This window comes from Grampus griseus (assembly GCF_964374135.1).
Source record: "Grampus griseus genome assembly, chromosome: 10".
NCBI lineage: Eukaryota > Metazoa > Chordata > Mammalia > Artiodactyla > Delphinidae > Grampus > Grampus griseus.
Window position 1 is genome coordinate 63,246,546 of NC_139004.1, and position 121,192 is coordinate 63,367,737.

Consider the following 121,192-nt stretch of genomic DNA (forward strand, 5'->3'; position numbering starts at 1 on the left):
GTTTTTGTTTGTTTGTTTGTTTTGGGTTTTTTTTTTTGCGTTGTGCGGGCCTCTCACTGTTGTGGCCTCTCCCATTGCGGAGCACAGGCTCCAGACGTGCAGGCTCAGAGGCCATGGCTCACGGGCCTAGCTGCTCCGCGGCATGTGGGATCTTCCCGGACCAGGGCACGAACCCGTGTCCCCTGCATCAGCAGGCGGACTCTCAACCACTGCGCCACTAGGGGAGCCCCACACTTGTCTGTTTTTTAAAAGCAAAATTGATTTCCCCAGAGGAATGCTAGATGGGCATCCTAGAGGACATAATTATTTTGATTTTCCATGCATATGGTCCTGTCACCATCTATGGTTATGGGCAGTAATTTTAAAAATTCTTTAGGACTTCCCTGGTGACTCCATGTTTCCACTGCAGGGGGATGCAGGTTCAATCCCTGGTAGGGGAACTGAGATCCCACATGCCACGCGCCGGCAAAAAATAAATAAATAAAAATAATAAATTCTTCTAAGCTAACAAATGTACACTCTAGTTCTTATCTGTATAAACAGAAAAATCTCTCCTCTCTGTCACCATTTCTAGTGTGTGAGGGTTACACTAAATTTGGGGAGCAGATCAGCAGATGTATCCATGAAGGGCAATCAAGCAAAGGAGACAATGACCAATTAATTCTCAGTGCTCGTTTGGGTCAAGACACAGGGTGTCCTGCGTGGTTCTAGGAGGAGGGCCAATGGGCTCGCAGCCCTCTGGTGTGCATCCTTGTTCTAGGCAAGCAAGTCGAGTGGAGAGCAGTAACTCACATGAGCAGACCAGGGTTGCTGTCTCTGGAAACAGTGGCACCTCACCACACTCACACATACTGCCTCTCGATGACTGCAGGGGGTCACCCACAGAACACAGGGAAAGACAGGTCGGGCTGTCTACCCCCTCATAGGGAACAGCTCAGCCACTGTCTGTGCACTAAGACCACAGCTAGTGTGTAGCCAGTTGCTGGTGGGACAGGTGTGTGCTGGCCCAACGGCAGGGCCCGTGACTCCATACTGTCAGTTCATGGTTGCTAGGCTGAGAACATGCATGAACTCACAAGAGTTATATTCACTGTCACCTTCCAAAACCCCGTCCTGAGCCCTAGAGGCAAACCCAGCCTCTTCTACATGCAGAGACCTGCTCAGCCATATTCCTGGCCACAGGCAAGAAAAAGCAGACTGTCCTACCTGCTGAGGCGTTGTGTCAGGGCATCTTGTCCAGGGATTCTCAGAGAAGCTGAGTCAGGTGGCCAGTCATCTGGGGAGTCCCTGCCATCTTCCTCCCCCGAGGCCAGGCCACTCAGCATGCAGCACACCAGAGGCCACACTGAGGCCTGTGCCACGTGTGTGTCCCCCAGGGCAGTACACAGAAGGCCTCAGGTGGAGTGAAACTGACCTGCGGAAGATGCAAAAACCTTGTCTCTAAGCAAGGAGTAAGCCAAGGGGTGAATAAAATAAGCTCTGAAACAAACTGTGGTTTATTAAAACATTAAAATATATGTGTGCAGGATCTCTCCATGCACATAAAAAAGACTGCAGGAAAGACACTTTTGGTTGGTGGGGTCGCAAAGCTCTAACTTCTTATTTATCCTTCTCCTGCCTCTTCTAATCTGAACCTGGGCAGTCTGGCTCCAGAGACTCTCTGCTCCTCACCACTACTCCATGTTGTCCCTTCATAAATTGTAGAAGACAGCTCTGGTTCATTAGGTTGCTCTGAGGCTTGAATAAGAAAATGTACCTAGAGACTTCCCTGATGGTCCACTGGTTAAGACTTTGCCTTCCAATGCAGGGGGTGCAGGTTTGATCCCTGGTCCGGGAGCTAAGATCCCACATGCCTTGTGGCCAAAAAACCAAAACATAAAACAAAAGCAATATTGTAACAAATTCAATAAAGACTTTAAAAATGGTCCACATCAGGGCTTCCCTGGTGGTGCAGTGGTTGAGAGTCCGCCTGCTGATGCAGGGGACGCGGGTTCGTGCCCCAGTCCGGGAAGATCCCACATGCCACAGAGCAGCTAGGCCCGTGAGCCATGGCCGCTGAGCCTGTGCGTCCGGAGCCTGTGCTCTGCAATGGGAGAGGCCACAGCAGTGAGAGGCCCGCGTACCACAAAAAAAAAAAAAAAAAAAAAAAAAGGTCCACATCAAAAAGATCTTAAAAAAAAAAAAAGAAAATGTGCCTAAAGCACCCAGCATGGGGCAGGGCCCAAGGTCAGGGCTCACAAATGTCAGGTCCCCTGCCTCCTCCACACTCCCACTTAATCCAGGATTGAATATAGCAGCAGCAAGATGCCAAAGGAAGAGCCCTCCGGATGAGTAGCAAGTCTCCCTGTGCCTCAGTTTCCTCCTTGTTATTTTTATCATAGAGAAACAAACACTGACAGAAGAGGGATGTTGGGGAGTTACTGCCTTTAATTAGTGGGGAGCAGTAGGTTAATAGTGTTGTTCAACTATATCCTTACTGATTTCTTGTCTGTTTTACTGATGCTTGAAATATGGGTACTGAAGATTTGCAGATCTATTTCTCTTTACAGATCTATCACATTTTGTTTCATGTATTTTGAAGCTCTGTATTAGGTACATAAATGTTTAGGATTATTATATACTCTTGATGAATTAAACCGTTTATTACAAAACAACCCTCTTTCTCTTTGGTAATATTCTTTGCTATGAACTCTACCTTGTCTGTTGTTAATATAACCACTCCAGCCTTCGTTGATTAGGGTTAAGATGGGATATTTTTCCATCTTTTTACTTTTAACCTATTTATGTCTTCATATTTAAAATGAGTTTCTTATAGGCAACATATATTTGGATATTTTTTAATGCAATCTGTCAACCTTTGCATTTCAATTGGATTACTTATGTCATTAACATTAATTGGTATGATTGGGTTTAAATCTACCATCTTGTTATTTGTCACCTTTTTCTCTCAACAGTTATTTATTCCCTTTCTTTTTCTGCCTACTTTTGAATTAAATATTTTTAATGATTCCATTTAATCTCCTCTTTTGGCTTTTTAACTATATCTCTGTGTGTTATTTTAGTGGTTGCTTTAACATTTACATATACATCTTTAACTTATCACTGTCTACCTTCAAGTGATACATTATTTCCTGTAGAGGGTAAGAACCTTACAATCATATAGTCCCATCTCTCCACTCCTGGTCTTTGTGTTATTATACAGAGTACAATTTGACTTCCACATATGTTATAAACGCCATATTACATCATTAACAGTTTTGCCGTGCGGCTTGAGGGATCCTAGTTCACTGACCAGGGATAGAACTCGTGCCCCCTGCAGTGGGAGCGCAGAGTCCCAACCACTGGACCGCCAGGGAATTCCCATGAACCACTGACTATCTTTTAAAGAGATTTAAATAGTAAGAAAAAAAAATCATTAATACGCACACACACAGATGTCCTTCCAGGTGCTCTTCGTTCCACTGTGCAGATTTCCATGTGGTGTCATCTTTCCATCTGCTTGAAGGACTTCCTTTAACATGTCATATGTGACAGTCTGCTGGTAGTGAATTCTTCCAGTTTTTGCATATCTGAAAACAACTTTATCTCACCTCTGTTTTTGAAAGATAGCTTTGCTGGGTAAATAGTTCTAGATTGAAGTTTTTTCCCCCCTCCTGTACTTTAAAGATATTGCACTTTCAAGGGAAATTTCAGAGAATTAAGACTAGAATAGTGCTCAAACAGAAGTGAGAGTTCAAATATGTATATATTTAAATTTGCAAGTCTTCTGCATACCTTTTAAAACCTGAACACATGCAAGCACACACATGCATACACAGACACCTTCAGAATAAAAAGGAAGGAAGCTTCCCTGAACCAAAAGCCATGGAGATGAATACTCCATTTGTGTTTATTTTGTTTCTATTTTCAGGCTCAGAGAAGAATGGAAGCAGAAACTGGAAACAAAGCTGAGACTACGGAACAATTCAGATGAGACAGAAAAGCGGGCCAATGTTGGCCAAGAGCTTCACTGACACAAGAGGATACAAAGCACTGAGGTCACTCTGCCAGGACAAGCCAGTGCAAATCCCTGAGTCCCTTTGCTATACCATACAGATCCCATACTATTGTTTCCCCCACCTGTAAATCCTGTGGGGATTTACCTGTGAATCCTTCCCCACTGCTGAGTGGGAATTATTAGCCAAGGCAGTCCTCTCTGCATGGGGACCAGAATATTATCCCCAATGTGTCTAAAGACGAGATTATCTAACAGCAAAGCTCCATGCAGCATACTTTATTTCCATATAATTATCTTCCAATTTTGAAATCCCAATATTTGAAATTCTAAGCACATGAGGGGGGATGATTTTCACGGTCATACTTTAAACATCGCACATTAGTTTTGCTCCACATTTCTCCTAGGAAACAGCACCATGTAATCCTTTCTCTTGTTTTCTTTTTATGAGAAAAGAAATGCACCTATCTGCAGAAATAAAAATATTGTAAATAGTCCTTAAAATAAGGTTTAAAAATTAACTGATCTAATATTATTTTTCTTCACATGAATTTAATAGGCTTATTCAAAAACATGTTTACGTAGAACCATTCAATAAGATCGGAATAATTTTAATAAAACTTGGTTGCCATGCCATCACTGGTATACATGCTCTTCATTTTGTTGCTTTCTTTTAAATCTCCACGTGCTGGCACTGGTTGGCTCTCTGTCAGCTCAGCTAAAGTATATCTGGCCACCCCAACAAAGTGCTTGTCACATAGATTCTGGACTTTGAAATATCATTGTCACTGCCCAGCCATCTCTCAGGTCCCCATACAGGGTTGCTGCTTCTAAAAGTGCAAACTGTAACTAGGCCTGGTGCAACATTTCCCAACCAGGGCAAAGGAGCAGAGAGATACATGCTGTAAAGTACTTGATGGTTGTAGGCAGTGCCTGCAAAGCCTTACATATTTAAGGGGCAGTGTTACCAGGAGACACAGAGAGCAAGGCAGAGGCAATTCTGAACAGAGCAAGTGTGGTGTTCCAGTCCTCTAAATGCCCTGATGTGCCCTAAAGTGCTTCCATCCACATCCCCAGGGAGCCCAGATGGGAGCCACCAGGAGGCAAGAAAAGTTGGGGGAGCATTTCCTCAGATTCCACACTCATATGATCCAGGAAACAGGGCTTGGAGCCCTGCTTCCTGCTATGGTCTCTCATTCAACCTGGGATTCAATTCAACTAATAAACCATGAATCCCAGCTGGGTTCTTTTGAGATTGATGAATGAGGAATTTTTGTTGGGTATAAGAGGGAAATAGGAATTAAGTAGAAGGAGAAGAAAAGACAGAGCTTTCAGGCTGAGAGGCTCTCAGAAGAAAAGGCCTCCCATCACGAACCGCAAAACGCTGCTGCTGGAATCTAAATGCAGTCAAGTGAGGCAGATAATGCATGTGAAGATTCGTTGTGCATTAATTCATCCACCGCATACCTGGCACTGTGCTGTACGACCAAATACAGCAGAGTAAACCAGAAGTGATGACTCTGGAGGCTACAGGCTAGGGAAGATGGCAGAAAAGCCAAGGCAATAAGTGTGAGGGACTAAATAGCACTGGGAGCCACAGCAGGCAAAGGTGCCCACCTGATGTGGGACCCATTCTGGTCTAGGGAGGGCTTCTTAAGAACAGGGTAGTTAAACCCAAGTAAGCATGATCCAGTGAAGGCAAGATTCAGGGCTCAGGTCCTGGGTGCCTTGAGGGAATACATTTAGCTAAGCTAGAATGGGAGTAAGAAGAAGGCGTAGCAAGAGCTGAATCTGCAGAAATCAGCATTCAGGGCCTTGCTGCCTGAGAGTATGAGCTTTTCCCAAGGGCACAGGAAGCCACTGAAGGGTGTTGGCCAGGGGAGAGCCACAGTGGCCATGGTTCAGGAGGATTACTTTGCACAGAAAGATGCAAGGACAAAGGTGGGAAGGCCAGCCAGGAGGTTCTGCAGATGCCTCCCAAGAGGTGAGAAGGCCTACACTAAGTCCTCAGTGCCCTGGAAGCAGGGACTGGGGGGAAAGAGACAAGGAGAGAAGCATGAGTGCCTTTTCTCACAGTACTAGAGGCTTGAGGTCAAAGATCAAAGCGGCAGCATGGTCGGTTTCTGGTGAGAGCTCTTTCCTGTCTTGTAGATGGCCGCTTCTCACTGTGTCCTCACACGGTATGAGGAGAGAGAAAGAGAGAAACGGAGAGAGGGAGAGGGGGAGAGAGGGACAGAGAGAACAAGCTCTCTGGTGTCTCTTCTTATAAGGACACTAATCCCATCACAAGGGCCCCACCTGCATGACCTTATCTAAACCTAATTACCCCCCAAAGGCCTCATTTCCAAATACCATCACATGAAGGATTAGGGCTTCAGCATATAAATTTGGGGCAGGGTAAGGTTTGAGGGGCAGGGAGGACACAATTCAGTCCATAGCAGAATGGGATGCTTTCAAACTATGTATCAAGTCCTGGACACATCCCATTTATAAAATTGACCAGGCTCAAACAGCAAAAACTTTGAGAGCTGAACTATGGTGTGGAATACCATAGGTTTCAAATTGGCCTCTGGGTAGCACACAAGCAACAGACCACAAAAGCAAAGGATTTGAAAAGTAATTGACATTTAAAGTGTAGCCCACAAAAGTGGGCCAGGACATGTGTTCTTAACATAAATAGATTGACTGCCTATTAAAATAGATACATAAAAAGGAGAGTCTCCTAGCCTTGTACTCAAAATGTCCAGGATATAGTCCAAAATGACTCATACCAAGAGCCAAGAAAATCTCAACTCAAATGAGAAAGGATACTCGACAGACACTTAGTACTGAGATGACACAGGGGTTGAAATTATATGACAAGGATTTTAAAGCAGTTATATAAATGCTTCAACAAGCAACTACAAGCACTCTTTAAGCAAATGGAAAAAGTAAAAATATCAGCAAAGAAACAAAAGATATAAAGAAGAACTGAATGGAACTTTCAGAAATGAATGCTACAATAACCAAAATAAACAAAAATAACACTGGATGAGCTTAACAGCAAAATGGAAAATACAGAAAAAAGGATCAGTGAAGTTTCAGATAGTTAATAAAATTATCTAATTTGAACGAGAAAGAGAAAATAGTTTTCTTTAAAAAAAAAAAAGAAAGAAACAGAGTGTCAGGACCTGTGGGACAATAACAGAAGATCTGAAATTTGTGTCACTGGAGTCCCAAAAGAAGAGGATGCCCACTTTCACAACTTCTATTCAACATAGTACTGAACGTCTAGCCAGAGCAATTAGGCAAGAAAAAGAAAATAAAAGGTTTATCTCTGTTCACAGATGACATGATCTTATATACAGATAACCCTAAAGATTACATACACATACAAAAGAAACTGTTAGAACTAATAATAAATGAAATCAGAAAAGTTGCAGGATACAAAATAAACACACAAAACAAAATGTATTATTGCATTTCTAATACACCAACAATGAAATATCTGAAAAAGATTATGAAAAAAATTCCACTTGTAATAGCATCAAAAAGAATAAAATACTTAGGAATTAACCAAAGAGGCAAAAGACTTGTACACTGAAAGCTACAAAACACTGCTGAAGGAAATTAAAGATGCAAATAAATGGAAAGACATCCCATGTTTACAGATTGGAAAATTTAATATTGTTAAGATGTCAATACCACCCAAAGCAATCTACAGATTCAATGCAATCCAATCAAAATCCCAATGGTGATTTTTACAGAAATAGAAAAACTTGCCCTAAAATTCACATGGAATCTCAAGGAACTCCAAATAACCAAAACAATTTTGGAAAAGAAGAAGACAGTTGGAGGTCTCATACTTGCTGACTTCAAAACTTTCTACAAAGCTGAAATAATCAAAACAATGTGGTGCTGGACACATAGGCCAATGGAATAGAATAGAGAGCCAAGAAATAAACTCTTGTATATGTGGTCAGATGATTTTCAACAAGGGTGGGAAGACCGTTCAATAGGGAAAGGACAGTCTTTTTTAGCAAATAGTGCTGGGAAAACTGGATACCCACATGGAAAAGAACGAAGTTGGACACATACCTTATACCATTTACAAAAATAAACTCAAAATGGATCAAAGACCTAAACATAAGGGCTAAAACTATAAAAATCTTAGAGGAAAACAGGGGGAAACTTTATGACATTGAATTTGACAATGATTTCTTGGATTTGACTTGGATATGATAACAAATAAAATAGATAAATTGGACTACATCAAAATTAAAAACTTCTCTACATCACAGGACACAATCGACAGAGTGAAAAGGCAACCCATGGAATGGGAGAAATCATTTACAAATCATATACCTGATAAGGGATTCATATCCAGAACATATAAAGAACTCCTAGAACTCAACAACAAAAAATAAACAACTTAATTCAAAAATGGATAATGCATTTGAGTAGACATATTTAAGTAGAAATTCAATATAAATCTCCAAAGAAAATATGCTAGTGGCCAATAAGCACATGAAAATGTGCTCAACGTCATTAATTATTAGGAAAATGCAAATCAAAATTACAATGAGATAGCACCTCACACCCATAAGATGGCTACTATCAAAAAATACAGAAAATAAGAAGTGCTGGTGAGGATGTGGAGATATTGAAAGCCTGTGCACTATTAGTGGGAATGTAAAATGGTGCAATTGTTGTGGAAAAAATATATCAGTTCCTCAGAAAATTAAACATAGAATTATCATATGATCCAGCAATTCCACTTCTGTGTATACACCCAAAAAACTGAAAGCAGGATCTTGAAGTGATGTTTGTACACTTATGCTCATAGCAGCATTATTCACAATAGCCAAAAGGTGGAAGCAACCCAAGTATCCATCAATGAATGAATGGATAAGCAAAATGTGGTATATCCATACAATGGAACATTATGCAGCCTTAAAAAGGAAGGGATGTCTGACACATGCTACAATATGGATAAATCTTGAGGACATTAGGCTAAGTGGAATAAGCCAGTCATGAAGGAACAAATACTGTATGATTCCCACCAGGCCTACATGGAATGGGGAAGGACCAGTTTCTCAAATAAAAAGTGAAGAGTGTACTGAGTAGAAAATAATTAGTCCCCATAGATCCAAGGGGACCATGACCAAATGGCAAACACCCACAGGACCTCAACAGACCTCCTGTTGGAACCCAGTCACGCTTCCATCCTTAACTGTTCTGAGCAGTGTCTGCCCAGAGCTAAACTCAAAGAAGTTTCTTTCTGGCTATTCCTCTCCAGATCTGTGGTCCCCACACAGCCACGCTTGTACCACAAAATCCTGTCCTGACTCGGGTTCAGAAGAGAGAATGGCACAGATCCAGCGGACATTTCCCCAGGGTGGGGTGGGGTGGGGTGGGGCCAAGGAAGAATCCATTTCCTTCCAAGCATCTGAACTAATACCATGGAGATCTGAGAGCTCCAGGGGCCACCACTGCCCTCAGACTGGAAAGCCTAACTGCTAGGAAATGAGAGGGAAGTAGACACCTGGTGAAAAACATAGGGGTGACAAAAGCACCCTCCATGGTTCTTGGCAGTCTTCCACTCCCAATTCTGGTCCTTCTCAGGGTCTGGCCGCTTTCCCAACTTGGGCTCCCCGAGGTACTGCTGCATCTGAATAATAAATTCCCTTACTGGGGCTTCCTTCGGGGCCCAGTGGTTGGGAATCTGCCTGCCAATGCAGGGGACAGGGGTTCTAGCCCTGGTCCGGGAAGATCCCACATGCCACGGAGCAACGAAGCCCGTGCGCCACAACTACTGACCCTGCGCTCTAGAGACCACAAGCCACAACTACTGAAGCCCGTGCACCTAGAGCCCGTGCTCCGCAACAAGAGAAGCCACAGCAATGAGAAGCCTGGGCACTGCAACAAAGAGTAGCCCCGCTCGCCCCAACTAGAGAAAGCCAGCGTGTAGCAATGAAGACCCAACGCAGCCAAAAATAAATAAATAAATAAGGGAATGTAGTTATTTATTTTTAAAATTTTTAAATAATTTATTTAAAAGTTTATTTACTTAAATTTTTTAAATAAATTTATTTAAAAAATTTTAAATACATTTATTTTAAAAATTTTTAAATAGATTTATTTATTTATTTTTGACTGCTTTGGGTCTTCATTGCTACACGCGAGCTTTCTCTAGTTGCAGAGAGCGGAGGCTACTCTGCTGCGGTGCACGGGCTTCTCCTTGTGGTGGCTTCTCTTGTTGCTGAGCATGGGCTCTAGGCACATGGGCTTTAGTAGTTGTGGCGTGCAGGCTCAGTAGTTGTGCTGCATGGGCTTAATTGCTCCGTTGCATGTGGGATCTTCCCGGAGCAGGGCTCAAACCCGTGTCCCCTGCACTGGCAGGCGGATTCCCAACCACTGCACCACCAGGGATAAATTCCCTCTTTTAAGCTGCCTGCACATTTCTCTTATTCACAAAGAAGGTTACAAATAATATGGATTAAAAGGAGATTTCAGAGTCTGCATCAGGGAATGGGGCTGTTCTTTAGAGACAGGGCCTCCCACATCACCTGTAAAGTCTGCTGGGACCTGAGGCCCCAGATGTGAGCAATGCTCTAGAATGCCAAGTTACACCTCTAGGGGAAAGCATCAGTCTGAGAAATTAGGTACTGGGTTACTTACTGGGAGGAGAGCACCCAGAATCCACTCAACTCAAGGACTAAATTCTGCAAAAAAAAACCCGCTCCCAGTTCTATCTCAAGGGCAGCCTCATAACCTGGGGTCTCCAGAGCAGTCCCGATTTCAAATGTGCTGCCAATATCTGATCCCGTGTCACCATTTTTGGTGAAGAAATGTGGTCATCATAAATATACTCCAACAGGAGTCCAAGAATTTTTCAAAGACATCTCTCTTAGATTCTCTTTGCTCAGCAAGTTAAGTACTATGCACTCACTGGATAAAGGATTTAGTGATCAGGAAGCTACTGGATGGGGGAGCACATATTCCACAGGGAGCAGGGAGCTGGTGCTGTTTGTTTTGAAGCCAGAAAGCCCCTACTGTGTTGGGCTAACTTTCCATATAACATATTAACTATACAGAAAGAGAATTCTACTGTGCATAATTCTGGCTAGGTAACCTTAGTCAAGTTATTTAAGATGTGAGCTTCAGTTTCCTCATCTTTATAATACAGTTAATAATTACCTTCCTCATAAGTAAAATACAGTGCCTGACACATAGTAAGTTATGGTAGGCAAACAGATGGTGCAAATGGTGGTGCAAAACAACTGAATAGATTGCTAAGCTTCTAAGAATGATAATTTCTAGAATTACAAATGGGCTTCAAGTGAGTGCACTTAAAGACTGTTCTTACATTTAAAATTTCAAAATCAAAGCATTCCTTCTTCTAAGATTTTTCCAGAAGGCTTCTCCACACCCACCCCCATCTTCCACCACCCCCCAATCTCATTATTTCCATAAATGTTGCCCCATTCATCCTGTTACTCAGATTAAAACGTAGTCACCCCATCTCCTCTCCTTCTCTTAAACCTTCCATCTAAGCCACTCACAAATCCTGCCAGTTCTACCTTCAAAATTCACAAGGTTTAGAATCAGACCACTACACCCTAGTTCAAGGGTCACAGTAATTTTAACACAATTAAAATTTATTATCTTTATACTGCTTAATTTATAAGCGAAGGTCAGAGTCTCCCACCCTCCCCAAGGTCACCTCCTCCAGGCAGTTGCTGCCCCCTTTCCATGAACGATGGCTCACGCAGGGTGGGTACAAGGGAGCTGGGTTGATGGGTTGTAGGTCACTCAGAAAGCTTGGTGGAAGTGGTACTTTTTAAATGGAGTGTGAAACACAGAAGGAATTCTATTCCCAGGTCACTGCTCAGATATTCTGGAGCGCTACCTCCTCAGGACACTTTTTAGATACTGTAAAAGTGGTTACCTTAGGACCCTCTGTTCTGATGTCTATCTGGTCTTCTAAATGGGGGATAGAGACTTGGCAGAAATCTTCGCTGATTCCATGCTGGTCTCCACCCAGCAGAAAGAATGACGAATTCATGGTCAAGGAGGTGATGAGTGGGAAGAAGAGGTTTTGGACTTGGAGGTCCCATTTCCATAGGGAGAGGTATTATGGGTGTGCTGGCAGGTGACACAGTCTGTGAATGTCTCATCTCTGAGTATTAAAAAGGGATGTCTCTCCTTGGAAATACCCAAGTGTTGCTGACTGGGTGGGGCTCTATCCTATTCCCAGGCTGAATATGCCCTGAAGAAATTTTTATTGATTGGTGTGTTTTAGTTTAGTGTTTTTGTAAAGCACATCAATGTACGCAGAATGAAATTCCTCTTTTAGGATTGATCATAAAATCAGCTTGTCATGTCCGCCTATATGGATGTAACTCATCATTTTCAAAGCTCCAATGGAATTCTCTTCTAGGAAAAACATGTGTTTTTGGAACCTTGTTTAGTCCTTGAAAATAACAGATGTATGACATAGGATTCGTTTGTTCAAGGTCAAAAAAGAGCCTTAGGGGATGAATCAGGCCTTGAAACTCAGCTCTCAATCCATTCTTCCCCAGTGGCTTGGTGTCCTCTCAGAGATCTGAATAGTCCTAGTTGTTGTTCCTTGGAAATGAGCAGACCCTGCTTGCTCTTCTCTGATCTATGGAAAGGTCACCAGGATAATGCATCCACTAGGCTGGAGACCAGCTTTGGGAGAACTTGAGAAAGGCAACGGGAGAAGACCATGAAAGGAAGGTTCCAGCTACACAGTATGGCTATGGGGAAAGGGTAAGATAAGTTAGGGCCAGAAAGACCCAGGACCCACCTCAGGGGGCTCAGAGGCTGAATATGAAGGCAGAAACCTTGGCATCTGGTACAGCCCTAGGATCTGGAACAACACTCATAATATGTTATGAGACACGAAACTTATCTGTTGGATGAATTGAACGGAGGGTTTGCACAAGCACACTGCTCTATGAGAAACTCCTCAACAATACCCCATTCACAGCAGGGCAGAGGAGACTGAACAGTTGTCACCCCAGGCTTATTTCCTCCCCCTTTTAGCAGAGAACTAGCTCAGCTTGTCTGAATTAGTCCACATAAAACAGGCTGATGTCAGTGGCTAAGCTTCAGAGGCTTCTTTTTACAAGGGCACTTCCTGACCAGGAAGATTTCATAATTTCATAATTGTCCAAGTGTTTCCATTCGGCCTATAAAATGAAGGGCATTATAAGGGTGTGGTGCTTCTGGAACCTTCTCACATGTGCCCAGTCCATCTGTGCCAGGCCTGAGCCCACCTCTAGGTGTGCTCTGTGGCTTCTCTGCTGGTAATTTCTCCCTAATAAACATAATTGTATACGTATGCCCTGAGTCACTTTACTGATGGGTGGTCCCTGCCCCTTGTTCATGACAGTGGCCCCATTCAGATCCTCCCAGCCCCAGAAGGCTATCTTGGAGGACAGCTCCAGAGTCTACGGAAGACTTAGGACAAGAAGAGGGAGGGATACAAAGAAGGCAGAGAACGAACCGAGGGAAGTAAAACCCACAAACGAGAGAGATAGAATAGTTTTTTGGAAAGAATCATGCAAAGGGTTTAGAAGAATTTATTCCTGATCTGATACATCTGACTGACAGGCCAGCCAAATGCATTTCGTTTGATTCACACAGCAGTTAATTAAGCCAACTGTGAACGGGACCTCAAGCTGCAGGATGAAACTCTCCTACAGTATTGACTCAACCATGTACCCCAGGGTCCAGGATCCCACCAGCTGAACAAATCCCACCAACCATGACGGATTTGTACTCTAGAAAGCCAGGTGGCTTTCCCCTTAAGTCTCCATATTGACCTTTCCTCTTGGCCCGAGGCATTAATCCAGATGGGCAGGGTGTATTAGTGACTGCAGATCCCACTTTCTCCTGTAAGGAGGAAGCCTAGGCAGATTCTGTCATCCATAACAACCCTGGCCTGTGAGCTGAGGCTGCCCTGAATGCCTTCCAGAGCCGAGGTGGTGTCGTTGGTCACTTCAGCTGAAATCAGGGACAAATTTTCACACCACCTTTTCTAATTGGACGATTCCCATTGCGGGGAAAATGCCCTCAGGGTGCACATACATAGTGAGTCTGAGAAAACACCGGTAGCCTCATTTTGAAGAGCTCTTGGCAGTTGTCTGAGGGCTACAGGAGCCACTGGTGGTGTTTCTTTAAGCACTCAAAGGTCTCTTATGACACCCCCAAGATACAAGTCACCTACAGGCCTGATAGGATGGAGACAGGTGCCTGTATCCAATAGAACCATGAAAGATTAAGTCTTTCCCTTCTCTGAGTTTCCCCAGCATACTTGGAGAGGTGTGTATAGCCTTTGATCCCTGTTGGGGAAAGGGAGACCTCTGCCCCGCCCCTAAGAATCTTTCTCCTTAAAGGAGCTTCAGTGAGGACAGAGGGGGATGGAGGGATCAATATCATGTCTCACTGAAATGCAAATCAGAACTACTATGAGGTATCACCTCACACCAGTCAGAATGGCCATCATCAGAAAATCTACAAATAATAAATGCTGGAGAGGGTGTGGAGAAAAGGGAACCCTCTTACGCTGTTGGTGGGAATGTAAATGGATACAGCCACTATAAAGAACAGTATGGAGGGTCCTTAAAAAACTAAAAATAGAATTAGCATATAACCCAGCAATCCCACTACTGGGCATATACCCAAAGAAAACCATAATTCAAAAAGACACATGCACCCCAATGTTCATTGCAGCACTATTTACAATAGCCAGGTCATGGAAGCAACCTAAATGCCCATCGACAGACGAATGGATAAAGAAGTTGTGGTACATATATACAGCAGAATATTACTCAGCCATAAAAAGGAACGAAATTGGGTCATTTGTAGAGACGTGGATGGACCTAGAGACTGTCATACAGAGTGAAGTAAGTCAGAAAGAGAAAAACAAATATCGTATATTAAAGCATATTTGTGGAATCTAGAAAAATGGTACAGATGAACCAGTTTGCAAGGTAGAGAACAAACGTATGGACACCAAGGGGGGAAAAGGGGGATGGGATGAATTGGGAGATTGGGATTAACTTATATACACTAATATGCCTAAAACAGATAAATAATGAGAACCTGCTATATAGCACAGGGAATTCTACTTTGCTGTACAGTAGAAACTAACACAACATTGTAAAACAACTATACTCCACTTAAAAAAAAAAAAGCATGTCTCATTGATTTACTCCTGGTTTGCTGGTTTCCTGTGGTGGCAATCTTGGTGCTTTATTAACATTATTTTTGTAGACTTTTTAATTCTATCCTGTTTTCTGATGGATTCTTGGATGAAAGACTCAAGTAACATACACTGATTATCAAGTGCATAATTTATAAGCAGAAATTTAGGTGTATAACATGTAAGAGACACAAAGGACTTGAAGCAGTGTAGGTAGACAGATGTAAGTTAATAAAAGTGAGCCTGTCTTATTATGTCAGTTTATGACAGATAACATTAAAACCTGGAATAACTGTGTGCCTACTTTTAAAGGAATTTTGTGTTATTTTAACTCAGTGCTTAAATTTGGGGCTCTGGAATGAATTAACAATTTTCCGCTGAAATTAAACTTAATTATGCTTTTAACTTAGGAGAATTTGCCCCCAATGATGTTTATGGTTTTTTTCCTCTTCTGATCTTTATGTTATAAGCATTTTCAAATTTAAAGTATAATGAATATGCGTAATTATGTGATCAAAATTTTAACTGCTAACATTTTGCCATGTTTGCTTCACTTATTACTGTTCCGCAAATGTTTTTGAAAGTGAATTACAGATATATTGACATTTCATTCCTTAGGTTTCTCTGAAAACTTCTCTGAAAATATGACATTTTCCCATATAACTAGTAAAAAATTATCACACTTAACAAAACCAACAGTCATTCCTTAAACTTATCTAATCCTCAGTAAAAACATGTTTCTCAAGAATAAATTACTCACCTAAGGTGGGGAAACATTGTGATCCGGGACATAACCTGAAGATATAATATTTATATCTCTAAGAATCTATAATAGTTTCCCTGTGAAAAGAAACAAAATAGCTCCCTTACACATAGGAAATGATAAGTGACAGAAGTTTTCATTTTTTCCAAAAACCTTTAGACAGCATCAATGGAAAATTGTAAATTTCATTGCTATTGTCTGAATGTGCATCAGGATGGACAATATGTCCAAAATTCCCAAAGGGGACTCCTTTTCTTGGGAATTAGTAGGAGTCCCTGAACTGGAGACACTGCACATCTTTTCTCTTCTTGTCAGATACACACCAGTGTGTGAGGTGTCCAGATCATCAGTACTCAAACCCAAATCAAAACCACTGTCTCCCAAAGAAAGTGACTTCCCTACCTTATCAAGACCCACTGAGGATGGCTCTGGCCTGCACTGCTCTGTGCTTCTCTGTTCTCACAGCTGTGGTCCTTGGGGTCTCTGGGAAGCACAGACACTCCCATCATCAAGGCCAACATCCAACCCACAGCTACCTCCTGCTCACCTCCCGCTTCCTGGGTTCCCTCTGTTTCTTACTCTCCATTGGCCTTCCCAACACAGGCATTTGCATACCTCAGCAAACAACATTTGCATTTGTGTTTACTGTGGCTATTTCTACTGTTTTGGGTAAAATCATTTCTGTGGTTTTGGCTTTCAAAACAAAGGGAAAAGGATGAGGCAGTGGTTGATATCAGGAGCACCTGACTCTGTCCTTCCCATCTGTGCCTTGATCCAAGTCACTATCTAGAACCAGATTGGGACTCTCTCCTCCTTTCATTGAAATAAACACACACTCTGACCCTACCCACATCACTGGTTGTATTAAGGGCTCTGTCACTGCCTTCTACTGTGTCCTGGGATATATGGGATCCTTGACCCTGGGGAGCACTGCTGTGGCTTTCTGGGCCAGGAATCTACCTGACACCTTCAATGAAGCCAAGTTCAAGCATGCTGGTGTTCTGCAGTGTCTGGGTCACATCCTTCCCTGTCTATCACAGCACCATGGTGGCCATGGAGATCTTTTCCATCTCGGCCTCCAGTGCAGGACTACTAGGCTGAATCTTTGCCCCCAAGTGCTATATTAGTCTTCTGCTGAGTCCTGATAAGACCATCTTGCAAGGGATAAGGAGTAAAACAGGTCCTAGAGCCAATAAGCATTCCAAAGATTTAACTCATGGCTCTCAAATAGACGAGTAACAGACACATGAAGATGAATCACCATTTTTATAACGACAGTGAATCAAAGCCAAATTTATAATTTCTCTTTCTCAATTAACAAAGATTTTTTTCTATGTTCTCTAGTATACCAGGGGCACAGCCATGCTCAGTCAGCAGTTCCTGAAACTTCAAGGTCATCTTGGATATTCTGCTCACCAACATTAAATCTATTATCTATTTATAAGAACTTCATTTTACCCTCCACTTCTTTTTTTTTTTTTTTTTTTCCGGTACGCGGGCCTCTCACTGTTGTGGCCTTTCCCGCTGCGGAGCACAGGCTCCGGACGCGCAGGCTCAGCGGCCATGGCTCACGGGCTCAGCCGCTCCGCGGCATGTGGTATCTTCCCGGATCGGGGAACGAACCCGTGTCCCCCGCATCGGCAGGCGGACTCCCAACCACTGCGCCACCAGAGAAGCCCCACCCTCCACTTCTTGAATGAATTTTCTAGCCTATGCACTGATAGTTGGTACAGTCTGCCAGGTGGTCTACTATTTTAATTTGGTCCCCAAAACCATTAGGCAGCATCAACAGGAGTTCATGTTCATCCTTAACTAAAATGGTCTTTCACATACTAATTTGGGGACTTATTCTGCTATCTCTTCTTCTAATATATTTAGTTTTATTTTTACCTTTTAACTATTCAGTTTATCCGGTGCTTGTTTTTGTGGTCTGTGGAGGAAGCTACACCATCCCTTTTCATGAGAGAGAACTGGAGGGCATGTGGTTTGTTACCTGCCCTGAGTGAGTTGGGTCTACATGACCAGAAGGGTCTAAAGTGAAAGGCTGAAGAGGGTTTGGGGCCTAAAGCCCCAACTCTGGGGAGGCCCTACATGATGACAGGGTACTTTATAAGTTGAAGATGTCACAAGCAAGGAGGGAACAGAATCTTAGCTTCCTGGGAGCCTGGGAATCCTGTGGGGTCTGTGCCATCCAGGGGCCAGTTATAGGACACACAAGATTAGAGACACACAGAGGCTCATCAGAGGGAAGAATTTCCTGCATGTCAGAGCCACCCAGCATGAGAGATAGAGGTGGGAGAGATGGGATCTGCCCTGAGCTCACACTGCCCACCATCTGGAGTGACAGGAACATGCAGGACGTGAGGGAGTTGGAGGGAGTCTCTGAATTAGCCCAGGGCAGGGAGGATGAAACCTCACCAGTTATATTAACAAAGAGAATTTAATATAAAAGCATTAACCAGTTATGTGTTTTTTATTGCTGCGAGAGCAAATTGTCACAAATTTGGTCACTTCAAACAACACAAATGCATTCTCTTTCAGTTCTGTAGGTTAGAAATCCAACACGGCTCTCACTGGGCTGTGTTCCTTTCTGGAAGCTCTAGGAGAGAATCCATTTCTTTGCCTTTTCCAGTTTCTAGAGTCTCTCACATTCCCGTGCTCCAACACTGCCATCTCCCGGGCCATTCCTCGGTGGTCACATCTCCCTCTGATTCTCTTCTGCCTCCCTCCTCAACTTCTAAGAACCCACATAATTAGATTGAACCCACCCAGATAACCCAGGATCAGCTCCCCATTGCAAGGTCCTCTGCCATGTAAGGTGACCTATTCTCAGCTTCCAGGGATTAGGCTGTGGACATCTTCGGAGAACAATTATTCTGCCTACCACACCCAGCAACTGAAGAACTAAAAAGGCAAAAAAAAGAATGCTCGAACAGTTATATAAAGCAGCTTCCTCTCCCTAGGGCTGGAGGAAGAAATGGGGGAGGCTAAAGATATGAAAATATAGAAACTTGGAAGACGGGCCCTACAGGGAAGGAACCCAGAACTCTTGAGAAGGGGGTGCCTCCCTTGGGCAGCAAGAAAAGAACTGCTGTCCCGCACAAGGTGGAGGAACCTATGTTTCTGAGGCAGAAGCTATCACTGTGTGCTGGATTTGTAACTCCAGTCAGAAGGTTGTCTTAACAGGGAAATAAGGCACACTCCATGGGGCTGTGGCCCTATATGCTCCTGATGAGATCTCTGGCCACTCCTCTCCAGGCAAGGATAGTGCTTTAGGCTGTCCTTTTCAGGTTACAAAGGTGCCCTTTCAGCCAACACTGGCCCTACCACGTGCTTGAAACTAACCTGTGTTGTTTCATTTGGTGGACATTCCACACACCCAGGTAGCTGACCCTGCTGAATAATGCCTTGCGGAAATAGAGGTTTTAGGATGAGAACTACTTCTCCTTACTGTGAGGGACGGTGCCATTGGGGAAAGGCCACAGTCAGGACAATGACATTGGGACTGGTGCCCAACAGGTGCCCTCCAGGCTCCCCGGCCCAGCCACGTGGTAGCAGTAAAGAAGTTTAGAAGACAAGGGTGGACGGGGAAGGAGATCACCACACACAAACTAAAAAGCTGTGGACGCAGAAGTGCTTGAAGAAAGCAACCAGCAGGCTGTACAGACTGCCTCCCGCTCAGGCCAATTGTCCTAAAGAGCCTTTCCAATGACAGTGTGGGGGACTGAGATACGCAACCTGGAGCCTGGGGCAGAAGGAAGTTGACACGCAGCAAAGGCAACCCCTGGTGTTTTGAGTGGCAGTTGCCTGACAGTCACGGCTCAGCATACCCCATGTGAGGGCCAATTCACTTGGCTTCTAACTGGGCATAGGTGGACGATGAGAGACCAGCTCCCCTTGTGTTGCTCCTCCCTGGCACATGTGTTATGGGATAAAGTGGGCCCTGCCCAGCAAGCACCTGTTATTAAATGAAACTGGTACATCCAAGAAAGAAGTAAACCAGCCATCAATGGACTCTCTCACCTGCATGAATGGGTGAACCTCAGACGTGGGGTCTTCAGTACACCAAGGTACCAGAGGATGCCTGGGCCCGACGCACAGTCAGCCCAGTTATATTAAACGGTCCACTGTGGCTGGGCAGCCACAGGAAAAAGCCAAAGCATGTAGAAAGGAAAAAACTCTGCCCGTGGACAGAGATGCAGACAGGTGCTTGTCCTGGAAGACACCCACTGAACACATCTTGTTACATTTTCACCAACTTGCAGCCAGTAGCCAATGGACATCAGTGTAGCACCTGACAACTGAACAACCGGGATCGAATCCCAGCCCCTTAGGGACAAACACTGTGGCAGCAGACTGCACAGGACCCATGCACTCTGTCCATGACCCATGGAAAAGGATGCTTTGGCAACGAACATCATTGGAACCGACATGCTGACCAATTCTGCATCACACAGGTAAAGACCACAGCCACCTGGATACATCCTCACAAAGGGCATGGCAATGCCAGCACCTGAGGCCAAGGAAGCCTGGCTAATGTGCCTGACTGGCAGCTCCACCGGCAAGTGACAAAGGGAACTCTGGGGTGCACGGTCCAGTGCACTAGACCTGGCCAGTCCTGGCAAATAGACTCTAGAAACCCTTTACCCTTGTCCCAGGGGCACCACTGGGTGTTGACTACAGTGAGACCCTTTCTGGGTACAACACAACAATTCCCACTCGCAGAGCAAACGCAGGCCATACCATCTGAGAACTCCTAAATGTGCTGCTACATTTTTGAACTCCCTGAACACGTCCAGTCAGACGGTGATGCCACCCTCATGGTCACGCGTGCCAACAGCAGACAACTATCTGGCACTCATGGGACCTTTCACGTAACGAGCCTTCTCCCGCTTCCCTTTTCCCCTCCTGTGCCCCCCTTCAGCTCTGCTCTGCCCCCACAGGTCCCGTAGCCTGGTTTCCTGAAGGCAGTAGTGATGGTCTGGGACGAGGTTGCCAAAACATTCTGAGATGACAAGCCTGGGGCTTCCCTTACCTCATGCCTATGCTTGCTGGATCAGGCAATTGTGGACATCGCTGATAATGAGCATGAGTGTGAGGTGACAGCTCCTAAGGTGGTCCTGCCAGCATGGCCACCACGTTCAGGGATGCCACACAGCAATCTCCTAGGGATGAATCCAGCCGGAGTAGGAAATGGCGAGGACTTCTCAAAGCGTCAAGTCCCTGTGCTGCAGGGACAGGTCATACATATACTGACCGTGCGGCCGAGAAAGGACAGCTGCTCCGCTGGTGGGGAAGGGGCACCTCGGACTCCTGAAGGTCAGAGACGTTGGGGAGGGGGGCATTAGCGACTTGGCTCTCACCTGCAGGACACCTGGCCCAGCCTGTCATCTCAGAATGCTTTGGCAACCTCATCCCAGACCATCACCACTGCCTTCGATCCAAGTCCTGGACACCCGCTCTCGGGACACTCTGAACTGAGGACTATTGACTGGGGAGGCAGGATGGCCTCCACCAAAATGACAAAATAAGATTAATTTTCTAGATGCTGATATCATCTCCCTTAGTGTCATCTTATTACTGCTGGTGCCCTGTGGTCTCCCTCTACTGTCAGAACAAGAACAAAACCAAACTTCTCTTGTGTGCTTCCTACAGACCATAGCTAGTGCTCTACACTGAACTGATTGCTGGATCTGTCACCCCCCACCTGGTCCTGCTGACGGGACCACCTCCCCCTCTCCCGGTCTCTTGCCAGCCCTCCTTGGATCTGAGGGGGCAGGCCTCATCCAGGGGCACATGCAGAGGTGGCTTTGGGAGAGACTTGCCCATCTCGAAGCACCTCCTGTGCATGTGGGGAGAGGGGAGGTGGCCCCGACTCCTGGGCTCCAGCTCACCCCCCAGGTGGAGCTTGTGCTCTGGAGTGAGGCTGTCTAGGTTCGGTCCCCATCCTGACCTAGCCGCTTAGTCCTGTGTTTCTCCAGGAGCAGAACATATGCTCCTCCGCTCCAGGTCTCCTCCTCCTTCCTGGATGGCAGAACAATAGTGCCTAGCAGCAACCTTCCTTACACACAGCGCAGAGGACCCAGTTAGGGGAAGGACTTGGCCGAGGTCATGGACAGATCAAGGCCTTGGCAGCCTGGTCCCCATCCCTGGTTCTTGCTCACGGTGAGATAAAAGCCAGAGCTCACTTCTGCACAACTCTTGACCAAGCCAACCAGGAAAGCCCCGACCTGCACTAGGACCCTGAGCTGACCTGAACCTGACCTTGACTCTCACTCTCACTTCAATCCTAACCCCTAACCCTAACCTGACACTGACCCTGACTCTGACCTTGACCCTAACCCTGAACTTATTCCTTCCCCAGTGCCCACAGGAGGGCAGTCCCTGCCATTCGCTGACCCCACAGTAAGCAGCCATCCCTCTGGGAGCCCCGACAGGCGTGGCCATGTGGCCCTCACTCAGGTCCCTGCTCGGGTTACATAGCGTTGCTCAGACTGCTCTCTCACCCCCCACCCCGACTCCTTCCAGCATCTCTGGGGCTGCAGTGGGCAAAGGGCCGCCCAGACTGTGCACTAGCTCCCAGCACCCTCAGGGGTTACTTGGTCAGAACTCGGATCCGCTCCCCATTCTCTCGGCCTAGCATGCACAGTGAGCCGTGTGCCTGGCGAACTGGGGGGAAGCAGGCACCCACCAGTCACACACCAGTAACGTGATGAGGCCAGGGAAGGGGCCCTGGAGAAGGGCTGGGGAACAGGGAGACTCCTGCCCCGGGACACGGGGCTTCATGAGAGCTGGGCCTGCGAGGATGGAGCAGCCTGGGACCCAGTGGAACTGGAGAAGGACATTTCTAGGGGACAGAACAAGGAGGGGCAGGAGCTGGAGAGCAGGAGGTGGCAGCAGATAGGTTTGACTGTTGAAGGGAAGTAAAGGGTGGGGGGGAAGCAGGGGTTGAGAGGTTGCATGAGCGACTGCATGCAGGACCAGGACTGCATTGGGGGAGAAAAGTGGGGGGTTGGGCCGTGTGACTCGGACACATCTGCTCACTGAGAGGCCATTTAATAACTCTCAGGTGTCTCTGTCTTTCTCAGCCCCAAGTCCAGGTCCTTGAGGGCAGGGCCAGTGTGGCTCTTTGTGGCCTGTCAGAACGCCGTCAGTGAAAAGCATCTCCCCTGGCCTCTCTCCTCTCTGGCCCTGGTGATCATGAAGTCCTGATTGAGATTGACTGTGAAGAATTTTACCACTTCCTCACGATCACTGCTGAAAGCAGAATTCTCATCCTGGAGAAGAGATGGGGACCAGAAAGACAGAGCGCAGAGGCTGCTTTTGACATCATCCGTATCACCCGAGGCGCTAGAGTTCCTGGTTCCCAACCAGACTCACAGAGTGGATACCAGTGCTCTCACTGCAGCGAAGGGGCTCCTGCAGCAGCCGGGGGAGGCCATCACTGGAGCGGGGACTCGCCTGCCCGCAGGTGGCCATCTCCATCAGCCTCCCCAGGCACCCACACGGCAGGGGGTTACCTGGCTCCAGGTATCTCTTCTGTAAATGAAGAACTGACCTCAGCTGTCAATTCGCTCACTGTCTAATTCGAAGGCCCCTGCTGGCTTTATGGTTGTGCTGAAAGGGTCTGACACAACAGCCCGAGCTGCCCCGGGAATCTCCTGAAGCCCTGTCCAGGGGCCCCAGTTCAGTAGGTGTTGGGGAGGCCCAGCAAGAGGATGGGTGAAAGGTCCTGGTGAATCTGCACTGCGGTGAGCGTGCACTGATCCTGATGGAGCCAGGGAGTGTGCGGTGCTCTCTGGAGTGAGGCTGCGGCATCGCACCAACTCAGGGCTGCCCTTGGGCAAGGCTGTTGTCACTTGTTAAGGGACAAGAACTACCTGACAACTGTTGGAGAGCTGCCATAGTCCTGGGTGAGGTGCATGCCCACGGCAGCCTGGATATCCTTACCCTTCCTCAGTTCAACCCTCTTCCAGGGACTCTGCGGGGACACCACAGGAGTGTCTGGCAAAACCAGAGCCCAGGACCTTCCTCCATTCAAGCTGCCACATTTGGCGGAACAGCCAGGGAAAGCTCACCCCCGCCCCTTCCTCTGGAGGCGGCAGTGCATGGAGGCAGCTGAGTCTCTCCACTCAATGCCCCACAGTATCTCTGAGGGTCCTTGGATTGCCCCCTGCTAAGTCCTTGGGGATTCGGCCTTGGGCCCAGGCTTTCTTGGAGCCTCCCTCAGGGTTTTTTTTATGGAAGGCACACCCAGAGCCAAGATGTATGACCCAATTTTCTTACAGTCCAAGGCATGGGCCTGGCAGCTAGGCCCAGCTTGTCCTCCAGGGCTACGCCCCTGCATAAATCCACCCTCTCCCCATGCTTTGCCCTTGGACCACTTCAGAACACAGTCACCCTGCCTACCGTCACACATCTCCTGTTAGGGCAGGGGGAGCCCCTGCAGGCCACCTGCCCCAAACTCCTCCATGTGGGGAGGAGAAACTGAGGCCCGGCAGGGATGAAGCTGCCCCAAGACCCAGTTCTGTGTTTTTTGGTTCCACATTAGAACCACTATTTAAATAAAGTCCTCCCCTCCCAAAGGCAAAGGAGCTCCCAATGCCTCCCTCCCCAACTCCTGTTGGGGTCCTGAGCCAGAGGTGCTTATCGGTCAGGGCATAGGCCAACCTCGTGCCTCCGTTGTCCCTCCTGCACGCAGGCCCACAGAGGTCATAGGTGTGTAATTCCCTTGGCACCTGCTGGCAGTGAGGCAAGAAAGGTGTTTCCTCCCCTGCCCCCAGCCTGCTCCAGCATGGCCATGATATGCGGACTGTAGTTCAGAGACCCCCAAGCCCACGCTCTCAATTGCATACCCAGCAAGGGGAAGGGCCTTGCCAGAGGCCATCCAGCAGGTCAGGGCGGAGGTGGAGCTGTTCCTGCCTTGCAGCCCTGAGAGGCCAGCTCTGCCCTGGGGCAGTCGGGAAGAAGGCAGGTCCACAGGAGACAACTCATGGGAAAAAAAGCCCAATAAACGGAGCTGTCACTAGCAGCTTGGCGCCTCTGACCAGGAGAGGAGAAATGGAATGACACCACCCGAGACATAAGAACTTCAGTTACAGCCCAACAGACCAAAGTCAGACTTACGGAAGGACGCCAGAAGTCAGCAAGATGGATGGAAGGCCCTTTACAGACCATGTAGTCCACCATTTTACAGATGGCAACACTGAGGCCCAGAGAGGCTCAATAACTTGGAGGCAAGGATGAGGCAAGGAGAGGCCAGGAGCTCCTTGCCCCCAGTCCATGAGCTGCTGCTGGTCAAGAAGGTCATCCAAGGCTGGCCTAGAGAGTGGCAGGGGGAGGGGAAACCACCAGCTCTGGGGCCACACCCATCACCCTCACCCTCCTCCCAGTCAGGACAGCAGCAGCATCTCCCTGCGAGAAATTAAATGCTCATCTCCCCCAAGAGCCACCTCCAGGGCTCATCCTGCCTTCTGTCCTGTGGGCCACAAGGGCCAGAGTGGGCCACGCTCACTCCACGGGAATTCCACGGCAGCCCCTCTCAGCTCTGCAGTTTGTCCAGGAGAAGTTGAGCTACCACGGCTCCCTGGAGTTCTAGCGGCTGGGCAAGCGATGCAGCCTCATGTCCTCCTTCTGGATGTGCTCGTAACAGGACTGGCGGGAGAGAGGTGAGGCTGAAGCCAGCTGGCCTGCCCGCTTCAGCCACATGCACAGGCTCTAGGGCCTGACACTGGGGTGCACCCACCTCCCGGGCCTGGACCACTGTGTCTCCAACTCAGCCCTCAGCCACAGTCTGCAAGGAAATGGCTCCTTCCCTCTCCTATTGTGCTCAGGGATGCAGCCTGGAACACACTCAGCCCTGGGGATCCGAGGGCCGGGATGCACTGTGCCCACCTCCCCCCACCCAGCTCCTTTTAACAAGGGCAAGAGCAGTGGCTCTGTGAGGACCCTTCCCATGGAGACACACAGAAGCTGTGAATTTGAGCTCATCCCCGTGATGGTGTCTGGGGTGAAAGGGGTCTGCCCCAGTGGCCAGGGCATTTCTGCCTGGCCCACCGCCTCTGTCCCTCACCTCCAGGGCCGTGAGCAAGAAGTCATACAGGCCTCCTGTGTGGATAGGGGCCATCATATCACGGATCAGGTGGATCTCGGCTCCCAGGTGCTGGATTCTGGAGAACCACCGCCACCACAACGAGAGGGAAGAGGGGACCTATCAGGGACAGGCATCCAGCAGCCGGGAAGGAGCTCTGGCCTGGGTGGCTGGACACCTGGTCCCTGCTCTGAGTTTGGCACCCACAGGACCCTGGGTGGGCCTCTCTGGGCCTCAGCTTCCCCATGTGTACCAAGAAAGGCTGTGTCCATAAACCCCCATGTTCAAAGACTTTGGAGTATGTCTTGGTTGGGGGTGGGCAGGGTGGGAAGGGAACCTCCGGCAGCCCACCCCCAGCTGGGGCTTACTGGGCACGCGACACCACGTAGATGAGCAGCGGCAGCAGGTCGTCCATGGGCAGCTTGTGCTCCTGGCCGAGCATCCGCGACACAGTGGCCTCAATTTCCCCGTATGTCCTCTCCAGCACCTCCAGCTTCTCCCGGGGGTCCACCGTGGTGCTGCAGCAGGGTAGCCGGCTCCAGATCAAGGCCCTCAGGTTCAGTCCCAACCAGGGGCCCCAACACTCCTGCCACCCACACCCACCCTCCCTGGGGTGTGGACTCACATCATCTTCTGCAGACATTCCGTGGCTGACAGGAAGCACTTGTCTCTGACTAGGGAGTATCTCTGCGTGGTTGGGGGAGTGGGTTAGATGAGGCCGCAGCCCCCCAGCTCCGTCACCTCCTCTTTCCCAGGGTCAGGGCTGGCCCCCGAGCCCCTCACCACCCACCCCCTTCCCCATCACTGGCTTCAGGACAGCTCTGCCCAGAGGGTTGAGTGACCCAGGGAAGGTCACAGATCCACTGTAAGCCTCAGTCTACTCAACTGTAAAGTGGGGTAAATGGTCTCCAGGAGGCTGGGAGGATCAAAATGGAAAAAGAAGATAAGAATCGTAACAGCCAATGGTCACTGGGTGCCACCCAGTTCTATGTCAATGGTTCTTGAGCCCCAGGGCTTGTTGAAACACAAATTCCAAGTTCACTCCCTGAGTTTCTGACTCAGTAGGTCTGGGATGGGTTCAAGAAGCTGCTTTTCTAACAGGCTCCCAGACAACGCGGATGCTGCCGATCCAGCAAACACACAGAACCAACAACGCCCCTCGTGTTCTGGCCCACATCACCCGACAACAACCACAGGAGGTAGTGCTAGTACGCATCAGGGACTACTTCCACAGATGGGAAAGCTGAGGCACGGAGATCAAGCATCTCACCCAAGGTCGTACAGCCAGTACAAGGGTGGAACCTAAGCTTGAACCTGGTCACTGTGGCTGTACACTCATCCACATGGGAAATCAGAACAGTGCAGAAAGCCTGCCATATCCTCCCTCACCCGCCTATGCAGCTTCTGACCAGTGACCATGAGGCAGAGAGCTGCTCGGAAGCCTGGGCAAACCTGGGGGCCCAGCTCAGGCTCAGACCTCCCTCTCCTGGGCAGGTAATGGGCCCACACTCTCACCTGATTGGTCGTCAGCGTGAGGTCCTTGAGGGGCCACAGGTGCCTGAAATTAAAGCAAGGTGGGAAGCTCTGCCAGGACCAGGGTGCGGGGTCTGAGGTCAGAGGGCAAATTCCCTGCACCTCCATGTCCCCCAGGAGGGTTGAGCAGGGGAGAGGGGCAGGGGATGCACAATGGCATCTGGGAACGCTTGTGTGAAGCCCAGGCAAGAGGAGGGCAGGAGGGATTCCCTGAGAGGGCAGCCCTCCATGCAGCCCCAAAGCACGAGTGGGACTGGAACACAATGAGGAGACAGAGGGGCAGTGCTGCAGGCCAGGGGACCCTCCTGGGCAAAGTCCTGGGGGTCAGGCCAGAGAGCTCAGTGGTAGAGACTGCTCCAGGGGCTCAGTGAGCAGGCCCAGGCTGGCGAGAAGTAGGGATGCCACGCAAGGCAAGTAGAGCCAATGGAGCAGGGAGACCAGCATGGAGGAGGCGGCACTGAGGCAGCAGGAGGGGTGGGGAGGAGGGACTCTTGCAAAGCCATGGACAACCAGGTCTCTGGGCTGGTGCCTGGTCAGATACAGGAAACATTCACCACATCGGAAGGGGAAACAAGGTTTTTCGGCAGGAAGGGGAATGGGAAGCGCCATCACCTTGAGACAAAGGAAACCAGGTGTGGGAGGAGAGAGTGCGTTCATGCCCTCAACACTGGTAGTATCAATGGATCAAAGGGGCATTGAAGGAGAAAGAACATTTTGATGACTGAGGGCGGAAGGGAGGCTCTAACCTACTTCCGGAACAGTCCTCAGTTTCCCCTTGAGGATCTCCCCTCTCCCACTCTCAGTCCAAGAGCTGGGAGCAGGCGACCTTGCCCCAGCCCCAGTGGTAGACATTGAGGCCAGCCTGGCCAATCTGGGCCACAGCCAGCATTCAGGGGCACATTCAAGACCCCAGCCAAGCCAGGGAGGAACTTCAGAGGCTCTGCTGGAGCTGCTGGGAAGGAGACACCAGCTCCCTGTGGGGCCTGAGCTGGGAGAATATAAACCTCGAGTGGCTGGTACCATATTTGTCGCCATACGGGGGAGCCAGAGAGCCCAACAGAGAATGAGAGAAGTTGCTTCCTTTATCATGCAACTGGACACCCAGATCCAGCCACACCTGAATCTAGCCACACCTTAGAACTTCATGGGTACACGAGCCAATTAACCTCCCCGCTTTTTTGCTGAAGACAATTTGGGTTTGTACCCTCTGCTACACAAGAACTCTGGCAATCGTGGCATGGTAGGGAGGCTTACTTCTGTACATCCAGGAACTCAAGCAGCTTGGTGTCGGGGAAGAGGCTAAGGTTGGCAATGCCCTGGCTGTAGAGGCTGTCCTCCCTCTCATGAAGAAGCAGGTAGAGAGTGAAGAGCTCCGAGTAGAAGCTGGGCAGGACAAGGGGTAGCATCAATCTGTGCACCTGCAGGTCCCTGAGTGAGAGCCACCAGGACAGGTCAGGGTCAGCAGGGTGGGCTTGGGGATCTACTTGGGCTGCCCCTCAAAGAGTCCACAGAACTCCTCGTCCCACCACAGTGTTCCTGCCTCCAGCCTCCTCCATCCCGGAGAAAACTCTTCCCAGTCTGTTCTCAGTCATTTCACAACCAATTGTCATCTGTGACTACCTCACACTCTCACTTGACTTTGAGAACCAATAGGGCAGCTGAGGCAGAATTTTGATCCCCATTTAATTGAAAGGAAAACCAGGGCCTTGATAGATGAGTGACCTGCAGCAAAGCTCTCAGCAGCCGTTCCAAGCTAGTCCAGTTCTGCCTCCTAGTTTTCTGTGCTTCCTAGGACTCAGGGGGAAGTTCTCCCTAATGTCTAACCCCATTTCCCATGCCTCCTGCAATGCAGTAACAGAAAGACCTCTCTGATCAGGATCTCTGGGCCTGGAATCTGAAGGCAAATTGTAAGGTTTGGTCTCGGGGGACTGGGGAGACAGATTTAATGACCCACTTAATTCCTGCTCTGTGTGACCTCAGGCTCAGCCCCTGCCAGGCCTCAGTTTCCACATTTGTGCACAGGGAGAAGGAGGTGCCTGAGGCAGTGCTCACCCTCCATACACCCAAGAGATGAGGGTGGGATAACACGTTTAGAACAAAGATGCACTTGATGCACTGTGGCAGTGCCCCTCCCCAGGTTGCTCAAGGAAGAGAGGTCATGGATCATTCTGATTCTTGAATGGTCAATGAGCAATATTTGGTCAATAGCATGAACCCCTAACACTTCCCAAGAAATACCCTTTTCCCCCGAAGGAGGGCCCAGAAGCAAAGGTATACGGACTCCCAGGACCCGAGCCTGGCTGCTTTCACCAGGGCAGAGAACCCCACAGACCTAATGGGGGCAGTCACCTTGTCTCTGCATCTTGATCTTCCTCTGGGACCTGGCCCTTGCACTGTAAGGCAACCTGCAGCAGACCCCTGCAAACCAAAGGGAGGGGCAGCGTGGCTGCCATCTCCCACAGGATGGGAGTCACCAAAGGCCAGACAGGTGGGCTCCACCCCCAGAACCATGGAGCCTGAGGACTGCAGAGCCCAGTGGCCCAAACCCCAGCAGTGAGGAGGTTGGGAGTACGGGATGTCTGCCTGAGTGTCCTGGAACCCTACCACAGCACTAACTGCAGCATCTAAGGTTTCAGTTTATAGCGTTTGACGAGGTCACAGCTCAGCTGGGACAGGACGGGAAATGGTGTCTGAGCCCAGGTCAGGCTCCATTTGCAGTGGGGTTAGAGTTCTCCTGGGGTCAGGGCTAGCCCAGGGCCTGGCTGGGGCTTGGACTCTGGCTGCAGTCAGGCCTTGCTATCACCTCCCCACCCTCTAACCCCTATGCTCACCAGCTGCATATTAACCAACCCACCCTCTGTTTCTTTCTCAATCCAGACCCAAGGCAAAGGCACCCCTCCTACCCAGGGCACCAGGCAGAGCTGATGCTTGGCAAGGGGAGAGCTTCCCCCACACCCCGCCCTGCGGTCACAGTGCAGTGCTTGTCCCCATGTACCACCAAGCTCACCTGTAGGCGGCCCAGAGTTCCTGGGCGTGCTGCTTCACCTCCTCCTGCGCCAGCCCCTGCAGGTGCTTGTTGGCCCCAATGCCTGAGTATGTGGCCTGGAAGGTCAGCATCAGAGTCCGGAGCAGCTTTCCCAGGGGATGCAGAGAGTTGCTCAGGGCCTAGGCAGGTGCAAAGGCAACAAAGAGATACTCAGCACCGTGGGCTGGAGCACAGCATGCCCACGCAGGACCCCACTTCTTCAGTGGGAGCACCGAGGCACTCTCAGCAAGGGCCCACAGGCAGGCCTGTCCCCTCTGGTCAGCACCCTCCCCTGGAGCCCTTACCTTCCTGAGGCACTGCTGCAGGGCCTCGGGCGCCCGGTGCTGCAGCAGCTCCTCCAGGATGTCCTCCATTCTGCCTGCGTGGTCCTCGGGGTGGGTCCTGGGGCACCACACACACACACGTCTCTCACCCACGCCCAGGCCTGCCCTCTCTGGGAAGCCTTCCTCCCCTGGCCCACTCAGAGACCCACTGACCCCAACGCTGAGCTCTGGATGCCCTATGGGTACCCACGCCCACGCATGCCTGGGCCTCACCTCTCGCAGCACAGGTACTCCTGGGACTTGCGCAGCTCCCTTGAGCTCTGCACGTGGAAGCCCAGCAGGGCCTCCTGCAGGTCTCCAGGGCAGCCGGCTTGAACAAAGTCCTGGAAGGGGCCATAGACGCCCTGCCAGCGGCTCTGCACGGGGAAGACGCCCAGGCCCAGCTGCCTGCGATGGAGGCAGTGGGGGACATGGATAGGGATGGAGCCATGCTGGGCAGGACCCTGATCAGCCCTTGGAGAGGTGGGGATATCCAGCCTGGCCCAGAGTCAGGGCCCAGGTGGGGTGGGTGGAGTGGGGGATGCAGAGTGGCCTGACCTCCAAGGCTCCAGGAGGAGAAACGGGAGGCAGAGAAGGGTCAGAGAGAATCTACTCCACGGTAGAGAAAAGAGACAGGGGCACACAGAGCACTGGAAAAGAAACAGAAAGAGCTGGAGAGCTGAAGGCCAAGTCCAGAGAGTGGGGTCTTGGCCTAAGAGAGACCAGGGCCCAAATCCCAGGATGCCCTCGCCACGGGACCCCGCTCTCCCTCCTACCACACCTGGGTCCTTCCTGAGCTTGATCCTGTCTCAGCCAATAGGCTTAGGGGTCTGGCCGTGTGTGTGTCTGGTGCAGTGTCTAATGGAGCACTGCTCTCCCATGTCACGCTCATAGATTTTCCTACACCTGCACCCGACCCGGGCTCACACCCCTAGGGTTTGCCATCCACTTCTAGCTCCTGCTGTCAGGGAAAAGAAACACGCAGGGACAATGTGTCAAGTAAACAACATGTGAAATGCTGGCTGGCACCATTAGAACCACCACCCACACCTCAAAAGACATAGTAAGAGGCACCACTTGAACAATGGTTTTCCAAGGAAGAACTCTGTCCCCATAGGGAAGAAGTCCATCCTCTTCTCAAATACCCCACGATAGGGACAGTGATTCCACTTAGTAAGTTTCCTTCTTTACCCTGGCTGCCAGGGAACTCAGAGCCAGGCTAATGCTTGATTATAAGGCCTATCTGCACCTCCCTTTCTTGTAAGCTCAACTCACACTTTAATTTTCTATCTTATTCTTGTTTGTTTTGTTTCATAAACTGTCTTGTACCCTTCCTAGAATAAAAGCAGGGTCTAAGCAAAGCCTACACATAGTATTTGTCTCCAGTTTTGTGGCATATGGAGTTACCGTCACATAGCCCTTAATTCCAAGAGTCTCTGACAAGGGCTATGTGACCTGAGCTCTCTGAACTCTCCAAAAAGCTAAGAGGAGGTACAGAAAAGCCGTTCTAATGAGACCTGAGTCTTTAGGGTAGAAACATAGACACACACAGACACACCCCCCAGAAAGGCTTCAGAATACACAGGCCAGACGGTCAGTCTCTCACCTCTTGCGGGTACTGCCTGGATCTGGAGGGAGGGCAGCTGTGTCCAGCACACCCTGGGTATGCAGTCCTCTCCCTGCCCCACTGCCAAAAGAGCCCTCCAGGGTGAAGCCATTAGGGAAGGTGACCTTGCCCTGGAAGCCGGGAGACAGATGCAGGGATGTCTGTCCATCTGTCTGTCCAGCTGCCCTTCCATCCCATCATGACAGGCCTCATGCTTGTCCATCCCGGGTCACAGAGGCTAGAAACTGATGGATGGCCTTCCCACCATCCATTCAATCTGCCCCACCCCAAGGGGCTCATAATCCTCCACCCCTGCAGGAGCCCCTGCCTGTGCCCTCCACCAAGGGGCTCATCTCTGAGGCAGGAAACGGCAAAGGAGACAGAGAAGGGACTCACAGGTCAGAGTGGGGAGGACCACCACCGGGTCCAGAAGTAGGCAGAGGCCTCGGGAGGACATGAGGCATTACCGGCCTTGAGGAGGGGCAATTCCTTGCTGCATGCGGCTGTTCCATTCACAGCATTCCTAGTCTCCATCCACTAGATGCCATAGTACCCCCCAGTCAAACAGCCCCCACATTTCCAAAGGCCCCAGCAGGGATACAGAGGGATACCTTCTGTGAGGTCAGCTCAGGCAGAAACATACTGAAGGACAATGCCTCCAGGGGCACCTGCCCAAGGCACTGATGGTGGTGGTGGAGGGGGTGGATCCCTCTCTTGGGGGCCAGGAGGGGACACAGCCAGGAGACCACCAGCACCCTCTGCACCCAAGGCAAGCCTACCTATCCCCTCTTGACTCACACCCGATCAAATCATACCTCCGCAGCAGGGAATCGTCACTGTATCCACCCCCTAGATGTAGTGGAGATGGGAGAGGCCCTCCCTTACCTGCTCCACCTACCCTCAGCCCTAAATCCAAGCAGGGAGATTACAGGCCCCAGCCAAGGTCTCAGCAGGGAGTGGAATAAGGTCTCTGTGGCTCTCACCTTCCCCACGAAGGTCAGGTCCCTGGCGAAGGTGCCCTCATACAAGGAGTCATCTTCAGAGAGAAGGATCCCTGGGCCCTAGGGAAGGAAGCGGGGAGGGTAGGAGCAGTGGGTTAGGAAGGGCCAGAAGACTGGCGGTGGGGAGGGGAGGTGGGCAGTGACCCATGGGCAGAAGGGTCCTGAGCCCTGCCATACCTCCCAGGACTGTGCCTAGGTGGGATGCCAGCCCCTGGCCTTCTGAGCACTGAGCACAAGGCCCATGGACCTCGACCCTGGGTTACCTTGACCGACACCCTGGGACCTGGCTCCTCCCCTCCAGCAGCCTCGCTCAAGAAGCCTCCTGGGGGACCCTTCCTTCCCATCTACAGCTCAGGAAGTACTGGGCTTTTCCTGAACCATCCCCACTTCCCTGTCACTGACCCTGGGGACCGTGGAGCTGATCAGGCTCCTGTGCTGCACTGGCTGCCAGGAAGCTCAGAACCAAATGGGATACAATTCGTGTTCTACTTATTTCTGAATCTATCTTATGTGCCTATTCTTACCTTTTCTTCCTCCTTCAATCCTTTCCAGGACAAAGTATAGATAAACAAACAAGCCACAATATCAGTAACAGCCATCAGGCCAGAGCCGCACTATGTGCCAAGCACCTGGCAGGGTGTGGGTGAGGCAGGTGAGGGCTATGCCCGGGCACGGGAGACCTGCACTCAACAGAATGCGACAGTGGGCAGGTTCTCTGACCTCTCTGAGCCTCACGTTTATCACTTTTACACTAGAGACAATAACATGACCCCAGGGCTACTGGGAGGATCCCATGAGATCATGTTGGGAGGCTTAGCCCAGAGCTAGACACCCAGTTAGGGGTCTATAAACATGGGTGGTAGAGGCTGCTGGCATCCTCATTACTATGCACTTCATTGTTGCTATTTTAGTGAGTCGTTATGATAAGTAGTTCACCTGAGCTGCTGATGGGAAAACTGAGGCTGGGAGGGGCAGGGACTTGGCCAAGGCCAGGGTAGGTAGGTGGCAGAACTGGATTCCTGCCCAGGTTCTGGCTCCCTCCAGCACGTCGGAACCCCGCTTCCTGCTCCATCCACCCCTGACCAGTCTCAGTTCAGCTTTGGAGCCCCCAGAGCAGGGAAAGGGTAGCTCAGGACACACGTGGGTCACTGCACTCACCACTATCTTGTCTGCCTGGAAGGTCCCCTGGTAGCAGACACCCGCCTGGGTGACCACGACCCCTGGGCCATGGCGCTGGTCAGCCTGCCACATGCCAATATAGCGCTCACCCCTGGGGGAGGAGAGAGTAGGGCCAGAGTTGGATCAGAATTGTTCCCATGCACCTTCTGTGTGTTCTGCTGGCATGGGACTGGGGTGGGGGCAGGGGTCAGATAAGGAGCAATGACATGGCCTGAATCCACTCAAGTCAGACATAGGGCAGGTGAGGTGAGGACCTGCAGGAGGAACGAGGGTGGAGGAGGAAGGGAGCTTGCCTGGGGGAAGGCATCCTGGCAGGCTTCCCGGAAGAGGTGGCAGGAAGGACAGATGGAGTAAGTAAGGGTGCCATTTAACATATGCAAAGCCATTGAGGCAGGAGTGTACGATAGATACGTGGGGGCGTTCAGTGGTCTAAAAGGCTAGGGGGTACACAGGTGGCATGGCAGGCATGAGGTCAGAGGAGCAGGCAAGGCCTCAAATGTCAGGCCAAGGACACTGGGCTCTGTCTCAGCCCAGAGAGCCTGGAAGGGCTGTGATCCTTTGATAGGACCAGATCAGGGGGCCAGAAACTCCTCTCTGAAAGCGCAGGGAGGGGCCAGAGTTGGGGGGGCTCCTGCAGTCAAGGTCGGGGTCCCTCATCCTGAGCCTCAGCAACAACCGAGGGAATGGAAAGAAAGTGAGGGGCTTCAGAGAGACTCTGGGGGACAGACAGAACGGACCCAGTGACGACAGGGAACCCGGGCCCTGAGGCATTTGGCCTGTGAGGCCCCTCTGCCCCTCAATCCTGGTGCGGGGCTGCAGAGCACTCGCCTGTCGCCGTCGTCCTGGACGCCATAGCCACTCCTCTGGCCCCTCTCCCAGTGGCCCGTGTACCTGCAGGGCTGAGGGGTCTGCGGGGTGCTCTCAAGGACCCCAAATCCATGCCGCAGGCCTTCCTGAAAGTAGCCCTTGTACACCTCGCTGGTGCTGTACCTGCGGAGGGTCACCAATGGCTGGCCCTGCCTCCCAGAGGACGAGCCTGTCCCACGAGCCTGTCCTACCATCAGGCCAAGGGTCACTTACTCACAGATACCATAGCCGCACATGCTGCCTTCCCGCCAGTGGCACTTGTAACAGTCAAACTTATCCTCGGAGGCCTGGGGCACCAGGCGGATGCCAAAGCTGTCAGTGTGGGTGGGCAGGGAGGGAAGTCAGCACTGGGGCCACAGCCCTGGCCCAAGACACCTGTCACACCCCCTCCATGCCCAGGAGTGTCCCTGCTCTTCCAAGGGGCCTTCTCAGACGATGGGGAGAATCTGAGAGGTGCTGAGCCCCATCTTGTTCCCAAGGGCCCCTCAGGACACCTCATCTCCACCCCAACCCCCATGCACTCTGGGAGGGCCTTCTGGCCCTGGACCACTCCCTCCATGACCTGCCCCCCTCCTCAGGCCTAGTTTCCCCTTTAGGACAATGAGTGGAGCTGGACCACATGGCCTCCAAGTTTCTGCTTGAGGTTTGGGAGTGTAGGATGGGGCCCAGCTGGTGACAGTGGAGAGGGGTGGAAACCACTCCCTGCCTGCCCACCACACAGTCCTGTGTCAGCCCCAGCCTTACCCGTGCTCCAGGCCCTGGCAGAAGTCCCCCACGTGATTCCGCCCGTCTGGCCACTTCAGGGTTCCCCTGTAACACAGTCGAGGTCCACGGGCATCAGGTCCATGGGCATCAGACCTACCAGACCTTCAACACACACAAGACCCCCAGCCAACCTCCGCCGCAGACTCTCTCCGAGGCCTCGATCCCCCTTGGACTGGACTCTCTGCCCCAACTCGGTCTTCTTCTCCGAGCTTTATGACCCCACATGGGCTCTCAGCCCTTCCCTACTCCTGGCACAATGGCCCCAGCAGCCTCACAGAGTGTGCTCCACACCCAGCAGGGAGAGATCTGGAAGCATCCAGGTTGCCTTTTTCCCTTGACCAACAGGAAGCTCAGAGCTAACCTTCAAGCTCAAGCCAAGTGCTAGTTAGTGGGGTTTCTACCGTCCTTGTCTCCTCTTCTGACACAGCATTGCTTTTTCTGTGTTTTTGTTCACAAGCTTCCTCAAGCCCTTTCTGGAAGCAGGCAGGGTATCAGAAACGAGTGGAATGCTTGCAAGCGTAACCTTGGCGAGTCCTTTCTGCTTTCTGGGCCTTGGTTTCGCCAGCTGTAGCACAAGTTGGGGCCATGTTCTTCAAAAGCCTATCTGCCTGTGGGGTCGTGTCGACCTGCAACTGAGGCCAGGTTCACCCTAGAACCTGCCCTGAGGCCTGGGGAAAGTCATGCCAGTCTCTGGGCCTCAGCTTCTGCACCTATCACCTAAAGGGGGTGATAACACTCCCCCAGAGCATTCTTGTAAGGACTGATGAAGACAGAATGTCTGCAAAACATTTCTACCACCACCAGACAATGCTATGTAGACATGAGAGTTTTCTTCCACCCGCCTGAGAACAGAATGGTGACCGTGGGCCCTGCAGGTCAGCTTCCTGATGACTGCCCCACGCTCGGTAGCCTCACTGCCATCAAGACTGTATCTGGCACAAACCTACAGTGGGCCAGGTCCTGTCCAAGAGGACTTAAGAGAGACTGTGGGGGACAAACAGATTTCACCACAGGCGGGTAACAGCCTTTGGTTCATGCCCCGAGGCAATTAGGTCCATACGGGTCCTGTCTGCCCCTCGGACTCCCAGGAGGATCCCTGCCTTGCTTGGCCCAGAGCCTCCTCGGTCACTCACTTGCCATGGGGCCTGCCACCGTACCACTCGCCCTCATAGGTGGCCTGGCTGAAGCGGCCCTCCGCACGGAAGGTGTATGCTCCACAGCGGCAGGTGGGGGGTTCAGAAGGCTCCAGGCCCGCCCCCAGCACCGGGAAGTCCTTCTTCCCACGCAAGGTCTGGCACACAGCCTGGGTGACCTTCCGCTGCCAGGCCACCTGCGGGGGTACAGGGAAACACAGGACAGGCCACTGTTGCTGGAGGCAGCCCCTCTAGGAAGCCTCCTGGGGCGGCATCAGGTATCACCCTACCCACACCCACTCTTATCACTTGCAGGGACCTCCAACGGCTCCCGTGCTGCTCCCTGGGGCCTCACTCAGACCTGAATACTTGTTTGCAGCTTCGGGCCTGCCCAGAGAGGCCAAACAGAACCTTCGAACAGGCCCCAACCCTGGCTTCACAGAGAAAAACACGTGTTCTCGTCGGCATTCTGATGCCTGAGCCTAGGCTGACCCCTGACTCACTCTGACCATGACTCCAGGGGCTTGACATTCCCAACGAGCCTCCCCTTACCCTCCTGTCGCCTTCCCTCACTCCCCTGACCCCACTCCCCGGACTCACAGTCCGCCCACACTCACCCGGCCCTGTGGGTCCTTGGAGCACAAGGAGAACTCTTCCTCAGGCGTGAGGAGGTGAAACATGCACCTAGACAGATGGAGCCAATGAGTGGGCTCCCGCTCTGTCCAGGAGGGTGCCGAGGGAGGGCCCAAGTCAGAGCCCCGGGGTGGGCAGGTTACACGGGGTAGAGGGAGGGAAGGCCTGGGGTGTCACTGGATGGGGGTGCTCACCCGTCCTGCCCAGGTTCCACCCACACCAGCTTCAGATCAAAGGTGTGGACACTGTGGCCCTGGAAGAAAAGGGGGCACAGGTGGGCAAGACGCTCACCTATTCTCTGGTCTGGCCTTGCTCCCAAGCAGCAGCTCGCTGGCACACCGCTGGGTGTCCCCAGCATGCTCAGTGCGGCACGCCCAGCACTGAGTCCCACACCACCCCTGCCGGCTCCCCATCTCCAGGGCAGGTCCTCCACCTCCCTTCCCACCCGAGGGCCTGGCCAGACACCCAGGACAAGCCTCCCGCACCCCCGACATTCTGCTCCATCAGGGCCCCCAGAGTGGTCTTCTGGAAATGCAGCATGGATCTTGTTAGCCCCTGCTGGAAACCTCTCTAAGGTCCCTACGGCTGAGCCTGACCCCTGAGACCACACAGACCACTCCCCTCCACTGCCTGGGCCTCCTCCAGTTTGCCACAAATTCTCCTCAGCCTGAACCTTTGCATGTGCTCTTCCTTCTACTTGGAATGTCATCCCTGCTCTGAGAGATAGACCAAACCTCCCTTCCTCTGGAAGCTTTTGCGGAGTGACCTTTCACCTGGCAACAGACACAGGTGGAAGCGGCGCCAGGCCCAGGCCTGAGGGGGAGGAGGAGTGTGCCAGACACGGGCCAGGACAAGAGAGGGTCCAGCACAGACAACAGGACGTGCCAAGGTCCAGAGGTGGGAAAGGGCTCAGCACCTTTTAGTGACAGTATCTCGTCAGCATACCTGGAGCACAGAGGGTGAAATTGGGAGTGGAGGGAAACTCAAACTGAATCAAAACCCCAAAACCAGGCTTCAGGAGACACAGGTTTGGATGGGCAAGTAGCATCCCTTCTAGGCCTCAGCCTCCCTATCTGCAGGGGAGCTCCAGGCTGACACTCTAGGGGGATACAGAAGGCAGTGCTCTGGCTATCACAGCGGCAATATAAGTTCAGGGGGAACTAGGCACAGCCAAGGTTATGGGCCACATAACAAATCCCAAACCCTAGTACTGGCTCCCTCCTGACTTCTGTAATGCCGAGAGCCCGGGCACTGCTGCTACATGGAACTCCTCTCTAGAAGCCTTGCATGTGCCCTGAATGGTTCACGCAGCCCTCCTCAGCCACTACGGGCCACTTATGACCGTTGTCTGAGGTTCCTCTCCTGTTGGAGGAAGACAACTAGGAGTTGTCTGCCATCTGCTGAAGCACAAACTGACAAGTGTCCCACTTTACAGGTAAGGAAACTGAGGGGAAGACATTTAACAGGGATACCAGCTGTGGAGAGTTGAGACTGGAAGAGCCCTGCTCCATAGCCCACACTCCTTCAGGGATGGCTCCACCTGCTGCCCCCACCCTAGCACTCTGCCTTTCTGCCCCCATCACCTCCCCAGGCCCAAGTTCTTGCTCCCAGCCACATGTCTCTTTCCTACTCCTTTTTTCAACCAGCCCTCAGACCCCCACTGTGACCCCACGACCTCTGGCCAGCCCCACCCTACCTGTAGCAGGACAAGGGCATCATCAAAGAGCAGCACACGCTCTGCCCTCAGCGGGGTGACCGTCACAGGTATGTCCTGGCTGTCTTGCAAGAGTCGGTGAGCGGGGGTACAGAGCACATCCTGGTGAGGCGAGGAGGGAGGTGCAAGGCTCAGGGACCTCTGTCCTGGATGCTGCTGGCCACTCCACGGCCCGCCTCTGCCCCAGGCACCTCCCCCAACACTCTGAGCATCTCCTGGAGGCTCCCAGGTCAGCGATGGGCACTGGGGCTCCAAGGCGGGGGGGTTCATTCCTGGCTATACCCAGAAGGACAGCACAACTTCTCTTGAAGCCTTACTTTGTCCTCCTCCAACCCATCTCAGGCCACGGCCCCAGTCAAGCCCCCATCAACTTTCACCCAGGGTTCTACAACCCCTGCCTCTCTCTGGCAATTCCTGTCCCCTTCACTTGTCCTCCTAATTCTCTGCTGCACTGGGCCCCAAGCCTGTCACGTCCTGTGAGAGCACAGGGGACTTTCCCTCCTGCAGGGGCAATACGGGCAGTGACTCGGGGGTGCAATCATTCAGTGACATCCCAGGAGACAGGGTCAATTCTGCTGACCACGCTTCCCCAGAGCCAGAAGCTCACAGCCCAGCCCAGGAGGTGCTCAGCAAATGGGTGAGGATGGCTGGACAGGGGAACGTCACAGACACCTGCTTTAGCCACTGCCCCCCGACCCAGGTGGGGAAGCTGAGGCATGGAGCAGGCAGCAGGCAGCTCAAGCTACCCAACGGGCCCCTGCCGGATGGCAACCCCTTCCCTCACTGCCCCTCAGGCCTCGAACTCACCCGCAGCCGGCTGCTCAGAGTGTGCCAGAGGGCCTGCGTGGCCATGGCCTGCTCCAGCTCCTGCCTCATGAAGGACTGCAAGTTCCCAAAGACGGTGGCTGCATGCACCAACAGCTCCCGGGTGGGGTGACTCTGTAGGGGGACAGAGCAGCCGGGGTGGGGTATTATCAGAATCCTCTCCCACCCTGTGATGACTGCCCCAGCCCTGGCCTGGCCCCAGCCGGTCAGGAGGTCTGGGTCTAAGTCTAAGTTTTCCCTTTTCTCCCTGCCGGCCCCTCCTCTGGCAGTAGGAGGATGCTTCCAGGGGATTTAGGACCATTCGATGACTCCCCCAGCTGGGGCTGGGCCATGTGTCCTCACACCCAGTACATGATTCTACATTTGTTCTCTGGGTCTCTGCTGGCTCCACCAGGGCAGGGCCATGTACCTCAGATACCCCAGGGCAAGGACATATCCCTTCAACCCCCCCAGAGCAAGACCATGTCCCCAAGGCATGGCCAGGTCCTTCTCAAACCAGGGTTCCTGAGTAGGCAGGTTCCCTGAGCCAGAGGCCTGTTTCTCCCATCCCTCAGCTTCCCCACGGGAGACAGGCCTGATAACCAGCAATTACCCCCTACTCCCCATCACCCCTGCTACCTACCTCCCCGACAGTGTCCGTGAGGCTCAGCAGGAGGAGCACGCACTGCTGCACATGATGGGTGAGTGGCTGGCGGAGAGCCTGGACCAGCGCGGTGCCCACCGAGCCCTCTGAGCTCATGCCCGACAGGAACTGCTGCAGCGCCTTCCGCTGGCCCTGCCAGTACTCGCTGAGCGGAGGGAGGGCCGCACACCCCTTCACTCTCCCCTCCTCTGTTCCCACACCTGCCACCATTGCCCCCTTGCCCTGGCTAATCTCTCAGATCCCAGGACAGTCCCAGACCCCAAACCTCTCTCCCATCAGAAAAACAGTGGCTGAGTGACCCTGTTGGAGATTCGGTAGCAGTATCTCAGAGATGAAAGCGCACCCTGAGTAGCAATTAGGAATGCTCCCCCACCCCAGGGTCACTCCCGTGAGTTGGTATATGGATTCTGCTCACAGCCTCACTAGGCTTCCCTCCCTCTCTTCAGTGTGAAGCAGCATGCAATTGCTAGAGCCAGGATTGCTCAGGATGAGTCCCGGGCCGTGACACTCACTGCTCTGGGGACGTGGCTTCCCCAAGCCCTCCCTCCCAGACACCCCCAACTCAGAGGCCCACTGCAGTATTCCATGCTCACCTCCTCCTCTTTACTGCCTTCTGAAAGGCCTGCACTGCCACACAGCTTGTGTAGGACTCGATGTACCTGTAGGTAGCACAGGGGACACCCAGCAAGCCCAACGCTCAGCTCCAGACCCAAGCCCCTGCCCTTCTGGTGTCCCCAGATCCCACCCACTGAGTGGCTGCAGCCCTGAGGGCCTGGCTCTGGGCACTGGTGACCTTGAGTCTTAACTGACCCAACTAGACAATTCTAACTCAAAGTCTCTTTTCCCTGGGAGGCCACCAGGCTCAGATCTGGGGTGCCTGAGCCTGTCACCAGGCTAACATCCAAACCCAGGGCTGAACCCAAACCTTTGCCAAAGCCCTGACCCACGTGAGTCCCAGTGCCGGCCCCAGCCCCGCTTCGGCTATCTTACTCCAGGTGGACTTGCAAGACACGGTCAGCGCTGTGCAGCAGCAGCAGGGATTCCAGACTGATGGAGTCCGGGTGGCGCAGCCTCTCCTGCAGTGAGTGCAGGCTTTCCTCCGTCACCTCCCACAGCTGCTGGGAGCTCCTGTGCAGCTGCTGCAGGAGCTGTAGGCACTCTCTGCCCCAGGGATCTGAGGGCTCTGGAGCTGGGGCAGGAGCACAAGCACACTGTGAGGGGAACAGGGCCGCTCCACCTTCCAGGGAGCACGCAGAGGCCCTGGGTGGTCACCGGAGGGGCAGCAGCACCCCTAGCCCTGGAGCTGCAGCTAGGGTCTCACATCCCTGGGGTCCTTGGGACAGAACTGGAAGCCCATGTGCCCCCTTGAGCTCAGCAAGGGATGGGCAGGCTACAGCAGTGGGCAGCACCCTTGTGGATTCAACAGGGGCACGTGTCCACCTCCTCACTAAACAGGGACAGCACTGATGACCTAGGGCCACCAAGTACAAGAATCCCCCCTGAGCTTCAGAGCTTCCTCAGGTCCAGAATGTGAAGCCCATAGGGTCCTGTAGTCTCCTGCCATTCACAGATGCACCAACAGAGCCCCCAAGAGGAAGGCACCTGCCCAAGGTCATTTTGTAAACCGGGCATCCTGCCTTCCAGTCATGCCCTGGGTGAAAGCAAGATGAGAATTCAGGCAGAGAATCCAGGCCTGTGCCCTGGGAGGGATGGAACATCGTCTCCGTTCACAGAAGGTCTGGGCTAGAATGGGGTTCACAGCCTGGTTCCCTGGGGTCCCTTTGAGAAGGAAGCAGCCAGCAACTGGGGGTGAGGGCCCTGGATCCATCCGAAGACACCCACACCAAACGTCACCGCTCCCATTTGCAGCGGAGAAAGCTGTAGCTCAGAAGGTCCAACAGGGAGGACTCCTGTCCCTAGGACGGTTCCTGCATCCCCCACCCTCCCCTCAACTCACCGGCCTCCAGAAGGGGCTGCAGGACAAAGCTGTTGATGCGTGCGAGTGTGGCTGAGAAGACCTCCTCCAGCCGCAGCAGGGCTGCCTCCTCAGGGCTGCACATGGCCAGGGTGCCAGACTCAGGGCCTGAGAACCAAGCAAGATTAGAGCGAATAGCAGCCATGGGAGCAGGGTGCCCTCTCAGGCTATATGCCCAAAAGGCCCATGACCACCCTACCTCAGAACTGAGCAAGGAGCCCATGTCACCCCAAAGGGGAGTTTCTGAACTGGCCAGTGACCCCTGCTCATGCTCCACTTGGGCCCAGCTGAGGGGAGCCTGAAGGAGTGGGAAAGAGGACTCAGAACTGCCAAGGGAAGCATCTATTTTTTACCCAAAAGGCAGATGCTCCTTAAGCCCTCTGGCCTGCTCATTCCTCTGCTCAAACACCCACCATGGCTCCCAAGAGCTCAGAGTAACATCTAGTAGTGCTCCAACCTAGTCCTCTCTCCACTGACTCTCTGGAAACAAGGACATACTCTCGGAGGAGCACAGCCTTTATCTCAAGGCCATGGCTCAGGACTCCCTGTCACCCAATAGGGCTATGTAGGAGGGGTCTGGGAGAAGTGGGAAATATCCTGCTGGAGCCATGAAGGATGGGCAAGAAATAAAGAGGCAGAGAGGAGGACAAGGCATGCAGGTGGGGGAACCATGAGAGCAAAGGCTCATGGGCATGAAGGCCCAGGCTCTGCAGGTGGCCCACCAAGAGCTCCCTAAGTGGCTAACAGAGAAGCCATGGAGGGCCTCAGAGTGGGGGAGTGATGGGATTCAAAGTCAGACTTGGGGACATGGACTTGGTGACAGTTTCAGAGGAGATGATACCAAGCCATGAGAGGGTGAGGTGAGTGTGGGCAGGAGCCAGACACTTCATGCCCCCCTGCAAGCTGCAGGACGGGTTCTACTCCAGAGGTGGGAGCCATGGGGGTGGGCAGGTCTTTGGACCTCCTTCCCTGGAGAGCGGGACCCTCCAAGAAAGCAGGATCACCTGAGAACGCAGCCTCCTGACTGGAGGGAGGGGGAGCAAGGGGCCTGGGTTCGAACCCATCCCCATAGCCAGGCTGCATCCTCCAATCAGACACAGCCCTCTCCTACCAGACCTGGCAAAGGAGGTCATCTGCCCAGATTACGTGACTGTACGTCTCAGGGTTGAGACTTAGAGAGTCTTTTAACCCCAGACCCTCAGACTCGGCCTCTCTCCGACTCTGACACTCTGAGGCTCTGAGTTGGTTGACCTCGGTGGGGCTGTAGACATAATATGAGGAGATACAGACAGACCCAAAGGATCAAATGAGAAGGGGTATCATCCCTCCCCACCCAACCCCAAAGACACCAAAGGGCATTCCAGGCTCCTGACAGAGCCTACAATTCCCAGAGAATTGGCTCTGGGGCAGAGTGAGATGAGTGCCTCAGATCTCTGGCCAAGGGCCCAGGCCCAGGACATTCCTGCCCCACCTTTCCTGCTGTTGTTGCTTCAGGAGGGCGAGGCCTTGGGAGGGAGAAGCAGGAAGGAGAAATGGCTGGACACCCAACTGCAGGCTTCTCTTTCTGCTGGCCCCCTGCAGCAGCCCCAGCCCCCTGTGGAGGACTGGGGTAGGGTTGCTCCAAGTCAGCTCAGAATACCAGGACAACACAGCCAAGGAGTCAGAGGTACAGCAAGTGCGGCCTGGGCCCATCTGACCCTCACCCATATCTCCAGAAACTGGTGGAATGGAAAGACCCTTTGGGAAGTGACCTTTCCACCCTCAGCTGGCAGTCTGTCGGGGTCTGAGCTGAGAGGTGAGGACACCAGCTAAAGGTGGAGGGGGGAGGGTGCAGCCAGGATGGGAGGTACAGACTAGGAACCAGATCAGGGTGAGCTGGGGACCTGCAGCAGATAACTCACTGTTGGGAGGCCTTGCACATCAGATCCCCGACACTTACCTGGGGCCCACCCCAACCAATGCCACACCCAGGGCACTCCTCTCCCCCTTAGGCTTCCTCCCCTTGCCCCCATGGGGCTGGCAGAAGCTCCCCTACCCTGGACCCATGGCTCACACCTCAGTAGCTCCCACAGGACCCCCTTCTGACCTCTGCCCAGCTATTCGGCCCTGGCCATGCCCCAGCTTATCCAGATCCCTGCTCTTCTCTGGGCTTCAATCACCTCCTCTGTGAAATGAAGGTCTGACTAAATCACAGCTTTTCAAACTATTTTAGTCCTCCCTAAAAAGCATAAACCGGTGGAGGGGAGCTCCTCTGGGTATGGGGACCTGCTCTTCAGTCTCCCTTATCTCTCAGTGCAGCCTGGGGCCCCTGACGATGAGTCTTACCGACACAAACTGGCAACACTGGCAACACAGACTGGCCAGGTCTGTGGCCCCAAAAGGATCTCTAACCCTAGGAAACCGAGTCACACTGCCCAGAGGAAAGGCCAGAGGTTAAACATGGCTGGTGAGATGGCGGGTGGGGAGAAGACTGCAGTTGAGGCTAGACATCTGGTCTGGTTGGCCCCGAGAGCCTCCGCTCCCAGGCTAGGGAGTTCTGGGGCTTCATCCCGCAGGCAGTGAGGAGAGTGTGAGGGCAGGGGCCAGGCCAGGCGTGAGTGCGCCTGAGTGTGTATACTGGCGAGGGAGGAGGAAGAGGTGCTGAACCTAACACCACAGGGACCCTGCAGGAGTCTCCCCTTTCAAACCCCAGTCCCACCTCCAACCCACTCCTCTCTGGTTAAGGGCATGGCTTCCTCACGCTCTCACTCCATCCAGCTCGAAGGTTCCTTAGTAGTAGACTGCACATGATGTACATATGGGGAAACTGAGGCCCAGAAGGGCATGGGAGGGCCCAGAAACACTAACTGTAGAGCGTGTACAGGGTTCAGACCCAGGCCTCTGGCTCCCAGTCCCACCAAGCTCACCTGAAAGGCTGCCACAGCAAGTACCTAGGCTTCCCAGGCAGGCTTCATGTTCACCATGGGGCGGGGTGAGCACAGACTGGCTAGTCTTGGCGTGTCCAGGTGAGTCAGCTGCCAGTCCCCGTGGCAATCTAACCAGCCGCCAGACCTGCTCTCTCTCTCACGCGCTCTCTCTCGCGCTCTCTCTCTTTCTCTCTCTTGCATTCTAGGCCTCTGTCCACGCTGGGTCCCTCTCTCCCTTGCCTCCTCCAAGGCCTGGCCCTTCAGGCCCCTGGGCCACACCCTGTCATGGTATTCACTCTGTTATTTCCTGGTCTGGACAGGCAAGGAAGTGCTGCTTGCTGTGGAGGCTTTTTCCTGGGCTGCCTTGGAACCCCTTTGATCATCCAGCAGACTCAGTGGTAGGCAGAGGAGGGAGGGGCTGCCCAAGGGAGGGGGCGCTGAACTGTCACAGCTGACGGGTCCCAGCCTCCACCTGGGCCTCTCCCCCCACCCTACCCCGGCACCCTTCCTCTGCCCTTCCGTGGCTCCAGGCTTCTTGTCCTAGACCCCACCCCCCACCTTCCCAATCTCTCTGGTCGCTTTTTTCACAGCTTTCCTTCCTCTTCCTAAGTAGTCACCGGAATTTCCCAAACATGGGATCCACTTCCCACCACCAGGCATTTGCCCATGCCTTCTCACTGCTAGCAATACTAGCCGGCGTCACCTCCTCCTGGCAGTCTCTCAGGCTGGCTGAGGCCCCGCGGGGCCACCCCACAGCCCAGGCCAAGCCCCTGGGCACTGCCCACGTGTTTGTCTGCCCTCATGTCAGGCACGGGCCCAGGGAGGCTGTCCCGTGGTGACAGGGTGACCAAGGGGCAGGGAGGACGAAGCTGAACCCCGCTGGGAGGGAGGGACCTTCGGACAAACTCGGACGGCCCGGGTGTGAGTGCTGCCAGGGACCGAGGAGTCGTGGAGGGGCGGCGCGCGGCGGCCCGAGGGGACGCGGAGACTAAAGTCCCACCTGGAGCGAGGAGGGGCGGGGAGCAGAAGGGCTCTACCCCAGACCCGAGACCTCCAGCCCTCCCTTACCTGTGCGGCGCGGGGTCCCATGCCGGGAAAGCCGCCGCGGTAGCTCTCTCGCGGACGCCCGCCCCACGTCGGCCCCGCCCCTGCAGGCCCCACCCCGAAGGCCACTCCACCCCCACCCCCCCGTCCCCGCCTCGCCTCCGGGTACCGGGTACCGCTCCGAGTCAAGGGCGGGGGCCTGCCTGGAAGTAGGCGGGGCTTGGCGTCCATCTGCCCCGTGCACTAGGGCTCTCCTGAAGTCTCAGTCTGCTGTGTTCCGGGGTCTGAAGTCTCCTGGGACACGGTGGGGGGCTGGGAGAAGGAGGAGAGGAGGTGGGAGCTTGACCCGCCCTTCGCTCCCCCCAACACACACACGCACACGCTCTTGCTCACGCCCAGGAGAGCCTGGGTGTGTCTAGGAAGCAGTCTTGGTTTCCTCGTCCCGGCGGGGTCTTTTCCAATCCCTCTCCCCTCCCCTCCCTTCCGCCCTCATTCTGACTCTCTGCAGGCCTAGGTAGAGCCCGGTAACCTTCCTCCGCCCGCACCAGTCACAGGGGCCGGCACAAGAGGAGCACCAGGTGGGTTCATGAAACCTGTGGCCGAGAGTAGGGTAAACCGAGGCTACCCGCGGTGGGCAGGGTGTCCGTGGCCAGCGGCCACTCCTGAGTGACCTTGGGGAAGTCCCCTGCCCGCACTCCTGAGTCTCAACATGGCCCAGTAGAGCGTGAAGCCAGCGGTTGTCTGCGCGCCAGGGCCTCCGACCTTGGCAAAGGTGGCGGAGAAGCCTTGTTCCAGCGGACCTCCCGGCAGGGGGAGGGCCCACGGTTCAAGCCTGTAACAAAGGAGTCTGCTGCCTGCCTCCGGTTCTCCATTCACTTACTGAGGCACGCGGATTCCAGGGAATGACCCACGTCACTGCCCCTTTCACGGCTGACAACACTGAGGCCGAAAGGCCCCATCCATAGACAGGCAGTGGAAATGCAGAAAGGATGGCCCACCAATGCTCTACTCAAGTCTGAGCTGGTGGGAGGCATGCCCCGTCCTGCCAGGCTGAAGAGAGATCCCCAGTGGAGTACATGGCGGGTTGCAAGCATTCCTTCACAGATGAGCAGGGTCTTGGCGATTTTGTGAGTGGCCTGGCACATTGCGGTGGGCAGACAAGAGGTCTCTGGGCCTTGGGAGGAAGGGCCAAGGGCTGAAGAGTGGCCATAGCCACAGGTGGAGAGAGCAAGGTGATCCAGGAGCGTATGCTCCCACCACTTGGCAACAAACAGGGCAGGCAGGCCAGGCCCTGAGCAGGAGGGATCTAATCTTGTGCTGGGTGTCTCTGGGCCAGCCCTTCCCCCTCTCTGGGCCTCAGTTTCCTTATCTGTACCTGTAGCTGAGGGAAGGCAGTGCTGCCTGGGCTCAAGCAGGAAGAGAAGCGCCTTGTTGACTTCCTCCCCAGAGCCTAGATTTCCTGTTCAGCCACATCTAGGGGAATTGGAAGGCTGAGGGCTGGTCTTCCCTCACTCATTCCCCACTCACTGGGTAGCGTCACAGCCATTGCCAAGCCGTTTTACACCTGATAAATGGGGCATGACCTGCCCAGCCTCTCTCCCAGCGTTGTTGGTAATTTGTAGTGCCCGGTAGTGCCCAAAAGACAGCCTCCACTTGGTCCACCTGCCCTTGACCCCCTGCAGTACAGCCCAGGGCCCTTACCCAACCCCACCACAGATGTGCACACACCCACCTGCACCTCTCCTACACCCCCTGCACACATACATGACTCCACAGTCACAGGAATATGGTGGTGTGTACACTTACCTGTGTCACACGGACCCATCTGCTGTTGAACCCACTGGCAGGGCCTCCATATTGCATAACTTGGGTGGCAGCTCTGTACACGTGCATGTGTGCAGACTCACACTGCTCCATGGAGTGCGCACTGAGAGACCCAGGCATGCAGAGGCCAGTGCAGAGTGCATGTGTATTCCCACGTACTTGAGTGCCCTGGGACATAAACACATGCTGATGAACACACAGGTCTCACCCAGGCCCAGCTCAGCCCCAGAGCTATTCTGGGCCAGGCCCGAGGCCAACAAGGTCAGAGACTGCCAGCTCCCAACAGGCCCCAGCCACTGTGTCACAGGCCTAGGCCAGCCAGCCCCCAACCCCAGCCCAGGCTGAGTCCAAGATGCACTGGATCTCAGCCTGGCTCTGTGACTAGGGGGATCCTCGCTCCCTACCCCCTGCTTCCCCAGAGCTGAACCTTGAGCTCTGGGGTTTCAGGCTCCAGAAGAGAATGTCTACAGGATCCCCTGGCCCCTGCCAAATGACTCTGCCCACAGCTTCCAGCCCAGAGGCCCTGGAGGCTGGACTGGATCCCTACAGGAAACCCAAAGGAACTAAAAATAATACACAAGGGACAAACAGGATTCTGCAGGCCAGCGTTCATGCCACCATGCGTGGAGGGAACACTGTCTTCCAGGGAAGCCAGGCTGGAGAGCATGGGTGTCCAGAGCTCTGCCACCCCAGACCTGATGGGCCCAACTGGGAGTGGGGTGCAGGAATATATGGGGACCCTCATAAGAAGTAGAAACAGTACTGGACAGTGAGCAGAGCTCTGGGTTAGGAGCTGAAAACTGAGTTTGAGGCCCCAGTTCCTGAGTGACCTTAGGTAGGACACAACCCCTCTCTGGGCCTCAATTCTTCACAAGTAAACAGGGGGAGGAATAAAAAGGTGGAAAAGGCTTTAGCTTTCAGGATGTCCCTCTCACTATGGTGTTTAACACTGGAAAACTGGAAACACGCAAATATTCGAGAATAAGGAACTGAATGAACCAAGTATAGTTGGGTTTCATACAATGTAATTTCACACTGCCTTTAACAACAGTGACAGCAATAATCATAACGACTTGCATTTACTGAAGGCTTGTAATGTGCAGGTGCCATGATACTGTAGTTATACCCATTTTACAGATGAGGGATTGAAGCTTGGAGAGGTTCAGTAGCCCACTAAGAGCTCACAGCTGTCAATATGACCATGACCCATAAGTCTCCATTTTCAGCTTTAATAACTTCTTAAGTTATAAAGTATAAAACTACAAATTTACAAGAAACATAATTTGAAAGTTTCATTCCTTATATTTTCTTTATGCTAATTTCATCGTGAATTTTGGATAACTTTAATTTTTTTCTGTCAAGTTTTGCCATCTCCAAAGGGCAAAAAAGGAAATTTAAATAATTAAACTTTCAAATGGTGTCTCTTGTAAGTTTGCAGTTTTATACGTCTGAGGTGATTAAAGCTTAAAACTGCACTAAGCCTTTTGGGCCATCTTGTTATTTTAAGTCAGTCTGACTCCAAAGCCTGCATGACAGTACTGTGTTTGGGGGATGTGGGGATCTAGGATGTTGTATTGGGAAAAAGCTCTGGGAAAAAGGTATATGATAAATAGCATACAGTGACATTTCAGCTGTGTTCAACAGCCTGCTGGGAGGTAAAGCACACTTGGAGCAGAGGCCACATCAGGGGACACTGCGGACACACATGATTGTATTCCCTCTCAGATTTCTTCACTGGGTTTTCCCTACCTTTTGGTTGGAAAGAAGCAACGACACCCTCCCCTCCTGGGCTGAGCTGTCCCATCAAGGAGAGCCAGCTTGTACTCATCACTCCCATAATCGTTAGATCATATAATCCTCCCATCAGCTCTGTGATGAGAGTCTTGCCCTCTGCATTCCATAGGTGAGGACATCAAAGCAGAGAGGAGTAATGGTTTACTCAAGGCCACTGTCAGGCTCACTAACCTCAGCCCAGTCCAGCCAGGCTTCTCTGACCCCATTGTCCCTGGCTGGTCAGTGTGGCTCTCCTAACAGATGGCCTGAAGAAATGGCGGGCAGAGAGCTGCAGCAAGTGGTTTGCCTGACGAGGGCAAGCCTGGGGAGTGTGGGGTGGCCCAGCCCACCCAGTCCCCATTGCCTGACGAGGGTAAGCCTGGGGAGTGTGGGGTGGCCCAGCCCACCCAGTCCCCAGACTGCCACCCACTGTCAAGGGTCTTCTCGATGGACCAGCTGTCCTTTGCCAGTGGTTTTCTCATTTTCCTGCCTGCCCTGTCATCTCCTAGCCCTGACGCCTGTAGGTATCCGCAGCTGGCCCCCTCCTCTGCTGCAGCCTGCCTTGGTCCTTGCCCATCTACGGCACCACCAGGCAGGAGCCGCAAAAGACTCTGGATCTACAGGGTCCCCAGTTCTGAGGGCAGGCCCAAGGCCCAAAGCACCCCAGCCTGCACAGGTCTCCACTGGTGCCCTTGGTGATGAGGAATGCAGGGGTCCAACACCTGGGCTGCTTCTCAGATTAATAATAATGGAAGGAAGGAAGGAAAGGAGAGAGGCGGAGGATGGATCAGAGGAGTCTCCCTATCGCAGGCCTCCCCACTCCTCTTCCAAAGTCCTCCCCAGGTCTCCACAGCTCCTCCGAGCCTCCCTCCCTCAGTCCCTGGGTTGTCAAGGCTCACTCTGAGGTCAGGACCAGAGTGCAGTGTGGGCCAGGTTCAGTGTGAGGTCAGGGTCATGGCTCAGACTGGAGTGAGAGTCAGAGCTCAGGCTGGGGCAGAGGCTGAGGATCAATCAGAAGCAGAACATGGTCCTCCAGCCCTTCCAGGGGGAGCCCACCCTGTCCTGTGGGGTCACAGATGCTGGCTCCTTCAGGAACCTTCCATCACACCCGCAGCTGGCTACTCTGACCATGCCATCCCCTGTTCCCCCTCTCCCTCCCCCCTGCTCTGGTGTCCAGGGTGACCAGAGCTGCCTCTGGGCAGGAAGCCAGCCCAGAAAGCGCAGGATATCCCCGAGCACCTGTCACCATGGCAACCTGCCTGCCATGCCATTCCCAACACCCCCAATCTGGGTCCAGTACAGTTTTTCAAATTCAGAACGTCAGAATGGGAAGGGCCTCCTAGATCAGCAGATTCCAGCCCCTCCCTTTTGTCCCAAATGAATAAACTGAGGCCGGAGTGGGGAAGGGAAGGTGGGACCTGTCGTTCAAGGACCTGACCCCATCCTGCCCTCCCTCCCACCCACTCCCGGCCCTATGTCGGTCTCGGTCGGGTTAGGGGAGTGCGGAGTCTGGAGTGTGATCTCCGCAGCGGGGCGGGCCCTCCACCCAGAGTGGTGTGGGAGCGGGCAGCACAGGAACCAGACACCGACAATGAATAAATGATGCCCACTCGCAGCCTGCCTGAGACCAGATCGCCACCGCCGAGCGCCGGCTGGCCCGGGGGTTAGTCACCGAGCCAAGGCGGCCCGGCAGGCATCCCTCGGCTCCCCTTGACCTGCTGCCGAGCTGCGCGGAGCGCGCGAAGATGGCGGGGCAGCGGCTAGGCGCGGGGCCGCTCTGGGCGCTGGGCGGCGCCGCCCTGGGGGTTTGCCTCGCGGGGGTCGCCGGGCAGCTGGTGGAGGTGAGGCGGGGCGGCGCGGAGGGGCTCGGGGTGGCTGTCACCCTCCAGGCAGAGGGTTGGGGGGCGCCTTACTGACCAGCAGCTGATTTTTCCCTTCCTCTTGCCCTAGAGGACCTGACTTAATGGGGAGACACAGCTCTATCCCACGTGCTTCCAGGCTGTGGAGGAGACCCAGCCCCCAATCTTAGTGTCCTTGGTCGGATGGGAGGGCACAGCCTCTGATTTCAGGAACATTATTCTGATGGGGGAGACTCACCCTGACCTTAGGGATTCCCGGTCTGATTGGAGATACAGCCGGGCATCAGCGAGTGTCTGATGGGGGACACTCAGCCCCTATTCTATTCTAATCTTTGGTCTAGTGAGGTCGAAGGTGGTGGGTGGGAGGCAGGAGGGTGAGGACATCCTTCCTAGAGCAGCCATGTGTTGAGTTAGACTCCATGCTGCACACTAGGCCCTGGAGGGGAGGGGCAAGCAGGGCAGGGCCCAAGGACTCAGGGTCTCACTTGGTCCTGGTGATAACTGGGAGCTAGCAAACGTTTCTGAGCGGGCAAGAGTCATGAGTCCTGGTTTGGAAGGAGAATAAATCAGAAGAGGGCACACAGTTGGGAGAACTGTAAGGAGCTGCTAAGATCGCCCGGGAAGAGGTGAGGAGGACGGCAGGGGGGTTGGCCAGGAGCCTGGCTGGGGCCAGGGAGGGAAGGGTGGGGGCCATCTGCAGCCTCCTTGGCTGGCCCCTCTGTACCCCATTCCTGCTAAGCCAGGAAGGGGAGTCAAAGAGGCTGACCAGACCCAAAATTCTGGAGCATTAGGCTGGAGGGAGAAGGCCCAAGAGGCAGGACAAGGGAGGAGTGGGGTCAGAGCCTTGTAGGCAGTGGCAGAGTGGAGACAGCAGGGAAACAGAAGTGTAAGAGACAGCCAAGCACCCAGGAGAGCCCTCAAGGGGCAGGTGCTGGGGGACAAGATGGGAGAGGGAGAACAGGGCACTTGTTCCGTGGGGTCTGAGGGGACACAGCCCTGAACTGGTGGGTCTGAGGTACATGGAGACAGAGCCCTGCACCCCCTGTTCCTGCTGCTGACCAGGGGGTGTGATCAGAAGGCTGGGCTGGAGTCAGATGTCAGCTCTAGTGTCCCTGTAAGGGGAGCCAGGCTGGCTTGAGCCCCATGGAGTGTACTTGGTCCCCTCACCAGCTGCCCTGAGGCCTCAGGCGCAGAAACTGAGCTGGTCTGGCTGTAGGAGAAGCCTGAGCATGGGGGTCAACTCACTTCTGAGCCAAGGATTCTTCCCTCAGCCCCCAGGAAAACATCTTCTCCCAGCCCATCAAGGGAAACTGCATTTCAAGTCCATCTGCCTGCCATCTGCCTACAGCCTGAACGAGGCCCTGGCTGAGTCCAGGCGATCCAGGGAAGCACCAGAAAGATGAGCAGGGCTAGGGTCCATGGCACCACCCACCCCACCCACAGGTATCACCCTCCATCAGCCTGTGAGGTTCTGTTGGAGGCCAGGCCTCCAAGCTTGAGTTCAGACCCCTAGCAGTGCCCACAAAGAGATGCCCAACTGTTACCTGTTTCCCTCTACCCAAGACCCCTATCAGGGTGTCTTGAACAAAGCTGGAACAAGAATGTGTAAGAAGTGAGCTCTTGGCTGCCCAGGCTCTGAATCTGAGACCTTTACCGTGGCCCTCAGAATCTTCCAGTTATATAACCCAACTGGGCTAACACACTGAGCCTTAGTTTCAGGGAACCCTGCCACTGCCCAGACCTTGGCCCTGACTCTACAGATGGGTGCCCAACCACATGCATGTGTATCCAACCGCACGTGCCCTATACCCACAGTGCCCAGCCCTAACCCCATATGTGTGCCCCAACCCCACACACATGGGCCAGACCCCACAGACATGTGTCTGAGCCCGCAAATGGGTCCAGGCCCCTGGGATGATGCTGAGGAAGGATATCTTGTCAGTTTTACCACTCAGGTTGTGTAGAGAGCTTCCCAGACACTGCTGGAACCATCCCACTCAGATGGAGAAACCGAGGCCTAGAGAAAAGAAGTCTCCTACCCCAGTTTGCCTTGGTTAAGAGAAAAGAGCCAGGAATCATGTACCACTCCTGGGCACACAGATCCTCTGGGTTACCTGGGACAGGTTGCTGATCCTCTCCAAGTGTCCCCAATACATGCTGAAGGGTGGTGTCCATTAGATGAAGAAGTACCTGGCTTTTGGTAGGTGCCCCATCCATGCTTATGCACCAGAGGAAAGACTGGACAGATGGTTGAGCTGCGGGTTGCTTTTCCTTCCCAGAGAGCTGGAAGAGACTCCTCATGTCTGTCCTTATTTGGTTAATCAGGGGACAAGGCACTGCACAGATGCCCCAGGATCCCCTCTCCCTCCAAGTACTAACCCCCATCCACACCCCTCAGCCAAACTTGGTGACAGAGATAGGGTCATATCCCTCTCAGCCCCACAGGTCATGTATAGGTCTTGCTCCCACCCACCAGAGCAGGGCCATGTCCCCTCAGACTCCCAGGACAGGGTGGTGTCCTACTGGGAAGGTGGGAAGTGGCGCGCTGTGCTCTGCTCACGATTGCTCCAGCCGTGCTTACAGCTTTTGGCCTCCAGGTGTCGCTACTGCACTTCAGACATATTATCTAGACCCGTTTTGTGAGGATTCTGGCCTAGCCTGGTCAGAGGCGGTGACTCAGGTAGGACAGGTGACTGCTGAGGCCACCTGGTGGGAGTCCTGGTCAAGTAACAGAGTCACGGAGCCCTGACTCCAGTTCCACACCCCACCCCACACTGGAGGTACATGTGAACAAAGTCCCACAGAGACAAGGCCTTGTCTCTGGCCTTGGTCCTGAGACCCCATCTGCCAGTGTGGAGGAGCCCAGGGCCAGAGCAGGAGGAGAGAAGGGCCCTTGAACCTGACTGGGACAAGCCATCCACCTTTGCCCCTTGGGCTTTGGTTTCCTCAAGCATCAACCCTTGCACTCCAAGTTCCCAGCTCCATGGTTCTGGGGCTTTACCCTCTTCCCGTTCTAAATCTGGAACCTCCCAAGGTCTGAGGCATTGTTTATGAACGTCTAAGACACTTGCTTCTAGGAGATTCTGAAATGTTAGGACTGAGTGAGTGCTTGCTGAGACCTGGGCCTCTCTCGGCCCCGTCCCAGCCCCTGGCCTCTGCCTGGCTCATTCCACTCTCTCCTGACCCACAGCCCAGCACGGCCCCACCCAAGCCCAAGCCGCCCCCGCTGACCAAGGAGACGGTGGTGTTCTGGGATATGCGCCTGTGGCACGTGGTGGGCATCTTCTCGCTCTTCGTGTTGTCCATCAGTGAGTAGCTGCTCCCCCCATCACCGCCCCCTGCCGCTGCCACAACACAGCAGGAGCCCGGCACCGCCTCATCACCCCTCCACCCCCCCGCTCCACCCCCAGGGGCTCAGAGCAGCAATTCCGGGCAGTGCAGGCAGGCCAGGCGCCCACAGGAGGCCCGCTGTGGTTTCTGGCACCTCCTGATCCACATAAAGTCCCTGTGGAGGGCTGACAGGCCGGTGGTGACCTGAAGTATTCTGCCCGACCGGCGATGCAGCCACACGGCAATTATGGTAATTACAGGGGACTCCACTGAACCAGGACGAAGACGTGTCATTTTTCCCTATCGTTGGCCTCCTCATGCTTTTTCTGCAGTTTGGCCAGCTTAAAACACCCACACCCAGGGGCCCCAGCAAGGCCACCCTTGGCTGCAGCTCAGCCCAAAGGCTCCCCAGACACCCAGCAAATGTGGCTCCCAGGCTGCAAACCCTGCACTGTCAAATACCATTTCCCTGGAACGACTCACCTACCTCAGTCAAAAGGAGGAGACCCCCTTCCTCTCTCGGACCTGGGAGTTGCTTGATGCGAAGTCGCAACAGAAGCCGGTTTGGCATGCTCCCTTCAGTTGTCCTTCCAGAGTTGGGGTCTGGAGTTGGGGAAAAGGGGGCCGAGAAACGCCGACTGGATGGCAGAGGCCGCCAGGGTACACAGCAGAGTCTGACAGAGGTTCCTACAGGCCAAAGGGAGGAGTGGGGCACAGGCAGTAAAGAGAAAGAAAACACACTCCCCCAGCGAAGAGTTCATGGAGGAGGGGTCCTCCAAGCTGTAGATAGGTAGGATGGATGAGTGGTTTTGTGTTAGGCAGCTGGAAAGGCATTACAGGCAGAGGTACAGTGTGGGCAGAGGTGCAAGGAAATGGTCTCCACACAGGTCTCAGATAACCCCCATAAGACGTTTACTGAGTGCACCCGGGTCAGGGGCTAAAGGAGCATTTAAGTCCTAGCTGGAGCTAGCCTGGGGGCAGGGCTGACCAGAAGGGCCCATCCAGATGCGGGGGCTCCAGGGGAGGCAAGGACCTCTAATTTGCATGTGCTTCTCCTGGCACCAGAAGTGCCCTTCCACGCCCCCATGTCTTCCCGGCTGGAGTGGGAGCAAGAGCCTGCATTTTGTTCCTAGCCACGGCCAATGATCAGTCAGGCTTCTGAGTGGAGGCCCCACAGAGAAACAGCTGTGGCTGCAGCCCCAGCTCATGTGTCCAGAGAGGGGAATAACCCCCAGTACCAAGAGGCAGGGTTGGGGGAGGTATCTGCCCTGCAGAGGCCACAGGAGCAATCCAGGGTGCAGGTCCAAGGAGCAGCTCTGGGGCACCCCAAGAAGCAGGGATGAGGGCACCATGGGGCCTCAAGACACACAATGGTTTCTCCAGGGCTCTGCTTGGCCCTAGATGGTAGAAGTACCTGGGGCCACATAGGAAAGTTGCAGTGTCAGGCCCAAAAAGGCACTTGGACCTCAACCACACAGACTGACTTCCTCTCCTAAACCCATTTCCTAGAGAAAGGTAAGGGATAGTCCCAAAGGCCTCTGAGCAACAGTTTAGCATTTGTTACCCTCTATTCAGGGCTCTAGGGAGTAGGGAACGCCATCTCTTGGGGAGGAAACATCTTTCCCACTTCCCTGTCTGCTTGGGCCTAGGTGGTACAGCTGTTTGTGGAGCATCACCCCCAGAACCTTGTGGAGAGAGCTGGAGTTGGATGGGGTACCTCTTCGGGGTCCCCTCCAGCCTGGGGACTCCTATCCCAAGCCCCTGCCTGGGCCTGGAACTCGATCCAAGGAACTTTGTTTCTCTCCTCTTTGAAGAGAAGCAAACAGGCCAGGCTGGGTGGAGCAGGCCTGGAGTGAGGGGCGGTGCTGGAGTCCTGCTCTGACTGCCAATAGCTGTGGCTGAGCTCCCTTTAAAGCCCAGGCCTCCAGCCTTTGCAGAGAGCATGGGCATGGTCCTGAGGAGGCACCTGGTGGGGTAGCTGGAAGAGGTGGTCCAAGCCAGTAGGGTGGAGGTCCAACCTTGGACCTCTGGCATACAGGGGTCTGGAGAGGACCAGAACCCAGGTTTTTGGGTAAGAAAGGCAGACCTACTGCTGGGACCCTTGCACAACTAACCCCCCACCATGTGTTCCTGGATGCTGTTGACACCCCATCCATTTATTCAGGAGTCCAGTCCTGTCCTCAGCCACAAAGGCTTTGAAACCATCTCATTCATTTGTTTTCTCTCATTCTGTGAGTCTGGGGGAGACTCAGTGGGACCACAACATTGGCTGAAGGGGTTGCACAAGATGACCCCAAGGGGTGCTCCAGCCCAGGCCACATGGGTCTGATCTATCTTCCCCAAAATAGGCCTGACTTGTCCGCCTGGCCCTCCTGCCCCTAGGAGTCTGTCAGGAAGTTATGTCTGGTCATCTGATTTATAATAGGAAGCAGCTCCATCCCCTCCCCTGAGGCTGGGGCCAAGGTGGTCAGACTGTAGGGGCCTTAGAAAAATAAACTCAGTCCAGCCGGGTCCTGGCAGCCCTGCCCTGCCCATCCCTAGACAGGCCAGCTCCATGCCCTGGCCAGCTTGCATGGGCACAGCTGCCCTGAGCCAGAAAACCACTCCTGGAATAACCCTGTCTAAGGTGAACGCGCCGGGGCAAGGTCTGTGCCCTCTTTCACGCTCTCACAGCCAGGAGCAGCCCTGGCTTCTCCTCAGGGAGGTTGAGGAGGATGCAGCCATGTCCTCCAGGGTCTGAGGTGCTCTCAGGAGCCTGGGGAGGAAAAACTAGGATGCACAGGAGCCCAGAGGCCTGGGTTAGAAGCACAGGACACCCTCCAGGAGGCTGTAGCTTGAGTCATGGTCCAGCCCACTGCCTGCCCTCCAGGACCTCTCAGTCTAGTCAGAAAGACCCACCAGAACCAGGACTGGTAACACAATATACGGGGCCAGTGCAAAATGAAATTGTGAGCCCCTCTGTTCAAAAATCATTAAGAATTTCAAGGAAGTGACAGCAGAATAACAAACCAAGCACAAGGCCCTCCTGAAAGTGGGCCTACTATGTGAAGCCAGCCCGGCTCAGGAAAGATATTTTGAAAATCCCAGAGCCCACAGGGGTTTTGTCAAAATGTGGAGCCTCCTGAGAGGGTCTCTTGGGTGGGACACACATAGGTAGATGGAGACAGGCCTGAAATTTGGGAACCATTCCTGGGGTGTCTGAGCTCTGGCTCTTGCCAAGCCTGCTCTGTTTCCCCGTAGTTATCACTCTTTGCTGTGTCTTCAACTGCCGCGTGCCACGGACCCGGAAGGAGATTGAAGCCCGGTACCTACAGCGAAAGGCAGCCAAGATATACACGGACAAACTAGAGACTGTGCCACCCCTCGATGAGCTCACAGAAGTCCCTGGAGGTGAGCAGGCCTGGCCCCCAGCCCCGCCACCCTCCGACTCTGCCACACTGGCCAGTTCCTCCATCCTGCCACCCAGAGTTGCCCTATTCCTCCCCTCCACCTGGTTCAGGGAGGGGACCCAGCCCTGTTTTTGGAGACCAGAGCAAAGAAATGGGTCAGAGTGAGGCAGGGAAAACAAGGAGCTATTCTGCAGGTAGGAGAGGTTTGGAAGGAAGAAGGAATGAAGGGCTGGACTGGGAGGCTCTGGTGCAGGCCCTAGGACCCTGTCTCACTCCTGTTGCACCCTTTTTCCTCTGCTCCACAGGTGATAAGAAGAAGAAGAAGAAGAAGGACAGTGTGGATACAGTGGCCATCAAGGTAGAGGAGGATGAGAAGAATGAGGCCAAGAAGAAGAAAGAAGAGAAATGAAGAGAGCTTCCTGGAGGTGGAGGCTGGGGCTAGCTGGCCCTGGGGCTCATAGTCCTGGCCAGAGTCCGGACATCTTAGACTCCAAGCTCATACATGGACCATAGAGGTTGCAGAACACCCTCTCCCTGCTCAGAGGGGGTTGCTGAGGCCCAGGACCCTGTCCTAGAGCCTACTGGGGCAAGGATATGACTTCACTAGGTGTGCTGCCTCCCAGCCTGGACTCCACTCCTGTCACCCCATCCAAGTGGCCACTCAGCAGAGGTGGTCTTGGGCCACTGTCCCTCTGTAGACCCAAAGTGGCCTCTACCCACCCATACATGCCTCTGTCCCCTCTTCTGCCAGGCACAGCAGTGGCTAAAGGGGTAATGGGATGTGGGTTTCCTTCTGGAAGGGGATGGCTGACCCGGATGGGCTAGATGTGAGGCCACACCAGGCTGGCCATGAGGAGAGAGAGGGTCACTGGGGGAAGCAGGGGCAGCAGAAGGTTCTCGAACTTAGCTGGATAGCAGCTCTGGTGATGAAGGGGCTGCCCCAAGCCTGGCAGGGGTTCTGTCCCAGGGCAGTGAGCAGAGGGAGCCCAGAAGCAGAACCCCCAGCATAGCAGATACCGAGCTCTAAGCAATGGGTACACTTGTCTTACACGCTGTGATGCAGCTGAGGCTGCTGGAGGGCCTAGCATGAGGCCCATGGGCTCAGGGCTAGGGGCTGCAGGGGTGCAGAAGGCTGAGGCCAGTGGGCCAGAGAGAGAAGGGCCCCATCTTGGGAATACAGGGAAAATTTGAGAAGCCAAGGGGGACTTTGGGTTTTTCTGCTGGCCCTTTCTAGGCTCAGCTGTGGTAGCAGGCGTCAGCACCCCAGGAGATCACCGCAGGGGGCAGTTAGGGATTGAGGTAGCAACCAGCCTTCCACGTGCTGAATATAACAGCCCAGAGCTTCCTCTTCCATTCTTAACAACGGTGCCTAAAAGAAGCACTGCTAGCCAGAAGGTGAAGGCTCAAACTTGACCTGGGGACTGAATCCTTGGGGAGGGGAGATGCAGAGAAGGGTTTCTAGATGGCAGCGAACATCAACTGAGGTACTCAGACCTGGGCCTGGAGACTAAGGAGACACCGGAGATCTCCGAGCCAGGGGGAGCTGCTGGCAAAGCTGACGCTGACTCTGCAGCCTGCAGAGATTTGTAAATAAAGCTGAGTGCCTTCTCATACCCGAGTGACCTGAGATGACCCCTCAGGATGCCCCATCCCTGGAGCACTTATGTGGAGGGTGATGCAGTGATCGATGATAGGTGGTGTAGGCCAGGCTGACGTTCCCTCTCCTGACTTTTCTCCCAGCCTGAATTCAGATGAGCTGGAGGGAGAGGTGGTGGCCAAGAGGCAGAGGGTCAGCTGCAGCCAGTGGGGCCTAGCCCTGAGGCAGGGCAGCAGGACCAGGGAGGAAGCTGCCTGCTCTCCACTTGCCTCTGCTCCACACCCTGGGTTTCAATAAGTGGGTGCTTGGGACACAGAGGAGTCAAACCTGGATTCTGATCTGGACCTGGACCATTATTACACAAGAAGAGGGAACCAGGCTGGCATGGGGGAAGGAGCATGGGGTCTTACAGCCATGAGGGAGCAGAGAGATTACAGAAGGCCCTGCTGTGGAAGCTGAGTACTCACTGCGCCACCAAGTGGGAACCCTGACTCTGCCCTTGGGCTCCAGCCTATGGGCTTCTCATACATATGGCTGTGGCAAAGATCATTCTACTCATACAAGCCAGAGCCCTCCTGTTGGCTGGGCAGCAGAAGCCCAGAGGAGCAGGAGCCACTATAAGTCAGAGAAGCAGCTGGTAATGCCTGGGGTAAGTCCAGGCCCGGGCTACATCTGCCCTGCCAGCTGCCTCCCTGACCTCTGACCTGGGCCTCCACTAGCCCTTTATGGACAGGCATGTCTGATGATGGTGGGGATAATATCTGATCCCAGTGGGCATCTGCCCCAGCCTCCAGACAGGGGACAGGGCTGGAAGGTCAAAGTCCACTACAGTGCTTCAGGGCAAAAACAGGGTATGTTCCAGCCACCGGCCAGAAGATGGGCCAAAGTCAAGGAGAACACACTTACCTCCCCAGCCCAGACAGAGCTGCACCCTTATTCCCAGCCTCACATTGCGTCCTGGCAGCTCCAGCTTCAGCCTGACTCTCCATCATCTGACCCCAGTATCTAGGCCCTCCATCATCGGACCCCAATATCATCCCTACACACTCCCGCCACCTTCTGTGGTAGCCACCCTGAACCTTTGGATGGAGACGGATCTTGGGGCTCTGTACTTTTCAGTATAAACTGCCCATCCCACCCCTGTCTGGTTTTCTCATCTCCCACTGGAGCAGGCCCAGGAAGGAGGAAGCATGGGGAAGAGAAACATTTAATTGAGCACCTAGTCTCTGCCCTGCCTTATGAGGCTGTGAGAGCTGCACAGAGGGTGAGGAGGGGCCTGGGCAAGGGAGGGTGCACCCAGAGACAACGGCACGAGTGTCAGAGGACAGCGAGGAGGTTGAGGGGCAGCAGGAGTGCCAGGAGCAGGGCCCTGGATGGGGCTGGCAGCGTCTGCCCATTGAGGCGTTCCCACTACTGGCAGGAGGAGATGTGTAGGTAGATGGGCAGGGCCTTGCTCTTCTTGCAGCCTGGGCCCCAGCTCACCATTCCCACCAGGTACCATATGCTCTCCACAGGACAGGCCAAGGGCTCACCACTTATCTCTTGTGGGGAGGGGTGGGGGAAACAAAAAAAGGAGGCCAGATGTAGTCCAAGGGAGACTTAATCCAGCTCAGGAAGAAGCAGGGTGCCCTCACATCAGACCTTCCCTGCAGCCCCCGAGTGTCACATAGCTGAGGGGGTGCCCTTGAGGTCCTGACCCAGGAGACCTTCCTCAAAGGGCTCCACCTCCCATCTCTCTCTTGCCAGTTCTCCATCCCCCATCTCTTTAATACCCACCCTCCATCTTCCCACTGCCTCCCATTCTTCTCCCTCATCTCCAACCTCCATCCCCTCTGCCCATCTCTCTCACCCCAACCTTCATCTCTTTCCTCCCAATCTCCATTCCTCATCAAGTCTCCCCTCCCCCATCTTCCTATCTTCCCCCTCAGTCAGCCCTGCTCATCCCCATCCCCTTCCCCACCTCCCCGCAGGTCCTGGCTTCCCTGTTCCCCCAGCCCCATTCCTGGCCAGGTGCCCTTGGAGGCAAGTGAGCAAGGGGGAGAGATGCTCACATAGCAAAACTGTTCCTGTTGACGTCCTTTGCAGAAATCATCTGGGAGTTGATGATCTGAATCAGAGGGGATTTTGGAGAACCTGTGGTAGAGGCTTTCACACTCCGTGCTGTTTAGGATAGTGACTTCCTTATCCTGGATGGTCCTGAACTGGGGCCACACACCTGTGGGACAGGGGCCCCCATTCAGGCTTGGCGGTTTTGCTCCTGCCCACTGCCGCCAGCTTTGTGTCCATCTTCCCTTTGTTCTTCGCCACTCCTCTAGCCCCTTCTCCTTGCCACACAGCAGCTCTGGAGATCTCTCCAGGCATAGGCCACCCACCACTCCAGTTGATGCCTCCCAAGGGCCCCTTGACATAGAGACCTTGGGAGCAGGCTACCCATGATCTGGCCTTGTTGGACCTGGTCTCACATCCTGCAGAGTACTATCCATTGAGTCCATTCTGATCTCAGCATCTTGGCTCTTGTGTTCCTTCTATCCCCAAAGCCTACCAGGCCCATCTAAGGTCCAAATCCTGCCTTTTCTTCAAGCTTTCCCCAAAGGCCTACTTCCTTCTCTAAGCTTCCCTAGACTCCCCTCCGTGGGTCTCAAGCACTCTTTACTCCCCTCCCTGTTCTCTCAATTGTATCTCTGTCCCTAGTCTGAGCTCCTAGGGGACAGGTGACTTCCAACCATTCCCAGCCATTCCTCAGATAGGCCATGGAAGGCATGACAAAAAGCCACCCCACCCTAGGCTGGAGACCCTGTGGGTGCTTTCAGGCAAGCTGGCTCTGTGAGGCCACAAGGAAGGGCGCCTCTCTTGTGGGAAAAGAATAGGGGTTCCCTGAAGGAAATGGACATTCCTAGGGCTCATAAGGAAATGGTCCCTTGGACGGCCCTGGGACAACACTCCCGTCCTGCCCTTTGGGCTCCTAAATTGGGATGATGAGGGATTGAGGGCCACTGCTGCAGGAGGGAGTCATGAGTGGACCCTCAGTGACTCCCACCTTCTGGGTGCAGATTGCCCTTAGCCAGCCACATGGGATCTTCTGGGGAGCCTTTTACAGACACAGAATCCTGCTCCTCTCACCTTGGCTGTTCTGCTTCAAGACACGGATGCCCTGGGATTGTGTGCAGACAGCAAGATACTACTCTGTGCCCCCTCTACCTTCAAGGAAGTCCTATTTACAACCCTGGCCTGGGTCTGAGGGTTCAAGGGCAATCTGGGTCCCCTAAGGCCTAAATGGCCATGATACATTCACTGCTGAGACCCTCAAAGGGAAAGAGACCTCAGAGATGAGAGCCTGATGGGGGTGGGGATGGGGTCCCTGGGGGAGGTGTCTCAGAAATATCTGCCCACGGTAGACCCTGGCCTGCACCCAGGTCCTCTCCCACACCACCCACCCTGCTGTGGGGAGGCTCCGACTCACCATCAACCCTGGGGAGTCCCCAGCCTGTCACAGTGCAGAGGGCGTGGTCCTTTAGCGCAGAGTCCAAGCCAGGCAGGCAGATGGGCCAGACATACTTGTTGTAGTTGAGTGGCCGCTCAAGCTTAAGGAGGGCAATGTCATTGGCCCGGCCGACCCCGGACCAGTACCGATGGGACCGATAATGGCTGTTCACGATGACATGCTGCGCCAGGACGTCGACAGTAGACTTGGATATCTGGTCAACCCATGGACTCCCCACCCACACTGAATAGGTAACATCACTCCTAGGGGAACAGCAAGGAGAGTCCTCCATCAGCTCCAAGAACCCCACCCCAGCCTGCACCCCCTACCCTCCACCACACTGTTGCACCCTGAGCAAATCCAGGTAGGCCACCCACCTGCTTCAAGCCCCAGAGCCCACTCCTCACAACAGATGTGAAGGGGGCCCTGCACACACACTGTGTGGTCCAGTCCTCACAACAACCCGTCATTTTATGGAGAGGGAAAATGGGGCTCAAGTGACTGACTCAAGGCTACACAGCTAAGAAGTGTGGAGCTGGGACGTGGACCCAGTTTTCTCTGGCTCCAAACTCTGGACTCTGTCCAGCATCCCATGCTGGGCCCTGGAAGTGACAGAGACCTTGTGCAATCAGCGCTGCCTTGCCCTCCAGCCTACTTTCTCAGCGTGTCCCTTAGGCTTGGAGCTCGCTTCTCCACTGGTCAGCCCTCATGGCCAGATGTGACCCTCAGGCCGCTCCCTGGCCCCAGAACATGGGCATGCCCACTCTCTCATTCCCACCCTGACCAGACTCCCCTGTGAGCATCTATGTTCTTGTCTGTCTTCCCCAGCAACCTGAGAGGAGTGGTGCAGCCCTTTTCTGCCCTCAGTGCCCAGGCCAGGCCTGGCTTCAAAGAGTGCCAAGGCTGTTGGCTGAATGAAGGAAGGAATGAGTAAGTGAAACAAAGGGTGTGGAGCAGAAGAATTAGGACATTCTTTCTGCGGATAGGAGGAAGGAGGCCTAGACAGTGGCTGCAAGCCTCCGTTTCCTATCTATGGAATGACTGCACAGGACTGGAGGGGGCCAGGTGAGGGGAGGAAACCCCCGGCTCCCAGGAAGGAATCTGCAGGACTCATCCCCCACCTGCTCAGGGCTAGGGTGAGGTGGGGCTAGGACTATGGTGTCTGCCACTGATGGGCCAGCTGGCAAGATGACTGGGGCCCTGGTGGCTCCAATGACTTTCCACCCATCCATCTAGGCCCCGACTCACTGGATCATGCAGTGGGCCACGGTCAGCACCCACTCGGAGGCAATGAGGGTGCCTGCACAGATATGTGCCATTGGCCCGCACACTGACCATCCACGGTCACCGCCGAGCCATGGCCTCCGGATCCCTGAGGGTGGTGTCCCGCTCATAGGAGAAGCCACAGGCTAAGGAGGAAAACGAAAGGAGCCTGATAACGAATGGGCCCTTCCAGCTACATCCCACAGCACCTCTCCCTCCTCCTCCCCTCAGCCTGATCTCCCACCTCTCTAGATGGCCTGCACCCATCCAATGATTCTCCTTCTTCATTGGTCATCACATAATGATGTTGTTCACATGAGGACTGGGGTCTCCAGCCTCAGAAGGGCCTCAGCACTCCCCAGGTATCCCTCTCTCTGGTCCCACAGCTTAGGCCCCAGGGCGTTCCCAGCTGACCAGCCTGGTGCGCCACTAGCTCCTTTGTCCTGGTCAAGCAGACATCAGCTCTGGCCAGGCCCTTCACAAACCCATCTGTGTTTCCATCTGGTTCCCTTATTTCAGCCAAGGAAGACCCCTCCCCCTCCTCTAGGATCCTTCTCCTGTGATTCAGTGAGAGAAAGGCAGGTGACCTAAGAGAAAAATGGGTAGTGTGCAAGAACACATACATCTGAGGACGAAACCCCAATAGCAAACAAATGCAGAAGCTCTTCAGCCCCATTAGTCCTCAGGGAAGTGTGGACTTAAGTCACAGTGAGGTTCTGCTCACCACCACCTGCCAGGCAAAACTAAATATCCCTGATAACAAGTGTTGGTGAGGAGCAGGGCCCCAGACTGTTCACTCACTGCTGGAGGGAAGGTCAATGGGTGCAGTCACCCTGGAAAAGATTTTACAGAAAAAGTTCTTTAAACTGAAGATGCACATATCTAACACCACAGCAGTCCCACTCCTACGTGTTCCAAATGGACTAGAGGATCGTGAGATCAATGTAAGTGGGCTGTCACCAGCGGCTGTAAAGGCTAACGCAGGAGAGGGAATAGCACAGCAGGGTGCAGCTGGGTCCTGTGTGTGACTTTCTGCGACAGTTAAATTCTGTGCACTCAGTTCCAGGATGAGAAGTATTTCTTATGTGGGTCTTACTTCAACATGCTTGGAAGCCACTGATGGAGAGAATGCCTTGTGGGTGTGCCCCGAGACACACAAGGGAAGGCTCCCTGAAGCCATGCTGGAGACCCCCTAAGGCCTTGGCTGGGAGCCTGGATCAGGGACTGGGCCGGATGGAGAGGTGCTGTCCCCATAGACCATCAGGGAGGCAGGACATGAGCACACCCCAGGCTCCCCCCACCTTCCTTGCCTCCTACCTCGACAGCATGGGAGGCCTGGCCCACAACAGGTGCTCAATAAGCACTGGTAAAAGGAAGGTCCCCTCTCACTCTCCGTGCCCCTTCTTCCGCTGCCCCTTAAGGTCCTCAGGCTGCTTGGGCACCCTCCTCCCAGTACTCACGGGAAAGGAACTCATCCTCGTCGGCTTTAGAAGCAGAGTACTGCAGGGTCCTGGGCGGCTGGCTAGTGGCAGCCTGCCGGGGGAAGCGACGTCCGCCTGAGGGACAGGTGGCACTGGGGGCACAGGGGGCGTCAAGGTCGGCGGGGGCATCCATGGACAGTGCCCCCGGCACTTTGCCAGCGCCCAAGCAACCTGTGGAAGGACACAGAGGATCAGAGGTGGAGGCCAGGCCTGTGGGAGGAGCGGAGGGGCGGCACTCGCGGGCCGCAGCAGCAGCAGCAGTAACAGCAGTAGCATCAGCAGGAGCCCGGCGTGGGCAAGGGCGGACGTTCGGGGGCTGCGGGGGACTGCGCCAGCCGGCCAGCGCCCCACACCAGAGCTCCATCCCCGAGAAGCAGCGAATAAGCCTCGGCGCTCCTCTTGCGATGCCGCTCCCGGGGCTGGCCCCACGACGGCGCCCCCCATTGGCAGCCAGCTGCAGCTTCTTTGGTGTGGTGGGCGCGGGTGCTCCCGACCCCGTCCGCGCGGCGCCCCCCAGTGGCCCCCCCGCGATGGTGCTCCTGGTGTCCCAGCCGCCGTCTGTCTGGCTTGCTGGTGCTCAGGACTGCCTGGCTTCTGGCCACGCCTCTGCCCTCCTGGGACCCCGTGTCTCCCAGTCGGCCTGGCCCAGCAGTTTCCTGGAGTCCCTTAACCTCACCTCGGCCGGTTCTTGCACCTCCTCCTCCGGCAGCCCACTTCCATCCCTACCCGGTGAGATGAAGGCCCAACCCCTGGGGCTGGCATCCGGGATTTCCGAGCCGTCCCACCTGCCCTCCAGCCTGGTAATTACGGTGGGGCCTTGCCCCAGGGCACTGAAATTAAGCAGATTAAAATGTTTTCAATAATAATTTTTCAAGAGTGCATAATTTTAAGCACTGTCGCCATTCAGCACATGCCCTTCCCTTACAGATCCATCTGCTTAGAAAGATGACACAGGTGAGGTTTCCATAAACAGAGAAAGAGGGATAGTAACCATTGGGCCCTTCTGGAGCAGAAGGCCACTTGGTATGTTGGAATTTGGGGAACATTTTGATGGCTCAGTGACACAGGTGGATAATACAATTAAAAAGTAGTCTGGGGAAATCCTATGAGAAGCTTTGGTTCAAAGCTGTTGGAAAATTCTAGCCTAATAAAAGGTAAGGTGAAAGTTAAATCAAGCCAGGACAGTCTAACATTTGCCAGGTCCTGCTGTCTTGGGAGAGACGATAGGGCTGGCCATTCAGTACTCCAATCTCCTGCAAACCACACCTACTACACTCTGGACCCCAAGGGCAAGGGTAGCTGGCCACTGTGAACCTGAGGCCTACCAGGTCTGAGGGGGTGCCCATGCTACCTTCCACAAGGGTGGCAGAGCTCTGCCCTCTCAGTTTGGCTAGCTTGTGCCTGTCCTTCCTCTTCAGAGTATGATGGAGGTGACTAAGGCAGCTCAGGAGCTCAGGGTGCCGTCACCTCACACAGTCACCTAAGCAGGCACTCTGCCTTGCCCCCCTCCCTGCCCCCCATCATCACCCATCCCAGCCAGGGAGAGAGGAGGAACCAGTCAGTTTCTGTAGACTCCTAGGGTGATATGAGGGCTTGGGAGAGACCCACATGTTCTGGAACCAGGTCCACAAGTGCAGGTCTGGTCATTGTGAGTTTCTTGGGAAGAGGCCAACCCTCACAGTAAGGCCTGAGGGAAAACTGTTGGGTCAGAGACCCAGGAGAGAGTCATGGGGACTTGGGAATTGCTGGAGTGCTGGGATGACTAAGCAGGGAGTGAGATCACAAAGTCCAGCTCCATATTTGGCAGAAGAGGAAACTGTAGCCCAGAGAGGGGAACATGATGAGCACAAGTACAAGGAGGACTATCAGGGAGGCTCCCCTGAGAGGACAGCCAGGCCTCTTGGGAGAGGGGAGGCTTTGAAGGGTCTGGCCATAATCAAGAAGAAAGATGATGACTTCAGTGACACAAAGTTCAAGAGCATCTTCACTGAACAACTGAAAAAACAGTGGCTCTGGGACCCTCCCCCAGAGTACTCTGCCCTGATGTCCTGTGCTCCTCCAGCCTCCACTTCTCCTGAGGACAGACAGAGGGGAGGAAGAAGTGGCCTCCGGGAGGGACTGCCCTGGAAACATCAGTCACAGGAGCCACGGGGAGCCCAAGGAAACCAGCAGAATGTAGCCAGTGAGGAAGACCAGGTTCAGGAAGCCTGGCCCGGCCCTACTGACGAACCTCACATCACTGATCTGTTTCTTGATCCAGTCGGTGAAGTGGGAGGTGCTGGTGTAGATGCCCGGGAAGCGGTGCCGGCTGCAGCTAAAGCTCCAGTTCAGCACCCCCACCTGAATCCAGGTGTGGTTCACTTGGCAGACAAGGGAACTGCCAGAGTTACCCTGTGGAGGGGAGGAAGGGAGGCATAAAGGAGGCAGCAGGAAGGCCTCCCTGCAAGTCCTGGACAAATAAACTTGCACCTTCCGGGGCCATATCCTTAGCACGAGCTGTGTTAGGCCCGTGCTGTCCCTGATATCAACGCATGGCTATGAACTTGCTCTGTGACATGGAAGCACTGCACTGGGGCCCAAGTTCAGGATCACAATGGGCTCTCTCTGCATTCCCCTGCTAACTCTCTGACCATAACTGCCGGTCCCCTCCTCTGCCTTCTCTTTAAATCGTGGTGGGCCTCCAAGGTGTTGCCCTTGACTTTCTTCTTTCCTACAATCCTGCTTACAGAATGAGCCATTTGAAATGCAAACCTGCCCCCTCTCTCTTTGTGCAAAGCAGGTGCATGTATAAGAATAATGTTTACAACAGCATACATCAAAAAGTAGTAGCTGTTATTTCTGCTGATGGTGGGTTTATGATTTTCTTAAAACTTTCTTACATTCTTCTGTATTGTTGAAAAGTTTTATAAATCTGAAAAACAGCTCATGCTCTCCCTCCCTCCCTCCCTCCCTCCCCCACATATATGTATATTTTTTCTTGTAGTGTAAACCAAGATTTATAAGACATAATCTAATGAAGAGTGCATAAAACATGTAAGGAAAAAATAATAAAACTATACTTAAGAACACAAAAGAAGACCCACATTAATGTACAGATATACCGTTGTTCTTAGATGAGGCAACTTAAAACAATGTAAAAAAGTCAGTTCTCAACATTTGGCTTCCTACAGTATGGAAGACTAGATCCCCTTTCCCACCTTGCTGAAGATAACTAAACCTGTGAGATTTTAAATGCATGGGTGAGCTAGCAAGAAAATAAAGACTCCTCAGAGTGCAAAACCCAAGGGAGGGCTAAAACACAGAGCCATCAGCAAAGCCCAGAAGATGACTTTTGCCCCAAAGCCATAGGCCAAACCCAGTGAAACTGAGCTTTGGTTTTCACAGCCTCATTCACGGGTGCAGAAGACGAAAGGCAAAACCCAGGGCCTGCCCAAGGAGGGGAGCCCAAGAGGAAACCTCCTGCAAAAAACTATACCTCCCAGAAAGGACCACACCTTCCGAGTGACGATAAACTAGGAACACCTGCCCTCATGTGAACTTGCAACTTGAATTCACACTGTCTGGGTGGTTAAAAAAACTTGAGCCAAGAATGTCATTTAAAGAGGTCCTGGGTTGGTTTTATGTCCAGGTATCTGGCAGAAGCAAATATAGATTCTGACTGAAGGAACCCACTTTCAAGCCATGCTTCAGCGAACTCCCACAAAAAAAACACTCTAAAGAACATGTCCTCTTAGAACATCACCCTGCACACAGGGAAGCTGAGGCACCAAGAGCAAATGCCAGCCAGCAGAGAAAAACCAAAGCAGCATCAGAGCCTTCCTGGTTTGAGATTCAGTAATCATCACGTGGAAGCCTCCAAGTTTCTGGTAATGCACTATTTTATAGGCTTGGTGCTGAGGGTATTGGTGTTGGTTGTGTTATTCTTTATTCTCCATACACATTTTATAAATATTCTTTTATCTGTATTCAACAGAGAGTGAAAGAGTCAAAAATTATAACAATGTCAGTTCCCCTTATGTTGACCTCTAAAGTTCAAGCGATTCCAAATAAAATGTCAGCAGGATTTTTTCAGGACCTTGACAATCTGATTCTAGAACTGATATTGAAGGATAATAGTCCATGAATTCTATGACAGGTTTGAGAAAAAAAGAGCAAATTGGAGAGGCTGGGGACTGGAGAAACATCTAAACAGAGTTAGATCTATTTCAGAGCTATAATTATAGAAACCACGGTACTAGCATAGAAACTGAAAAATAGACCAATGGGGCAATGGAGAGCCAGCCAGATGCCTGCAGGTGGAGGAAACTTGGCACATGCTCCAGAAAGTGTCATGACTGAGAAAGGAGGTCTCTGCTGTAGATGGTGGAGAAACTGATGGAGAAAAATGAAGTTGGACCCTGCCATAACAAAACTCCAGAGGAAATAAAATTCTAAATGTGAAAAGTGAGAAAGATAAAGCTAATTAAAAATGTAAGGCCATGACTTTATGACTTGGGATGAAGCACATGTTTTAAAATAAGATAAAACCCCACAAACCTGAAGAGGGCAAATGTGTTAGGTTTAATTACATCAAAGTTAAGACCATCTGTTCAATGAAAGACACCAAATCTCATTGAAGATAGATGATGAATTAAGATAGGGCATTTTCTCTGTCTAAAACCAACTAGAGGTCAATTTTAGCCTATCTAAGGAAACCCTGAAAATTAACAAGCAGAGAAAGTGAGTTGAGGGAGACTTGAAGGTTTCCATGTCTAGGCTGACCCAGTTGTCAGCTCCCAGTGTCCAGACCCCCATGCTCCAGAGGAGGGAGATGGAGTAGGGCTTGGCGAAGTTTAAATCAAATTGACTTTTATGTATTCACTTATTTTTTGGTTGCATTGGGTCTTCATTGCTGCACGTAGGCTTTCTTTAGTTGCCGTGAGCAGGGGCCACGCTTCGTTGTGGTGCCTGGGCGTCTTATTGAGGTGGCTTCTCTTGTTGTAGAGCACCGGCTCTAGGCGCGTGGGCTTCAGTAGTTGTGGCACGCGGGCTCAGTAGTTTTGGCTCGCATGCTCTAGAGTGCAGGCTCAGTAGTTGTGGCACACAGACTTAGTTGCTCCGCGGCATGTTGGATCTGCCTGGGGCAGGGCTCGAACCCGTGTCCCCTGCATTGGCAGGCGGATTCTTAACCACTGTGCCACCAGGGAAGTTCCAATCAAATTGATTTTTAAATTGAGACTTATAATACGACAAGGTATTTAATAACTGAAAGTAACTGAAAATTATGAGCTCTGCCCAAAATGATGTTTGGAGAAGGGAAGAAGATTTGACACAGGGCATATGGGGGCAATGACTGGAAAGAATAAAACTATTTAATGTGGATTCTCGAACAAACTGAGATTCCTCAACAAACAAATACAGGAGAGGACTGCAGCACAACATCATTTATGCAAAGTAAAATATACACCTAGCAACACTACGCATTTTTCAAAGATACAGACTTCTTTAAAGACATGTATTAAACAGATTTCAGTAGGGGCCTTTTGTGGAGAGAGAAAATGGAAGATGAAGGGGAAAATCAAGCCAGTGATAATCAAGCTAGTGATAGAGATATGGTTGACTGGACTCTGGCAATCCAGAGAAAAAGAGAACTCAGAGGGAGAGAGAGAGAAAATAGAAGAGAGAGAGAAAGATCTTGTAAGTGGACATTCTCTTACCACAATGAAATTAAGCCAGACTCCAGTAACAAAATGTGAACCACCCCCATCAAAGAAAAAAAAATTAACTTTCAAAAATGTTAAAGTAAAAACAGAACTAAAATCTACAGTTAGAGTGTAGAAAGATAAGAAGGCCATACATTGCAAAGCCCATGGGATGTGGGCCTGAATTTCACACAGAAGAGTCTTAGTCTAAATACTTTAATACCAAACAAGAGGGAATGAAAATAAATTATTTATTGTCATCATCAATTATTTATCACTGCACATTCAGCTGAAGACACTTGAAAAGGAATTAATAAAGACAAAAAGCAGGTGTCATGCATTAGAAAGCAAAAAAATCATAGACTTGAGGAATAAAATCAATAAATTGTACTTAAAAAACAACAACAAAATAAATATCTTGTAAGTCCTACCAAGAAAAACTCAAAGAGAAGGAAAATTCAAATACTTTGTGGTATAAGTAGAAAAGAGACTAGAATCAGACCCAGGGAAAATACACTTTCTAGTATCTGAAGACTATTTATAACTTTCTCTTTATGGATCTAAAATCTGGATGAAATGAATAATTTCTAAGAAAATCCAATAATCACGGACAAAACAACTTAAAGTATTGCTCAAGAACTACCCCTTCAAAGGAAAACAGGCCTATGTGGTTTCGCAAGCAACTTCTATCCGGCATTCAAGGAGCAGATAATTTATGTTATTTCAAATGTTCCAGAACATAGACTGTGCTTTCAAGTGAAGCATATTTGTGATTCTATAACTTGACAAAGGGGGTGCCTTCTTCAACACACCTTCGGTGGAGCCCAGCCTCACTGGAGGAAGACAAAACAAAACGCAAAGGCTGCGTGGATGGTGTCTCATAGGACTGCTGTTCCAGGGCCAGTACCTTTCCTGGGCCATGCACCAACACTATCCTGTGCCTGGCCCAGAGCCCAGCACGGGGTGTCTTGTTGGATGAACAAATAAATTAAATGTATTCTAAAAAACGATATTATAAATCTGAATCCAACAGATGAATGAAACCAAAGCACACCATGACCAGGGAGGGCTAATCCTGGCAGGCAGGGTAAATGGACATGAAGAATCTGTTCATGGAACTGACTCAGCACTCTAGATATGGAGTCCAGTCAACCATATCTCTAACTCACTCTAGCTGAGTTAGAGTGTAGAGTCATCGTGATAGCTGCACAAACCACATTTTACGAAGCATAGCATTCATTCCTGAAATAAAATGCCACAGTGAAACAAAGGAATGGCTCTCTCCTCGACAGATGATATGCCACGTTAGCAACATGCTTCATGATGAAGTGTGGGAAGAACTTCCAGGAAGGTAAGCAACAGGAAAAAGTAGAGCTACAATTCCAGGTTGCTTTTGGGGAGCAGTACCCAAAATAATGAAAAAAGTAAAAATCATGAAAACGAAAGAGGCAAAATCATCACTAATTGTAGCTCATATGGGCATAAACCTGGAAAGCCCAAGAGAGTGAATTAAAAACTCTTGGATATAATAGAAGGGTTCAGTGAGCTGAACTCCCAGATGTTTTCAACAAGATGAGTCTGGGGGATGGAAATGAGGCAAGTGAAAAGGAAGGCTCTTGTCCTGCTAAGGAGGAAGCAGTAGACATTGATTAACTCTAGGTGTTAAGTCAAGTTTAAATACATGTGTGGAAAATATCTGTAGTACAATGACGTTGAGATATGACAACTTTTAAACCACTACAGGGGAAAAGTGGAGTGGAAAAAGAAAATCAAACCAATACATAAAGTAGGGGGATAAAAAGAAACATTCTTCTTGGTAAATGAATTAAAGGAAAGCCTCCCAAATGTGTTGAAAAATATAGCACTGAGCATTACACTGTTTATTAAAAGACATACCTAAAACAAGATAACACAGTGTCTCCTGGAAGACAGAGCAATTGTTCTGGAATATGATTCTTGACATTGCAATAAACAAGAGAAAGAAGTAAGAGGCATACATATTGAAAAGTAAGAGACAAATTTACCATTGTTTGCAGATGGTATGTCTCAAAATTAAAGAGAATCCATTATATCCACTATATCTAGGAATTTTGCTTATTACAAAGTAAATACACAAAAAATCAATATATAATACAAATGGAAAATACACTGAAAAAAACATTTTATATTACAATAGAGATGTAATATAAAATATCTAGGAATAAAGTTAAGAAGCAGCATGCAGTAATTATATGGAGAAAGCTATATAAACTCCAGCTCTAGGGACACAAATAAAATAGAGCAAAATAGAGTCTATTTTCCCAAAATCACCACATGATTTTCCTTTTAGTATTATACTGAGATTGTTCAAAAGAAAATGGGAAAAAAAACCAAACACTTGGAGACTAAACAACATGCTACTAAAAAACCAATGGGTCGGGCTTTCCTGGTGGCAGAGTGGTTAAGAATCTGCCTGCCAATGTAGGGGACACGGGTTCCAGCCCTGGCTGGGGAAGATCCCACATGCTGTGGAGCAACTAAGCCCATGCACCACAACTACTGAAGCCCGCATGTCTAGAGCCCATGCTCCGCAACAAGAGAAGCCACTGCAATGAGAACCCCACGCACTGCAGTGACAAGTAGCCCCCGCTTGCCACAGCTAGAGAAAGTCCACGCACAGCAACAAAGACCCAATGCAGTAAAAAATAAATTAATTAATTAAAAAAAAAAAACACCAATGGGTCAACAATGAAATCAAAGAAAAAATCAGAAAATACCTCGAGACAAAGATTGTTCAATTAGAATGAACATGGGAGAAGAGCAAGGTAAATTCTTTAAAAGAAGAATAATGGATATGGGAACATATGTGTATGTATAACTGATTCACTTTGTTATAAAGCAGAAACTAACACACCATTGTAAAGCAATTATACCCCAATAAAGATGTTAAAAAAAAAAGAGAAGAAGAATGAAGGAGGACTTGCCTTACCACATACAGAAAGGAATTATAAAGCTACAATAATTTAAAAAGAGTGGTGGCACATGAATGAGACTGCAAAGGGCAGAAATACACAAAAATAAGATGGGAATGTATGATATAATAAAGAGGGCATTTCTAATTCACTGCCGAAAAAAAGTATTCAATAAAAATTATTGACATAACTGGCTACATTTGGAGAAAAATAAAACTGGTTTCCTCTCTCACCCTTCTAGATGAATCAAAATTAAAATATTTAAAGAAAAAATTAAGAACATGTATGAGTAAAGAATTTTATAATCTTAGGGTAGGAAAGATATTTCTAAGCACAGCACAAAAACTACAATCATTAAGGGAAATAACAATAAATATGAACATATGAAAATTTTAATAATTAACTCTATGGGAAGAAATCCACACGTAAAAAAGGTAAATCATGGACAAGTAGTGTAAAATATTGTAAAGCATTTCACAAAGGGTTAAAACTTCCGGTTCCTAAAGTTTTTTTTTTTAACTTTTTATTTTGAAATAATTTAAGACTTACAGAAAATATACAAGCATAATATTTTTACCCAGACTCACTAATTTAATGTTTAACCATATTTGTTTTATCTTCTCTCTCTCTCCATAAGTATGTGTGTATGTATACACCTATACTTATGAACCACTTAAAATTAAGTTGAAAAAGACATGATGTTCCTTTACCAATTACCACAGCATATAATATCTACAGTTTTTACAAATCAATAAAAAGAAAAGTAGTTTAACAGAAAAACATGGACAAAGGACAGGGAAAAGTGTAAATGGTACATTGAACACAAAAGGCATCTTCATTGGAATCCCCTTTGTCCCTTTAAAATGTATTTAAGGGGTGAGTTCTTTCTCTGATCCTGGGTAAAAACTGGGCAGAGTCAGAACGTTTTGCTCACTGTGATTAATGTAATCATAATCAGTATGATTACGCTATCACATAAACATCTCAGTCCGGAAATCAGAATATCCATAGTCACGCAATAGTCACAAAGCTAGACTTGATTTAAAGTCAAACTTCTCAATAGATAACTAATTAGGACCTACTGTATAGCACAGGAAACTCTACTCAATATTCTGTAATGGCCTATATGGGAAAAGAATCTAAAAAAGAGTGGAGATATAGATACAGATATATCTGTATCTATATCTATATCTATATAGATAGATATATCTATCTATATCTATATAGACATAGATAACTGATTCACTTTGCTGTACACCTGAAACCAACACAACATTATAAATCAACCATCTTCCAATTCAGCCCCATTTACTTCATCACTCCCCTCCTTTGGGGCAAAAGCCCCAGTGCAGCAAGAAGGAAAAACACACACTTAAAGGGAACAGAGCTGGCTCAAGCCCGACCTCAGAGTTTCTGCTCTAGCAATGTGGGAGCAGACTCCACCCCTGACAGGACACCCACAGCCAGGGAGCAGAGAGGAAGTCCCACCGCACACCCTGTTCAGGCTCTAGCTCCTCCATCACCAGCCACACCCTCTATCAAAGTGATAGTGGCCAGCACACCATGAGGAAAGACGTGGCTGGCATCTGCATCAAATTCGGCCCTCACACCAAAGACACTGGGCACACACAGTCTATGTAGGGACACTCCCACGTAAAAACACCACTTCAAGACCACAATAGATAACTGTTTCACCTAAATTCACAGAAACACAGAAAGTTAAGTAAAATGAAAAGAAAGAGGAACTACTCCCAGCTGAAAGAGCAAAAGAAAACCCTTGAAAAACCAAATAATGAAACAGATAATCAGTCTACCAGACGCTGACTTCAAAAAGTTGCTAATATCCATGTGCCGTAACTACCGAAGCCCACACGCCTAGAGCCTGTGCTCAGCAACAAAAGAAGCCACTGCAATAAGAATCCTGTGCACGGCAACGGAGAGTAGCCCCTGCTCACCGCAACTAGAGAAAGCCCACGTGCAGCAACGAATACCCAATGCAGCCAAAAATAAATAAATAAAACAAATAAATTTATTTTTTAAAAAAAGAGGGGCTTCCCTGGTAGTGCAGTGGTTGAGAGTCCGCCTGCCGATGCAGGGGACGTGGGTTCGTGCCCCGGTCCAGGAAGATCCCACATGCCATGGAGTGGCTGGGCCCGTGAGCCATGGCCGCTGAGCCTGTGCATCCAGAGCCTGTGCTCCACAACGGGAGAGGCCACAACAGTGAGAGGCCCACGTACTGCAAATAATAATAAATAAAAAATAAATTAAAAAATTTAAAAAAAAGAAAAGGGGGAAATTTCCACAAAAAAGTTGCTAATAAAAATGCTAAGTGGGGCTTCCCTGGTGGCGCAGTGGTTGAGAGTCTGCCTGCCAATACAGGGGACATGGGTTCATGCCCCGGTCTGGGAAGATCCCACATGCCACAGAGTGGCTAGGCCCATAAGCCATGGCCGCTGAGCCTGCGTGTCTGGAGCCTGTGTTCCGCAATGGGAGAGGCTACAACAGTGAGAGGCCCACGTACCGCAAAAAAAAAAAAAAAGTGCTAAGTGAATTAAGAAAGAGTATCAATATAAACACAGATGCTTTTTAACAAGGAACTAGAAACTATAAAGACCTAATCAAAAGTAGATAATTCAATTTCTGAGATAAAAAGCACTCTAGAAGCAATGAATAGCCAACTAAATAACAAAGAAGAACACATAAGAGATCTGGAAGATAGAATGATGGAAATAACCCAATCAGAACAGCAGACAGACAGACAAATGGGAAAAAAAAAAAAAGAAAGCAAAATATGAGATCTATGGGATAATATAAAATGTGCCAACATATGCATAGTAAGGGTTCTGGAAGGAGAAGGGAGAGAGAAGGGGATTGAAAATGTATTTGAAGAAATTATGACTGAAAACTTCCTAAGCCTAAAGGAGGAAACAGATATCAAGGTACAGAAAGAACAGAGGATCCCAAACAAGATGAATCCAAACAGGCCCACACCAAGACATATCATAAGTTAAAATGTCAAAAGTTAAAGATAGACTCCTAAAAGCAGCAAGAGAAAAACAGAGTCATGTACAAGGGAACCCCCATAAAGCTATCAACTGATTTCTCCGCAAAAACTTTGCAGACGAGAAGGGAGTGACATGATATACTCAAACTCATGAAAAGGAAAAACCTGAAACCTAGGATAGTCTACCCAACAAGATTATAATTTAGAACAGAAAGAGAGAGAAATAATTTCTCAGACAAGCAAAACTAAAAGAATTCTGCAATACCAAACCTACCCTAAAAGAAATGTTGAAGGATATTCTCTAAATGGAAAAGAAGAAAGAATCTGTCCGAAAGGGAAAATCCCAATAGGAAAAACAAATATATAGTAAGGATTGAAGATAACTTAAGTAAGCCAGTACATAGAATAAAAAAACAAAAAATATTGTAAAAGCAACTATAACTACAATAAACAGTAAAGGGATAAGCATGAAGATATAAAACATGACATCAAAAACACAAAATCTGGAGGAGGGGAGTAAAAAATGTAGATCTTTTAGAATGTATTTGAACTTGAATGACTTCAGTTTAAAGCAAATAGATATAATTAGGGGTCAATATATATAAACCCCATGGTAACCACAAATCAAAAACCTACCTATTGTAGGTTTTGTATACACAAAAACCAAAAAGAAAGGACCTCAAGAATACTATGAAAGAAAATAATCAAACCACAATGGGAAAAACAAAAAAAAAGAGGAAAGGAAAAAATAAGAACTACAAAAACACTGGAAAGCAAGGAATAAAATGGCAATAAGTACATACCTGTCAATAATTACTTTAAATGTCAATGGACTAAATCCTCTGATCAAAAGACATAGGGTGACTGACTGGATACAAACAAAACAAAACAAGACCCTTCATTATGCTGCCTACAAGGGACTCACTTCAGGGCAAAAGACACACACAGACTGAAAGTGAGGGGATAGAAAAAGATATCTCATGCAAATGTAAATGACAAGAAGGTGGGGGTAGCAATACTCATATTAGACAAAATAGACATTAAAACAAAGACCATAATGAAAGACAAAGAAGCATATTATATAATGATAAAGGGATCAATACAAGAAGAGGATATTACACTTGTTAATATATACACTCAATACAGGAGCAACTAAATATATAAAGCAAATACTAACAGACATAAAAGGAGAAATTAACAATAATACAATAACAGTAGGAGACTTTAACACCCTGCTGACCTCAATGGACAGATCATCCAGAAAGAAAAACAGTAAGGCAACAGAGTTCATAAGTGACACCAAACACCAGTTGGACTTAATTGATATCTGTAGGACACTACATCCAAAAAAGAAAAAAAAAAAGTAGAATACACACTCTTTTCAAGTGGGCATGAAATATTCTCCAGGTTAGATCACACACTAGGTCACAAAACCAGCCTCAACAAATTTAACAGGATAGAAATTACATCAAGCATGTTTCTGACCACAATGATGTAAAACTAGGAATTAACTACAGAAAGAAAAATAGGAAAAGAACAAACACGTGGAGACTAAACAACATGCTACTAAAAAACCAATGGGTCAATGATGAAATCAACGAGGAAATCAGAAAATACCTCAAGACAAATGAAAATGAAAACACAACTTTCCAAAATCTTCAGGATGTAGCAAAAGAGTTCTAAGAGGGAAGTTTATAGTGATACAGGCCTTCCTCAAGAAAAAAAGAAAAATCTCAAATAAACAACCTAACCTACCACCTAAAAGAATTAGAAAAAAAAAAAAACAAAGAAAGCCCAAAGTCGGCAGAAGGAAGGAAATCATAAAGACCAGAAAGGAAATAAGTAAAATAGAGAGTTAAAAGATATATATATATAAAAGAATGATGAAACCAAGAGCTGGTTTTTTGAAAAGATAAATGAAATTGATAAACCTTTATCCAGGCTCACGAAGAAGAAAAGAGGACCCAAATAAACAAAATAAGAAAGAAAGAGGAGAAATAACAACCAATATCACAGAGATACAAAAAATCATAAGAGAATACCATGAACAGTTATATGCTAACAAATTGGACAATACCAAGGAAATGGACAAATTTCTAGAAACATATAGCCTGCCAAGACTGAGTCAAGAAGAAACAGACAATTTGAACAGACTGATCACTACAAGTGAAATAGAATCTGTAAAACAAATAAACAAACAAACAAACAAAAAAACTCCCTGCAAACACAAGTCCAGGTCTGGACAGCTTCACTGGGGAATTCTACCAAGCATAGGAAGAACAGGTTACACCTACCCTCAAACTATTCCAAAAAATTGAAGAGGAGAGGACACTCCCAAATTCATTCTATGAGGCCACCATTACCCTGATACCAAAGCCAGAAAAAGACACTACCAAAAAAGAAAATTACAGGCCAATATCTTTGATGAATATAGATGCAAACATCCTCAATAAAATATTAGCAAACTGAATCCAACAATAAATAAAAAGGATCATACACCATGATCAACTTGGATTTATTCCAGGGTCCCATGGATGGTTTAACATACACAAATCAATCAATATGATACACCACATTAACAAAAGGAAAGACAAAAACCACATGATCATCTCAGTGGACACAGAAAAAGCCTTTGATAAAATTCAACATCCAATCATGATAAAAACCCTCATCAAAGTGGGTATCTCAACAACATATGGGAACATACCTCAACATAATAAAGTCCATTTATAACAAACCCAGGGCCAACATAATATTCAACAGTGAAAAGCTGAAAGCCTTCCTCCTAAATTCAGAAACAAGACAAGGATACCCACTCTTGTCACTGCTATTTAACATAGTATTGGGAGTCCTAGCCACAGCAATCAGACAAGGAAAATAAATAAAAGGTATCCAAATTGAAAGGGGAGAGGTAAAACTGTCACCTTTGCAGATGACATGATACTCTATATAGAGAACCCTAAAGTTTCCACCCAAAACTATTAGAACTTATAAATGAATTCAGTAACTTTGCAGGATACAAGTTGAATATACAGAAATTTGTTGCATTTTTATACTCTAATAATGAAATACCTGAAAGAGAAAGTTTTTAAAAATCCTGTTTAAAATAGTGTCAAAAACAAACAAACAAACAAAAAAACTAGGGTTAATCTTAACCAAGGAGGTGAAAGACCTATACACTAAGAACTATAAAACATTAATGAAGGAAACTGAAGAAGACTGAAAGAAATGCAAAGATATCCTGTGTTATTAGATTTCAAAATTAATATTATTAAGATGGCCATACTATTCAAAGCAATCTACAGATTTAATGCACTCCCTATAAAAATACCCAGGAGGGCTTCTCTGGTGGTGCAGTGGTTGAGAGTCCACCTGCCGATGCAGGAGACACGGGTTTGTGCCTCGGTCTGGGAAGACCCCACATGCCACGGAGCGGCTAGGCCCGTAAGCCATGGACACTGGGCCTGTGCGTCTGGAGCCTGTGCTCCACAACGGGAGAGGCCACAACAGTGAGAGGCCTGCATACCGCAAAAAACAAACTAACAAACAAAAAAATAACCCAGGAAATTTTTCACAGAACTAGGATAAATAATCCTAAAACTTATATGGAACCACAAAAGATATCAAATTGCCAAAGCAATCCTGAGAAAAAAGAACAAAACTGGAGATATAACTCTCCCAGACTTCAGACTATACTACAAAGCTACAGTAATCAAAACAGCATGGTATTGGCACAAAAATGGACACAGAGATCAATGGAACAGAAATAGAGCCCAGAGAGAAACCCACAAACCTACAGTCAATCTATGACAAAGGAGGCAAGAATATACAATGGAGAAAACACATTCTCTTCAACAAGTGGTACTGAGAAAACTTGACAGCCACATGTAAAACAATGACGTTACAACATTCCCTCACATCATATATAAGAATAAATTCAAAATGATTTAAAGACCTAAATGTAAGACATGAAACCATAAAACTCCTAGAAGAGAACATAGGTGAAACACTCTTTGACATAAATCAGAGCAATTTTATTCTTGGATCAGTCTCCTAAGGCAAAAGAAATAAAAGCAAAAATAAACAAATGGAACCTTATTAAACTTAAAAACTTTTACACAGCAAAGGAAACCTTGACAAAACAAAAAGACAACCTATGGAATGGGAGAAAATATTTGCAAATAATGTGACTGACAAAGGGTTAATATCCAAAATATACAAAGAGCTCATACAACTCAATATCACAAAAACAAATAATCCAATCAAAATGGGCAGAAGACCTGACTAGGCATTTTTCCAAAGAAGACAGGCACACGAAGAGATGTTCAACATTGCTAATTATTAGAGAAACACAAATCAAAACGACAATGAGGTATCACCTCACACCTGTCAGCAAGGCTATCATCAAAAAATCTACGAATAGATGGCGGCGGGGTCGAGGTGAGGTGTTGGCAGTAGAAAGGGGTTCGGGTGCGGGGGGCGGGGGAACGCGGAGAGATGGCCCGCGCCGGCTGCAGGGCCGGATGAGAAGCGGTCGCGCTGCGGGTGTAGGAGAGAGTAGGGTGCCCGGGCGCCACGAGAGTATGACGAGGGTGTACAAGCTGGTGTGGCGGGTGCTGCACGCTCTGCTCTGCCTGCACCGCATGCTCACCTCCTGGCTCCGTGTTTGGTCCGGCACCTGGAACTGGATCTGGTGGCGCTGCCATCGGGCCGCCTCCGCCGCTGTCCTAGCGCCGCTCGGCTTCACGCTCCCCAAGCTCCTGGCTGTCGGCAGGAAAGGCAGGAACCGCCGTCACCACCGGCATCCACGCGGGGGGCCGACCCCGGCCGCCGACCACCCGCGGCTACGCTGGCGCGCGGACGGCAGTTCCCTGGAGAAGCTGCCTGTGCACATGGGCCTGGTGATCACCGAGGAGGAGCAGGAGCCCAGCTTCTCGGACATCGCAAGCCTCGTGGTGTGGTGTATGGCCGTGGGCGTTTCTTACATTAGCTTCTACGACCACCAAGGTATTCTCAAAAGAAATAATTCCAGATTGATGGATGAAATTTTAAAACAACAGCAGGAACTCCTGGGCTTAGATTGTTCCAAATACTCACCAGAGTTTGCAAATAGTAATGACAAAGATGATCAAGTTTTAAATTGCCAATCGGCAGTGAAGGTGCTGTCCCCAGAAGATGGAATAGTAGATATTGAGAGCTGCTCAAGACTTCTGCCAGTTAGTAGCTCAGCAGCAAAAGAAATGCACAGATTTGGATGTAGATATGTTAGACAGTTTACTTAGTTCAAATGGTTTCCCTGATCCTGATTTAGTATTGAAGTTTGGTCCTGTGGACAGCACACTAGGCTTTCTTCCCTGGCACATCAGGTTGACTGAGATTGTCTCTTTGCCTTCCCACCTGAACATCAGTTATGAGGACTTTTTCTCTGCCCTTTGTCAATATGCAGCCTGTGAACAGCGTCAGGGAAAGTAGCGATCCCTGGTTGTGTAATTTGATTTCAGGCTTTTGGAGAAAAGGACTCAAGTGACTCTGATGTTTACAAAACACCTATGAAACCCTGTACACATCTAGTTCATAATCCTCATAATTTATCAACACAAAAAAGTGTCTTACTTGAGAGTAAGAGTACATCTATGAGTGTGTATGTGTGCGTGTGTGCATGTGCATGCGTGTGTGGAAATAAACTTATAAATGGGGGAAGTATTGGAGGAGGAAATATGTGGACTTGCACCTTTGAGCAAATAGCAGCGATGTTTTAGGAGCTGAAATTTCAGATTTACACGCTTCAGCCCCAACTACTTCCCTTTTTTGTGGGGAGAGAAAGGGGTGATTAAAGCTGTTTTGTTGTTGTTTGGGGGGGGAGGGGAATAACTTTTGTTCAGTCTTTCCAAGTGACCAAACTTTAATTTTTAAGTATACTGATGTATTAAACGGAAGCATTCTGAGTTTGAGGGATCTCCAGAGGAATGAAGTTCTGTGTTGTTCACATGTTAAAAGTTTGCTCACCTTTGGAGCAAAGGGAATACATATTTTCAGACATCCGTCCATTTTCATCTCTTCGTTATTGTCAAAGTGTGACTTGAAAATGTCGCTCTGTTGTCTGTGTTCTGGGTTGTGAAGATCACTTGAAAAAGAACTCTTACAACATTGAAATGCAGAATTAAAAAAAATTTAAATATTGTATGAGGCAGTCATAAAAGGTGAAAAGGTTGTAATCTTAAAAGTAAAGGTGAAACTTTCCTGAATAAGGAAAGAAAGTTTTGATCTCCTTTTCTGTTTGGTGGGCAGTGGGCTAGATAGTACCCAAAGCTGGTTTAAAAAATTTCCATTAACTGTGTTTATTTAAATAAGCATTTGAGGGAAATTACCGAGGCAGCTCTTTTCCTCAAAAGTAACCTGTTCCTCTTTGGAATAGCACATTTAGGACCATGTTAGTACCCAGGATTTTTACTTAATAAATCCTGACGGTGACTTTGCGTAAAAATATGATCTTTAAGTAAGACTGAGGCCTGTGTAGGTAATAAAACATTACCAAAGTCTACAAAGTAATTTAATTTTGCATGTTCTCTTTCATGGCAGAGAACAGCACTGGTTCTGTTACTTTTTAAATGAAGAAATGATTTTTTGATAGGTGTTTAGTTTTTCTTCCCTCACTGCTGATACTCAGACAGAAACCATTATTCTTTATATTTGATGGGCTGTTTTCAGAAGAATCTTATTAACAAGTGCACAATAGTTATCCAAAATTGTATGTTTAGAATGGAGTAGTTTAAAAACTAGGGCTCAGACTCTGAAAAATAGCAAAGACTGGATTTGGAAAGCAAGGTCTGGAATTGCTTGCCAAATTCTGAGGCTACGAAGAATAAATGTTTTGACTTTGGATTCCAAAACCTCATTTATGATTTTAAAAAACAGTTGAAATAAAATGATTATAAACTAAAAAAAAAAATCTACGAATAACAAATGTTAGAGAGGATGTAGAGAAAAGGGAACCCTTGTACACTGTTGGTCGGAATGTAAATTGGTGCAGCTATTACGGAAAATAGTATGGAAGTTCCTTAAGAAACTAAAAGTAGAGCTACCATATAATCCAGTAATTCCACTCCTGGGTATATACTTGGAAAAAACAAAAACACTAATTTAAAAATATACATGCATCCCCAATATTCATAGCAGCCCTATTTACAATAGCCAAGACATGGAAGCAACCCAAGTGCCCACCCACAGACAATTGGCTTAAGAAGATGTGAGATATATATATATATAACAATGGAATATAACTCAGTCATAAAAAGAATGAAATACTGCCATCTGCAACATGGATGAACCTAGAGAATATTATGCTTAGTGAAATAAGTCAGATAAAGACAAATACTGCATGATATCACTTATATGTGGAATCTAAAAAATAATACAAATGAATGTATACGCAAAACAGAAACAGAGTCACGGATATAGAAAACAATCTTGTGGTTACCAAAGGGAAGAGGGAAGCAGGAAGGGACAAATTAGGGGTATGGGATTGACAGATACAAACTACTATTCAATATATATAAAATAGATAGGCAACAAGGATATATTGTAGAGCACAGAGAATTATACTGATTATCCTGTAATAACCTATAATGGAATATAATCTGCAAAAACACTGAATGACTACGCTATACACCTGAAACTAACACAATAAATCAACTATACTTCAATTTTAAAAACCACAAGAAATACTTGTCTTAAAAATGAAAAAAAATTTTTTGAAGGTGTCCAACTCAAGAAATTATCCCCTGTGTATACAGAAATTTGATTTATGAGAGAAGTGGTGACAGCCAGTACAGGAAAGGGTTTTTTCAGCGAACGACACTGGGACAACTGGTAGTCCATACACAAAATAAATAAAAATAGACCCCTAAATTACACCGTTCACAAAATGAATGCACATGGATTCAAGACCCAAATGTGGAAACCAAAATTCCCAAACTTTTAGGAAAAAGAAAACATAGGAAAATGTCCTTATAACCTCAGGAAAATGAAGGATTTCTTAAATAAGCATAAACCAAAAAGGAAAAAAGAAGATATGTTTGATTGAAATAAAATCTAAATTGCTATCACAACATTATGTCAACTATACTCCAATAAAAATTTGTTTTAAAAAATCTAAATTGCTGTTGAGCAAAGGAGAGTATATACAAGATCAAAAAGAAAGAAAATATTTGCAATATACACAATGAACACAAAATCAGTATCCCAAACATAAAAATACAATAAAAAGAAAATGGCAAACAACAGAAAAATGTGTAAACTATCTGAACAAGTGATTCACAGAAAAAGAATTATAAATGGTGAATAAACATATGAAAGGATGCACAGTTGCATTAGTAACTGGGACAGGTACATGCAACCGCAAAGGGATACTATTTCTCTAGTTCTCATCCTCAGAATGGAAAACATTTTACAGTCTGACCAATACCAAAAGTTGACAAGGATATGGAACAATGGAATTCTCAAACACTGCTGTAAGAATATAGATTAGGGGCTTCCCTGGTGGCGCAGTGGTTGGGAGTCCGCCTGCCGATGCAGGGGACATGGGTTCGTGCCCCGGTCCGGGAAGATCCTACATGCCGCGGAGTGGCTGGGCCCGTGAGCCATGGCTGCTGGGCCTGCGCATCCGGAGCCTGTGCTCTGCAACGGGAGAGGCCACAACAGTGAGAGGCCCGCACACCGCAAAAAAAAAAAAAAAAGAATATAGATTAATACAATCACTTTGGAAAACAATTTGGCAATGACTATTAAAGATGAAAGTATGCACAGCCTATGACCCATCAGTTCCTTGCAGGATGCACCATACTGAGAAATTCTAGAACATGTAAATAGGGAGATGTGTGTAAGAATATTCAGAGCAGCAGAGTATGCGATATGAAAAAATTAGAAGCTACCTCAATGTTTATAAACAGAGAATGAATAAACTGTGGAATATTCACAAAAGAGAATATTGTAGATAGAGCTATTAATGAATTACAGAGGCATGTATCAATATGGATAAATCTCAAAAACAATGTTGACTAGAAGATGCAAGAAGCAGAAGCTTGCTTACAGAATGATGCCATTTATGCTAAACTCGTTCCACCAGCATCTGGCCCAGATCTGGGCATGTGACTGATGTTCAGAAGTGCTCAAATAACCTGAGAAGTACTGCCATTATTAACCATAATTGTGGAGAGGAGTGAAAAGTATTTTCACCCTTATTTTACACATTGGGAAACTGAAGCCCAGGGAAAGGAGATTTTCATAAGGTCTCCCAGTGCCATGTGGAAAGGAATGCATGACCACTGAAAGTCGTCTTCTCGCCCGGGTCTAGACACTGTGCACCTGACAGGTGTCCATGCCCCACTGTAAGATGGCACAAATCATGTCATTCCCTATTAACTTTTTCTGGCCCTTCAAGAAGAGGAACTTGTACTGTTTGTTGATTGCAGATCTTGTTGTTTACAATCTTGACAGCCACCTCCTGAAGACTGTAGGAGGGCTGTGGGGTCTCTGAAGAGAGAGAGATCCTGCCTCGTCATCCCTTCAGCTCTTTGGCACATCTCCCTCTTGGAGCTATCCAGATTCGTAATGTGGGAGGCAGGGTCATTTCCTGGGATAGTGATGTATAAAGGCCCCAAACCACAATCTGACTTTTGAAAAAGCCCGAGCTCATTAAAAAGTCTCCCGAGGGGCTCAGACCAACATCCAAGCACTGAATGAAGCCAAGGAGAGATTACCCCAGTAATTCACATTCCATGAGGGTGAATGGTTGGGCACTGCTCCATGGCTACCTGCCAATGTGGCAAGACCCTAGAGTCCAGAGTGAGCCACCCGTTGGAGGGCAGGACCCCACAAAGGCTCCTCAATTCTAGGACCTCAGAATGACACCAACAAGGGACAGGAATTATTGGTGTTCAAGGTAACAAGTGTTTACAATGGCCACCCAATGCCTAGGTACCCCCCTGAGACCACAGTCCTTGTGCCACCTGCAGACAAAAAATCCCATTAATAGCCAAAGATTAATTTCCTTCCAGGCGGCAAGGTGAGAGCTTGACATTGGAGTTAACTTAACTTTGGGAACTGAGGTCCATACACGCCACGAGTGTCTTTTACACCAGGGCACTGTGTATATCCTCCTATCAACAGAGTTCAGGGCAACTTGCAGCACGTGTAGGTGCTCAGGAAATATTTGCTGACGGAATGAATGAGTGAATAAAGGAATGGATGGAGGAGCCCGTGGTGGAGTTATGTTCTGAAGAGGCAGGTGTCTTGGGACCTTGGCCTGCCTTCACTTACCTTGAGTATATGTTTGTCCCCACCCGATCATCCAGCACATGGATCCAAGAGATGGCTTGAGTTTAGGGTTAGGTAGACAGGCTGGATGAGGGGGGACCAGGAGACAGAGTCCCTGAGCTTCAGGAGGGCAATATCCTGGGACATGAGGCTGGTGAAATCCTCATGAATCACGATGCGAGTGACTGAGAGTTCGGTGCCATTTTCTGAGAGGCATTGAATTCCCATCTTCACGGAGTATGATCTGGGGTCCTTGGATCTGCAGGGTCACGGGTAGGAGGCAGATCACCAGCAGTGAGGTCAAACATGGAATGGTTGGAGAGACACAGGCTGAGCACAGGGCTACCCAGCCAGGCCCCTACTCCCGGATTCCCAGATTCAGCAGGGCCTCCTAGGCCAGAAAGCAAAGCCCCTGAGACTGGAGGGCCACCCTGACTGAACTCTGAAAGCAGTGCACAGCTGTAAGGACCCACTGGTGGTGGATGAGGGAGCCACTGCAGTTGTTCGCGTCCAAGAATAGGATGCTCACCTGCCATGGCCATTTGCCCGCCTCTACTAGCTTCCCCTTCACATTCTTGCAGGAGATGTTAGCCTGACCACAGGCCTGGAACCAGGACCCTTAGAAAAAAGGTAGAGAGGGGGCCATGACAGCCCCATGCAGACTCTCGGGCAGCAAAGGGCAGCCCTCAAACTTCCAGCCGTCACAAGCAGCCACTGCCACATGCACATGCGGGGAGGGGCTTTTCTCACCACCCCCAAAGTGGCAACCAAAGGCCCAGAGGCAGCAGGAGCCCCATGTTATAAAGACAGCCTCCAAACAACGGGGACCAGACAACCCCTCCAGGGCTTCTTACAATCCGTCAGCCCAGGATTCATCCCTTCTCCCTTGTTTACACAAGTGAAGGAGAAGAGAGAATCATCAGAGGGGTGAGTGTCAGTAAGCGCTAAGTGATGGGGCACAATGAGCAGGGCTGCTAGTCAGTTGTAGCCAGAAAGCAATGGACAGTGATGTCACATTGTACAACTCCAGGGCATGCCTCCATAGACCACCAGCCCTGGAGGTGCGCTCTCTGCGACCATACCAGGAAATGGTTAGAGATGCTTATCAATTTCCTCCTTGCCCCTCACTGGCTCCAACAGCAGGAATGGGAGCAGTGGGGGCTGCATTGAAATGGATAGGAGATTGAGATTCTGAACTGGACCACCTTGGACTGGTATTTAATAACTGAATATCACTGAGGACAGGAAAGGGAGAAATTCTACAGCAAAGGTTGGAGACCAAGACTAAAGACAAATTAAAAGGTTCCTTATGTATAGCCTGCTGTAAAGTTTGGGCTGCCCAAGAAGCTGTCACAGGCAGTTATGGACCTCCTCATACAGGCAAAGTTGGACATGTATTTACACTGTCTCAAGCAGACGTAGTTCCAGAAAGTGTTCCCTTCAGCAGTTCAGTGTGCAGTGCCAACCAGAGCTTCAGGGACTCAGCAGCAGCAAGCAAGGCTCGTCCTTGCCTGGGAACGGGGCGGGGGGCAAAGGGGGGCAGCAGGGGCGCGTTCCGTGGTGGTGGTGGAGAGGGTACAACAATCAACAGATCAGGCTAATAATCTATTGCAACTCATACACATTAGCAGAAACATCTACTGGGCTCTGCCTCATAGCAGTCCCTCAGAGGGTCCCAAACCATTGATGTTTGGTCTTGTTCCACCATGTCCCAGGGCTCCTGGTACTGCTATCAGATATGGATGGCTGGTCCCCTTGCCACACACTCCCATGGCTGCTCCCCCCAGGGATCCACAGGTACCTGCACAAGCCCCAACATCTCCATGGAGTTTCGTCTGCCTTGCCCTCTCATTGCTCCATTCTTGCCCATGTTTCTGTCCAATGGCTTGCTGTCTTATATTCTGTCTCCCCCAAGGGGGAGCCACATTTCCAGCCCTTCTCATATACTGTGGTGGGTTTATGGCTACCTTGTTTCAGATTACAGCCTGCTCCAATGGAGACTTTGGTAGGAAAGAGAGGGCTTCCAAAGCCTTGCCCTTGTCTCTCTCACAAAGCTTAGGCCCTGGAGACCCAGGGTCCCACAGAATGAACTTTGCTACTTAAAAAGTGACAGCTCTGGGCTTCCCTGGTGGCGCAGTGGTTGAGAATCTGCCTGCTAATGCAGGGGACATGGGTTCGAGCCCTGGTCTGGGAAGATCCCACATGCCGCGGAGCAACTTGGCCCATGAGCCACAACTACTGGGCCTGGGCGTCTGGAAGCTGTGCTCCGCAACAAGAGAGGCCGCAATAGTGAGAGGCCCACGCACCGTGATGAAGAGTGGCCCCCGCTTGCCGCAACTAGAGAAAGCCCTCGCACAGAAACGAAGACCCAACACAGCCAAAAATAAATTAATTAATTAAATTAAATTAAATTTAAAAAAAGTGACAGCTCTAAGAGGTAGGGTTGGGCTTTGCTTCTGTGCTCCACACCCTCAGTGGGTTCCTCAGTTTCAGAGAACAGTACTCCTCACAACTCACGTCCAGGACAACGCTGACTCTGATCTCCTTCCCCCAAACCTTATACAAGATGTGCAGGATTCAGCCTGGAGATGCCAGCACCAAGAACAGCAGCTGAATCTGGAGGGAGCCATGATGGATTAATTTGGGGGCATGAGGTGTTGCGGATCAATCTTGTCATAGACACAGTAATACCATTCCATATATGGGGGACACTCAGTGGCTCAAACAGATTCCACTGCGGACCACCTCTACCCCTTCTTGGAGTTCGAGTCCAAGCGCTCCCACTCACAAGCTGTATTCCGATGTCACCCCGTGCACTCACAGGTGGCAATGGGAATGTGTGTCTTGGCTCATGACCTCTGTCCCTACAAGGTCCCAGACCCTCACCCCCACATCATCACAGGCACAGCAGTTAGCTACAAGGAGCAGTGCACATCCTCACCACCCCCAGACGTCACAGATACCTGAGGACAGCACAGAGTAGGAGAGCACTCATTCACTCACTCACTCACTCAAGGAAGGGGAGTCACACAGTGAAGGAAAAGGACAAATTCCCTAAGGTGGGGAACACATCCCTACTAACAGATGCCACGCCAGCAAATTTTCTGCCAAGGGGCAGAATGGACAGCTGGCAGGTGACCTGAATCAGGGCTGCCACCACAAGATTACATGTGGTCAGTTAGGGTGGGAGCCCAGAGACCTTGTCACATGGGGTCCCACACTTTTTACCCCCAAAGAGTCTGCTGAAAACTGGTACTGAATACTGGCACCACAAGCACTTAGTTCTCTGGGCCTCAGGTTCCTATTGTGAAATGTGGATATTGGTAAAGCCCACTTCAGGGGGTGTTGAGATATAAGCCATGTGAATGATACCTTATGTGGGATGAGCAGTCACCCACATATCACATCGTCCTCATCACAAGTCCCAGTTCTCTGAGATTGTGCCTCCCAAATCCGTTCCATGGATATTACTTTGTTTCCATTTTTAATAAGGCTCTTTCCTCATGTTCATGGTCACTGGCAAACAGGAACTGCCTCGACACTGTCTGGGTCCCCAGGTTTGGCACACCATGCAGTCTGATGACGAGATGCCCATCAGGAACAAATGGAGGCCATGCAGGCATGAGGACAGTGGACATAGGCACCCAGGCAAACAAAGCCCTCCTGCCTCTCTCCCATGCTCCCAAAGCCCTACCTTGAACATAGAGATTATTCTCAGCCCTGGCAGAAGGAAATGGAGATGCGAGGCCCTGAAGATCTCCCTGCCCACATGCCATGGCAAGCAACTGCACGGCCCTCACTGGTCCTCGTTATGGGACTTGGAGGCAGGGTGGGGCAGGGCATCTCTATTGTGTGAGAATTCTAGAACTCATGGTTTGTTCATGCAGGGCAGCAGGGAGTGAGCCTCCGCCCCAGGGTTGGGGGCTCACCCAGCTGGGGCAGCAGCAGGAGGCTAAGTAGACAATGTGGCCTGCCAGAGCCATGATGTGATGCTGCTGCCAGACACCTCTCTGGAATGGTGCTGCTGATGCCTTGCCCTGAACCTGTGACAGCACGTGCTGTCTGGCCCGAGACACTGCCTCCTGGGCTCAGCCTTGGCCTTGATGGGGCCCCTGTATCCCTAACCCTAAGTCTGTGATAGCGCCAGGTATCTGGCTTGTGACAGTGCCTAGTGCCTGGCCTGTGAGGCACTCCCAGTGCCCAGTGCAAGTTCCTTTATGAAGCCCTTCTCATGGCTCCCCTGGAGGTATGGAAACTGAGGCTCTGAGAGGGGGACGGCTAGTTCCTTGCTGTGACTGATTGAGCTGGAACTGAAGTTTTCCTTTTTCCCACTTTGCATTTTTAAGAGAACAGCTCATGGGTAGAGGCTAGGTGTTTCGGGCCTGGGAGGTGAATTCCTGAGAGGAAGCAGCTTGCAAGCCTGGGTCTTCATGAATCAGCAGAATAAATGACATTTTGGGACCCCTCTCCACCACTCCACTGAAGTCCCCACCCCAAGAATCCCCTGAGGGACTGTCCATGAGGACGGCTCACTCCTGCTCCGCACCGTTGCCAGTGTTGTCAAGATCATGGGTAATGAGACTGCTGCTCATTACGCTGCTAGAGGAGATGGACTGGGGCCAGCACTGTGGAAAACTTCGGAATCATTTAGCAAAGCAGAAAATGTGCCTACCTCACAACCTGCAGTTCCACTCCTGGTTGTGAGCCCTAGAAACATCATACACGTATGCAGGAGGAAAGACACATGAGACTGTTGGCAGCAGCACTGTTGGGTAGAGCCCCAACTAGAAACTACCCAGCTGCCATCAAAGGCAGGATGAATGCACGGAATACTCGAGCAATGAGAACAGACCACTACATGTAGTGACATGGGAATCTCATAAAACATATTGCTGAGTGAAAGAATTCAGACACCAAATGGTACATATTGCATGAAATTCAAAAACAGGCAACACAAACTATTTTTAGGGATACATGGTAGAAAATCAGATTTCCTACAATCAGATTTCCTCTGGGGGAAAGAGAGAGAAAGAGGGAGGGAGCGAGAGAAGAAAGAAAATCCAGAGAAGCAAAACTCTCTCTACTCTTCTGCCTTTGTGGAAAGTAATGTTTTGCGGGGGGAATGATGAACCAATAAAACCAAGATAATTGAATAAAGACCAAGCATATCCGTTATCACTGCCAACGTGAATACAAAGAAAAACCTCTACTTTTACAAGTCAGAGATTCTTATATTGGGTAGAAAAAAATCTACTCACATGCTACTCAATAGAGACTCACCTAAAACAAAGTGATATGAAGCAGTTGAAAGTAAAAGATGGGCAAAAATATGTTAAGTATATGTAAGCAAAAATAGAAATGACAATATTAATCTCTAGAGATGTAATTCAGGACAAAAGCTTTAAACAGAAAAATAAAATTACTTTCTGTTGAAAAAAGATAAAAATTATAATGACTATGTAACATTAAAGCTGGTCATCAGTAACAACATCAAACAGTGATACACGAGAAATGGAAAAACTTCACTTGCAGTGGGAGAGTCTTCTCCAGCTTTGTCTATCTTTGAGGGATTGAACATCTATAAAAATCAACTGCACACTAGACTACTAAGAAAACCACAATAACTTCCCTATAAGTGGAACTAGTTTAGGCCACATATTTTACGATGATGCAATGAAACAAAGATATAATAAGAATGAGTAAGTGAAATAAAACAAATGACTTGAAAATTTTAAAAATAAAGTTGGTTAACTTATTTCAAGGAAATAAAAACATTCTGTAAACTATTTAGAAAATACTAATAATTAGAGCAATGCATTAAAAAAACTTTTTGAGTGTGGTCAAGGCAAATCTATAACCTTAAAGGTATTTATTATCGAATAACAAAGAATGAAAATAAATGAATTAAATGTTCAAAGCAAGAAACTGTAAAAGGTACAAAATAACCCCAAGGAAAATCTGTAAGAAACATGTACAAAATATAAAATTATACCCTAACCAATTATTACAGCAGAGTTAGGAATGAACTCTACGATCTGGATCTTTGTAAAAAGAAATAATATTAAATAGGACAACGGGCATATTTTACACTGATAGGGTATAACCCATCAAGATGGTACAGCAGGCATGAACCTTGCACTCCTAACAACACAGCTTTCAAACATGAAGCAAGAATTGTTAGAACTGCAGGAAGAAATAGACAAACTCTGAATTCTCATGATAAACCGCTCAGGAATCAACAGATTTATAGATATAAAATATTTGAAGTGTTAGAGGATTTGAATAACACAATCAACAAGCCTGATCCAGTCAGTTCTAGCTAGAACTCTGTTTCAAAACACACACTTTTACTTCAAACGCACATGAAATATTCAATAAAACTGACCAAATACTAGGCACAAAGAAAACCTCAACACATTCCAGAATGTGGAAATAATTAAATCCATATTGATATAATTTTTAATAGAGAAAAAGGAGAAGCCCCTGTCCCTCCCCCAAACTATCCGTCAGAAGATTAAATAACACCCATATAGTACTCTTGGGTTAAGTAAGAAATACAGTGTGAAATAAAAAACAATATAGAATGAATGGCAATGAGGTCAGTACATATAAAATCCTGTGAAATACGGCCAAAGTGAGACTCACAGGAAATTTTATGGAATTAGTGAAAATATTAGAAATGAAAAAAGTCTATAATAATGAACTAAGCATACTACTCAAGAAGTTAGAAAAAGAACAATAAAGTAAATCTCCCCAAAGGAGAAGATTGAATTACTAAAGCTAAAAGAACTTTCATGAAATAAAATAAACAAAAAGAAGCATATTTGATCACTAAAATCAAAAGGTAGTTTGTACCATTTAGGAGTTGACAAGTAAGAGAAACTTCCACTCAAACAGGCTTAAAATTTCTGTCTCCTCTCTTCAGTGATGGTGGCTTCATTCTGAGTTGATCCCCTTATTGAAAAATGGTTGCCAGCATCCTTCTGCCTCCTCATCCACATTAAGAGAGACAGTATGGGGACTTCCCTGGTGGTGCAGTGGTTAAGAATCCGCCTGCCAATGCAGGGGACACGGGTTCGAGCCCTGGTCCAGGAAGATTCCCACATGCCGCGGAGCAACTAAGCCCGTGTGCCACAGCTACTGAGCCTGTATGCCTAGAGTTCACGCTCTGCAACAAGAGAAGCCACCGCAATGAGAAGCCCGCACACCACAAGGAAGAGTAGCCCCCGCTCACCACAACTAGAGAAAGCCCTCGTGCAACGAGGACCAAACGCAGCCAAAAATAAATAAATAAATAAAAATTTAAAAAAAAGAGAGACAGTATGCATTTCTCTCCTCTAACCATACCTTATGCTTATTGGGATAACCTAACTGGGGTCAGGTGGCCGGGCACTGGACTATGCTAATTAGATCAAGCCAATGAGCCACCCACTTGGGAGCTGGGAGTGTGACAGCTTCTTCCTGAAGATGATGAGCAACATGGCAGACAGTGTGGACCAATGACTAGGACCTGTAGTAATATGAGGGAAGGATGGATACCATAAAGCTAACCAATAACAGTACATCAGGTGTTTTTTTGGAAAATACCTATGAAATAGACAAAAATTTGGCAATTTTAATCTTTAATAATTAGGAAACGTGAAAGAGTACACATGTAAATAATATTAAAAATAGGAAAGGAGCCATAGGTTCAAATTTTACGTATCAGTTAAAAATTTTAAAATCTAAGCTAAATTGATTTATTTTACTAAAATTAATGCAAAAAGAGGTGGGAAACCCAACTAAGCCAATAACTATGAAAGTTTTTTTTTTAAATAGTCAAAGATTTGTCCCCTAAAAAAGGCATCAGGCCCAATAAGTTTTATGTGCACAATCTACCAAACGTAAGGAACAGATAATGCTGGTGTTATATAAACTGCTCTAGGGCACAGGAAAAGACTAGAAAGCTCCTCAACATGTTTTAAGATGCTAGCATAGCAATGGCACCAAGGGTGGAACAGAAAGGAAAATTGTAGGCCAATCCAATATTGGAACAAAAATTCTAAACAAAACGGAAGAAATTTAATCCAGAGTGTATTACAGGATTTACCTAAGAAATCTACCGGAGATCTAGTCATGTGTTTCACTAAGTAAACAAATTAAATAAGAATAATCATCTTAACAGTTCACAACTGTGTCACCTGGGCCCAAAACAGTGCCTGACACAGAGGAAATTCCAAGTATCTGGGGAATGAACGAAAGAATGAAGTCAGGGTCAGTACATGTACCCTCACCATTATTGCTACTATTTCATATTGTGCTGGAGTCTCCAGCAATGAGATAGCAAAAGAAATAAATGGTGTGACTTTCAAAAAGGACAAAAGGGAGCTGTCACCATTTTAGGTGATGTGATTACCCCAAAATAAGCCAAGAGAATCAACTGAAAAACTACTGAATTTAATACACAGTTTTGCAAGATGACCAGGAATCAAGATCACTGTTTTTTTTTTAAATCCATCAACAGCTTTAAAATACCTAATATGCAGAATTAGAAAAAGTGTAATGGGAAAAGATACCACCAATAACAGACATAATCAAAATCTGTAAACTACTTAGAAACAAACTCAATGGTTTTCCAGACATCCATGAATAGAAGAGCTGAATGAATAGACATATACCATATTCCTGGTTAGGAACTCAACACTGTAAAAATGACGGTTCTCCCCAAATTATTCTGTGTATTTAATTTCAGTTAAAATACCAATAACATTTTTAATGAAAACCGACAAACTGATTCTAAAGTTTATATGGAAGGCAAACTTTGTAGATTAGGCAATTTTTTTTTTTTAAAGAAGAGGAGAGCTTTTGCTACCATTTAACAAAACATAACATGAAGCTGATTGAAACAGTACAGCACTAGCCCAGGGACAGACAAACAGATTAGTGGGAAATAATAAAGGTTTCAAAACCACACCCACAAATATATTAGGATTTCATTATTATAAATGTGGACATTCAAATCAGCAGGAAAGGATGGACTCTATAAGAAATGTCAACCAAGTTGGTTCTCCAGTTGAAAACAGAGTTAGCGCCTGACTCACACTATATATAACAGAAATTTCAAAAGGATTACAGTTACACATAAAAAATAAATTTATCAAAATATTAAAAGAAATATGTGAAGATAGTTTTATAATCTGGAGATGGAGAAGGCCAAGTTAAGCAAGCCACAAAATCCATAAAGAAAGTAAACACTGACTGACTTCATTCAATAATAATTTTTAAAGTCTTTACAGGAAAATTACCCATATATTCCACATATTTGTAAAAGATAAGTGACAACAACTGGAGAAAATATTTGTAAAATAATTGACAAAAGCTTAATATTCAGAAAAGATAAAGACCTTCCATGAGAAAAAGATAAACAACCTAATTTCTAAAATAAGCATACATATGAACGGAGGATTTACTAGTGAAAAGGTAAACCTTTTTTCCAATAAACACATGAAAAGACATTTTTCCAATCAAGAAAATGCAAATTAAAACAGCAATGATATAACTTTCTACCACTGGATGGGCAAAATTTTTGAAGATTAATAATACCCATTTTTAGCAAAAAGGAGAAGCGTTCATTCTTGTATACGGTAGGTGTGAATGTATACTGGTTCAGCTTTTGGGAGGAGTAAATTATATTCATCCAAAATTACTAAATTTGTGTCTACTCTGATGGTCCTCCCCTGAATCCCCTCCTAGGAAGACCGCTGCAGAAATGCTTCAGACTGTGCTCTCCCCCACCCCACCCCCGAGCACGCAGGAATATGCTCATGGCAGCACTGTCACAATGCTGACAAGTCAGAAACAGCCTAAAACCTGGTGCTGGTTAAATAACATACATTACATCCACACGGTACACATGCAATAATGTAAAATTATGAATAGCTCTAGGTACTGACATAGGTTTTCAAGGCATATAGTTTTTTTTAATGTAGGTTATTAATAATACATATATAAGATTCTATTTATTTAAAAAACCATAAAGATATTTTATTTAAGGATGCCAACAATGATTACTTCTGGGGAGGGGAGCAGCATTGGTGGTGGGGGTGAATGAGCAAGGGAGAATCTTTACATGTATTTCTGAATTTTTTTGGTAAATCACAACAAAAATTCAGACATCGCTTTTAATTGTTTTTAATTTTTAAAAAATGTAGGGGGGGGGCTTCCCTGGTGGTGCAGTGGTTGAGAGTCCGCCTGCCGATGCAGGGGACACGGGTTCGTGCCCCGGTCCAGGAAGATCCCATATGCCACGGAGCGGCTGGGCCCGTGAGCCATGGCCGCTGAGCCTGTGCGTCCGGAGCCTGTGCTCCGCGACGGGAGAGGCCACAACAGTGAGAGGCCCATGTACCGCAAAAAAAAAAAAAAAAAAAAAAAATGTAGGAGGGGAACTTTTATAATCAGTTTTTTTTTTTTTAATGCCATTTTTAAAAAAAAAAGAAAGCTGATTTTGGAGCACGATATGTGGGTCCTTCCTACTGTCACCTACAGTGCATGTCTCAACTGCTCTCTTACAGCATGCCCAATTTCCAGTTGAGGAAACTGATGCCTCAGGCCCAGGCCCTTTCCCAAAGCCCCAGCACAAGTGATATAGCAAAAACCATCAGTCCCCACTCTGAAGAGCCTGCTGGCAGAATTAATTCCAGGAGGCCTTACCCACGCACCAACCCCCAACACCCGGGGGCCACCCAGAAAAGAGAACAGAGCCAGCTCATGTTTGCACAGATATAATCCCTGCTATCCTGGTCCCCAATTCCAAAGCCCTTCTAGGCCACAATTTCCTTCTCCTGGTCACTCAAAGCCTAGTCATCCACCACATCCTCCCCACTAGGAGGTCAAAGCAGGACCCAGTCTCCCAGGGGCCACTCTTTTCCCACCTTGATCTTTGTTGATTACAGACCCATGACCTTGATCTAACCTTGATCTGGCCCCATTTGGCAAAGGCAAAGCACAGAGAAGAAAGGAGAAGGGAGATCAGGGGCCCATCTGGGGCTGCAGCAGCCAGGACAGGAGTAGGAGCCAGGAGGAGGTGCAGAGGACTGAGAGAACCCCATTGCTTATTTGCTTCTTGATCCATTTGCTGTATTTGGTGATACGGGTGTACACTCCTGGATTATGTACTTGGGCTCAGGCCTTTTCCCAGGACAACACCCCAGCAAGAATCCATCTATCCTCGACTTCACAAGCCAACGGACCCCCAGGGTCCCCCCTAGGCAAAGAGAGAGGAGTGATGGAGGCTCTGGACCCAGCTGGGACCCAAGGGATTGGGGGACCCAGAATGCCCACCCTCTGAGTTCTGCTTGGAAGCTTCTTTCATTCCTTGAGGATCTCACTACCTGGAGTCCTCCTTCACTCCTCAGTTGGGGATCCCATCCCAGAATATCAGGCAAAATCAAAGTCACGGGGAAGGCAGATGGGAGCAGAGCACTACCTGATGATGATGACAAAGAGGGAGGCCAAGCAAACCTCCCCCTGGGGAAATGCCCCCACCTGGGGTCATCCCAACCGAAGGAGAGCTGCCAGAACCTCCCAGAAACTCACATAGCACAAGTTTTCTCCATAATTGGTGGCACAGATCATGTCCCCCAGGACAAGGGGGACAACGCGGGGGATGAGGGACTTCTTGCGGTAAATCCGGTCACAAATCTTGTTGTCCATGATAAACACCTCGGCCTCCCGCAATGCTGGGGTCAGTGTGGAGTTGGCTGTGGAGGAGTCCAGTGGGGTGAGAACTGACTCCTCACTCTACTCAGTCCTGCCTATTCCCAGGGTCTTGTCACCTCCATCCTCAGGACTCAGCCACACCCCTTCACACCTCCATGCCCTCCTTCACTTGGCCCTTCCCCCTGTGGTGTGGACCATGTTGGGCAAGCACCTTGCCCTCTAAGGCTCTATTTCAGGATCCCTTTCTCTGGGAATCTTTTGCTCCTGAACCAAGCAGGCTACAATCCAAGTTTCAATGCAACCACTCAGAAATTGAGAGCCCACCCCCATGCTGCTTCTCTCCAGCCTCTGAACTCTATACTGGCTGTGCCCTCTGCCACCTGATTGACATTCACTCTTCCTTCAGGCATCTCAGGCAGACTCTCTGCCAGAGCTCATTCCAGATCCCTCCCGACTTGCTCTCAAGATCACCTGACAAAGTCTTTGCCTCTTTCCTTGTTAATCTGTGCTTCCACCCATACTCAGTTATGAGTTCCCTAGAGGCAGGGCATGCATTACCAGTGACAAGGGTTTGGCGTGTGGCAGATGCCTGAACATCGAAGTTTCTCAGATGAACAAATCAGTGAGTGAGTGAATTTATGAATCCCTGACTCTGAGCTTCCGTAAGAGGCAAATGATCAGGTTTTCCTAGGACTAAATGAAGTGTCCATAGCACATGCAATGGTGTAAACCATGGCAACAGTTCCCATGTGAGGAGCAATCCTAACACATCCAAAGAACCAGGGGCCAGAGGTAACAGCCACAAGCTTCCTGAGAGGCACCATGAGGGGGCTCATCAGGAGAGGCCCCAGAGGAAAGGAGTGTACCCTCTGGGGTACCACATGTCACCCCGACCCCATCCTCCTCACCTGAGAAGCACTGTTTAACCTGGCCCCAGCCAGTCACCCAGCACTGCGTCCCAACCTTCAGGTTGTAGTTGGGCTCCGGGAGGCAGATGGGCTGCACGTACTTGCTGACGACGACAGGAGTGTGAAGCTGGAGGAGGGCAACATCACCCGCGATGAAGTTCTGGCCCCAGTACTTGGGGTGCGTAATGAGGTCCCTCACAGGGATCAAGAGGGCCCTCGTGGAGTCCGTGGGCTTCAGCTTGAAGGTGCCGAGAATCACTGAATACTCTTGTGCTACAGGAGACACAGAGCCCCACCTGGTAGATGTCAGGTTCTCAAGCAACACTATGCTCCTACCTCCGCCAAGGACGCTCCCCTTAGCAGAAGTCCTGCCTGATTTGCCCGGCTCACTCCATCCTGCTCATCTACCCAGGGGGCCCTTGGAGTCCGAGATATGACTGCCTCCTCATTCATCAGTCAAGCTGATTCAAGTGGCCTGGTCTATGTGCTGTGGATTTGAGTGTGCAGCTATTAGCATGCACGCGTGTTCTAATGTGTGTGAGGGGTGGGGTGTATACGGGGTGCATGCGGTTGCCCTGGTTAGGATATAGTCTTTGTTGCTTGGGGCTCCTGCCCAAGCTCAGTCCCCGGCCTCTGTGAGATCATGAGCATGACTCTTCCCTGTTCTGGACATCCCTTCCCACTCCGCCCCACGTCCCCCACTGCCACGTTGTTTCATAGAGGAAATGAGGAGTCTAGGCTGGGCCCGCTGCAGCCCTGGGTCTCCGTGGGCCACACTCACCCTTGGATGCAGTGGGCAGCAGTCACTACCCAGTCGAGATCAATGAGGGCTCCTCCACACACATGCTCATTTTCCACTCGGAGGCTCACCTCCCAGGGCCAATGGCGTGTCCAAATTCTTCGGCCACCAGGGTTTGCCACAAGCTTCAGGAACAAGCGTGACAGGGAGATACAGTGGCCGCATAGAGGAGGATAAGAATGACTGTGACCAAGATGCCCTCCAGGGTAATTTGCATGAGGCTGTAAACTCGGGGGCTTGCTTCCATTTCAAAGAAGGGGAGACCGAAGGTGAGAGAAGAGCAGTGGCCTGCCCAAAGGCACTGAGCTGACAGAAAGTGACAATGACAGAGATAAAAAGCATCAAGACAGAAACACAGAGACATGACAGAAGGAGGAGAGAGATACTGAGACACACAGGGAGCAAGCAGCACAGAACCTCAAAACAAGGGAGAAGCATAGAAGGAGCCCCAGGACAGGAAATGTATTTTCTTGTGTCAGGGTAAGTCCCTAGGCCACGTTCCTGAAAGGCTATAAAGCTTTCTGCATTTCTTAGATGCAAAAGGCCTCTGTCCCCACACTACTCAGAGTCAAGAAAAGCTCCAGACTTCTAGGTCAGAAGTCTTTACACAGACCGTTCAAGAAAAAGTCCCAGCATGGAGCCAACAGAGGCCTCCCACTCTGTGTAACAGCTGACACACTATCAGTTTGCAAGTAGTTCCAACAATCAAGTTGTATGACTGCATGAATATGGACACAGATGCAGAAATTGTAAATAAAATATTAGCCAATATTATATTTTTTAAAATTATGCACCATGATCATGTAGAGATTGTCCTGGGGTACAAGGGTGGTCCCACAATGGAAGCAGTCTCTGTGTATTCCCCACATAAACAGTTATTTTTCTCTAAAAGAACTGTGCTTTTCTCAATAGACACAGAAAAAGGTATTTGAAAAAATCAACACAGATTTACGACTAAAAAACAGAACACTCTTAGTAAACTGGGAACAGAAAGAAAATACTTATTTATACAAGTTATATGCCACAAACCTACAGCAAACATCATATAACATTAAGAAACAGGCCAAAAATTTATACTTTCTGAAGCCAGGAATAATGATACTTTGTGGGAGGAGGACAAAGGAAGTAACTGGGAGGACATAAGAGAGCTTCTGGGTGCTCGTACTGCTCTACTTTCTGACCTCGGTGGAGACTGCACAGGTGCGTTCACTGTGTGATAATTTCTTGAGCTGGACACATAATTTGTGCACTTTTTTGGTGTATGTATGTAATACTTCAGTAACTGACTTTTGAAATCAATAACATTTCTCTATGCCAACCAACCTGAGTATAGCACAACTATATTCAAAATAAGATACAGTTTATAGCTAAAAATTATAAAATACCCTGGAATTAAAGTATCCAACACTAAGCAAGATTTTTGCAGTAATACATTTTAAACTCTAATGAAGGACACTGAAAATGACTAGCATAAATGGAGAAAGATCTATTGCTTTTAAATAGAATAACTAAATATTTCAGGTGTAATTTTTCCTAAAATTAATCTATAAAGTCACTTACCCAGTTAGAATTTTTAAGAAATTTGATAAACTTACTCTAAAATTGAAATAGAAAAACAAAGGTCCATAAATAGTTCCATCTTTGACAAAGCAAAGGGACACTGGTCCTAGCAGATATTAAGGCACACATCAAAGCCATAGTGACAAAAACAGTGTGGTATTGACAAGGACAGACAAGTGGACCAAAAAAAAAAGGAATAGAGAGCTTGAGATTGTTTCAGAGAATACAGGAACTTAATGTAAATAAAGGAGCCACCACAATCAGTGAGTAAAGGATGGATTGTTGAGTAGATGGTGCTGGGAAAACTCGCTCACTATAAAAGAAATAAGAAAAACAAAACTGGATTCCTCTCTAGTAGTACTTGAAGACCTAAACGTGAAAGGTAAAACCATAAAGTTAACAGCCAACCATGTGGCATGGGGTGGGAAAGGACTCTTTAAACAAAACCTCAAACCACAATCCATAAAGCATTAAACTGATTAACTTGATTACATCAAAATCAAGGATTTTTGACCCCAGGAACAAAGTTAACCGTCAGATGACAGATTAGGAGGTAATATTTGCAATATCTAAAATCAATACAAGACTTTTATTAGGAATATACAAGGAACTCCAGGAAATCAACAAGAAAAAAGAATAGACAATATGCAAAGGATAAAGACAGTCAATTTATTAGAAGAGGAAACTCAAGAAGCCAACAGCACATTGAGACATGTTCAAACTCATTAGTAATGAGAAAAATGTCAGTTAAACTAAGAAGTCGGCCTTTTCTCACCTTCTGAGATGGCCCACACTCTGTCTGGGGAGTGTGTTTCTCTCTAAATAAATCCACTTCTTACCTATCACTTTGTCTCTCACTGAATTCTTTCTGCAATGAGACATCAAGAACCTGAGCTTCATTGAGTCCTGAAACCAGCGCTGTTTACAATAGCCAAGTCATGGAAGCAACCTAAATGTCCATCGACAGATGAATGGATAAAGATGTGGTACATATATACAATGGAATATTACTCAGCCATTAAAAAGAATGAAATAATGCCATTTGCAGCAACATGGATGAACCTGGAGATTATCATACTGAGTGAAAAAGGAAGACGTTTTATTTATAAGCAAGTCAAGAGAATTGATTGTGAAGATTCCTGAGGAGGAGAAAAGGGGAATGGGATCTAAAGCTCAAGTGGAAGGACAAGACATCATCTGAATGCTGATAAATGCCCTGGAAGGAGCTTAACACCAAAACATCCCCAGCAACCAACCAGGCAGCTGGCCCAGAGGAAAAGGGGAGAGCTGGCAATGCCGAGAAGGCTGAGGAGGAGGAGGAGATTGACATTGATCTGACAGCACCAGAAACAGAGAAGGCTGCCCTTGCTATTCAGGGCAAGTTCCAGCGATTCCAGAAAAAGAAAAAGGATCCCAGTTCCTGAATAACCAGCCTTACCCTTCACCTTGCTCCCTTCCCTCCCCTTCTCCACAGCTCTGACTCCCATGTATCTTTGTCTCTTTGTCCCTCAAGCTTCTCATTGAGGCAAGTTCAACACTTATATATTATTTTCTCTGGCCCCTCACGCCATCACAGCTGCAGAGGCACAAGGAACACAGGGAAGATGAAGAATTCAACAGGCAGCCACTTGCTTAAGGGTGAAACATTTTCTCCTTGGGATACAGCTCCTTGATCAGTACCTGTGCCTGCCCTATGAGGTTGAAGAGCAAGAGGATTTGAGGTTGAGAGAGGGACCCCTAACAATGTGGGAATGAGGGAAAAGCCTTCAGAGTAGGGTGCCCGAGGGTGGGGCATATGCCCTGTTCCACTGGTTACAACATTCACACTTCAGGTAGTATTTTTTACCTTCACATCCTTCTCATCAGGACCTCAACTTCCCTCCTATGAGCTAAGCCACAGTGGGGACTGGAGCCTCCCTTTCCCCTGGGCAGACCTAAATCAAACTGCTCCCATGTTAGTGCATGCTCAGTAGATTAGTTCCAAGGAAGGCCGACTGGGACTGGTAGAGACAAGGAAAAGTTTCCTTCATCGTCTAGTCTAGAACCATAAAGGGCAGAAGTGGAAGAGGTTCAAGGGGCCACAGGCAGGGAAATGGGAAGATTTGGGAAGGAAATTGCCAGTTGATTTGGGAAGAAAAGAATAATGAAGGAGGAGGAGATGTCTAAGGACACAAGTTACTGCTGGTAAAGGTGTACCATATGAAGGATTCTTGGGGCTTTGTTAACCTGCCTACCTCTAACCCCTCATGCCTAGCCACCCTCAGAGGCCACAAAAACCAAGTGACCCTTGTAGCTCTCACCTGCCCCACTGTGGAGTCAGAGCAGAAGTGGAACAGCCACTCTATGTGATTTTAGCATGTTTAATAATTATGAAAGCAATAAACAAAATCCTCAAGTGGGAAAAAAAAACAAAAAACTAAGAAGTCATTTTTTTGTCTATTAGATAGGCAAAAAATGTAAAAGCTGGATCATGCCAAGGGGTGGGAGGTCTGTAGCAATATATACACCTTCACAAACTGCTGGTAGGAATGCAGAGGGCTGACTCAACTGGAATATGGGCGATAGATTAAAATATGCTATCAATGTAAATTTTTGAAACTGATAACTTGTACTGTGGTTATCTAAGAGAATATTCTTAGAAAACACACACCAGAGTATTTAAAGAGCCATGCTGTATGTTACCCTCAACTGATTCTGAAAAAAATTTTGTGTGTGTGCATGTTCCTTGTACTATTTTTGGAGTCTTTTTTGTAAGTTTAAAATTATTTCCAAATAAAATGTTTTTTTAAATGGGACTGAATGAAAAGAGGAGGAAACAGAAAGAGATCTAGAGAACATGCTATTTGCGTAAGTTAGAAATACATGCACACAAAACCACGATATGTATTTTTACAAAAACACACACAAACAGAAAGATACACATCAAATATACAAGAAAGGCTGGGAGAAGGGTGAAGAGGGGGAATAGGGGTGGGGCATGGACACAAGCAGAAATAACTAACTTAACCAAACAATCCATAACAAATTAGGGTGCACCTGTGACAAAGGAAGCCCGCGAACAAGCAGGAGCAACCCAACCCTCCACCCCTGAGGTCTAAGGAAAATGACAGGAAGACCCCAGAAGACACTGCCACAGGGCCCAAGAGGCTCCATTTGCAAATGAACAGTTTAGAGCTCAAAATGTTTCTATGTGGAAAAGGATCTGCATCAGCCTCCTGGACATGTTCCCTGATGGGATGCAGCCTGGGTTCAACTTTAAGAGGTTCTGCATTCCCACAGGAGGCCCAAATACTCTTTTAATGTGCACTGTTGAGTCTGTACGTCCTGAACAGCACAGGCTGTTCTTTAGAAGGCAGGCCATTTAGACTGAATTTCTGCTTCCTATAGACCCAGAAACACTATCTCTGTGACCCTCTTCAGAACATACCCTCCCAGGATCCAAGCTTTTCTTGAAGCAGGGGCTCACTTACCCACCTGGTTTGGTGTTGTCTCCTTTGTAACCTGGAGGAGAAAGGGGGACAGAGATGAAGTAAGAGGTTGTAACAGGATGACAGTGAAGAGGTGCATTCTTCATTAATTAGTTCATTCATTCATTCACCAAATATTTCCCCACCTCCCACTCTGTTCCCAGCCTGGAGCCCAAGGCCAGGGGGCTGGGGGCAGGGCGCAGGGGTGTACAGAGGTGTATCAGACAGATACATCCTGTATTTGCCCTTGAAGAGCAGGTTGCCCAGCAGAGGAGACATAAGTAAACACACAATCACCCATGTGCGATCAATGTGGGGACAAGGCCACAGGTGTCAGGTAAGCCCAGAAGAAGTGGTGGACAGGGAGGCTTCTAGGAAGAGGGGTTATTGTGCCAGATCTTAAGGATGAGAAGGTAAAACAGCAATGAAAAGTGATGACATTCCTTATGAAAGAAACACCACGGCGTAAGCTGGAGACTCCAGAGGATAAAGGGCAAGGCCCACGATGACAAGAAATGATGCCCGGGGAAGAAAGTCAGGGGTCATCATGAGTGCCTTCATAAGCCAGGCCAAGAAGCCTGAGTGAGACACTCTGGGAGGAGGGAGGCCAATGGAGGTGTGACATGGTCAGACTTGTATTGTGAAGGCAGTATGGAGAATAGATAGGAAGGTAACAAGACTGAACGCAGTAAGATCCCACCATAGGCTCTGCAGAACCCAGGCAAGAAATGAGGGCTGAATGAAGAAGTGGCAGTGAGAACACACTTGGTGAGCTGGATGTGGGACTGAGGGAGAAGGCTGAATCTAGGATGACCCCCCAGTTTCTGATTTTAGAGAAGAGTGACTACTATCCACTGAGTAAGAGAACCCAGTTTATAGGAAGAAGAGGGCCTCAACTTTGGAACCCAAGGAGTTGAGATGATTCTAGGTCATCCAGGTACAGATGTCCAGTAGGTGGCTGCACATCCATGCACATTGTTTTGCGAGGCAGCATCACATACATGGCAGCTCAATGCCCAGAGCAAGTGAGCTCACCCAGGGAGCAGTGAAGAAGGAACCCAGACAGCATCTTAGGGAACACCAATACGTCAGGGATGAACAGAGCATGGGTGGCCTGGGAGGGACACAGAAGGGCAAGGGAGTCACCCTGAGGTAGAGGAGAATTAGGAGGCATGGCCTGAGAGAAGCCAAGGGACTAGAGAAAATGAAAAAAGAGGGAGGAGCAGAAAGGTTAGGGATGTTAGGACAGAGGCATGCCAGGAATGGGCTAAGGGTTAAGTGAAAAGTGAGGAAGCACCTGAAGGAAACATGAAGTGAAAACTTATTTTGAGAAATGTGGCAGTGAGGGGAAGAGATAGGGTGAAGAAACACAGCAAATAGAAAGGGAGAGGATAGAGATCGATGAGAGCACAGGAAGGGCCCAGAGTCCAGAGCAGGGATGAGCAGCCTGACCTTGAACAGGAGGTCTGTCTCTGATTCCTAAGGAAAGGGGAGCGGGTGGCACTGAGTTGTCAGGTTTGGAGGGGTCCCCGGGCTGAGGGAGTCAAGGGGACAGCGCCTGAGGGCATGCGTTTCCTGAGGGAAGGAAGCCGCTGCTAGAGAGGCACCCTCGGTAGGAGCTGAGGGTCTGGGAAGCAAGTGAGGTGAGGAACATTCGTCTAAGTGTTTGGAGACCATGAGTTTGGCCCGGACCGCCTACCTGGAGCGGGGTCTCCAGCACTGCCCTGCTGCGTGGGAAGATGAGCCCTGAGGATGCTGTCAAGAGGGTGGTTCGGGTCTCAGCCGCGACATCCACGCCTCCAGGAGGAAACGCAGGGATGTGCCCCGCACCACAAGGCCCCAGGAGGCTACAGGGCTAGCGGGTCTCAGGGTGGAAGCTGAGAGCGCAGGAGTCTGGGATCCCCGGAACCGCCCTGGGAGATGCCCGGAGGGGTAGCAGAGGAGAAGGGGCTGCGGGTGGGCGCTGCGGGGCCTGTCCCGGCCTCGAGTGTGGGTTTTGGCGCGGGGGGGAGGGTGGTGGCGGCGTCGGGGAAGAAGGACCCAGAACGGGAGCGGCGCAGAGCAGGCGCCGCCTCACCGGAGTTCAGCAGCATCAGCACCAGGAGGTGGCAGCTCCGGCCCGAGGGCCTCGAGGCTGCAGGCCCATCGCTGAGCCAGGTCAACGATGCGGCCATGAGGCCCCTGAGGCGTCCGCTAGCGGCAGCAGGGACGGCTCGCAGTAGCCCCGGACGCCACGACTACGTCTCCCGCACATGACGCACGTGACGGAGTTCCGGCACGTGACAGCCCCTCCGGCACGTGATGACGTCGCGGACCTGTGACGGTGCCCCTGGAACGCTAAACGTTCCTCTGCACTTACCCCACCTCGTGCGGGTTCCTTGAAGATGACTGCAGAGCCTGGGGCTTGTCATTGCCTCCGTGGTGGCCAGTCCCATGGCAGTACCCCCAAGTGCCTTAAGTGGGTGACTGTCCCCCAAAACCTGGCCGGTGAAGGCACATCCAAATCCCTGGACTAGTGTTGGCACCTTGTCGCCCAGCCTCTGATCATAACCTTGTGTCCCTGGGCTTCGTGCATTGGAGAGCTTCATAATTTATATTGATTTGAGAATCTGAAAAGGTGTAGAAAGCACAAGGAAAGAACAGTAAGGCTAGGGAATCAGGGAGGATGTCTTTACAAAAGTGACATTTAAGCTGGACCTAAGATGAACAAAGAGTCTTGGGGGAGAACTCAAAGGAAAGGCATTTATCTTCTTCCACAAACAGTCAGTGGGATGGTGGAAACTGAAAGAAATAGTGGCAAAACCCACCATTTCTTGGGCTTTCACAGGGTTTTTGTAGAAGAATGTGGTCTTTGGATCTGCTCAGTGTGTCCAAGATTGGGAGATGACAACCAAGATTCCTGCTGCTCCTGTCCAGTGTGAGGGATCCAGATCTGGGGACCACATTCCCCACCCTAGCACCTAAAGTGGTCCAGATGATGAGTTGCACCAATAGGAGGTGAGGAGAGGTTACAGATGCCACTTCCATGCCAAGGCAGTAGAGAGGAGGTTCACTTCTCTACTTGTGTTAATGCAGAGCAATGGTTCTCAAAGTGTGGTCTGCAGAGCAGCACCAGCATCACCTGGGAACTTGTTAGAGTTGTACATTCTCAGGACCCACCCCAGACTTATAGGATTGAAAACTCTGGGAGTAGAATCAGTGATCTGTAGTTTAAAAAGCCCTCCAGGGAATTCTGAGGTAGGTAAGCATGAACCACAGGGTTGAGTGGAGCTATAAGATGGAGAAAAGCCACCTGCTGATCAAGAACACCTGATAGGGATGATACAGGAACAAGAAGTTAAATTTATTTTTAACCCATAAATACTCAGTGGCTTCTTTTTTAAACATTTATTTTATTGAAGTATAGTCGATTTACAATGTTGTGTTAGTTTCTACAGTACAGCAAAGTGATTCAGTTATATAGGTATAGATATTCTTTTTCACATTCTTTTCCATTATGGTTTATCACAGTATATTGAATATAGTTCCCTGTGCTATACAATAGGATCTTATTGTTTATCCATTCTATATATAATAGTTGGCATCTGCTAATCCCAAACTCCCAATCCATCCCCCCCCCCCACCTGGGCAACCACAAGTCTGTTCTCTATGTCTGTGAGCCTGTTTCTGTTTCGTAGATAAGTTCATTTGTGTCATATTTTAGATTCCACATATAACTGATATCATATGGTATTTGTCTTTCTCTTTCTGACTCACTTCACTTAGTATGATAACCTCTAGGTCCATCCATGTTGCTGCAAATGGCATTGTTCCATTCTTTTTTATGGCTGAGTGGTATTCCTTTATATATATGTACCACATCTTTATCCATTCATCTGTCAATGGATATTTAGGTTGTTTCCATGTCTTGCCTATTGTGAATAGTGCTGCTCGTAACATAGGGGGTGCGTGTATCTTTTTTTTTTTTTTGGCTGCATTGGGTCTTCATTGCTGCATGCAGGCTTTCTCTAGTTGCAGCAAGCGGAGGCTACTCTTCGTTGCAGTGCACGGGCTTCTCATTGTGGTGGTTTGTCTTGTTGCAGAGCACAGGCTCTAGGCACACGGGCTTCAGTAGTTGTGGTACGTGGGCTCAGTAGTTGTGGCTCATGGGCTCTAGAGCACAGGCTCAGTAGTTGCGGCACACGGGTTTAGTTGCTCCATTGCATGTGGGATCTTTCCAGACCAGGGATCGAACCCATGTCCCCTGCAACGGCAGGCGGATTCTTAACCACTGTACCACCAGGGAAGTCCGCATGTATCTTTTTGAATTATAGTTTTGTCCAGATATATGTCCAGAAGTGGGACTGCTGAATGATATGGTAACTCTATTTTTAGCTTTTTGAGGAATCTCCGTACTGTTTTCCATAGTGGCTGCACCAATTTACATTCCCACCAACAGTGTAGGAGGGTTCCCTTTTCTCTACACCCTCTCCAGCATTTGTTATTTGTAGATTTTTTGATGATCGCCATTCTGGCTGGTGTGAGGTGATACCTCATTGTAGTTCTGATTTGCACTTCTATACTAATTAGTGATGTTGAGCATCTTTTCATGTGCCTGTTGGCCATCTGTATGTCTTCTTTGGAGAAATGTCTATTTAGGTCTTCTGCCCGTTTTTCGATTGGGTTGTTCGTTTTTTTGCTGTTGAGTTGTATGAGCTGTTCTTATATTTTTGTAATTAAGCCCTTGTTGGTCGCATCATTTCCAAATATATTCTCCCAGTCACTAGGTCCTCTTTTCCTTTGTTTATGGTTTCCTTTGCTGTACAAAAACTTGTAAATTTGATTAGGTCCCATTTGTTTATTTTTGTTTTTATTTCTATTGCCTTGGGAGACTGACCTAAGTAAAAGTTGGTATGATTTATGTCAGAAAGTTTTGCCTATTTTCTCTTCTAGGAGTTTTATGGTGTCATGTCTTATATTTAAGTCTTTAAGCCATATTTTTAAAGATTATTTATTTATTTTTGGCCTCGTCAGGTCTTAGTTGCGGTACATGGGATCTTTGTTGAGGTATGTGGGATCTTTCACAGCAGCACGTAGGCTTCTCTCTAGTTGTGGCACACAGGCTCCAAGGAACGTGGGCTCTGTAGTTGTGGCGTGTGGGTTCCAGAGTGCATGGGCTCTCTGTAGTTTGTGGCACACAGACTCTCTAGTTGAAGCACGCAAGCTCGGTAGTTGTGGCGCAAGGGCTTAGTTGCCCCACTGCATGTGGGATCTTAGTTCCCTGACCAGGGATCGAATCCACATCTCCTGCATTGGAAGGCGGATTCTTTACACTGGACTACCAGGGAAGTCCCTTTAAGCCATTTTGCATTTATTTTTGTGTATAGTGTGAGGGTGTGTTCTAACTTCATTGATTTACATGCGGCTGTCCAACTTTCCCAACACAACTTGCTGAAGAGACTGTCTCTTTCCCATTGTATATTCTTGCCTCTTTTGTCGAAGAATACATGTGTGGGTTTGTTTCTGGGCTCTCTATACTGTTCCATTGATCCATATGTCTCTTTTTGTGCCCCTACCACACTGTTTTGATTTTCAGTGGCTTCTTAAAGCAGCTGGCTCGATACTTATTAATAGACTGTATTTCATGTAAGTTCCCAGTCTCTCAACCCCAGCCTTCCTCGGGCAACACATGAGACAGACTGCACTCTGAAGCCCATGGATATCTGGGAGCTGAAATGCTGACCCCTGGAAGGGCAGGTGACAGGAGATTGAGAGGGAATAAATCACCAGCAAGACACAGAGACTCTGGGATACTCTGTCCTGGAAAAATGGTAAAGAGCCAGTACCTAATATAGGGAATCTCTCATATAATTCTCCCTGTGGAAATGCAATCTTTGGTAAGAGTGGAGGTGAGCAGCAAGTAGAAGCAGGGGAGGAGGAATAATATTGCTCATGCCCTAATTTTACTTACTCCTAGTTCCAGTCTATCTTGATTCTCTACTCTGAGCTATAAAGGCTACGAAATTAGGCTACAAATCTCTCCGCAGACATGCTGATGACTATAACAGGAGTACAGGGAGCAGGACCCAGCTGGCTAAAACCATCCTTAGACTCACAAATGAGCAGGTTTAGACTCACCTCTCCCTCTAGGGCTTAATAAGAACCATGAATAGTTTCTAAGCCAAATGAGAAAACTGCTTTCTACAGAGCATGTTATATGCAACCCCACGGTCCCAAGGAGAGCAGACCATAATAACACAAAAGAACAAACCAAACATTTATTCAGTTGACATCAGAAATCTCCATACTCCATAACTGCCTCAACACAACTTGGGGTGAGCCTGAATGTGGCCACTGGAGCACTGGGAAGGGGGTTCCTAGACTGAGTTGCCCCAGCAGGGCTTGTGTGGCAGACGCTGGACATTTACAGATGCATCCGCGCTGGGCAGCCGGGGACCTTCTCCCAACCCAGACAGCTGAGTCAGATGTGGACATAGTGATGCCTCCTCACTCTCTCCCAACAATCACCAAGTGGACTGGTTTGATAAAGTGTCAGGTCTAACGCGGTTTCACCAGTGATGATGTCCCTTCTTTGCTAGATGTTCTCCAAGATGTGGCTGAAGCATCACCTGGCAAGTCACTGGCCATCCAGTTGGGATGGTTTCACCCACTTGTTTCCAGCATGTAGAGCACAGTCATGGTGTAGGTGTGGATGAGTCCGGTTCCTTGAGCACCAGACTGGAAAACTCCCAGTGTTCCTTTCTTGCTGCCACTCTCTGTCATGTGGATCTCCACAGGGTCAGTGAATCCCAAACAGCTTTGAGGAAAGTGCATTGAGTAGGAGTGGAAGGTCAGATGCACGGCTAGTGTGAGACTCATAAACAGGAGGGAGTGTGGGCCAGGGTGATCACGGGGTCACCAGGATGCCCAGAGGCAGTACCAGACACAGCGTTAGGATAAAGAACCCTGCTGAGCCACAAGAGGACACCTTAATGATGTGATCAATGACCCAGTCTTTGTAGTAACTAACTTCTGTATAAACTGCAGGCAATTCTATGTGACCACAGTGAACACCCCAGCTCACAATCCCCACCTGGACCCATAAGTCAGTAAACTGACAGACCAGGGGACCTCCAGAATCTCCCTGGAGAAAAAGAAGAAACAAACACAGGAATGGAAGGGGATCATCATCAGAGCAGGCTGATTGCTAGCAAGGCACTAGGGAGATAGGCACCTAGGTCCTTTCCCAGGTACCCACCAGGCCCAGGTTTCTGTGAATGAGATTTGAGAGTTGGAAACTTTAACATCATCTGAGAAATACTACTCCTTCCCAGGTGCTCAGGGACCACAGGAGCTATAAAGCCAGTAAGCCCTGTACATCAGTCCTGCCAGGATATACTCAAATTCTCTTTCAGTGACCCTAATCCTTCACTGCCTGACCCCTTCCCCATGACCCTCTCCAAACCTCCCAACAGCCAGCAACTAAAGGGGCATCCCCTGGCACTGTGTGCAGCTTCCAGAGCCCCTCTCCAACTCTAAGGTCAGAGTCAATTCCAACTAGTCAGTCCTAGGCCTCCACAGCGGTAAAATACTTTGAGTATCATTTCTGCATGGGGACTCAAAATCATCACATCTACCCTGAAATCTCTCCCTGCCCCTAAACCCACATAGCCAATAGCATCCTCTCACCAGTTCCCCCTCTCTCCAAACACAACCAGACATGCTAAACCCCACCTCACACACGCTGCACATCCTTTCCCAAAATTGTTCTGGTGGCCCCCCATCTACCAGCTCAGTCAGAAACTCAGAGTCCTCCTCAAGCTCTCCCTCACCCGCACCCTCACAGGCAGTCAGTCACCAAGAACTGATGACTCAACCTCAAACACAACCCCTTCACCTCCCCACCAGCCCAGGTCCTGCCTGGGGCTCAACACCATTGCCTACATGGTGAAAACAAACTCCTGGCCTACAGTCCCACATGGACAGGAACGCGAAACATAGCACAGCATTGCAGGCCACACATATTCTGATTCCAATCACCTTCTCTGGCTGTATATATATAGAGAGAGAGAGAGAGAGAGAGTGTGTGTGTGTGTGTGTGGTACGCGGGCCTCTCACCGTTGTGGCCTCTCCCGTTGCGGAGCACAGGCTCTGGACGCCCAGGCTCAGCGGCCATGGCTCATGGGCCCAGCCGCTCTGCGGCATGTGGGATCTTCCCGGACCAGGGCACGAACCAGTGTCCCCTGCATCAGCAGGTGGACTCTCAACCACTGTGCCACCAGGGAAGCCCCTCTGGCCATATTTGCCACCTCATTGCTCCAGACCTGAAACACATTCCCTAAACATGACACGTTCTTCAGAACTCTGAGCCTCTGTACTTGCTGTTCCCTCTCCCAACAGTGATGTTCTCCTCTTTCCAGGACTCCAAATACTCATCCTCTAAGACCTGGCTCAGATGCCCCCTGCTCAGAAAGGCTGCTTGGTGCAAAGGGGAGACTGTGGGCCCAGGCACTCCCAGGGGGACCTTGAGCTCATGTCTTTTAGGGACCACATCTGTATAATAATATGTATAATTATGTTGCAGGGTTGTGAGCTGGGTAACTGAGCTAATGTGGGTGAATGCTCACACTGGCACAGTAAGTCGCCATAGAGGGAACTCAATTATAGGAACTTACATTATTATCATCATCACCCCCAACTTCACCACACCCTGGCAGCACGCCCAGGATGCGAGGGCTGCTCCCTATTGAAGGAACAGGCCAGGCCAGCTCAGGGGCATCCTGAGGGGTTCTCCCCTGAATATCCTTAATTAAAGGCTGAAAGAGAAGGGGGCAAATAACCCAGGCTCCGCCACTGGGGAATGAGGAAACTTTGAGGGAACAACATCATGGCAGAGGTGGCCAGGGACCCATGAACTCACCTTGCAGGGACTTTTAATCTTTTCGTGATAGCCACAGATCACCCCTCTTCCAATTACTTGGCGATGGACTCCTAACTGTGTCTGTATCTTCTGATTACATTCCTTGTGGTGAAGAATGATTTGCTCAGTCTCCTGAAGAACACGTGGCAGTGATGTGGCTACAGGGAGACAACTCAAGTAAAAGGATTGCATGAGTAGAATAGAACAGGCGCCCCCAGATCCCATTCTGGGTCTTTTTATTTTTTTAACTTTTGTTTGTTTGTTTGTTTTTTGGCCACACCGCGCAGCACGCGGGATCTTAGTTCCCCAACCAGGGATCGAACCCGCGCCCCCTGCAGTGGATGCGTGGAGTCTTAACCACTGAACCACCAAGGAAGTCCTGTATTCTGGGTCTTGATCAGCACATTCACACTCTGTTGCCCCCTTAGAGAAAGGAAGGACAGTGGGTATTGTCTCATTTGACAAAGAAGGACCTGAGGCCAAATGCTGACATGGGGAACAGAGGAGGTAAGAAGCAAAGTCAAGTCAAAAGGAGGAACACATCAGGACAGAAAGAGGCAAGGGCTTACCAGCCTGATACAAAAGCAAGTGTCTGTCACTCCGAGTATCAATAGTAACAGTGACAGGTGCCTGTACAGGGAAGGGTCACAGACTCCAGGACAGGTAGTGCCCAAAGGTACCCAACCAGCCTCTTCCCACACAGGAGGCCTTACAGACTCACCAACAGGCCTGCTCTGGCTAGACCTACATCCCGGGTACAAGAAGCTCCCTGCCCCCTGCCAGGTAATTCCAGAGAAGGACAGCTCTGAGTGGCAGACAGCTCATCACCCTGGAGCTGAAATCCACCCTGGAGAGAACCCATAATACCTGGACCCAAGCCTCCAGGTCCTAACATAACAATAGAAATCCCTACTGCACTTCAATCACTCCCAGGCAGCATCCTCTCCACCTGCCCCCTTGCCCACCTGTTAGAGAATCAGCCTCCCTGTCCCTCCCTGCAGCCTGCAGGCCAACCCCACGGCACCAGGCTGCCCCCCTCAGATTCTGCCTGCCAGTCTCACCGAATTCTAAAGTTCGGCCCCATCCAGTTGCCCAGCACTGTGTCCCAGCTTTCACGTCAAACTTCTTTTCAGGGAGGCACACTGGCTGAATGTACGAAGAATAATTCACAGAGTTGGCCAGCTGAAGAAGGGCAATGTCGTTAGTGATAAGGCTCGCATTAAAATCCCTATGCCAAATGATGTCTTGAACTGGAACGACCACTGCACTTAGGCAATCCGAATATAAAAATGTGTTTCCCATCTTCACTGTAAGGTCCTTATAGCTGTGGGAAGACAACATGCACCTGAGAGAGATGCTGGAGGGCCTACACTCCCCTCCACCCCTTCCAGGTTCTTCCCAGCCTGTGCCCATCTCCTACACCAGCCATCAGCCATTTTCTCCCACTAAACCACATCCCCTCCACAGACCTCTAACCACTCGAGCTAGTGCTTCTCCAAGTGAGGTCCCAGGACCACCAGAGCAGTACCTGGGACCTTGGTAGAAATGCAAAACTCATGTTTCATTCGCAGTGAGCACAAACCAGGGGCTTTGGCCTTGTTTTAAGGTGAGGAAAGGAAAGCTCAGGTAGGGAGACAGGCTGACCAGCAGCCCAATCCCACCACCCCAAATTCTCACCCTTTTACACAGTGAGCTGCAATCAGCACCCACGGTGGGGTAATGAGGGAACCTCAACATTTCTGGACATTTCTGATCTGCAGGCTCACCGGCCAGGGCCACTTTCTCTCTGGGGCTGCCGTTCCATCAACTATCCTAATACTCTGATGGGCATATGCTCCTTGCCTCAGTAAAAAGAGGACTGGAGGTGAAGCTGCCACCTCCCTTCCACTACCTCCCCCACCGCCACCTCCTCCTCCACCTCCGCCTCCTCCACCAGCACCTCCACCACCTCCACCTCCACTAGCCCCACGTACACCAACTCCACCCTGCCCCAGGGCAGAGCCAGGTTTACTCTCAATTCCACCAGGGCAGTCTGAACCTTCAACCCCCAGCCAGGCCGTGTTCCCCATTAGATCCCAGGCGGGCCTGTACAGTCCCGTACAGAAGCAGTACCTTGAGGAGGCAAGCATCCAAATACAGGGTCCTGTAATGATTTCAAAGTGTCTCCCACTGGGGGTGTGGGCGGCACAAGAGACACAGTGGGTACTGGAATCTTCAGGGATTTTAGGTGTCCTAAAGCTGAGGGGGCCTCCTGGATTGCTGGGCTCACTGCAGGATCCTCCTTGGGTCCGTCACCCTCACCTGGATAAGATGAAAGAACAATGAGAAGAGGAGCTGACTGGACTGCACCCCGCACATCACTGGCCTCTTCCCATCGCACCCTACTCACCCTCAAACCCCACCTTGCATCCCCCAAGACCCACCTGCCAAACCCCATTACCCACAACCCCCCCCCTCCACCCCAGACAAGCAGCCCAGCCCAGCCTTCTCTTTTTGCTGCTTGCCCGGGCCTCACTGAGCAGAGGCTGAAGGACCAGGAGCCAGACCAGGAGGCCCAGGGATCGGCCGCCGCTGTGGGGTACGCCCGGGGACGCCATGGCACCTCTGGTCGCCTCCATGCTCTGCGGCGCCCCCTCGCCACGGCTCCGTGCCTGCCCTCCTGTTGGCAGGAACACTGGGCCAGGGACGAATCCCAAGATCTTCACCTCATGCATATTCAACCAAACCTATTCTAGGTCATGTTCTTAAGGCCCTTGAACTTGTAAGTAATTTCTCCACTTGGTAGTAGAGATATTCTGGATTATATACCTCAGCATGATCTAATCACTGGAGCCCTTAAATATATATATATAAATAAAAGAAAAAGAAATGCAATCTGCCCAATGAAAGATAAAAGAAAAACAAAGGAAAGTATGGTAAATAGAAAATACAGGACAAAACGGCAGTAGCATCTGCAATAAGCCCGAATGAGTTGAACATACCAAACAACATAAGGACTTTCATGTTGGACGAAAAGGCAAAGTCCAGAAATAGACTCTCTGAAGAGACAAATTTACAACAGAGAGATACAGATACATGGGAAATAAAGGAATTTAAAGTGAAATGCCAGGTCACACTGGTGCAAAAATAAAGCTAGGATTGCAATTTGGTTATTAAATCATAGCATTTAAAGCAAAGATTGTATAAGGGACAGAAGAAGTTAGATAGAGTAAGAAGAAGACATGAAGGAGAAAATGCAATGACAAGGCTTTAAAGGTAAAAGCAAAGAGGACCAATTTATGGGAAACTGGAGTTTCTGATGTGCTCTTCTTAGGAAGCTGACAACTTATATAGGCAAAATTAAGCAAAAATATAGACTATTTGACTCTCACACCTGATCATCTACACCTAACAGCACTATGATGAATTTTACAACTACCAACAGAAAACACTCATTGAACACACAGGGAACTTTTAGAATCAAGGCCCTAAGGAAAACCAATATCTCAAGTAATCAATGTGATACACATTCTGTTCATGAGCTGCAAGTCAATAACATTAAAATCAACTTTGGGGATTTCCCTGGTGGCCCAGTGGTTAAGACTCCGCCTGTCAATGCAAGGGACATGGGTTCGAGCCCTGGTCCAGGAAGATCCCACATGCCGCAGAGCAACTAAACCCGTGTACCACAACGGCTAAGCCTGCACTCTAGAGCCCATGAGCCACAACTTCTGAGCCCACAAGCAACTACTGAGCCACAGCTACTGAATCCTGTGTGCCTAGAGCCCATGCTCTGCAAGAAGAGAAGCCGCCGCAATGAGAAGCCCACGCACCGCAACGAAGACCCAACGCAGCCATAAATAAATAAATAAATATATTAGAAAAAAGAACAACTTTTTAAAAATCCCATTTTTCTGAAACAAAGCCAAAACCCTAGACAATGGTCCTCCTTTAAAAAGGAAATCATGTGACTTCCCTGGTGGTGCAGTGGTTAAGACTTCGCCATCCAATGCATGGGGTGCAGCTTTGTGTGTGTGTGTGTGTGTGTGTGTGTGTGTGTGTGTGTGTGTTAGTTTCTGCTTTATAACAAAGTGAATCAGCTATACATATACATATGTTCCCATATCTCTTCCCTCTTGCGTCTCCCTCCCTCCCACCTTCCCTATCCCACCCCTCCAGGCGGTCACAAAGCACCGAGCTGATCTCCCTGTGCTACGCGGCTGCTTCCCACTAGCTATCTACCTTACGTTTGTTAGTGTATATATGTCCATGCCTCTCTCTCGCTTTGTCACAGCTCACCCTTCCCCCTCCCCATATCCTCAAGTCCGTTCTCCAGTAGGTCTGTGTCTTTATTCCTGTCTTACCCCTATGGGATACAGCTTTGATCCCTGGTCAGACAGCTAAGATCCCACATGCTTTGCAGCCAAGAATCCAAAATATAAAACATAAGCAATATTGTAACAAATTCAATAAAGACTTTAAAAATGGTCCACATCAAAAAAATCTTTAAAAAAAAGGAAATCATGAGGGAAATATGACTTTTTAGAGATCAATGCCAATGAAAGCACTACCTATGAAATTGTACCTGATACAGCCATAGTAGTCCCAGAAAGTAATTTATAGCTTTGACTATATCAGAAAATAAAGAAAACTGATAAAAAATGAGTTCAACTCAAAATGTAGAAAAGATAATGGAGTAAAC

At 49.4% G+C, this 121,192-nt stretch overlaps 7 protein-coding genes and 2 pseudogenes across 9 annotated transcripts in view; 5 read left to right on the forward strand and 4 right to left on the reverse strand.

Moving 5' to 3' along the window:
- Positions 1-4,013, forward strand: part of FAM240A (family with sequence similarity 240 member A) — a gene marked incomplete at its 3' end in the record, with an annotated part of 11,444 nt that extends 7,431 nt beyond the window's left edge. The window contains exon 3 of the mRNA XM_082664269.1: positions 3,911-4,013. Coding sequence (XP_082520395.1) covers positions 3,911-4,013 — 103 coding nt within the window. The remainder of the gene's footprint in view (positions 1-3,910) is intronic.
- Positions 4,014-14,243: 10,230 nt separating this feature from the next.
- Positions 14,244-17,211, forward strand: LOC309828265 (vomeronasal type-2 receptor 116-like; annotated as a pseudogene). The gene is made up of 3 exons: positions 14,244-14,253; positions 16,288-16,619; positions 16,842-17,211. The product of its transcript is annotated as a vomeronasal type-2 receptor 116-like (transcript).
- Positions 17,212-22,916: 5,705 nt separating this feature from the next.
- Positions 22,917-47,315, reverse strand: ALS2CL (ALS2 C-terminal like). Its single transcript, XM_082663133.1, has 26 exons — positions 47,259-47,315; positions 43,267-43,392; positions 42,300-42,498; positions 41,903-41,968; positions 41,289-41,454; positions 40,649-40,780; positions 39,824-39,943; positions 38,322-38,380; positions 38,112-38,178; positions 37,495-37,691; positions 36,341-36,406; positions 35,810-35,908; positions 35,558-35,719; positions 34,709-34,820; positions 33,533-33,610; positions 32,550-32,680; positions 31,178-31,351; positions 30,926-31,022; positions 30,603-30,760; positions 29,945-30,013; positions 28,850-29,023; positions 27,578-27,620; positions 26,688-26,749; positions 26,431-26,580; positions 26,045-26,141; positions 22,917-25,626 (listed from the first exon to the last, which is right to left on the reverse strand). The coding sequence occupies exons 2-26, from the start codon at positions 43,367-43,369 to the stop codon at positions 25,567-25,569; spliced, it is 2,841 nt and encodes a 946-aa protein (XP_082519259.1). The 5' UTR covers positions 43,370-43,392; positions 47,259-47,315; the 3' UTR covers positions 22,917-25,566.
- A 5,261-nt stretch (positions 47,316-52,576) lies between these two features.
- On the forward strand, positions 52,577-60,972 carry TMIE (transmembrane inner ear; the record flags this gene model as incomplete). Its single annotated transcript, XM_082664739.1, has 4 exons — positions 52,577-52,672; positions 55,881-55,998; positions 59,261-59,410; positions 59,715-60,972. The coding sequence occupies 4 exons, from the start codon at positions 52,577-52,579 to the stop codon at positions 59,816-59,818; spliced, it is 468 nt and encodes a 155-aa protein (XP_082520865.1). The 3' UTR covers positions 59,819-60,972.
- A 1,351-nt stretch (positions 60,973-62,323) lies between these two features.
- On the reverse strand, positions 62,324-67,507 carry PRSS50 (serine protease 50; the record flags this gene model as incomplete). The annotated part of the gene is given in 8 exon segments (XM_082663517.1): positions 62,324-62,416; positions 63,058-63,221; positions 64,467-64,750; positions 65,736-65,801; positions 65,803-65,831; positions 65,835-65,896; positions 67,211-67,402; positions 67,468-67,507. Coding segments are annotated over 8 exon segments (930 nt in total).
- Positions 67,508-69,367: 1,860 nt separating this feature from the next.
- On the reverse strand, positions 69,368-92,957 carry LOC309828741 (putative serine protease 46; the record flags this gene model as incomplete). The annotated part of the gene is given in 7 exon segments (XM_082664271.1): positions 69,368-69,622; positions 88,231-88,323; positions 88,325-88,398; positions 89,185-89,265; positions 89,268-89,433; positions 89,612-89,799; positions 92,876-92,957. Coding segments are annotated over 7 exon segments (939 nt in total).
- LOC309828740 (dehydrodolichyl diphosphate synthase complex subunit NUS1-like) lies at positions 83,391-84,339 on the forward strand (the record flags this gene model as incomplete). The annotated part of the gene is given in 2 exon segments (XM_082664270.1): positions 83,391-84,058; positions 84,060-84,339. Coding segments are annotated over 2 exon segments (948 nt in total).
- A 7,231-nt stretch (positions 92,958-100,188) lies between the features above and the next one.
- On the reverse strand, positions 100,189-102,750 carry LOC309828268 (serine protease 45-like; annotated as a pseudogene). Its single transcript has 4 exons — positions 102,564-102,750; positions 101,787-102,059; positions 100,756-100,919; positions 100,189-100,423 (listed from the first exon to the last, which is right to left on the reverse strand). The product of its transcript is annotated as a serine protease 45-like (transcript).
- Positions 102,751-105,356: 2,606 nt separating this feature from the next.
- On the forward strand, positions 105,357-105,569 carry LOC309828269 (Purkinje cell protein 4-like protein 1; the record flags this gene model as incomplete). The annotated part of the gene is made up of 1 exon (XM_082663520.1): positions 105,357-105,569. The coding sequence occupies one exon, from the start codon at positions 105,357-105,359 to the stop codon at positions 105,567-105,569; it is 213 nt and encodes a 70-aa protein (XP_082519646.1).
- Between the last annotated feature and the right edge of the window lie 15,623 nt (positions 105,570-121,192).

Coding starts and splice junctions, on each gene's coding strand:
- ALS2CL (XM_082663133.1), bottom strand. CDS start 43,369: ATGTGCAGCCCTGAGGAGGCAGCCCTGCTGCGGCTGGAGGAGGTCTTC. Junction 36,407..37,494: donor GGTGGCAGGCCCCATGGCAA/GTGAGTGACCGA, acceptor ACTGTGTTACAG/GGGAACCCTGAAGTGGCCAG. Junction 26,750..27,577: donor TCACGCTGACGACCAATCAG/GTGAGAGTGTGG, acceptor CCAACCACGCAG/AGATACTCCCTAGTCAGAGA.